The sequence below is a fragment of the Carcharodon carcharias genome, chromosome 19 (assembly GCF_017639515.1).
Source record: "Carcharodon carcharias isolate sCarCar2 chromosome 19, sCarCar2.pri, whole genome shotgun sequence".
Taxonomy (NCBI): domain Eukaryota; kingdom Metazoa; phylum Chordata; class Chondrichthyes; order Lamniformes; family Lamnidae; genus Carcharodon; species Carcharodon carcharias.
Window position 1 is genome coordinate 48,584,122 of NC_054485.1, and position 144,179 is coordinate 48,728,300.

At 43.0% G+C, this 144,179-nt stretch overlaps 2 protein-coding genes across 4 annotated transcripts; one reads left to right on the forward strand and one right to left on the reverse strand.

Annotated features, from left to right (window-relative positions):
- Nucleotides 1–27,336: 27,336 nt before the first annotated feature.
- c19h1orf109 (c19h1orf109 homolog (H. sapiens)) lies at nt 27,337–48,857 on the reverse strand. Of its 2 annotated transcripts, none has more exons than XM_041212175.1 (5): nt 48,806–48,857; nt 43,908–44,196; nt 40,965–41,144; nt 31,495–31,613; nt 27,337–29,611 (listed from the first exon to the last, which is right to left on the reverse strand). In XM_041212175.1, the coding sequence occupies exons 2-5, from the start codon at nt 44,177–44,179 to the stop codon at nt 29,562–29,564; spliced, it is 621 nt and encodes a 206-aa protein (XP_041068109.1). In that variant the 5' UTR covers nt 44,180–44,196; nt 48,806–48,857; the 3' UTR covers nt 27,337–29,561. The 2 variants fall into 2 exon arrangements, with proteins under 2 accessions (XP_041068109.1, XP_041068108.1); XM_041212174.1 differs by lacking the exon at nt 48,806–48,857 and adding an exon at nt 47,277–48,779.
- Nucleotides 48,858–55,941: 7,084 nt separating this feature from the next.
- Nucleotides 55,942–88,506, forward strand: cdca8 (cell division cycle associated 8). Of its 2 annotated transcripts, XM_041213377.1 has the most exons (11): nt 55,942–56,025; nt 61,006–61,111; nt 64,593–64,721; nt 69,984–70,024; nt 75,489–75,576; nt 79,884–79,966; nt 81,355–81,428; nt 86,983–87,069; nt 87,408–87,525; nt 87,697–87,783; nt 88,371–88,506. In XM_041213377.1, exons 2-11 carry the CDS (start codon nt 61,012–61,014, stop codon nt 88,404–88,406), a joined length of 843 nt encoding a protein of 280 aa, XP_041069311.1. In that variant the 5' UTR covers nt 55,942–56,025; nt 61,006–61,011; the 3' UTR covers nt 88,407–88,506. The 2 variants fall into 2 exon arrangements, with proteins under 2 accessions (XP_041069311.1, XP_041069312.1); XM_041213378.1 differs by lacking the exon at nt 86,983–87,069.
- The last annotated feature ends 55,673 nt before the right edge of the window (nt 88,507–144,179 follow it).

Consider the following 144,179-nt stretch of genomic DNA (forward strand, 5'->3'; position numbering starts at 1 on the left):
CAGCTCCACAGTCACGAATCGGCTGAGCCCTGCAAGGTGTTCCTCAGGCAGGGTTGGCCAGGCTGCAATGGCAATGCAGGAATAGGGTGAACTAATCAATGCTCCTCTCTCCTTTCAGGAAAAGACATCCCTTAACAATGCCGAGGGGTTGCAGACTGGCAGAGGACCGCACCACTACTAATCCTAAGTCGAAATGAACAGGAAGCTCTGAAGCTGGAGAGGCACCATTCCCTAGATCAACCGGATGTGGTGAGGTTGGGGTGCCACAGGGAGGTAAGGGTGTAGTGCACTGAGGTCAGAATGTCTGAAATAGCAACCGTTTCATTGTAGTCTCTTTATTGATGTGAGCCTCAAACATGGAATCCCCATTGATAATGGAAAGACGAGGGCACCCTGATCCGGGTGCCAGGCATGCACAGTAACAGGGTAATGACTTCAACTAATGACATGTCCTTGTTCTTCCTTTCAGGCTCACCAGCAGCCCATCGGGGCGAGGAGCCTTACAGCCCACCACTGACCCCAGAGGACAGCAACCATCCAAATGCACCTGCGTCACACCCTCTCAGCCAAGCAGGCACCAACGCAGATACCAGCACCTCAGTGGGCATTACATCAGCGGCTAGTATCTCGGTGCACAGCAGTGAGGGCACTTCACACTTGCAAGAGGTGCAGGCGGAGGCAGAGAGTGCCCTGGGCGCCGGCAGTTGGAGGACTACTGGGGACCAGGAACATGCTTAGTCTGTAGCTGGCGATATGTCACTGGAGTTGTCCCTTTGGCATGGGTATGTCCAGCAGGGTATGCGGGAGGATCTGGCAGAGATACATGAGGGAATGCATGCCATGGTCTCCATTGTGGAGGAGTCCTTGCGGAGCATGAGCAATGCAATGACCCTGATGGCCGAGCGCACTGCCTCCTCCATGGAGAGAGTGGTGGCTCTCATGGAGAAGCTGCTCCAGAATCTCAATCAGGGCTTCCTGGTGATGCGCTCGGACCTGCAAGCCCTCACACTGGCAATGGTCTCAGGTGGTCAATGTCAGTATGGGAGATGGATTGGGCACCCAGTATCCCAGCTAGGTGCCCATCCATCAATGGTGAGCAGGGAGGTCCAAAGCAACCTCACGTTGGCACACGAGCTGCTTGTCGTCTCTGTGGGCTCCTCTCAAGGTGCTCCAGCAACTCCTCCCCACCCCCTGCCAGGGACTGCGGCATCCAGTGAGGCTGCAGCAACTGGGGAGGTGCCAGCCGTGGCTCTGGTCGCTCCCTCCCAGTCGGGGCCAGCACAAGCTCCATGGGCCAGAGGACACCCACCAAGGTCATCAAGGCCAACAGAGTGAGCAGGCTGTTTCCAATGCCAATGCCAATGAGGGAGGAGTGCCTAGATGTAGCAGCCGCAAGCGAAAGCTTAAAGCACCTTAAGCACAACAGGGCTTATCACTGGTGATATTATTTTTCCCCCACTTTTGCATTAAATGTTGTTTGGTGTGATGGATAATACCTATCAATTTAATTTGTATTATGTATGCCAGGCACCACAACATTAAATGTGTTTGTGTTCAACAAGCCTCTGGGTACTTCATTAGTTCTGCAGGTGTAGGGCCATGATATTATGAGTGACTTGTTTGTCATTGAACTTTATTGAAATGGCACATAGTGCATGTTGTTCACCAAGCAAATGTTCCTGTCAGGGATCGAGGACAGAGCCGGCAGCCCTGGCATGTGTTAGAGGTTCACATGTGGTGTACTAGCTGAAGGAGCAATGGATCAAAGCCTTCCGGGTGTCCTTGCCTCCCTGGAGTTTGTCCAGGTCAGTGTCAATCCCCTCCGTGTTCTCCTGACCATGCTTGTCCTCGGACTCACTACTGGAGTCATCATCTGTTGCCAGAGCAGCTGAGTCAACAACTTCTTCCTCCACTTCATCCCCCCCTTCCAGCACCAATTTGTGGAGAGCGCAGCATGCAACCATTATCAGTGACTCATGATCTGGGGGATACTGGAGTGCGCCCCCTGAACAGTCCAGGCATTGGAAGCACATCTTGAGAAGACTGATGGCCCTCTCCATCACCGCCCTTTTGGTGCCCTGGCTCCTATTGTACCGCTGCTTGGCCTCTGTTCTTAGATAGTGGAGAAGCGTCATGAGCTACCTTCTGAGGGAATAACCCTTGTCACCCAGCAGCCATTCATCCAGCCGGGCTGGAGCACTGAAGAGCCCTGGCACCTGGGAGTGTCTGAGGATGTAGGCGTCATAGAAGCTGCCTGGGTACCTTGCACAGACTTGCAGGATCTGCACCCTGTGATCACACACTATCTGCAGGTTCGTGGGGTGGAATCCCTTCCCATTGACGAAGGCACCGGGCTCACCCGCTGGCACTTTGATGGCCACATGTGTGCAGTTGATGGCACCCTGGATGCGGGGGAACGCAGCAATGGCCACAAAGCCTCTGGTTCATTCTGCCTGGCTGGCCTCATTCATGAGGTAGTGAATGAAAGTCAATACCCACCTGAACAGAGCTTCTGTCACCAGCTTGACACAACTGTGGACAGCTGATTGGGAGACTCCACACAGATCTCCCAATGAGCCCTGGAAAAAGCTGGAAGCATAGAAGTTGAGGGCCACTGTCACCTTCAGCGCCTCTGGCATGGGGTGTCCATCCACAGAGTCGGAGCTGATCTCAGGGCCGATCATCTGGCAGGTGGAGATCACGCTCTCCCTTGAGAGACAGAGCCTCCCTCGGCATTGAACCTCAGACATATTAAGGTAGCTACATCGCCGCCTGTAAACCCTGGCAGTAGGATAGTGGCATCTTCTGTGGCCCCTTCCACCTTGGACTGCCTATTGGCCCTGTGTCTCTTGTGCCTGCACCTGTGCTCCCACAGGTAGCTCCTCTGGAAGCTGAATAGGGATACCTGGCCTCCTCCCCCTTCTGGCCCTCTCTTCCTCCCCAGAGGACGTGCCTCCAGCAGAGATCACAATCCCCATCCCTAGGGTAAGGGAAGACTGTCTGATACCTGAAAGGCCCCAGTGGTATGACTCCTCCAGAGTCCTGAACTGAAGCCTGTTATTTCTGTCAAAGCAGCTCTGAAGTAAAATGAAGTTGTCCTGTTCACACAAGCAAGCAGCAGTAAGTTATAAACTAAAGTACAAACAACTTGCATTAGTGAGCCCACTCACCCCTCTTATCCCGTCCGTGGATGAGGTTATTAAAAATGTGGCCTACCCGCCTGCCCATTGCGCCCGTGCAATGCACTGAAAATCACACAGGCTACTTAAACTCCCAGACAATTGGTGCCTCAAGGGCTTTAACTGGCACGTTATTTACTGGCAGGTGCACCTCCGTCCTCATAGTGCACCCACCTACCGAAATATCATGATGGTGCGCGGTGATGTCAGGACACACGCCCAATGTCATCGCGCATCATATTACGCTCGGGCATGTTGGCTGCATGCCCGCCGCCCAACATAAAATTCTGCCCCCAAAAGTATTTTGTAAAATACTTTGGAATGTCTTGATGTTATGATAGGAGTTATAAAAAAAATAAGTTTTTAACTTTTCTATCAATCGGTAGATATTATATACATAATGTACATATGCACCACATATTTCTGAGTTTTGTCAGAATTGATGTTAAGAAATTGACTGCTGTAATTGCACAGGGGTTTTTAATTCATGGTTACCATTGCCTTATTTGGTAGTGTAGGAAAGCAAATATCAGCAGTACATCAAGTTACAAAGAGCAACATCTCAGAAGATCCAGCGATATTACATTAATGAAGATACTCCTGACATTTCATGAGCTAAAGTTTGCTTCAGCATCGTGCGAGTGGGGCTGAAAACATGTCTTGAGAGCTTTGCAGTTCTCAGGATCTGCTGACAGCTAACAGCAATTGATGCAATGTTAACGTCTTCAGATCAAAATGGAACTTCACTGTTGTCTGAATCAAGCAGTTTGTACATTTATTAGCCAATGTTTAACTGAAGTTGTATCAAATAGAACTAAAAGGCATGAGGCCAATTTATCCCTGAGTCTTCAGGTTTTGACCTCCAGGAGAACTTTGTGTTGATGTCTAGGGAGAGATCAAATGGACACTGCAGGATAAAGCAACATTCAATTCTATTTACCTGTATTCAGCTGGCAAAGAAGCTGCATTTCTGGAATACATAATATTAAATTTATCGGTCAGATTCCTGCCGCTCACTGCATCAGTTAGTTCTGGGAAGTTTCAATTATTCATTAAGCAGGCTTTCTCCTTTCCTAAATTCTGCAAGGAGTTAATGAGGGCTCAGGCTGGCAGCTTGATTACTATCTGATGGAGACGCACACAAGCCAGCTGGAATTCCATCCTGATGCTAACATCGCAATCTACAATGTGGGTTTGCATTGAGTAGAAAATGGTGCATTTGAAAACTACGCAGCCCCGATTTTCCAAACAATTTATTTTATATAGGTTAATGCAGACATTAAAGCAACATCAATCATATAAACCTGATTTATATGTCATGGTGAATTATGTTACACCTGGTACTGTTAGCAATAATCAATTACATTAAACCTATGCACTGTACATAATCAGGCACAATTGAAATGATACTTTTCTGGTTCAATTGAGTATTCAACTGAAGACTGCAATCAAAGTGTGTTTGTGTGAAAGTGCATTATGCAGGTCCTTCAATGCTGAAGTCCACCTGAATCAGGTATGTTTATCACATGATTGGGTAGACATGGTATTAAAACTGGGTGTCAGCCCCAGGCCCAGTGGTGCCATTCTCACCTTTGAGGCAGTCGGTTATGAGCTCAAGCCCCACTCCAGACAGCTGAGCATAAAATTTAGGCTGACATTGCAATGCAGCATGGATCAGGGGTTCTACACTTAGGTACTGTCTGCCAGATGAGGTGTTAAACGGAGGTCCTGTCTGCTTTCATAGCTGATCATAAAAGACCCCATGGCACTATTACAAAGATGAACAGGGGACTTATTGCCAATGATTTCTGTTTCTATCATTTGAAGTTACAGGATCAGGGCCTGTGAATTCGTGGTTGAGGGTCCCACATACTGCTTAGCTCCAATTTCAATATTTCAGAAAAGGTCTCACAGCACAGAACTCCTAGGGCTGAATTGTTGTATTAGAGTCAAGAATCATGAGTCGGCCATTTACCAATGTCATGTTCCCGCCTCCTGTACAAGCCAAGCGCACACAGGTTATTTTCCCCGGGAGACCGAGTCATGCTGGAGTCAGGGCAGCAGTCTTGTACAGCTGGTGGGAACTGAGGCAGGTATAAGTTGAGACCTCCAGGTTAGAAGGGCCGCCTCCGTTCACTGGGACATCGGCCAAGTTCTACTTATGACTGTTAGGCCCCTTAGCCCTCACTTCTCATCCCCCTCACCCACACTCCCGTACATACCATGCCTCCTCCATGGCCCATGTCTCCTCCATGCCCCCTTCCATGCCCCCTCCATACCCCCATGTTCCCTTCATGCCCTCATGTACCCTCATATCTTCCTGCCCCCTCCATACCCACCGTGCATCCTCCATAACATTCATCCACTATCTGCTATGGACAGAACTCATGATCCCTATAATAACACTGGGAAGTCTTTTAAATGATCTTGTCACCATCAGAATGAACAATTATCAAGTCAAACTCCACTTTTAAAAAATTCTCCCTTAGAAGCTCATAAAATAGTCAGTCAAACACTCAGCCATTCAAAAACAACTTCAAAGAAACAGAATCTATTAAATGGTCATAAAACAGTCTATCAAACAAAGATCCCAGTCCATTTGTAGGGCTTGGAGCTCAGCCAGATGTCAGGGGCTAAGACGTCATTCTGTATTTTTATAAGGACTGAAGCCATGAGGGTCTATGACTCACACAAAAGGAAATTCTGGCCTTCTGAACAGTAGCAACCTCATTATCTCTAAAGGTGTACTAAATGCCTCTGTGACTGCAGAGATCAAATCCCAAAGAATTGTAAAGGCCCTTTACATTTCTAAGGCCCAGCCCTGGTCAATGGAGGTGACCAGTCTGCAAGGACAAAAGGACACTAAGCCCTCTTTTGAACTTATTAATAGTTGAAACATCAACCATCTCAAAAATCTAGACAAGGGTTATGCATCATTTGAACTGGTAGAACAAGCCTTGTGGAGCTGCAAAATGAAGACTGCCATTTTAACATCGAACAGGCAGCAGCAGAACCAGATCTCTGTTCCAGGTTTGAATGCCTGGCCCCCATCTATGCTGTTTCTACTGGAACCTCTGAACTTCTGTACCAGCGCCTATAAAACTAATTCATCTCTATGTGCCTATCTATAGGAAGTCATCTCAACTGGAAAGGTGGATTATCTAGCATCTGTCTTCAGCCTGCCAACTCTGTGAAAGAATACGTCATGAGGCATTGATTCTGGACTCTGGACTCCCATAAAACAATAATGCTTATTTTGTCTGTTGCTTTTGCCTTGTACCTCTTTCTGTTCTCTATCCCACCTTTACTGTATGAATGAAAACGAGGCCATGTTGTGACCCTCCTCTTGTGTTTGCGTGTGTACAACTAAATTAACCCTTTCAGTTCATCTTATGTCGAGTTTGCTGTGCAGTTATGAATAGAGAATCAGATCACACTAAAACTGAACGGTTTGGAAAATATGTCACCACATATAAAGGGGGAAATCAAAAATCAAAGACACCTTTCTATTTATGGACAGGTAGTGAGAGGAGTAATCTGGGCTATTTAAATTAAACCCCCTCCTGTCCGTAACACAAGCATTCATATTGAGATTCCAATGCATAGCTGTACAAACAAACCCTCCAGAGCCAAATATACTAGAGCTTTTGAAGTTGACCAAACAGATGGTTAGCCATCTGGTTAGGTTTTCCAAAGGTTTAACGGATGTCTGGGCTTTAAATAAATGTAAAAACAAAAGCACAGGCTTCAGGAACTTACCCGCCTCACTAAAGATATACAATTCAGGGAAATGCAAAATTGAAGCAATCATTTAAAAGGCTAAACCTGACATCACTTTTACTGCATGTCAGGTCATGTTTTCCATGTTAATCTAAATGGTGGCCAGTGAGAATCGGCTGAAAATTTTAAATTTACGGTTCCCCCCCCATCCCACCTCTATTTTCAGCTGCCTGATGCGGGTTTGCTCAGCATTGGGATGGCAAAATCAGGATCCAGGAGTTGGTTGCTGTTGCACATCTCTTAGCACTTTCACTTCTGAGCCAGAAACATGTGGGTTTGAACACGCAATCCATGTTGATACTTCAGTGCAGGCCCAAGGGAGTGCTGCATTGTTAGAGGATGAAATGTCAAATCAAGGCTTACTTTGCCTTCAGAGGTAAAAGATCAGGCCAAGGGTGCTCAGTGATGCCCTACACTACACATGCAGTGTCCCACAGTTCTTTTGGTCAAGGAACAAAAAGGCAAATCTCTAATTCCAGCATGTGCTTTGTTTCTGAAGACTATGCCCTTCTGGCCCTTCTAAGGCTTGGGATGGCTAATGCTGATTGTGTGTAATCCTGGATGTTTCATCCTATTACCCCCTGACTCCCAACAGCCTTGCCCACATGCTTCTGGTGTTGGTCACCTGACAGATCCATCTTTGTGGCACACTACCCTCCCATGCCAAGGAGAAAATTAATAGACTGTTCCTTACATAACTGGATGGTTCTTGGGAGTCTATCAGCCTTTTTTCTGATGTAATTAATAAATGAAAGTTTTCAAAGAAGATTTTTTAATTTTGCTTTTGGTTTTCCTATGATTTTTCTCATGGTTTACTCATCTCATTGTCCAGAAAATTAGACTCCAGGGTGATCCTCGAGGGTTGGTACCCATACACTGGCTGTCTGCCCGTATGAGTTCGACTGAGGCTTGCTGATGGCTGAGGATCCCAGCAGCTCCCTGAGACCCAGAGCCTGGATATTGGGCGAAGGAAGATCTGTCGATAGTCTTTGGTCACTGGAATGTAAAGGAAGGCTGTAAGTGCAGCAGTATCTCAGTCCACCCAAATTCTCCCCACAGACCAGCACTTAGAATAAGTTATCCATGCATGATCAAAGTCCATTATATGTGATGTATCTCACACAAAAGGATAGAATTACAGCATTCCCCTTGTTTGGATTTGTTGCCTATTTCTCCTCAGCTTCACATGATCTCTTACGATTGGGCCAGAAATGAAACTGAGCATGATTTCATTGGTACAAGATTAATGCAGCATTTTACCTGCATTATGTGTTTATTTGGGATACGTACAGATCTGTGATTTAAGTTTCAATCTTATCCTTGTTCAATGCAGTTTAAACATACACAGTGACAACAGTACCCTCGGCTGTCATTTGTCTGGACATTTTCTACACACAGCCGGGAGACATCACTGCACAGTAGGTAACTGTCAATGTCTCTGTCATTGCTTAACATGAGCAGCATGACTTTGCTCACCTATCAGCAGAGTGCTCTCTTCCCACTCTAGGATGTGTCTTGTGAGTATTTCTGTGGTTGGTGAAAAGTGCCAACATTCTGGGTGCATCACTTCAAAGACACAAGATTTTAACTGTGCATAGCCCAGAGGCATTCATTTAGATCTAATTAATGTCAGAAGGCATTACTGAGACAGGATCACAGTACTCATGAAATAAGCACACATAGATATTTTATAGGAACAGAACTATTAGCTCTAGTAGATGTGTGAGCTGCCACATCTGTGCTGTTTAAATTTTTACTGGCTTATGTGTACATTTGATGCTTTTCAAGTTGAGAAATATTAGAGTTAGAGACCTGAAGGATGTTTATGCACATGTTTTATAGCCAGCGTCTAAACCAAAAAGAGACCCAATCTATGCTTTTTTACTAAGATGGACAACTCTAGTCGGATATGTTTCTATGGTTTTCATCACTTGATCTGTCACCTCCCACCACTCCTCCCCCACACTCCTGCCATTGGTTGCTGACATGTCCACCCGCATGGCACTCCACCTGCTCCAACCAATTGGAAAGCCTGGTACCCTGCAGTACCTTGAGTTGATGATTCTCAACTGTCAGTTAATCCACCTTTCCTTTTTGCATCTCAGGTATTTTTATTGCTAATAATTTTAAGTGTTCAAGTAAAATTAAGAAAAAAAAAAACAATTTTATTTAATAGTCCTGTTGATTTTTCTGCTGGGTGAATGGGTGCGGATTGGGGGTGGGGGGGTGGTGGAGGGAGTTGCTTGCACCAATGTCCAGGAGATTAATCCCCCTCCCCTATGAATGTATAATATTTCAATGGGCATTCGAATTTCCATGCAGCCTTTAAATACAGTTAAGGATCCTGAATGCTGCTGCTGGTCTGTAAATCACGTTTGAATAATTATACTTTTAATAACTAATGTACAAAATGATTCTCCTTAACTGAAAAACACACCATTGTGTTTTTGCTTCAATCTATAATCATTTTCTTATAATTTTGCAACTCCGAAAGCACAAATATGCTCCTTTTTGTCACCACATCAGTCTGACTGTCACCCTGATGTGATAGCATATTATTTTGTTTAATAAAAGACCATCAAATTACTAACAATTAAGCTCTCTCGAAGCGTTTACAAATCAATACAGATTCTACATAGTGGTGGGGAGACATTAATGTCTTAAATCCCACCCTGCTTTGACTGTTGATTCATTAACATGCCACGAGCTCTCCATGCACTAGCTGATGACTTGAAAGGTTTCTGGAGAACTGACCAGCCAGTCAGGTCTTTTGGAACATAGGTACTTGCAGAAAACTTCCAAGTTTTTACTCATCATGAAGCCCCAATGCACAAGGTTCATTGCCGTTGCCTGGAGCAGTAAATACACTGGCATCAATTTGAGGGGTTTCTTAAGAGCTTTAGGTTTGCACACTCACAGGTACAATTTTTATTCATGCAGTGTCCCCAGTTTGACTCAGAATCTCACACAAGGAACAGAGTTTGCAGGAAACCCCTGCCGTAAGGGGGTTGCTTCTGATGGTGGGTGCTGCTGAATCCTTGAAAGTGGGCCTGGGGGTGCAGGTGAGTCCATGAGAATCGGTGGGGGGGTGGGAAGGTCCTGCTGAGTCTTTGCGAAGAGGGTGGGGTGGGGGTGCTGCTGGATCCTTGAGAGTGAGCCAGCAGAGGTGGGGTGGGGGCGCACCCTGCAGCCATGCGTCCCACTCTGATTCCGATGTTGCTGGCTCAGACACCATCATTCAACAATCGCAAGATAGGCCTGAACAGACAGCCTCAGCCTTGCCATGCCTGGCACATGCGCAGGAATAACACCTGCAATTGATGTTCGTGATGGAAAAATCAGGGGAAAATGCATCCTGGGAAGGCCTGACCCGGGATGCGGAACAAGAGGCCAAATTGCCGGACGGTTCTGGAAAATCCTGGGGTGTTAGTTACCCTGCAATTAATGGGCTTGCCATCCAATTAAGGACAGTGGGTAGGCTCTCGAAGTTGGAGGCTGCAATGGAAGGTAATTGAGGGAGAGGACACTTCACATGGAAGCACAGTCTCTCCAACATTTCAGACTTATAACTTAAAAATGGGTTTTGCAGCTAGGCCACCACTGAGGTGGGGTGGGGAGACTGAGATGGGAAGTGGCGTGCAGACAGGCAGGGAGGGTCTCTAGGCTTGGCTGGAGTTCTGTCCCTGATCTACCACTGGGAGGCCGCCTCCAGGCAGCTGAACTACCCCCTGCTATCTGTGGGAAGCTGAAGACTGACTGGAAAATCCCAGTCCACCTCCTCCAACTGACTATAAGTGGCCGTTAACAAGTCCAATCAAGTACCCGCATCCCACCTCTGCAAAAACGGCCCAGGGCAAGACGGAGCCAGGGAATCGGCACACATGCCGGCAGCATGTGTTTAGTGCATGTCCGTCTCTGATCAATATCAAGCCCAATGTAAAAGCTGCTCCAGCCATTCCACCCCAGCTATCTGTTACCCGTTTTCACTATGTGAATTTTCACAAAGGCAACAATAAAATTCACTTCAGTAGTCAATCCCTATGCAGCTTAAATGTGCAGCTTTCTGAAAGATTAATGCCTCATTAGTTTCCATGCCATCTTCTCCTTGGAGCTTAAATTTGTGAGTACCTGTGAAACTCAACTGAAAATCTCAAATGATGCATTTCCATTTATTTCTACAACGCGCTCCATATTGCTTCTTTTTAAAAAAGAAATGGCAGCATATCTATGCCACAGGAGAAAAGTCTCAACCTAATCCCATGTGGACTTGCACCCACAACCACAGAACTGTTGATAATTAATTTCCAGGCAAGGCTATAAGCACTATTGTAAGAAATGATAAAGTGGAGGTGCTTCTCCAAGAATTAATATTGAGGAATATGATTGGGGCAGAACAGGAGGTTTAATCTCAATCTAATCAGAGCCATGTTTTATTTTGGAATGCTTGTAGTACTTTCCTCACCATAAACATTCATACGATTCTTTGATTTTATTAACCACACTTTATTTTAGGGATAAGAGCAAAATACTGTGGATGCTGGAAATCTGAAATAAATTTATTTCAGGAATGTTTCTTTCACTTCCCTCTACATTAGAATTGTTATTAAAGAACTCAATTTGGTGTCAGCTCACACTTTGTGGATAGCACTTCCAGCTTTGAGTCACAGATTTTAGGTGCAAATCTTACTCCAGAGAATTGAGATCATAATGTAGGCTGACACTTCGGTGTCATACTGAAAGAATTCTGAATTTGTTAGCTATCTTTCAGATGATGTTGAACTCCCTCCACCTGCCCTCTCAGGACGCACTGATCCCATGACATTATTTTAAAGACAAGCATAGGACTTCTCTCCAATGCCCTCGCCAACATTTACCCTTCAGCCAGCATCACTGAGAAACAATTATCTGGTCATTATCTCTAGGCTGTCTGTGGGACCTTCTAAAGCATAAATTGGCTACAATACGGTGTTTCCTACATTATAACAGTGACTACACTTCAAAAAAGCTTCGTTGGTTACAAAATGTTTTGGGATGTCCTGAAGCTCTGAAAAGTGCTACAGCAATGGTTCTCAAAGTGCAGTCAGGAGGGGCCTCCAGGTGGCCCACAGGCTGACCTGAAAGGGAAGTCACCGACACACAACACCACAGCTGACGCAATATCAGAAAACAGGCCAGAATTGTCATCCTCACCACTCATGCCACGTTACACAACCAGACTGGCTCCGATGTGCATGGCCTGAGTCATCATAAGTGCAAGCAACAACAATGTATTTTTGTAAGCAAGGTTTATGGTACTGTTGAATTTGTTTGATTCATATAGATGTGAGATAAGCATTAGTTTCTCAGAAGAAAATTATTTTGATGCTGTTATAACATATTAGAATGTTTGAAATAAATGTGTTGTTGAGTTGTGTAAATGTTTATAATATGAAAATGTCCATACTTTCGTTTCTGGTATGAATTAATAATTTATTTATGATATTTAATATAAAAATAATGCATATAAATCAATTACATTTAATAGCAAAAAATCTTTGGTTTATATAAGGTGTTAATTCGGATGAGCATTTTTTGCGGTGGCAAGCAAAAGTGGGTGGGATACAGCAAGTAGGTGGTCCACAGGGTCTTTTTCCCAACCGAAAAGGTCCACAGGTGAAAAAGTCTGAGAGCCACCGAGCTATATAAATGAGTTTTCTTTGTTGTGATCTAGCAGGCTTGTTATTGATAGTCTGTTGTATTGCCAACATAGTGCAATAGCACCATCTGCTGCTTATCCATGCCAGAGCATAGAGGTGAGCAAATCTTCATTGATCAAAAACTTCCCAAAAAACCCACTTGATTCAGGAAAGGTATGAATATAAACTACTTTTTCTGCTAAAGGCATAACAGATAAATTCTGTACTCAAATCTGAGGATGAACTACAGGAAGTGTTTTCTGTATTAAGTATTCCATATGGCATATTTAATAAGATGCATGCATACTACCTACTTGATATCCTTGTATATCTAGATTATTTTCCTTGCACATTTTCTATTTCTGGGTTCCACTGTGCTGGATGAAGCAATTCATTCCAAAAGTGTTGATTGATAGGTTTTTGTTTAGTTAGACTATTGTTACGGCTGGGTGGGAGAAGGAAACTGGCTTCCCTTTACTCAGCTCCCTTGGTTGGTGGCAAGGTTGTTCAAAATTTATTTTCTCCGTAAATGCCTTTTCCAATCCAAGCGTACTTGCTTTTTAATAAGGAGCTAATCAAACCAGATTTTCTGGAGCCAAAGAAAGAGTAAGTTTATTACTTGATAAAGATGAGAGAAATAATGAAAAATACGATGACACACACACACACAAACACACACACAGACACAAACACACACAGACACAAACACACAGACACACAAACGCACACACACACACAAATCTCAGAAGTAAGAAAAGTTAGTGTCCAAATTAAAGTTAAAAAAATAAACGGTTAAATCCTTTGCTTGTCAGTAAAGTATAGTCGGTTGCACGCTGTGGTCATTTGAAGTTAACAGGTTTCTTTTAAAATCTTGGAGTTGAATTGAAGTTCAGGTAACTGCACCTTGCTGGAGTCAATTTTAGCTTTAGAGAGAGAGATTCCTTACTGATCCCTTCAGCAGTGTTTCCAGATGACTTTGATTTGCTCTCTATTTCTGGCTGAGCAAAATCAATTCTTAAGCCTCCTGTCTGTATATTCCAAGAACAAATTTGATTAACAGGTCTTGCAGTCATTGTTGTAGAAAAAGTAATCGCATTTTTGATCTTTCACCTCAGGAACTTTTGACACATTTCAAGATAGCAGAACTACAAGCAAGGATTTTCCAGCCCAGTCATGGCGGACCTGCCACAGGAGATTTGGCAGTCATTGACTTTTGGTGGGACTGGACAATCGCGCCCATAGAAAAGTTGCAGCACAGAAAGAGGCCATTCAGCCCATCATGTCTGCGCCAGCCAAAAAAGAAGAAAAAAACTATAGCTGTCCATTCTAATCCCACCTTCCTGCACCCAGTCTGTAGCCTTGTAGGTTACAGCACTTTAGGTGCAGATCCAGGTGCCTTTTAAAGGAGTTGAGGGTTTCTACCTCCACCAACCAAACTAGGCAGCAAATTCCAAACACCAACCACCATCTGGCTGAAGAGGTTTTTCCTCATGCCCCCTCTAATCCTTCTACCAATCACCTTAAATCTGTGCTCCCTGGTAATTGACCTGTCCCCTAGGGGAAATGGAGCATCCCTGTCTATTCTATCTAGGCTCCTCATAATCTTGTATACCTCAATCAGGTCACCCTCAGCCTCTTCAGTTGCATATAGGAACTTTCCAGAAAAGTGGTCAACTTACAACCAGGCATCAGATGGTGATGGCCATCTTTGGTCAGTGTCTTTTCTTATATTTTTAAAAAGAAGGTCCTCTTTAAACAGTTAAATAGGTTTTTGGTTGACTGGTGAAGTTATAGGTAGATCTCACTCAGTCACAATTTCCATCATTATGACACTATTAAGGGATACAAATGAGTGAATGGAGTTAAGAGATATATCAGTCCTGAGTTAATTGATAGCAGAGCAAGCTCAAGGGCCTAAATGGCCCTCCTGTGTTTCTATGTTCCTAACTCTAGTGTCTCAGATTTGAAGAGCATAGAATCTGTGTAGCCTACAATGACTATATGCTACTTCATTGGCTCTGCGTCAGGACACGTGCCAATGTGGACAGCACGCTTGCTTTAAGATCAATTGATCAACACTGGGAAGTATGCAAGTTTCCTTTATGGTATGAGACAGAAAGTTCAACAAGCCAAAAATACTCTGGAGAAGTATGGATATCTCTGAAAAGGTAGCATTTTATATCTTCCAGATGCGGGGTCTCGGGAGCACTTTGCATAGAAAAAACATCCAATCTTTTCTCTCTCTTTTGTAGCAAGAGCTGAATTGGATTATAACACCTGGAGGTTCATATACACAAGTGTTTTGAAGTTGAGTGGACAAGTCGACAAGGTTATTAAAAAAGCATACGACATCCTTGGTTTTGTAACTAGAGGCTACATATATATCCATCTACATATATCTATATGTAAGTTTTTGTGCCAAGCAGAACTTTTGTCTGTCAGAATTCATCATATTGTGTAGCTCCTGCAAATGTGTCAGACATGCACCCGATTTGCTGAAATTTTGTATTCATATAATCATGAATCACAATTGAAAAGATATGGAAAGTACCATTCAACACACAGCAAATGTGAATGAAAACTAGCGATCAGCAATTTTGCTGACTTTCAGTGGGGGAGACTGTGGATGGCCTTGTAGGATGACCTTGAGCAGCTCTGGCCCTTGTGGGCCCAGCTTCACACTGCGTCACCTCAGGATGGGTAGCAGTAGTCTGAGCTGGCTTTTGAAAGATAACAGCAGGGGGACTGGCATGCTGGCAGCACTGGGAGCATGAATACTGTCATCCTGAGATACAACAATGGGGTTGTGCTCCATGGAGTCACTGCTGCTGAGTACTGATACGCGTAAACATGGTGGCAGCAATCTGGCCTTCAATGGCACCAAGCTGGTCTTGCATAGCACCAAGCAGAAATCTCAGTCTGAGCTTTCACTACAGCACTCAGACATTGGGTGTCTTCTTCTTGTGTTATAATGGAAGCTGAGGCATCAGCCACCAAGCATTGCTTTATGGTTGGGTCTGCAAATGCTATCATAGAATTGGCCACCACTTCCATGCTGGAAAGGATGGGCACCATGTTTTGCACAAAACCCTGTGACAAGATGGAGCTGGACTCCTCCATACTCCATAACAGTGACAGCAGCCTGTCTGGCAGGCCTGCCAATGCACCACGATCTCTGTGTGCAGGCCCATCAGCAAATTCCTGTACATCACCTCATCAAAGTATTCATCAGCGGCCTCTGCAAGAGAACTAATCTGGGACCTTGCCCTTCAGCGGGCTGGTACACAAACTATCCTTTCCCTCTGGCCAAGCTGAAGCCCACTCATGTCCTGTGACTCACAATGTATCAATCCCCATGCTGTACTATCCTTTTAAGTTCACACAGTGCTAGTGTCTGAACTGGAATTGTCAGATCAACACAGTACTTCTACTTATGAGGTCAGGTGTAGCTCTTGGCATTCATAATAAGGCTGCACTGACTGGCTAGGTGGCAGTTCTTAGGTAGCTGAAAGCAGAAATACAGAACAGGGAGGCTTGGGATGAGGGTAGGGTAGCAGGATAAGGGGTTGGCAAATCTAAAAAGTTAACTTTGTTTCTCTCTCCACAGATGCTGCTTGACTTGCTGAGTATTTACAGTATTTTCTGTTTTTATTTCAGGTTTCTAGCATCTGCAGTATTTTGCTTTTGCTTGAGCACAGGCTAACACTCCAGTGCGGTACAGAAGGAATGTGGGGCATTGTTGGAGGTTCTGTATTTTGTTAGGGGGTTAAACTGAAAAGATCCTACAGCATTATTCATAGAACAGGGGCAGCTGCCAGTGTCCTGGCTTAAATTTGTCCCATAACAAATGCCTAAACCAGATCACCTGTTCATTTATCTTGTTGCTTTTTGTAGACCTTACTGTGTCCAAATTAGCTGCTGTGTTTCCCTGCCTTACAATAGTGACTACATTTCAAAAAGAAAACTTCCCTGGTTATAATATTAAATATTTACAGCACAGAAGCAGGCCATTCAGCTGAACAGATCTATGCTAATGATCATGCTCCCTCGCACCTCCTCCTACCCTTCTTCATCAACCCCCATCAATATATCCTTTTTTTGCCCTCACATGCTTGTCTAGTGTCACCATAAATGCTATTTGTCTTGACTTCTCCTTGTTGTAGCGGGTTGCACATTTTTGTAAAGCCATTGGGAGGTTCATAGATTGTGAAAGGCACTATGTAAATGCAAGTTCTTTTTCTTACCCACCCAAGTCAATTCCCACTGAGATCTTGTTTGTTTCTCTTGCTGCAACACAAAAGCTGGATTCTATTTTCCCAACAGTGACCAGAGCTCTGTATGATAAATGTATAAACTCAACTTCTTGGAAGACAGTTTCCACAAGCCTTCAAAAATAAATAATAACACAAGCGGTAACTATTCATTTCCTGTCAGAACACTGCAAGGAGTGTTTCAAAAAGGAAATCAAATGAAAAGCTAATGACAATGTAATGATATGAATACAAATAGCCTACTGTGGCTGCAGTTGAATTTGACTTGGCATCAATCAAGTGGGGCGTTAATGATAGCTAAACTGCTGAATAGATATTGTTACTATTTTATAACACCCTGCACTCAGAATTTACCACACACAAATATATCCAAAATGAGCAGTTGCAATTCCTCCCGGGCATTGTAATTCAAATGACAAGACATTCAAGTGCAAAGTCGTTGTGGTGACTGATGGGGCAGTTTGCCAAGAGAGCGGGAAATCTGATTTGAAAGCATGCTGACTGTTCCGAGCACTGAGCAAGCATTCCTTACCACTTGGATGTAAGGATCTACCCGGACAAAATTTCTGAGGAGAATTAGATGACGAGGATTCCATCACTGTACTGAAGGCTGCCCGCCCTTGTATCTGTTAGATTAATGGGCAGGAAGTGTGTTGGGCTCCATGTTGGTGTGTGACCCAAAACCTCCTCATCCAGCCCCACCCCCCAATTGCCCTTCAAGTGTTGTGTTCAAGGGAACTTTTGTGCCCAAGTGCAATTAGAGGAAAATCTCTCCTGACATGTCCAACCACCGTGCAGTCAGCAAATTAAATTATTTAAATCAATTGTTGCAGGGGAACTTCCCTTTATTTTCCAAGTGACTTAAGTATAGTGATTCAAAATTGGATGGTATTCAAAAATACACTCATAGATTGGGGAGAGGGGAGTAGAAGACCAGGAATTTGACTGCCCGCACCGCACCCCACCCCCCCCCCCACCCCCCAACCCCCACAGGCGGGATCTTCAGTCCACGCTGAAGTTAATGGAGTTTTGAACGGCTCACCACATTTTACAGTGCTGCCCCCGCCATGACAGGGCCATAAAATTCTGCCCGTGAGAGAGCATTGTGGAACTATTGTGTTCAGGAGAGCAGACTAAGAGCAGCCCTCCAGAGTGATCTATATTTAATGATTTATCTCAAGATAAATATGGATTAGGAAGGAAGGATGGTTGACCCATCTTGGCTTAGCCATCCACCAAGAACCTTCAGTTCCACGCAATTGTTTTTTAAATGAGTCCACTACTCAGAAGTTGTTCCATATGTTAACCACCTTTCTTTGTGTAGAGCATACTGGCATTAGCTCTAAATTTGCCTTTGTTGTTAATATAGTTTGCCCTTCATAACCTTGGGACTTCAGCTTTACAGCCAGTGAAGTACTTTTGAAGTGCAGTCACTGTTGTACTGAAGGAAAATGGCTGCCAATTTGCACAGCAAGGTCCCACAAATAGCAGTGTGATAATGACCAGATATTCCATTTTAATGATGCTGGTTAAATATTGGCCAGAAAATGAGGGAGAAGTCCCCTGATCATCTTCCAGTGCCATGGAATCTTTTACATCCACCCGAGTGGACAGATAGTTTAATATTTCATTCAAAAAATGGGACTTTCAGCTGTGCATCACTCCCTCAGTATTGCAACAGAGTGTCATCCTAGATTTTGTATTCAAGTCTTCAGGTTTACACCCAAATGTGGTAAAGAATGTTTGCTCAGTGCTTGGAACAGTCAGCGTTACTTTGAATCACACTTGCTGCTCTCTTGGCAAACTGCCCCATCAGTCACCACAACAACTTTGCACTTGAATGTCTGTCATTTGAATTACAATGCCCGGGAGGAATTGTGGCTGTTCATTTTGGATATATTTGTGTGAGACAAATTCTGAGTGCAGGGTGTTATTAAATAGTAACAATATCTATTCAGCAGTTTAGCTATCCTTAGACAAGTTGACATCCCACTCGAAAGATAAGAGTGCTGCCCCCGAGCCCATTTTTGCAGTGCATTGGGTCTGACCAGAGCACTCTACAGTTTGAGCATTGTTTCCTCAGCAGTTACATGCCTTGCTGTTTGTTGCTGTACATTATTGGCTATGTTGAGTGTTCGCCTTCAAGATTAGCTTCTCCCTAGCCTCTGAACCATTACCTTTGGCTCATGTTCTGTTCACCTGCATGCTGCCCCCTTGGTGATATCCAAATACACAAAGTTGGCTTCCACCCATATCCACTCTACCATCTCTCTCCACTCATCCACTGCTTCTGTATTGTGAGACTGCTTGCCCAACAGTCTTCTCATGCTGAATGGTACAAACTCTTCCTTACTTGATTAGATGGTTCTTGAATGTCAGCAGCCTCCTCTGCCCCTAATTCTCGACATTCAGTAGTTTTATAACTCAGTACAGGAAGCAGTCAAAGAAAATGAAGAAACAATTTTTTTAATAACCTTTGAATTTTCTCCTGAGTTGCTTGCAGCAGTCCCCAGATTAAACTTAAATTCCAAGACCCTTGGACAATTCTGACTGGTTTGCATTTGTAAAAGCACTGCTTAAACAGACAGGAAGTCCTGCAATTTTTAATAGCATTTTTACAGCAATTTATGTAGCATTGTTTGTAACCTCAGGCTGTCCCAAAGCACTTTACAGCGAGTTATATATTTTTAAAGGGAACCAGTGTGGTGTGGGAGCAATGTCACATGAACAGCTATTTGTGCAGGGCAATGTCACATGAACAGCAATACAATAATGACTAGATAATCTGCATTCCAACATGGTGGAAGGATCAGCATTGACTAGGACACTATGAAGAACCCCCCCTGCTCTTACTCTCAAGGTATCTCTGACAGGTCACCAGAACAGAGGGGGTCTTAGTTTAACATCTCATCCAAAAGAAGGCACCTCTGCCAAAACTCCCTCAGAACCACACTGAAGTGTCAACACTGCTTTTATGCTCAAATCTCTGGAAGAGGACTTGAATCCCCAGCCATCTTATTAGAGGCAAGAGTCCTGCCAGTGAGATACAGTTGACATTTAGATGCAAGTTTTGTTCTAGTACAGAGTATGAACAATGTCACTACTCGCCAAGGCTCCTTCGACAGCATCTTCCAAACTCGCAACCTATTCCACCTAGGACAAGGGCAAACCTCCAATGGCCAATTTCCCTGCACTGCAAAACATCCAATCATGCGATTTAAATCGCAAACATCAGATGATTCTGACTGGGTTACAGTAATAGTTACCCAGAATAAGTTAGAAGAATTAAAACCACTACTAGCTTGTGGATAACTATAGCTCTAACCCATACTGACCCTACCTCAGGACCACCGCACCGCCACACCCCCACCCCCCACAACTGCAATCCTCTTACAAGCTACAGGACTCCACCCATTAGCCCTTGACACCCACCAACACCCATCCCCTACAGAACCCCCTGACTACCCCCTCCTCCCTGAGCACAGCCCAAAACACCGAACACTCATGGGACCCCCTCCCCCAACTATACACCCAGCCCCATCTGCCTTCCCCACAACCCGACTGCGTTCCATACCTCCTGACTACACCTCCACCACCCCCAGACTACATCCCAACTACACCCTCATCCCCCAACTGCTCTCCCCATACCTCAACTACACCCCCACCCTTGACTAGCCTCCTCACCACCACCACCCCCCCACCCCCGGCTATGCTCCCGACCCCGACTATACCCCCCCAAAAACATCCTCACCCACTGACTGCCCTCCTCACCTGACTAAAACTCCGGCAACCCTCCCAACCCTCCGACTGCCCTCCAATGCCCTGACTACACCCCCACTCCCCAACAGCCCTCCCCAGCCCAACTACACCCCCACCCCCAGATGGCCCTCCTCACGTCCCAAGTAAACCCCCACCTGGACTGCCCTCCCAACCCCCTCACTGCTCTCTCCAGTACCCCAACTTCACCCTCACCCCCAGACTGCCTTCCCCAGCCCAACCACACCCCTATCCCAACTGCTTTCCCTCGTCCCCCGACTACAGCCCTAGCTCCCTACTGCTCCCACCACCCGACTACACACCATTCCCACCCCCCCACTGCCCTCCCCAATGCTCCCGACTGCCCTCACCACCATCCAGACTACAACCCCATTTCACCAACTGCCTTCCCCATCCCCTCAACTACAAATCCACTCCCCCGAATGTCCTCCCTAAAACACCCTCGACAGAGTATAAGGCCATAAGACATAGTAGAAGTACGCCATTCGGCCTATCAAGCCTGCTCCGCCATTCAATGAGATCATGACTGACCTGATAATCCTCAACTCCACTTTCCTGCCTTTTCCCCATAGCCCTTAATTCCCTTACTGATTAAAATACTCAGCTTGAATATACTTAATGACCCAGTCTCTCCAGTCCTCTGCAATAAAGAATTCCCCAGATTCACCACCCTCAGAGATGAAATTCCTCGTCATCTCTGTCTTAAATGGGTGACCCCTTACTCTGAGATTATGCCCTCTGATCCTAGACTCTCCCAGAAGGGGAAACAATCTCTCAGCATCTACTCTGTCGAGCCCCCTAAGAATCTTATATGTTTCATTAAGTTTGCCTCTCATTCTTCTAAACTTCAATGAATACAGGTCCAACCAACCCACCCTCTCCTCATAAGAAAATCCCTCCATACCCAAGATCAACCTACTGAACCTTTTCTGGGCCTCCAATGCCAGTATATCTTTCCTTAGATAAGGGGACCAAAGCTGTTCACAGTATTCTAGGTGTGGTCTAACTAGTGTCTTGTATAGTTTTAGCAACACTTCCCTATTTTTATACTCCATTCCCTTTGAAATAATGGCCAATGTTCCATTTTCCTTCCCTATTACCTGCTGAACTTGTATGCTAGCTTTTTTGGATTCATACATGAGGACCCCCAAATTCCTCTGTTCCACAGCTTTCTGCAGTCTTTCTCCAATTAAAAAATATTCAGCTCCTCTATTCTTCCTGCCAAAGTGCATAACCTCACATTTCCTCGCTTTATGGCCTGAATTTTTCCCACGTCAGGCGGGCTCAGCGGGAGCGGAGCCAACTGCTGCCCGCGATTGGCTCCACGCTGCTATTTCATGTGGGCAGGCCAATTAAGGCCTGCCCAGTGTAATACCTGAGTGGTAGCGCTACCTGTGCAGGCGGGGGAAGGAGGAAGAGCCAGAGCCAGTGCTCTTCCGCACACGGAGCTGCCTCAGGGAGATTGAGGCGCTTTTGAAATTAATAAATGAAATTAGAAAATTAATGAAACATGTCCCATCATGTGACTGTGTCACATGAGATGGACATATTTTTATATTTCAGAAAATGTTTTAACTCAATTTGTTAAAGCTTTAGGAAGCCTCAGCCCACTCGTGGATGAGGTTTCCTAAAAACGTAAAGGCCACTTGTCCTTTTTGCCTGCCCGCCAACCATTAGGTTGGAAGGACAGTGTTAACTTGAAATGAATTAGTTCCTCAAAGGCCTTAACAGGCCTTGTAATTATTGGCTGGCGCGTGCCCACCGAAAGAAAAATTTTCTCAGCAAATGCCTTGTGTGTTTTAAATCAACCTTGTATACAATGGATTCTCTGTGCCTTTATTGAATCTCTTGGCTTCCGCATTGTTAAAGCTATTGTTGTTTCCTGGTGTAAGTGTTCACTGGTTACGTGTTCAGCAATAGCTCACTTTTCAGTCATTTTCTGAACTTAATCAACATGTTTGGAGGTGGGATAGGGAAGGCAGTAAGCTGCTGAGGATAGGCATGGGACATACAAAAACTTACAGAATGAAGAAACCCAGCCTACGTTTGTCCATCTACAACAAATTACAATTTCATAGCGCCTTTAATGTCATAAAACTTCCCATGGCACTTCACAGGAGCATGACTAGACAAAAATTGATATCGATCTAAAGAAGGAGATATCAGGTCAGGTGGTCAAAAACTCCATAAGGGAGGTGAGAAGGAGGAGTTTAGAATAGAAAAGGGCTTCCAGAGGCCTCGTGCCTAGATGGTTGCAGTCACAGATGCCAGTTGTGAGAAGAGGGAGCAGCGGTAGGAGGGAGATTGGAGGAGAGGTCAGAGTTAGAGGAGTGCAGAGTTTTGAGGGTTGTAGAGCTAGAGCAGATTATAGAAATAGGATGGGGCCCAGCCAGCAGCTTGTTACTTGACTGGCCATCTAATAGAAACATTACCTGGCTGCCCTCTTGTTTAGAAGGGCAGGTGGGGACCAATTAAAAACCTTTCAAGATTGAGATAGAAACATTTTTGTCAGGTAAAAGTGTTGAGGGATATGGGAAAAAGGTGAATAAAGGGAGCTGAGGTAGAGAACAACTCTGATTTAATTGAAGGGTGGAGTGGGCCTGAATAGCCTCCTCTTGTTCTTAATCTGGTATGCTAACATCTAGGGACAACCATGGGCTGCATTTTACACTCCCCTGCTGGCGTGATTGAAGGTGAATGAGCTCATAAAATTCAGCTCATGGCCTTACCACCTCTTTCTTACTCATCCCTCAACTGTCTCCCATTTTATTTCCTTTCCATTAATGGCCACTTAAGGGCCTCATCCTGCCCCTGCTGCTATTTTGCCCACATCATGGGGAGGCTCACACCAAGCAGGCAGCCTGACTGCTTTTACTGTGAAGGCTGGTGTCGGGCAAGAAGTGCGGGATCTCCTTTAGGGGTCTGATGTAACCATCTGAGGCACCTCACCCCCACCCCCACCAAGATCACGCTTCTCCCATTACCTTTCTCCCTGGCCACTCAAACCAAGCCTCCACACCCTTTATTCCCTTCACTGGGGTGTGCCAGATAGGCCCTGCTGATACCTCAAACTTATCTTCAGTCCAGCTTCCATAGCCTCTCCTTCAGAAACTAGCTGTAATCCCAGCAGTGGCCGCTCGAAGTGCACAATGTTCAGCACAATTCATGACTCCTCAGATGCTGAAGCACTGTCCACATGCAGCAAGACCTGAACAACTTGTAGGCTTGGGCTGATAAGTGGCACTCCATCTACCACCTTAAACATTCACTCCCTCCCCCACCAATGCACAGTGGCAAAAGTGTGCACAATCTACAAGGTGCACTGCAGCAGCTCACCAAGGCTCCTTCGATAGCAACTTCCAAACCCGTGACCTCTACCATCTAAGGCCAGTGCAGCAGATGCATGGGGACACCATGAACTGCAAGTTCCCCTCCAAGCCACACGCCATCTTGACTTGGAAATATATCACCGTCGTTCCTTCACTGTCACTGGGTAAAAATCCTGGAACTCCCTCCCTAGCAGCAGTGTGTGTGCACCTACACAGATGGACTGCTCGGTTCAAGAAGGCAGCTCACACCACCTTCTCAAGGGCAATAAATGGCCGCCTAACCAATAACGCCCACACCCTGTGAAAGAGTTAAAAATAGCTGGTGATGTTGGGACTACAGAGCTACTGGCCAATCTGATTGGCCAGCAGCTACGGCAGGACTTCCTTCCTAAATGGGGGAAAGAAATCTCACCCTGAACGATCTAGCGCTCCACCAAGCGTAAAATGGCTGCAGGGCAGCTGGCTTTTTGTGGGCGGGCTCCCGACCAGCTTTTCAGTCAGGATAGTGGGTGGGAAACAGCGCCCCATGAAATCCAGCCCCATGAGTCATCAGAGTTGGAGAGATGGTGTGCAGGGAGAGGTGGGGAAAAGCATTCAATCTAACAGATTGGGAAGGATATTATGGAATGATATTCCTTCACACAATCCAAATGAATCTCTTGGAGACAGGTACACTTGTTAACTAGTCAGTGCATTTTCTTTATTATGGGGCAATTGGTTCATCTTGGTAGCTACACTTGTAACACTTTGCCCATGGTTGACGGTTCCCCCAGATGCAGCTATTACTTCTGCTGGAAAAGCAAATCAACAGTGATAGTTGGTTTTATCCAATGTTATTGGCGTTCCTCAGAAAGCACAGCAAAACAGAAACCAGTGGATAGAATGTGATGCTCTTGACACATTTCTGTAAAAGGATGGTTTGCAGCTGGAGGTCACATTTTCCCAAAATTCTCACATGCCAGGTATGATCCCAATATTGTGATATCTAGAGTGTCACTAGATTTCAGATGGTGTGCCTTGTAGCAGGGATCATTTCTGACAGCTTGCAATGCCCCAACTGGCAGAGCCCTCTACTAGCCTTCAAGAAACAGGAGAATAAATACCAGGCAATGTGAATCAGGCTGTAAACTAGATTCAGGTTTATTAAAAGGCAAAAATTAAATTGGTAGAAAATCAGTGTCACAGATTTCATTTGAACACAGCATTTTTTAATTAAATTTCCTTCTTGGATTAAAAATAATGGATGAGACTTCTAATAACTCTGGTCTAAACCTACAATACACACATACAAGCTTTGGCTTATTGTCAGGAGTCTCCAGTTGCTGATCTCTATCTCAATGGACCCAGAAGAACTAGAGAGGTGTACCAGCTAAATTACAAATATATCCCCTCTCCTTTCCATTTAACCTGTGATGCAGTGAATACTGATTTATTATACATCTTGCTTCAGCAGACAGCTGGCTCCATTTCTGGCTGGGACTGAGATTACATTGTACAAGAACAAGGTATCTTGCAATATAAATCAAGGTCAAGGTGATTCTCCTGGGCTGGTTTTAAATCGCCTAAAAGGGGCAGAGAGAAATTTAACAAATTCTCCACCCACCTCTAACCACCCCCTACCCCAATCCTCCCTGCCAACTCCCTCCACTCTAATTGGCCTGGATTTTTAACTGGTTTTTCACCTCTCCCAGGAGATTACCTGGCTCCAGGTGGGGTAAGGACCATCTGTCTCATGGCCAGCTGGTCTTTTTCCAGTCCAGCATTTACGTCAGTCAACAAAGCATCCTTCAAAATGCTGTCAAATCAAAGAACTGACTTCCCAAGACTCACCTAGGCACACATCCAGTTACAGTAAATTGATTATTTTAAAAACATAAATGCCAGCAGCCTCTTTTAAGTGGTTTCTACTTGGTTTGCAATCAAAACAAATTCACTGAAGAATGGTTGCCGCCTTGACCTAATGTCCCCACAATTTGCTAGTGATGATTGTGTATTCTAACCAGATTAATTGCTGCAATAAATAAAAGTGATTACCATAATCCTATACCTATGTAGTAAAAAGCATACAGAATTATCATTTAAAATAATTTATTTATAAACCTATTTCACTAAATATATTAAACCTTTTTATGATACATAATTTGATTTTATTGCAGACTAACTTGCTTTGTTACCCTTCTTCCTTGTGATATATATATATATACACTGCACCATGCAACAATTTTGTGCAATTCACTTGTATCTCCTGTTTTCTCCACTACACCAGGGACAGTGCCTCCAATATTCCTAAGGTCAGAGGTTTGGTTTTCCAAATTGCAATGGCAGAGAGAGGGGGTGTTTGGGACAGAGCCTGAAGCCACAAAAGGATTCTCTCCCTTTACACGACCCCACACCTAATCCCTCACCCCCCATCCCCCTGTCCAAGAAATCTTGCCACTTTGATGGGTCTGTATATAAAGTGTCCAGCCACAATGGACAGGTGTATCACAATGTAATGTGAATGAGCAGTTTACCATTTTCCTCATTAAGGCCCTGAGCAATGTTGTGGCGCAGGGATGCTTGTGCATCCTTGATGTTGGGTATTCCTTGAGCTTTGGGAGCAGGGGGTTGAAGAATTTAAAATTTCAAATGCTGCTTTTAACTAGAGTAATCTGTTGGTGGCATAAAGAAACTGAACTTAAGATTGCCAGGGTCCTTTTATGTTGTGGCCACATGCCATATTGAATCCACTTACCCGACTCAGACGGGTGCCCTAGTTGCACCATCAACAGTATCGACACCCATCACATGGTTTTGGATGGATTAGGGTCACAGGCAATGGGGCAGGTGTGAGTTCCCCTCCAATTTGCTTTGTAACCCCCAACCCCCTCCCTCCCCCAAGCCCCCACTCCCACTGCCAGGCTCCGTCAGTATTTTCAGGACCTTTGCTTCCACATCTTTCTATGACACTTTAATCTCTCAGGGGCACTGTGTGAGGCAACTTTCCACTCCATTGTCCCCTCACATTCTGCTGGACACAGCCTTACCAGAGCAATACAGTTGAGATACCAAGTTTAATATACTTATTCTGGTTTATAAATAAATCTATTTCAAATCACATTTTAAATGATAATTCTGTATGCTTTTAACTACATATATATAGGATTATGGTAATCACTGTTTTATTTATTGCAGCAATTAATCTGGCTAGAATACGCAATCATCACTAGCAAATTGTGGGGATATTAGATCAAGGAGGCAACAATTCTTCAGTGAATTTGTTCTGATTGCAAACCAAGTAGAAACCACTTAAAAGAGGCTGCTAGCATTTATGTTTTGAAAATAATCAATTTACTGTAAATGACTGGGCAGACCACTGCTGCACTGGGCTGGGGCTCCAATATGTTAGAACATGATGTCACCCATAATTTAATTGAAAAGGGATATTGTAAGTTCCAGGTGCCATTTGAATTTAAATTCCAATTTTGTTCATTTGAAACTTTAACCATACAGGCAACAGGTACTGGTCCATGCTGAAAAGAGAGAAGGCGAGCACCCCTTTCAGTGAGATGACACAGCAGCTGCTTGTGTGTCTGACCATAAAGTAAATCTATCTGTTTCCCTAAATCCCACCAAGTCACAAGTAAAGTTAGTGTCAGACTGAAAGGAGCATAAATCTAAGCTGATATTATTTAGTTACAGTGGAAAATGAATTCTAACACAAGTTATGGGAACAGGAAACTGAAATCTTACAAAAATAAAATTTGATTTTTTTTTGTGCAGATCACCCCACTCAAGGGCTAGAGAAAAGCAAGAGTGATCAAGAACAATAATGGGACAAGGAGTGAAGGAGTAAGGAATTGTCCTGTGGAAATTGGGATTTTTTTTCAATGACTCACTCAAGTTTGAAATGACATTTGATCCTCATAAGAATTAATGAATGAACTTAATATCGTGGAAAATGGTCTAATACAATCTTTTATAAATGGTAGCAGGATTAGTAAATGGTTCATGGGTTACGGTGACATTAAGAGAGCTTGACAAGTAGGCTTTCGTAGTTAGTAAAGGGAAGTCAGGCACACTGGGGCTTGGTACCTGTGGCCCTGTGGTTACCATGCCCACATGAGGAAACCTGATGGGAGACATTCAGAATAGAATCTATAGGAATTCTGAAGCAGCACATTCATGTCTCTTATGCATCCCACCCAGCTATATTAATACAATGCAACGACACTTGAGATAGTCCAATCTTGAGTGTTGCTCAGAAGACAAGACATTTACATCTGCCAGTGTGATGTTAGGGACTCTGGGAAATCAGCTCGTGGGTTTACCTTAGGTCAAGTTTCACCAAATTGTGAGATGAACATTCAACGGTGGGAAGAGGAACATGCTAACTATTTATATTTACAAATGTGAATTTACTGTGTCACAACTAACACCCTGCACATGAAGCATGGAGCAAAATGGTGTCCTATTTTGAAACCCACATTCTGTTTTAAACCTACATAGATCAGACGTATTGGGGATAGTATTCTGTTTCCAGTACCTGTACATAACATCACCAAACTCTGAGTTAATTTTGGGACGCAAGAGGAAGCACTAAAAGTTCAGTTAGGACACCTTATACGCCCTCTATCTTTAAATTTGAGGTCCATAGTAGAAAGAACTACTACATCTCAGAATCACTTGATAAAGATGCAACAAAACAATGAGGAAAAAAAATGAGGAATTAAGAGAATTAGGAGCCTGACACTGGTGGGAAATTATTTTAAATGTAGGCCAACACCCATGGTTAAGAACTCTGTCCACAATATTTGTCCTAGTACAAATAGTGACAATTACCAGGATAATACTGATACTCTGCTACCTGAGACACCTCAGCCAGAGGTTTCGGAGGCACACCATTGATTTGAGCTGAGCTGCTCTGAAAAAACAATGATAGAATTGTTATGTGAGGCATCAAATACCTAAGCATTTTAGCCTCAAGATGGGGAATGTGTAAGGAAATTTATATTTAAGTATTAGTTTAAACTTAGTTTACACACAATCAAACTATAATAATCGATTAACCTCATGGTATGTTATCCTTTTAAACTGTAACCAATAGAGGACTTCAGCATCTATCATGTGACTGCTTAGCCTCATTTTACAGACGAAGGCACCACGGGATTTTAGACACAATGAGGTAACATACTAGTGAGTTACTTACAGAACAACTGCTGAAGAGGCCCCTTTTGTACTTATCTCCATATCTCAGAGCCACATTGACTTGCCGCCTTCAAGGTTGAATGGGCAAGCTTACATCCCCCCACATCCTAAAACCTTATCAAAGCTTAGTGTTATCAGCAAAGGAATGGGCTTTCCTTTCTAGAGGCTGAAAATGAGGTAAAAATACCAATTAAGCCCGTTCTTGAGGATTAGTTTCGGCCACATTCACAGTGTGCACAGGGTAGGGGAAACCACCCCTGAACAACATTCCACATTGGGATGTGGTGAATTGTCCCTTTTCAGAACATATGGCTTCAAATAGAAATCGAAATCCTGGCAGTTCCAGCAAAATGTGCAGCCATGCTAGGAGCCTTGGCGAGCTTCCACGAAGTATGTCACTTTTAGTAGAGTATCTGCACCATTAAAACAAAGATGCAACATCAGTGATCCTTCGAGTACCACAGACAAGTAAAACTTTCATGCTTACAAGTATAAAAGCAAGTTCTAGCAATTCAAATTTAATAATATGGTTTGTGCTACTGATTTTGTTTTCATTTTCAGGATGTGGGCATCATTGGCAAGGGTGTCATTTATTGCCAATCTCTACTGTTTTAACTGAGTGGCTTGCTGGACCACTTCAGAAGACAGTTAAGAGTTAATCATTAATCACACTGTTGTGGAAGTGGAGTCACATATGGGCCAGTCCTGAATAAGGATGACATGTTTCCTTCTTAAAGCATATTAGTCGGATTGTTTTTTACAATGACCTAACAACTTCATGGTCTATTTTACTGATACCAGCTTTGGGTAGAGTCAGAGAGTCATTATGGCACAGAAGGAGGTCATTAGGCCCATGCTAGTCCCTGTAGCCCTGCCAATTTATTTCCTTCAACTACCTATCCAATTTCCTTTTAAAATCATTGATTATTTCCATTTTCATCACCTATAGAGGCAGCAAGTTAACAATCTCAGTGTAAAAAAGCTCTTCCTCACATTCCCCCTGCATCTCTTGCCCAAGAGATCTTGCCCTTAAATCTGTGTCCCCTGGTCCTTGTATTGTGAGCTTTTGGGAACAGCTTTTCTTGGTCTTCCATTCTGGTTAATCTGCTCTGCGCCCTCTCAAGTGCCCTCACATCCTTCCTTAAGTGTGGTGACCAGAACTGGATGCAATACTCTAGTTGTGTCTTAACTAGAGCTTTATGCAGGTCCAACATAACTTCCCTTTTTAACTTTTTATTTCCAATATCTCTATTTATGAAGCCCAAGGTCTCATATGCTTTGCTAACAACCTCTCAATATGTTCTCACATCAAAGATCTATGCACATTAACCCCAGTTCCTTCTGACCCTGCACACTCTTTAGAATTATGCCATTAAGTCTATATTGCCTCTCCCTATTCCATCTGCCAAAATGTATCACCTCACATTCCTCTGCATTAAATTCCATCCGCCACTTGTCTACCCATTCTGCTAGCCTACGTCCTTTTGCAGATGATTGATATCATCGCCACTGTATTCCACACCTTTAAGTTTGGTATCTTCAGAAGCTTTAAATTTTACCCTATATTCTAATATCCAAGTCATTCAGATATATCAACAAAAGTAGTGGTCCTAACATTCACCCTGGGGAACACCACTGTCTACCACCCTCCAGTTAAAAGACAACCATTTACCATGATTTACTGTTATATGTCCTTCTGCCAATTTTTTATCCAAGCTGACAATAACCCTCCTTTTCCATGAACCTCAATTTTGTTAACAAGCCTTTTATGTGGTACTTTATCAAACATTTTTCAAAATCCACACAGATAACATCCATTCCATTCCCTTCATTGATCTTCTCTGCTACCTCATCAAAAAATACAATTAGATTATTCCAGCATAATTGCCTTTTAAAAGTCTGTGCTGGCTCTGCTTAATTAATTCAAACTTCTCCAAGTGTCTATTGATTTTTTTTTGTCTGTTTACTAATTCTAAACCCTTACCCATCACTGGCTGGCCTGCAGTTATTTGATTTCCAGATTTTTTTCAATGACATCCTTCTTCAAATGACTCAAATAAAAGCATTACTCTGTGGTACTGACTCAAGGTTTCAAATTTAAACTTTTTTCCCCCTCCTGTCCCTTCTCCCAACTTTGCTTCTTGTCTTCCTTTGCCTCTCAAAAGGTGCTAACTGGTTTATAGTTCCACAGCTTCCAGAAGCAGTAACCTGCCCAAATTGCCATTCTTTTAATCTGCCGGAGGAAATGGTCCAGGCAAGGTGTGAACAGGAGAATGAAAAAGTGACTACAAATTACCTCGAACCAAGTCCTGATCCATCTGTTCCAACACACTGCTCCAGGATTGGGGGAGAGCCCGAAGATTTGGCAGATTATCAGGATTGATACTCTGAAGTAAGAGTTTCCTCGATAGATATCTTGCATGGTTGTTAATCAATGCACAGTGATAAAGTGACAAGCATTTCAAGGGTCAGATGGATCTTTCACTGTCAGTGCCCTTAATCTTCTACAACCAAGAACTTACAATTATATAGCACCTTTACTCTATTAACACATACCAACAACTGGAGGTCCGGTATGGATATTATGGAAAATCAAGGGAGACGGCTGAAAGCGTGGCAATAAGGTGATTGGAGGTGGGGAGAGACATGGCAAGGGAAGGAATTTCAGAAAAGATGGGTTCATTTTCAGGCCTACCTCCTGGCAAAAACAGGGCAATGCCTTGAAAATGTGGGCGGAAGGGCAGTAATCCAGAGCCCTGTTACCATAGTCACTGTGGCTGCAGCACGTTCATTCAGCCCTACTGCTGCAAGGCCAGAGGGCCCTGATTCTGATGTGAGCCCCTTTAAACTACTAATCGGGAATCCTCTGACAAACATAGAACTCCAGTTGTCGTCCTGGAGTGTTCACACTTCCATCCCAAAGTTTAAATGTGGATGCAAGACAGCTGAATGTTCTGCCACCAATAGTACAGCAGAGAAGGGGATTCCACAGAAAGGAGTTGAAAGGGCAGACAATGTGAGCAAGGCCCAATACAGGCTAGACAACCCTCTTGGATTATCTAGAAGTCTCCCAGAATGGAAGACCTGATTCTCATTTACTGCAATTCGCAAACTAGTAGGAAAGTACTTTGTATCGATGACTCACGTCTGCCCGCCCACCTCCATCTCACACAGGGAGCTGCTGGCTCACAAGCATTCCAATGAGAAAGAAAAATCCCAAGGGGAAGACCCACCATCTGTGGCTAAGTAAAAAAAGTTAAAAGATAGCATCAAACTTAAAGAAAAAGCATATAATTACAGAAAGATGTGTAACAGGTCAGAAGATTGGACAGAATATAAAGAACAGCAAAGAATGACAAAAAGATGAATAAGGAGGGAAAAATTAGAGTACGAGAGAAGGCTAGGTTGAAATATAAAGATGGATAGTAAGTTTCTATAGATATTTAAATAAGAAGGGTTAACAAAGTGAGCACTGGTCCTATAGAATGTAAATCTGGGGGATTAATAATGCAAATTAAGGAGATGGTAGATGAATTGAACAGGTATTTTGCATCAGTCTTCACTATAGGGGATACAAGTAACATCCCAGAAATAGCTGTAAATCAGGAAATGGAAGGGAGGGAGAAGCTCAGGAAAATTACAATCACCATGGAAGTGGGATTGAGCAAATTGTTGGGGCTGCAGGTTGACAAATCCCCGGGTCCTGATGGACTTTATCCTAGGGTCTTAAAAGAAGTGAGATAGTTGATGCACTACTTTTAATTTTCCAAAATTCCCTAGATTCAGGGAAGGCTCCATTAGATTGGAAAATAGCAAATGTAACTCCTTAATTCACAGGGAGACAGAAAGCAGGAAACTACAGGCCAGTTAGCCTAACATCTGTCATAGGGAAAATATTAGAAGCTATTATTAAATATATCATAGCAGGGCAATTAGAACAATCAGACAGAGTCAACATGGTTTTGTGAAAGGGAAATCAAGTTTAACCAATTTATTTGAGTTCTTTGGAGTGCTGTGGAAGAAGTGGAATTGAGGTATGGCACTTAGATTTCCAGAGGCATTTGATAAGGTGCCACATCAAAGGTTATTGCAGAAAATAAAAGCTCATTGTATAGGGGGTAACATATTGGCATGGATAGAAGATTGGCTAGCTAACAGGAAACAGAGTAGGCATAAATGGGTTTTTTTCTAGCTGGCAAGATGTAACGAGTGGTGTGCCACAGGAATCAGTGCTGGGGCCTCAACTTTTTACAATTCATATAAATGACTTGGATGAAGGAACCGAAGGTACATTTGCTAAATTTGCTGACGACACAAAGATAGCTAGGCGTCAGGGAGATATAATAATTTTCATGTTTTTTTTTCTATTCATTCACAGGATGTGGGCTTCACTGGCTGGGTTAGCATTTATTGCCCATCCCTAATTGCCCTTGAGAAGGTGATGGTGAGCTGCCTTCTTGAACTGCTGCAGTCCATGTGGTGTAGGTATTCTCACAGTGCTGTTAGGAAGGGAGTTCTAGGATTTTGACCCAGCGATAGTGAAGGAACAGCAATATATTTCCAAGTCAGAATGGTGACTTGGAGGGGAACTTCCAGGTGATGGCGTTCCCATCTATCTGCTGCCCTTGTCCTTCTAGATGGTAGTGGTCATGGGTTTGGAAGCTGCTGTCTAAGGAGTCTTAGTGAATTCCTGCAGTGCATCTTGTAGATGGTACACATGCTGCTACTGTGAGTTGGTGGTGGAGGGAGTGAATGTTTATGCATGTGGCGCCAATCAAGTGGGCTGCTTAGTCCTGGATGGTGTCAAGCTTCCTGAATGTTGTGGGAGCTGCACTCATCCAGACAAGAGGGGAGTATTCCACCACGCTCCTGACTTGTGCCTTGTAGATGATGGACAGGCTTAGAGAGGCAGGAGGCGAGTTACTTTTCGGAGGATTCCTGGCCTCTGACCTGCTCTTGTAGCCATAGTATGCATATAGCTAGTACACTTCAGTTTCTGGGCAATGGTAACCACCAGGATGTTGATAGTGGGGGTTTAATGATTGCAATGCCATTGAGTGTCAAGGGGCGGTGGTTAGATTCTCTCTTGTTGGAGATGGTCATTGCCTGACACTTGTGTGGTGCGAATGTTATTTGCCACTTTTCAACCCAAGCCTGGATATTGGAATTTATTGTAGAGTAATAGTAGGGTCCGTGTCTATGGGTCTATGTCCGTGTGTGATTAATTGAATTAAAGGTAGCTGGTCTGAAGGCTTCGCTGTAACAGAAGATGAGCTAGGTTTGAAATGTTAAGTAGGTAAACATAGGTGTAAAGGGAACATTTGCATTTTAAATAAACTAGACTAGCCTGAATTCAAAGGTGGGGTGAAATGTTTCACCTAACCAGAATTTAAGAAACAGTGGGCTGCATTTTGCTGTCGGCGAGCAGGGGGCGGGGCCCACTCGTCGACGCGTAAAATGATGTGGCATGACATTGGGCAGAACCCCCGATGTCACCCCGCTCCATTTAAACTTTCAGGAAGGCGGAGGCACAGCAAAATCAGCTGTGGGCCCGCCGACCTGTCAATGGCCAATTGGGGCCATTGACAGGATCATTAAAACAATTAAAGGATCTGCCTGTCCAACCTTAAGGTTGACGAGCAGGCCAGGAGCCTCGGCGGAGAATAGAAAAATCATTAAACCTCATTCAGCGGCAGGATGAGGTTTCATGTAGGGATTTAAAAAGTTTAATAAAGTTTTAGTGTAAATTATGAACATGTCCCATCTCATGTGAGGGGGACATGTTAAGGATTTTTTTTTCTATTTTTAATGTTTTTAGAACTGTCAGTGATCTCCCTGAGACAGCGCTTAGCCTTAGGGATAAAAACAAAAAAACTGTGGATGCTGGAAATCCAAAACAAAAACAGAATTACCTGGAGAAACTCAGCAGGTCTGGCAGCATCGGCGGAGAAGAAAAGAGTTGACGTTTCGAGTCCTCATGAACCTTCGACAGAACTTGAGTTCGAGTCCAAGAAAGAGTTGAAATATAAGCTGGTTTAAGGTGTGTGTGTGGGGGGCGGAGAGATAGAGAGAGAGAGAGGTGGAGGGGGGTGGTGTGGTTGTAGGGACAAACAAGCAGTGATAGAAGCAGATCATCAAAAGATGTCAACAACAATAGAACAAAAGAACACATAGGTGTTAAAGTTGGTGATATTATCTAAACGAATGTGCTAATTAAGAATGGATGGTAGGGCACTCAAGGTATAGCTCTAGTGGGGGTGGGGAGAGCATAAAAGATTTTAAAATATTTAAAAATAATGGAAATAGGTGGGAAAAGAAAAAACTATATAATTTATTGGAAAAAAAAGGAAGGGGGAAACAGAAAGGGGGTGGGGATGGGGGAGGGAGCTCACGAGCTAAAGTTGTTGAATTCAATATTCAGTCCGGAAGGCTGTAAAGTGTCTAGTCGGAAGATGAGGTGTTGTTCCTCCAGTTTGTGTTGGGCTTCACTGGAACAATGCAGCAAGCCAAGGACAGACATGTGGGCAAGACAGCAGGGTGGACTGTTAAAATGGCAAGCGACAGGGAGGTTTGGATCATTCTTGCGGACAGACCGCAGGTGTTCTGCAAAGCGGTCACCCAGTTTACGTTTGGTCTCTCCAATGTAGAGGAGACCACATTGGGAGCAACGAATGCAGTAGACTAAGTTGGGGAAATGCAAGTGAAATGCTGCTTCACTTGAAAGGAGTGTTTGGGCCCTTGGACGGTGAGGAGAGAGGAAGTGAAGGGGCAGGTGTTGAATCTTTTGCGTGGGCATGGGGTGGTGCCATAGGAGGGGGTTGAGGAGTAGGGGGTGATGGAGGAGTGGACCAGGGTGTCCCGGAGGGAGCGATCCCTACGGAATGCCGGTGGGGGGGTGAAGGGAAAATATGTTTAGTGGTGGCATCATGCTGGAGTTGGCGGAAATGGCGGAGGATGATCCTTTGAATGCGGAGGCTGGTGGGGTGATAAGTGAGGACAAGGGGGACCCTATCATGTTTATGAGAGGGAGGAGAAGGCGTGAGGGCGGATGCGCGGGAGATGGGCCGGACACGGTCGAGGGCCCTGTCAACGACTGTGGGTGGAAAACCTCGGTTAAGGAAGAAGGAGGACATGTCAGAGGAATTGTTTTTGAAGGTAGCATCATCGGAACAGATGCGACGGAGGCGAAGGAACTGAGAGAATGGGATGGAGTCCTTACAGGAAGCAGGGTGTGAGGAGCTGTAGTCGAGGTAGCTGTGGGAGTCGGTGGGTTTGTAATGGATATTGGTGGACAGTCTATCACCAGAGATTGAGACAGAGAGGTCAAGGAAGGGAAGGGAAGTGTCAGAGATGGACCACGTGAAAATGATGGAGGGGTGGAGATTGGAAGCAAAATTAATAAATTTTTCCAAGTCCCGACGAGAGCATGAAGCAGCACCGAAGTAATCATCGATGTACCGGAGACAGAGTTGTGGAAGGGGGCCGGAGTAGGACTGCAACAAGGAATGTTCCACATACCCCATAAAGAGACAGGCATAGCTGGGGCCCATGCGGGTACCCATAGCCACACCTTTTATTTCGAGGAAGTGAGAGGAGTTGAAGGAGAAATTGTTCAGCGTGAGAACAAGTTCAGCCAGACGGAGGAGAGTAGTGGTGGATGGGGATTGTTCGGGCCTCTGTTCGAGGAAGAAGCTAAGGGCCCTCACACCATCCTGGTGGGGGATGGAGGTGTAGAGGGATTGGACATCCATGGTGAAGAGGAAGCGGTTGGGGCCAGGGAACTGGAAATTGTTGATGTGACGTAAGGTGTCAGAGGAATCACGGATGTAGGTGGGAAGGGACTGGACAAGGGGAGAGAGAAGGGAGCCAAGATAACGAGAAATGAGTTCTGTGGGGCAGGAGCAAGCTGAGACGATCGGTCTACCGGGGCAGTTCTGTTTGTGGATTTTGGGTAGGAGATAGAAGCGGGCCGTCCAAGGTTGGGCGACTATCAGGTTGGAAGCTGTGGGAGGGACATCCCCAGAGGAGATGAGGTCAGTGACAGTCCTGGAAACAATGGCTTGATGTTCAGTGGTGGGGTCATGGTCCAGGGAGAGGTAGGAGGAAGTGTCTGCGAGTTGACGCTCAGCCTCCGCGAGGTAGAGGTCAGTGCGCCAGACAACAACAGCACCGTTGTCAGCGGGTTTGATGACAATTTCAGGGTTGCACCTGAGAGAATGGAGTGCAGTAAGTTCAGAGAGAGACAGGTTAGAATGGGTGAGAGGAGCAGAGAAATTGAGGCGACTAATGTCGCTCCGACAGTTCTCAGTGAAAAGATCAAGAGAAGGTAAGAATCCAGAGGGAGGGGTCCAGGTGGAGGGAGAATATTGGAGATGGGTAAAAGGATCCGTTGAACTGGGAGAGGACTCCTGCCCAAAGAAGTGAGCTCGGAGACGAAGACGGTGGAAGAAGAGTTCAGCATCATGCCGAGCCCGAAATTCATTGAGGTGAGGGCGTAAGGGTATGAAACTAAGTCCTTTGCTGAGCACTGAACATTCAGCATTGGAGAGGGGAAGGTCAGGGGGTATAGTGAATACACGGCTGGGGCTGGGATTGGAAGATGGGGTGGGGACGGAGGGACGGGCAGGGGTGGAGGGTCCTAGATGGGTGTTGGTGTCGATGAGTTGTTGGAGCTTGCGTTCCTTAGCACTTGAGAGAAAGAGAAAAAGTTTCTTGTTGAAGCGTCGGATGAGCCAAAGAATAAAATGAAACTGGGGGCACGCGCAGCTTTGAAAAGGGGTACGGCGGTGCTGCTGGAGGGAGAGGTCGAGTGTGTTCATATGGCGGCGCATGGCACTGAGTGTGGATTTCAGAATGTGACAGGAACAGCAGTCCAAGAGACGTTTTATGTCCCGGAGATACCTGTAATCCTGGGTGGGTTCGAAACATGAGGGGTGGAATTTCAGTTGAAATCCACATGGGGTAAGTCGGAGACGGAGACAGTCACTGAGAAAGGAGATATGGCTGTGAAAGCGGGTTTTAGTAAACACCTTGTCAAACACCAGGAGGGAAATGGAAAGCAATGAAGGTGAGCAAGGCAAAAGAGAGGAACGGAAATCTTGTCGCACAAAAGAACAGAACTTCTTCAAGGAGGTGGGCATTTCTTGAAGAGCAGTGGCAGTCAATTAAACACAGAGATAAAAACAAAAAAACTGCGGATGCTGGAAATCCAAAACAAAAACAGAATTAGCTGGAAAAACCCGCCTTAGGGAGATGTGCTCATGCGCGAAAGAGCGCACTCTCACATTTGGGGAATCCCCCCACCCCCCCGCACACAGGGGACACATAGCGCTTCCCGTTGGATGGCACGCTGGGCAGGCCTTAATTGGCCCACCCACGTAAAATGGCGGTGGGGCCCGCTTCTCCGGCAGGGATCGGCTCCCCGCCCACCAGAGATTGGGTCGGGCCCACCCGCCCGACAGGCAAAAAATTCTGCCCAGTATGTTTATTTTTCCCAAAGATTACTGGTAAAATTGGTACTATGATAGATTTTTTTAGTGTTAGAAAGGTAAGGTCCAAAGACATAGGGCAGCATTTTTCTATCGGCGGGTGGAGGGCGGGGCCTGCTCACCGATGGGTAAAATGACACGCAGTGATGTTGGGTGTGTGTCTTGACGTCACTGCACATCATATAGAGTTTCAGCTCAGTGGGCGAGCAGCCGACTGTCAATGGCCACTTAAGGCCTTTAAAAAGTAATTAACCCAGTTAATGGACCTGCCCGTTCACTCTTAAAGTTAGCGGGCAGGCAAACAGCCCAGGCAGCCTTCAGAAAAAACATTAAACCTCATCCACAGGCGGGATGAGGTTTCATGAGGGATTTAAAAAGTATATAAAATTTTTAAGTATTTGACACATCCCTGCTCATGTGACAGTGTCACATGAGGGGACAAGTCAGGAATATTTTTTCCCCCTTTAATAAAATTTTCAAACTTGAGCCAAGCTCCCTGAGGCAGCACTTTGCCTCAGGGAGATCTGTGCGCTCTTTCGTGCACATGCACGAAATAGTGCGCTCCCAACTCAAGGAATTCCCCTCCACCCCCGCCCGGACAGGGAGCGCACAGCGCTTCCGGACAGATGTCACGCTGGGCGGGCTTTAATTGGCCCGCTTACATAAAATGGCAGCACGCCCCTGACTGGGGCTGCCGATCAGAAATCCGCCCACCCGCACCTGCACAACCCACCCCCCCCCCTCTCCCCGACAAAGGGGAAGGGGAGGGGGGGGGGGGGGGAGGCGAATGATGCCCATAGTGAAAAAATGGGAATTTGCATTCAAAGGAGAAAATATGTATAAAGGAGAGAAGGCGGTGTGTAAGAATAGGCATTTTAAGATCTAACAAGTGTGAAAACCTCCAGCATCTAAGCCTCAAGCTGCTGCCTACAAAGAACTGAAGTTAAGAAAACTCACTTTGAATTGGATTGTTCAGGGTATCGTGTTTCTTTGCCTGGGTCTTTTAAAATCTGTGCGTCTTACTGTTGCCTTAATAAAAGTGTAACTAAGAGTTAGATTAATTAGGAGATTTAGAAGTTATCATAGCAGTAATTTGTAGATATTTGTAGATTTATGTATTTACTTATAATCATTTCTTCTATTAATAAAGATTTAATTTATTTTCGTAAGAAACCTGTAAGACTTGGTGGTCTTACTATTACTGAATTCAAGGCGCACATTTTGTCCGGAAGAACAAAAAAGAAGCATATTATCTAAATGGTGATAGACTGCAGAGCTCTGAGATGCAGAGGGATCTGGGTGTCCTGGTGGATGAATCGCAAAAGATTAGTATGCAGGTACAGCAAATTATTAGGAAAGCTAATAGAATGTTATCATTCATTCGGAGGGGAATTGATGACAAAAATGGGGAGGTTATACCTCACTTGCACAGGGCATTTGTGGGACCACATCTGGAGTACAGTGTACACTATTGGTCTCCTTATTTAAGGAAAGATGTAAATGGATTAGAAGCATGTTCAGAGAAGGGCGGGTTGTCTTATGAGGAAAGGTTGGGCATGTTAGGTTTGTATCCACTGGAGTTTAGAAGAGTAAGAGGTGACTTGATTGAAACCTTTAAGATCCAGAGGGGTCTTGACAGGGTAGATGTGGAGGGGACGTTTCCTCTTGTGGGAGAATCTAAAACTAGGGGTCGCTGTTCAAAAACAAGGGGTCGCTCATTTAAGACAGAGATGAGGAGACTTGTTTTCTGTGAGGGTCGTGAGTTTTTGGAACTCTCTTCCGCAAAAGGCAATGGAAGCAGAATCTTTGAATATTTTTAAGGCAGGACTAGATAGGTTCTTGATTAACAAGGGGGTGAAAGGTTATCAGGAGTAGGCGGGAATGTGGGGTTGAGATTATAATCAGATCAGCCATGATCTTATTGAATGGCAGAGCAGGCTCAAAGGGTCAAGTGGTCTACTCCTGCTCCTAAGTCATATGTTCATTCCCTCTGCTCCCACCATCATCCCACTTGCCTGCACTTCCTACAACCCCTAACTCCACACCACCCACCAACCCCCACCACTCCCCCACCACTGCCCACCCCCACAGCACCCTTTCCCCTCGCAACACGCATTCAATCCTCTGCAATTACACTTGTTAGGATGCCAACCCTTCTATCTTAAGGAACAGTATAGAATTGCCACATCACTGATCCTACATTTCCTGTGAATTTACCGCAGAGTGACACCAGCCAGGAGGGATGCCCTGTAGGCACAAGGGCCAACGTTAAGGATACTGGCATCTGTAAAACCGCTGGATATTTTGAAGCCATTCCAACATGTCTGCCACAGAAGGACAGAGACATGAGCGCTCAAGGACTGCAGTCAAACCAATGGCATCAGCATGTTGTTCATACATTTGGAAGCACACTGTCACTTGGTTATTCGTTGTGTCCCGTACCTTTTGCAAAGCACTCCTTGACAGATGTTGGAAAAGAACAGCATTAGTTCAATCAAGATTAATTACCAAACAAATTCAAATTACAGCCACATGGGATATTACTCCCTGGCTCTCTGTGAAATCTCAATTAGAAATGTAACAACTACCACAGCTTAAGCCTGATTCCACGGCACTGCAAGTTCATTTTAGTCTTCTGGAGTCACTCATAAAAATTATGAATTTCCAATTCAGCTTCAACATTGTTTTTGTGCACAGTGAATTTACATAGTTAAATAATTTATCCTAGTAGTTCTGACAGGCAAATCAGCTTGGTTCAGTTGTTGGCACTTTTACCTCAAAGTCAGAAGGTTGTGGGTTCAAGGCCCACTTCAGTATTTGAACACCGTCTAGGCTGAAACTAAGGGAATGCTGCACTTTCACAGGGTGCTGTCTTTTAGATTGGATGTTCAACTGAGTTTGATTTAATAGCCTACAGACAATTTGAACAGTGAGTCTTACCAGTTCCCAAGCCAACCACCAAAAACAGACTGCTTGTCATATAATTTGGTATTTGTGAAGCCTAGCGCACCCATTTGGTTGACCACCACTGCACTTCAAATGTAACTTATTTGATATGGATGTCCCAGAGATATGATAAGGTACCAGGTAAATGGAGGTTACTTCTCAACAAGATGTCTTAATATTAGAAGATGTTTTATTTTCTTCGCTTTTACCTTCCATTCCTCTTCTGAACCTTTGAATTGTATGGATGCTCTTTCAGAGATTAAACAACAAGAGAATTAACAAGAAGGCAACAGTTAATCCAAACCAAACCAAAGTTAATAACACCACATTATTTGGAGTGGAGATAGTTCGACAAGCCAGGTGAAATTTACAATAACTATGAATTTGTAACTAAAGTGCATAAGGTTTCAAGATGAAGTTTCACCAATATGATCTGGGACAGCACTCCCATACAAACCAAAAGACACATTCCCATTCAAATTCTCAAACTGTATGGAGCTAGCTGACCTCTCTGTCATGTCAGTGGGCCCCCTGTAACTGGCCTCAGCATCACATTGCTGGAGAGGGAAGAAAGTAAACAAGGCTCCCATTCCTTAAGTGAATCTTAATCAGTGTACATTGAAGACAAGTTGAAAAACACACGAAAACCGATTGTTTAACCTCACTTGGGCCAAATATTGAAGAGTGCCCAGTTCCTGTGGAAGTAAAACCTGGCATGAGGCAGTGCCCTATAAAACATGAAGGGGGAGTTGGGAGGGGTAAAATGGGAGGTAGTATTAGATCAGATACCCATCTTACATCTCCCTTGATTTTCAGAAATTACACTATCAGCGAAAGTCGTAATTATCCTCAAGGGGACAAAAATGTAAATAAAATAAATGAATCAAATTTGGGAACATAATAAATGTATGTTTTTTTATTAATTTACAGGATGTGGACATTGTTGGTTAGGCCAACATTTATTGCCCATCCCTAATTGTCTTTGAGATGGTGGTGGTAAGCTGCCTTCTTGAACTGCTGCTGTCATGTGGTGTAGGTACACCCACAGTGCCACTGGGGAGGGAGTTCCAGGATTTAGACTCAGTGACAGTGAAGTAACAGCGATATATTTCCAAGTCAGGATGGTGAGTGGCTGGGAGGGGAACTTCCAGGTGGTGGCAGTCCCATGAGTCTGCTACCCTTGTCCTTCTAGATGGTAGGGGTCGTGGGTTTGGAAGGTGCTAAGGAGCCTTGGTGAGTTTCTGCAGTGCATCATGTAGCTGGTACACACTGCTACCACTGTTCATTGTTGGAGGTGGAGGGAGTGAATGTTTGTGGAAGGGGTGCCTATCAAGCAGGCTGCTTTGTCTTGGATGGTGTAGTATCTCAAGTGTTGTTGGAGCTGCCTGAGGGAAATTTCAGCTTTTCAGTGGGTTTTTTTTTTTAGCTTTTCTATGTGTTTTTTTTAAGGCAGTAGAACTACATTGAAATTGTGGCTCACTATCAAAACTCTCTTTATATTGTGGTCACCTGGAGATCTTTTTGTTCTTGTTTACTTTAAAACAAAATTGCGAATTACATCATTCTTGCTTGGAGACATTAGAAGGAATGGTTTAATGACATCGGACTATTAGTGCAGAGCCTCCTTAGTGGGGAATGCTGAGCCCCATTTCTGACCTGAGGCCATATCCAGTGACCTTTCTCTCTGTGCTATCACAAGCCATTTCTTAAACAGTATTGGGGGGAGGGAGTTGTCACCTCACAAAATCGCCCAAACTGGATATTAATACGCATCAAATTGACAAGATATTGGGGGGGTTTGGGGGTGGGGAGGGGCGGTGGTGGTGGTGCAGGGGTGCAGTAAGCAGATGGCAAGTAGGAAATGCACTCTTCTGAAGTTGGGAAATAGGCACATCACTGCCACAAAGTAGGGGCGGCTTTACATGTGCAATACATGACCTGGGATTATTCAACTCAGAGAATGCCTGAGCTAGCAAGTCTTCTATTCTCCAAAGCCAACATGTCAATTTGACGAACGCAAGATTCAACAACTGAGAACCCAGGAAAACAGCAGTAATTTTGTTCTTGTTCTGGAGAATTTTGGGCCCACTAACCCCCTTTTAGGCCAGCTTTCCTGCAGATGCCATCAGCTTTCCCACAAAAATGAAATGCCCATAAATTTATCTAACATTAGATCTAGCCTGATTTCAGCAATAAGTCAATGCTTGTACAAATAAATCTCCCAAGATGGCACTTCAGGCTTAATTATCAATAGGTGAATGATGTCGGAGCCTACATTTTTTCACCGAGCTTTTCCAAACTGATTTCAATAGCCTGGGTGAGTTTGTACTTCAGACGGAGTTGCAGATCAGGGAATTCTTGAAAGGGAGTATTCTTAAGCACCACGTTGTTGCATGCCTGGAGTTGCTCCGCCAGGTTACTCAGTGAGCTCAGGAGGGGAAGGCATTCTGTCAGTGTACTTTCCCATGAATTTTGTTGCTGCTCAATGACCTGGAAACACTTCTTGAGGGCTTGATGAACAGCCAGCACCGCTTGTCTCTGAGCCATTAGTTTGTTATAGAAACCTACAGTAATCGAGAATCACAAGATAATAAATCCAAACAATAAAATAAAAAATCCTGTGAAATAAAACAGATAAAGGGCATGCTTCATTTGTACGTGATCAACTTATTAAAATTTATTTTTAAAAATATGTTAATAAGAACATAAGAAATAGGAGCAGGAGTAGGCCATTCAGCCTTCATGCCTGCTCAGCCATCCAATGATGTCTGATCTACTTCAAAACCATTTTCCTGCATTATCCCTGTATCTCTTGATGTTCTTAATATGTAGAACTCCACCGATCTCAGTCTTGAACATACTCAATGACTAGGTTTCCCCAGCCCTCTGGGAAGAGAATTCCAAAGATTCACTGCCCTCTGAGTGAAGAAATTCCTCATCATCTCAACCCTAAATGGTCTGCCCTTCTTCTGAGACTGTGTTCCATATCCTAGCGCTCCCCCAACTCCCCCCCCAGCCAGGGGAAACATCCTTCCTGCATCTACCCTGTCGAGCCCTGTAGGAATTTTGCATGTTTGAATGAGATCACTTCTCATTCTTCTAAATTCCAGAGAATAAAGGCACAATCTATTTAATCTTTCCACATAGGACAATGCGTCCATCCCAGGTATTAGTTTGATGATTCTTAATTGCGCTCCCTATATTGCAAGTATATATTTTCTTAGGTATGGAGACCAAAACTGCACACAATACTCCAGGTGTGTCTCATCAAGGCTCTATATAATTGCAGTAAGACATCTTTGTTCCTATACTCAAATCCTTTTGTAATAAAGGCCAATATACCTTTTGCCTTTTTAATTGCTTGCCTGCATGTTAGCTTTCATTTATTTGGCAAACTATGTATTTTAAAAATATAGATGCTAAAATACAAACAGAAGATACTGCAAATGTCTGGTCATTCAGCATCAGTGGATGAAACAGTTAACTTAAAAGGACCAAAATTTAAAACTTAATTCCTCTGTTCTCTCCACAGGCACTGACTGAGCTGCTGTTCTGTTCTTTTGTTCGTCTTAGCTGTCACCAGTCATTAAAACATTGAATTAATTGGATTATAGGATCCGTGCAAATATTGCACAAATTTGACACAAAAATGCTGTGTACAAACTACACCAGAATAGCGGCTACATCCATAAACACTTCAAAGAATGTTAAGCACTTTGAAACAACCTGATACTCAAAAGCAAGCTCGCGCCAACTAGAAAACATCTTTCTAACTCAGCCACACCAGATTATATTCTACAGAAACATTATGATTTAGTGACTAGATGTCAGCCATGCTTCACCTGAGTCAGAAGATTGCGGATTCAAGTCCCACTTCAGGACTTGAACACAAAAACCAAGGCTGACACTCCAGTGCAGTATTGAGGGAGTGCTGCACTTTGGGATGCTATCTTTTAGATGAAATGTTAAACAGAAGTCCTGTCTGCCTGCTCAGATGGATGCAAAAGATCCCCAATGGCGCTATTTCGAAGAGAAGCAGGTTTAAGCTGGTGTCCTGGTCAATATTTATCTCTCCATCGACATCACAAAAACAGATTATCTGCTCATTATCACAAAGCTGTTTGTAGGAGATTGCAATGTAGACAGAGACTGACGCATTTCCTACATTACAACAGTGATTACACTTCAAAAGTACTTAATTGTCTGTATAGCACTTCAAAACTTCAAATGCTGTTTTTTTTCAGAAAAGAACAATCAGGATAGGGATAAGGGATGCACAAGATAAATTTGCAGGTAAGTGCATCTAATTGGCAGAAGTATTGAATAGCTATTTTGCTCAATATTTACCAGATATACTAACAAGGCAGGCATGGCATTAGAAGATGGCAATAAATTTAATAAGTCACTCATGACAGAAAGCAAGGAAACAATTGACAACTTAATCAAAATAAAATTCTTGCTCCAAAAGAATTGCTTCTGTGCATATTACAGGAAGTCGGGGAAGAGACAGCAGGGGCACTATTATAGATATATAAAAAATCATTAGAAAAGATAATAATACCAGAGGACTAGCAGATAGCTAATGTTATTCCTATATTTAAAGAGAAAGAAGTCCAGGGAACTGTAGACCAGTTAGCTTAATGGCAGTGGTAGGAAATTTAATGGAATCATTACTCAAAGATGTAATAGAAACATATCTAGTAAATTAAACTAGAATAAAAGATAGTTAGCATAGATTTCAAAAGGGAAGTCATGTTTGACTGCACTTACTGAATTATTTGATGAAGTAACAGAAAGAGTGTACAAGGGTAAAACAGTAGATGTGATATACTTAAAATTTCAAAAGGCATTTAAAATGAGGTACTGCATAGTAGACACATAGATTAAGGGCATGCCGGATTAGCCTGTTGAGTTGGGGACAACTATCAGAATAGATAACAAGTTGGCTACAAAATATAATACAGAGAATATGGATTAAGCGTAGATAATTGAACTGGCAAAAGATGGGAAGTGATGATTCATAAGGTTTGGTATTGGGATTACTGTTGTTCCCATTTGTGCATGGAAACAGGGTTCTAACTGCACTTCAGTGATGTGTTGGTGATGGAGTGGGCGCGACTCCAAAGATCTTTCCAGCTATAGTTAGGCCAAAGATAGCAGAGAGGCGGGGAAGTCAGGTGATGGCAGCTTAAAAAAATGTCCAGATTTTGGACATCAGTTTTTAGATATGAAAACTGTACCTCAATATCATATTAAAAAAACCGTCATGAAACCTCATCCCGCCGGTGGATGAGGTTTCATGTTTTTTCAGAAGCCTGCTGAGGTTCCTGGCCTGCCCACCAACCTTAAGGTTGGTTGGGCAAGGCCTTTAATTGATTTAACTACCCTGTCAATGGCCTCAATTGTCCATTGACAGGTCGGCGGGCAGACAGCTGGTTTCGTTGTCCCACCACCTTCCTGAATGTTTAAATCGGGCTCCTCCCGACATCATCCCGCGTTATTTTCGTGTTAGGGAATGGGCCCCGCCCCCAAATCGCCGACGGAAAAATTCTGCCCATAATCTTTATATTCAACTTAAACAAAATATTTTGTGTTAAGCAATAGAAGTGATTTGTGAAAATCTAAAGCTGCTGGACTCATGTACCTTGTACGCTCGCACTCCTGGCTTCACCCTCAAAGTTTTCTTTCTGTTAGGGTGGTCATCAGAACAGAACCAAAGCCACAGTGATCCTACCCTTGCTATTTGTTAGGCTCCACATCCAATTTTACAATCAGAGATAAACAATCACACCAAATCATTGCAGTCGAGGTTGCTGTTAGACTGTTTGCAAAACAAATTTTGATTGACAACGAATTTTGCAGTCTAGCTCTGGAGCATGTTCTGAATCTGCAGATAGGATGCGTGATGGGCTTAAATCTTTTTACCAGTTCACAGGCAGCAGTACGTTATATGATTACAACACAGACTATTTGGCTCACTATGCCAGCTCTATGAAAGAGCAATCCCAGCTTAGCACCACAGGTTCTACATGTATGTTGATGAAATCTAGCTCTACCTCACCACAGTCTCCCTCAACCTCCCACTGCCTTGGAGTTCTCAGTCTACTTGCCTGATATCCCATCTTGGATGAGTTGCAATTTGCTCCAATTAAACACTGGGAAGACCGCCACCACAAACTTCACTCACTCATTGACTTCTTCACCTTCCTTAGTCACTGTCTCAGACCAAACTGGACCGTTCACACCTCTGTGGCCTGATGCCAAACTAAGCTCCCTACCTCATAACTACTGCGTCGCCAAGGCCACCTACTTACAACTCTGTAATATCATCTGGCTCAGCCCCTGTCTGTTATTGAAACCCTCAAAGACATTTTGATTACCTCCAGACTGGACCATTTCAATGCTCTCCTGCCAGCCTCCCAAACTCCATAAACCCTGCTAACCATATCCTAATTTGCACTCACTGTGTTCAATGACCTACATCCAGTCCATCAACATATCAAACTTTAAATGCTGATCCTTATGTTCAAGTCCCTCCATTGCCTTAACCTCATTAACTCTGTAACCTTTTCTAGGGCTATAATCCTTCAAGAACTCAGCATACCTCCAAATTCAGCCTCCCCAAGCATCACTCTCTGCAACAGTTTTGGCCCCTAGATCTGGGACTCCTCCTTAAACCTCTCTGCCTCCCTCTCCTGCTTAAAGCCTATTTCTGAGTTTTAAGTCTTCTATGTAAAAATCTCGATCTGTGGCTCAGGATCAACCTCTGTCTGATGATGATCCTGTGAAGTGCCTTTGGCCGTTTTCCTGGAAGCTATATAAATGCAATTTGCTGTCAGCAACAAAGTGCACTGAGAATGCAATCACGATTTGGTCCTACAGAGCCCCATTCCCTTACTACTAACACTCTGAAAGACTTCCTCGAGTTTTTCGGTTATACTGTACTTGCACATTGACAGTCTGTAACGTGTCCTGCCTGGGGGGTGCTAAACGAGTTAAGATATCCCACTGCACTGAACCTGAGAAACCCACATGGGAGAAGGTCATTCAGGCTCCGTCCCTTTCTTACACAGGCTTAACCCTGGCCAGTTCCAACCGGCTCACGTGGCAACCACGGTGACTTTAACTCCAGTGATCGGCCTTCACCCCAAATGCCTGTCTGGAACACTGTACCTGCACCACAACACACTCAAACGCCCGAAATTGGATCCGATTCCGCAGAGCGTAGGACCCGCGCATGCGCGCCGCCGCCGAACGGCTTCAGGACTACAAGTCCCATAATGCATTGCCCATAGTAAAATTTCAATTTCTATCCCACCAATATCTAAATCGAAACTGAGAATAGAATGGTAGATTTGACTCTTCGGCTTTTTTTGTTCCTCTTAAATTCTCAAAAAATACTTCAGCTTTTCAATATTGAACCTTGATTGGGTGCTGTGGCCCTGCCCTGGGAAAAGCGCATGGTAAATGACCGTCCCCTCAGCAGGCTGCACTGTGATTGGCTGTGTCCTCATTTGGCCGCACTGTAATTGGCTGCCTTCTCAACCGCCTGCATTGTGACTAGCTGACTCCTCAGCCGGCCGCACTGTGATTGGCGGCTACATGAACCGGCTGTGCTGTGAATGGCTCGTTTGCTGTACTTGAATTTTAAACTGTAGTGGCGCGGGCCGGCGATTGTCAGTGAGAAGCTGAGCGGTCAGTAATGATCGTGAGTCTTTCCCCGGATCCACTCTTCCCACCATCCTCTCCCGGGGCATCTAGTCAGCGCCACCAACGCCGCGCAGAGGCCATTCGGCCCAGCGTGCCTGTGCTAGCTTTTTGGTGCAGTTTATTCATTTAGTCGCATTCCCCCGTAACCCTGCAAAATTTATCCAGTTCAAGTACTTATCCAATTCCCTCTTGAAAGTGATTGAATTTGTTTCCCCTGGTCTTTCAGGCACCGCGTTCCAGAACATAACCAGAGTAACCTGGGGGTGGAATTGAGAGACACTTCACCTAGAGAGTGGAAGGTGGAGGCTGGTGACAGACCAAAGGAGCCTGGGGCTGGGTGCTACCAGGGTCCAAAGGAACAGGAGGGGATGCTGGAACTACATACTGTAGAATTTTAGGGTCAGCGGGTGACCGGGGAACAGGCCGCTGACCGCAGATTCACACTGGATGGCCAATTAACGACCGCCCAGCCAGCGTGAAAGGCACGCTGAAAAGCTCAGCGCTGCCGGGGCAGAAGGAGGGCGAGCGCTGAAGTCAGCGTGGGAGCGCGGAAGGAAAGCTCCCTGAAGGCAGGGAGCTGACGAGTTTAAAATCGATAAAATCAGAATTTAAAATCCTCAAAAAATGTGCAGGTCTCAGAATGAGGCACCTCAACATGCAGACGCTGAACATTCTGTCCAAACACTTTAATCTTTTTTTGAATTAATCTCAGAAACCTCATCCCACCCTTGGGTGAGGTTTCTTCAAAAATGCAAAGGCTGCCTGGCTGATTCACCCGCCCGCCAACTGTAACTCTGGACAGGCAGCGAAAAATTGCTGTTAATTGCTCCTTTAACGGTCTTAACAAGCCCTTAATTGTCAGGCACGCTGCCGACTTTTGCGCACACGCACTGATCAAAATATCATGTGAGTGCGCAATGGCGTCAGGACGCTCATCTAACGTTATCGCACGCTATTTCACGTGTTTGGTGCGCGCCCACATGCCGAGCGGAAAATTCTACCCATAGTGTTGCTGTCCCTTCCGCTCAGGCAAGATGGAGCCTGCCGAACCCACCCTCCTACTCAAACTCACCCAACTGCAATGCCAATCTAAATAAAAACAAAAAAACTGCGGATGCTGGAAATCCAAAACAAAAACAGAATTACCTGGAAAAACTCAGCAGGTCTGGCAGCATCGGCGGAGAAGAAAAGAGTTGACGTTGTCGAAGGGTCATGAGGACTCGAAACGTCAACTCTTTTCTTCTCCGCCGATGCTGCCAGACCTGCTGAGTTTTTCCAGGTAATTCTGTTTTTGTTTTGCAATGCCAATCTGTTGAAGCTGGGAGGAGAGTGGTGCCAGCCACTAGTGCTGCTATGCTCTGTGTCTGCTCATGAGTCCTGTGCTAGCTCTGGTGGCAGCATAGTGCGCATACACCAACAATGATTGGCAGCGACAAGGGGAGGCCTTGAGCAGTTTGCTCCCTCACTGTCTGGAGAGATCCGGGACAAATGGAGTCTCGGGAAGTCCATGGGAGATCAAGCCAAATTCCGGGACAATTACGAACAGCAGTCAGTCTGCTGTTTACCATCCTACAAGCAGCCTCACAGAAAAGAAGCTCTGCCCAGCTTGAATACCTGGCCACATCTACACTGTTTCTGCTGGAACTTCTGTACCATCGCCTATAAGACTTATTCACCTCTGCATGCCTATCTCATCGTGTGAATTCACCAGAAAAGTGAATTATCCAGCATCTGTTTTCAGCTCACCGACCTCCATGAAGAAATACTTCTTTGGACTTGGATTCTGGACTCTGCACCCATCTGAAACAATAATTTGTTTCTCTGTGGTCTCTGCACTGTTAATATTTCTTTTCTCTATCCCTCCTTTACTGTACGAATGCAAAGGAGGCAATGCTGTGATCCTCCTACCACATTGAGTGTGTGCAAATAAACTAACCCTTTGAGTTCATCCTCTTTCAAGTTTGCTGTGGGGTTAATAATAAAAATTAGATCACACCAAAACCGAGGGGTTGGGAAAAGCCACTGCTTAAATTGGCGGGGGTGGGGGGAGGGAGCAAATCAAAACACTTTTCTGTTTATAGGCAAGTGGCTAGAAGAGGAATTTATGCAGTTTAAATTAATCCCACTCCTGTCCATACCATGAGACATTGCAAATGTCCTCACTATAATCTTCCAAAATTGTCTTGATGCTCAAATTCTTGCTTTAGATTGGAAAATTGCACACCACTGTGCTATTTAAGAAAGGTGAAAGCAGGAAACCAGGGAATTATAGAGCAGTTAGTCCAACATCTGTTGTCAGAAAATATCTACAGTCTATAGTTCAGGATAGGGTAACTGAATGCCTTGAAAATTCAGTTGACCAGAGACAACCAGCATAGATTTGTAAAGGATAGGTCACGCCTGACGAACCTGATTGAATTTCTTTGAAGAGGTGATTAAGATAGTGCATGGGGAATGCCAATGGATGTTATTTTGCTGGATTCCCAGAAGGCATTTGGTAAAATCCCTCATAAGAAACTTAACTAAATGTGATGCACATGGAATTGAGGCAAATTATTGACCAGATTAGAAAATTGACTGAGTGGCAAAAAACAGAGAGTAGGGATAATGGGCTGGTATTCTAACTGGTATGATATGACTAGTGGTATATATTAAGGATCTATGTTAAGGCCTCAACTATTTACCATATTAACGATTGAGAAGGTGGGACAGAAAGCCACATATCCAAGTTTGCTAATGACACTAAGATGGGTGGAATTATGTACCTTGTAGATTAAAACATAAAAGTCACAGCTATTAATAGATTAAATCAATTCAGTGTAAGCAGATGTGAGGTCATCTACTCTAGATCTAAAAAGGACAGAACAAAGTGCATTCTGCTAGAAACAGTGGAGGTCCAAGGTGACTTGGGAGCCCGTGTACAGAAATCATTCAAAAGGTATGAACAGCTACAGAAAATAATCAAAGGGTTAATGGCATTCTGGTCTTTATATCTAAGAGTACTAGAATATAAGGGGTTAGAAGGCTGCATCCTAATAAAAATCCTTGGCTAGACCATACCTGGAGTATTGTGAGCAGTTCTGAGCGCCACATCTTAGGAAGGATGTATTGCCTTGGAGGAGGTACTGCATAGATTTACCAGAATGATATCTGGACACCAAAGGTTAGATTACAATCAGAGATTACACAAATTATGTTTGTATTCCCTTGAATTTTGAAAATTAAAGGGTGATTTGATTAACGTTTTCAAGATATTAAGGGGAACAGATAAAATAGTTACAAAATATTGGAGAGTCCAGAACAACAATTGGCAACCTTCATAACAATTACCCTTTTCAAAATTTAGGGGTTAAAAATACAATATCTTAAAAGCCACAATGCTGTCACTCAAATGCTAATAATAATGAAAAACAAGGCAGAAATATTTCATTAACATTTTAAAGGTGTTCACAAAAAGTTGGTAATTGAATTATACTTCTCACAAGTATGTTAATAAAAGTTTAATAAAAAAAACAAGTGTCATTTAATTATCATCAAAATGGGTTTGATTGATGAATACCGGGGACTAGACATGAGTCCTTAATGAGCTGTATGCACCCGCGAAGCCACAGTTCGCAAACCTCTAGTCTAAGACGAGGAGGCATAGTCTAAAAATTAGAGCTTTCAGGAGTGAGATTGGGAAACACTTCCATATGCAAAGGGTGATAAAAATTTGGAACTTCCTTTCGCAAATGGCAATTGTTAATTATTAATCTGTTAATCAAAAGCATTAAGGATAAGTAGATTTGGAATCCTGTCGCAGATCAGTTATGATCTCATTGAATGGCTTGAGGTGCTAAAGTCCCTGATGCCATGTTCCCACAGCAAAGAAGTTTAAGGAGAGACCTAATAGAGGTATTCAAAATTATGAAGAGGTTTGATGGAACAAGCAGACAGAAACTGGTAGATGGGTTGGTAATCAGAGGTCACTTTAAGATTTGCTAAAGAACAAGAGGATTTTTTCACATTGAGGATGATTTAGAGCACCCTGGGGGGGAGGGTGAACAGCCAGCAGTCAGGGTTCACATCGGTACCAATGACATAGGTAGAAAGAGGGATGTGGTCCTGCAGTCTGAATTTAGGGAGCTAGATAGAAAATTAGCAAGCAGGGCCTAGCAAGTAACATTCGCACTACACAAATGCCAGGCAACGACCATCTCCAACAAGAGAGAATCTAACCATCGCCCCTTGACATTCAATGGCATTATCATTGCTGAAGCCCACATTATTAACATCTAGGGGTTACCAGAAACTGAACTGGACTAGCCATATAAATACTGTGCCTACAAAGGCAAGAGGTTAGGAATCTTGCAGCGAGTAACTCACCTCCTGACTCCCCAAAGCCTGTCCACCATCTACAAGGCACAAGTCAGGAATGTGATGGAATACTCTCCACTTGCCTGGATGAAGGCAGCTCCAACAACACTCAAGAAGCCTGACACCAACCAGGACAAAGCAGCCCGCCTGATTGGCACCCCTTCCACAAACATTTACTCCCTTCACCACTGACGAACAGTGGCAGCAGTGTGTACCATCTACAAGATGCACTGCAGAAACTCATCAACACTCCTTAGATAGCACCTTCCAAACCCATGACCACTACCATCTAGAAGGACAAGGGCAACAGACACATGGGAACACCACCACCTGGAAGATCCCCTCCAAGTCACTCACGAACCTGACTTGGAAATATATCGCGGTTCCTTCACTGCCGCTGGGTCAAAATCCTGGAACTCCCTTCCTAACAGTACTGTGAGTGTACCTACACTACAGGGACTGCAGAGGTTCAAGAAGGCAGCTCACTGCCACTTTCTCAAAGGTAATTAGGGATGTACAATAAATGCTGGCCTAGCCAGCAATGCCCACATCCCAAAAATGAATTAGAAAAAAAGCTAGAGAGTCGTTGATGAAGCATGACATCCCAGACAGACCATGGATGAAGTTGGGAGTAGACCTGTTTACTCTACCAGGAACTGATTATCTTATCACCATAGAGTACTATTCTAACTACTGGGAGTTAGATTAGCTGGCTTCAATGTCTCCTGGTGAGATTGTATAATGCGTGAAAACACACTTCAATTGTTATGGCATTCCAGATATTCTGATGAGTGACAATGGCCCTCAGCTCATGAGTGAAGAATTCAACTGCTTCACAAATGATTGGGAAATTCAATACTATACATCATCTTCACGCTATCCCCAGTCAAATGGAAAGTTTGAGGCGGCAGTGAAGATCACCAAAGGAATCATGAAGAAATCAAGCAAATCTAGCACAGCTGTATACAGGGCAATCCTCGAGTGGAAAAACACACCGATTGAAGGCATGGAAAGTAGTCCAGTCCAAAGGCTAATGTCACACCACACCCAAACTATTCTTCCAACAACAAAACAGCTTCTGAAGTCAGAAGAGTGAATGAAATACTCAAGGTGAAAAGCAGAAATCCAAATTACATTTTGACAAAACTGCCAAATAATTTCCAGAGTTGAGCATTGGAGAGCCATTCAGGATACAAACTTTCAATATTCTCAACAGGAATGAGCCCACATGGAAACTTGGGACACGTGTATAGCAGTTGTCACATTGATCATACACGGTGGATGTGAACGACCAAATATACTGACACAACTGCAGGCATATGAAAACAATTAGAGAAGCTAGTTGAAGGCGGCCAATCAAGAAGTATTTTGCTTTTATCTTTTTGTTCACACAGTGAGTGGTTATAAGGTCTGGAACGCACTGCCTGAGAGCGCGGTGGAGGCAGATTCTATTGAAGCATTCAAAAGGAAAGTAAACTGTTATCTGAAAAGGAAGAATGTGCAGGGTTATGGGGAGAAAGCAGGTGAATTACACTAAGGGAATTGCTCATTCGGAGGGCCAGTACAGACACGATGGACCAAATGGCCTCCATCTGTGCCAAAGCAATTATATGATTATTAAGGTCTGGAACACACTCACATGAGAGGGCAGTGAGCCAGATTCCATAGGAACATATTGGACATTTGTAGGAGTAGGAGGATGAAGCTGGGAAGCAGGACTAAATTCTGATGATAACTGAATGGCACCTTCTGTGAAAAAATGACACTGAAAGAGGCACAAAGGGCAGATAAAAACTTGGTCAAAAACAATAAGTTTTAAGAGGCGCCTCAAAGGAAGTTCAGGTTTAAGAATTTCTGTATTTTGGACTTAGGTATTCAATCGAGCTGTGATTGGCCGTCTACTGAGGCAACCGGGCCGTGATTGGCCTTGAACCTGGCAGCCGGACGCCGATTGGCCGCCCACTAAGACGGCCTATTCTTGATTAGTCGTCCACTGAGGCAGCCTGTCTGTTCCTGATTAACCGGTGAAGTAGCCGGGTCGTGGTTGGCCGGTCACTGAGAGAGCCGATCCGTGATTGGCCGTCCTTTGAGGCCGCCGAATCGGGATTGGCCGTCCAGTGAGCCAGAAGGGTTGTGATTGACTGGCCACTGAGGAAGCCGGGGCCTGATTGGCCGTCCGCTACATAAACTGGGGCGTAATTGGCTGTCACTGCGGTCGCCACTTTTGTGATTGGCTGCGGATTGGTAGTGTTTCTGATTGGTTGAGCTGGTGGATTTGAAAATTGAACAGTTGTGGTGCGGAGTTATTGGAAAGAGAAGCGGAGCTGGTGAGTTAAGGCGGGGGGCGGAGGGTCTCTTTGTGTTTTAATGTTCACAATCTGGTGCATGGTGTTTGCCGGGCTGAGTTATACGTTTTCCGTCGCATTGAAGGAACTTGTTGAATCCTGGGAGTTGGTCGGAGCGTGTGGATCTTTTCCTTTATGCTTTGGCTGTGTCGCTATCACGGGCTAACATCCTTTAATCTGCTGAACTATCATGACCTACTAAAATAGAATAGAAAACTGCAGCACAGCAGGAGGACAGTCATCCTACAACCCTTCAAAGAGCAATGTCGTGACTCCTAACTTCAACCCACCCCCGCATCCCTGAACTTTTTGTTTCTGCACCAAATACTTATCCAACACTCGTTTTAAGGCTATAACTGAATCCACCAATATGGTAGCCACGGACATGGAAAACGTATCAATGAAAATGATCTAAAAATGTGTCTTGAAGGTTTCAAGTGATGAGGCTCTGTTTTCCTTTGGTAGCTTGTTCCACTATGTGATTGTCCCTGGGAAGAAAGGTTGTTGATACTCTTTCTTGGAAATGTGTCCTTTGTAGCTTGTGTGAATGGCCACCCCATGCTCTGCCGTTGCCAGAGGGCACCCGGTACTTGGTTTCTGTCAGTTCCCACCAGTGTGATTGTAGCCTGGAGTTTGTTATAGTAATTTGGATCTCTTGAGGTGGGCAGAGTGGTGGAATGATGTTTGGTGGTGGGTTCCTTGCAGGTGGAGTGAGGCAGAAATGCTTGTTTGTTTGGAAGGTCAAGTGGTGAGGGAAATGGGTGTAGGAATTGCTCACGATGGATAGAGAAGCAATGCTCATTGCAGATTATCCTGCACTGCAAAGATTACTTATGGCTTTTCCCTGCTAACAATCTCCTTAAACTCCCAGACCTCCAGCCTCCCACCAGCAACATGCAAGGAGCTTGTGGACTTGTTTATATCAGATTGAAGCCATCTGTTCAACTGTCCTCTTTCTCTTGCCCACCAAGTCCAAGTTTCCCCAAGCCCCTCCCTGTGTTTTCAACACTCTCCTCTCTACAACTCTCCTTAAAACTTAATTCATTGACCAAGCTTTTAGTGACTTGTATTGCTGTTTCCATTGACATTGCTGGCCAATTATTATTATCGCTGATAAATAAAGGGAGAGCCTCTAAAGGAGGTGCAGGAACAGAGGGACCTCAGTGCATACATAAATAGATAATTGAAGATAGCAGGGCTTGATGAGAGACCAGTTAGTAAAGCAAATGGTACCTTAGGCTTTATTAATAGGGACATTGAGTACAAGAGTAAGGAGTTCATATTGAACTTGTACAAGACAGTAGATAGGCCTCATCTGGAGTACTGTGTCCAGTTCTGGGTGCCATACTTGAAGGATATGAAGGCATTGAAGAGAGAGTGAAGAGGAGATTCTCAAGAATGATCCCTGGGATGAAGAATTGTAGCTATGTTTTAAATTGGAGAGGTTGGAACTGTTTTCCTTAGAGAAAAGAAGGCTGATAGGAGACTTGATAGAGGTACTCAAGGTCCTGAAGGGTATGGACAGGGTAAATAATGAGAAACTGTCCCACTCAAGAGAACATCAAGAACTAGAGGGCACAGATTCAAAATAATTAGCAAAAGGAAGAAATGTGATGCGAGGAAACAATTTTTCACCCAGAGGGTGGCTGGAGTCTGGAACAAACTTCCTGAAGGGTGGTAGAAGCACATTTGATCAAGGAATTCAAAATGGAATTGGATTGCTACCTGAAAGAGACTCTGCAATGTTATGGGGGTAAGGCAGGGAGGTGGGATGCTCTTTCAAAGAGCCAGTGCAAACTCGATGGGCCAAATGGCCTCCTGCACTGTAAAGATACTGTGTTTACATTCGTGTAAAGTGCTCTGGGAGGTTTTCCTTTGTTGAAGGTACTATATAAATGTATTTGTAGTGTAAATCTTGATTGGGTGGAAAAGAGCTCTTTCAGTGGAGACTCTTAAGCAAAACTGATTGGCAGTTATCTCCTGATGACTGGCAATGTGACCTATGAGTGGCAGTGTGCTGGGGCTCCTCTTTGCTCTTGAGGTGGTTAATCTCAATTCAGACAATCCTTTTCTTTTACCTGAAGCTATGCTAACGTCAGTTTGCCTGTCTGTCCCCTGGATTCCAATTTAATCCCTCTATCCCACTGGTAACTTCAGGTGTTGGCCTTCTATTTTCCTACCTAAATGCTCTTTGTGGTCTGGCTTCAGTCATTCTCTCCTTTGTCCTCTACTTTTATCTGCTTTTATCTTTTTCCCCCTCTGCATGATCCCTACCCATACTGAGCATGGGGAAGAATACTAATTATACTCTGCGGTTACATGAACCTGTATAACAGAGTCTTCAATTTAGGATGAAAGTGTCCCATGTTTTATCATAAAGGCTTAATCTGGGAGGGGGGGAAGAATGCTAAGCCAAAGGATATCTTGGAAGGGGTGTTGAAAAGCTTAATCTCCTGGCCCCCGTTCTAATCACTTCAACACCCTGAAACGTTTCAAACTCCACCACTTGCCGCCTCACCTCAGACCATCTTGTAACGTTTATTCAATTGTTATCCAGAAAATTGTGTAGTTAGCTAGGTCAAAAGCCATGTGATTAAAATTAATCATGAAAGCTTGAAGGTCACAATCAATAATGTTATTTCAATATGCTTTCAGCTCTGTAGTATTATATAGCACTTGGGCTTCTTGAATAAATAGGATCTGTATACCTGAGAAAAGACAAACAAGCTGTTCTTTTTTCACCCAAGAACAGATGAGCATGGCCTTGATGTAGACAATGCTGCACAGAGACTCCTGTCTGGGGCTAGACATGGCTAGGGTACTAACAGTTTGTCAAATGGCAGGGGTTTGGCAATGGAGTGTAACAAAGAAATAACCTGAACTATAATCACCTCTGGGCGTATGAATGTCACTTACTCCATGTCCCAATGATGGTAGCTTTTCATTGGCCCTGTTCCTTAAGCAATGGGGAAGCAACCTGAGTGGATCAATGCTTGTCAATCGTTACGCATCATTTTTTATTTCTAAAAATGAGCCTAAAACCCACACTGGGTGATAGAGAGACAGTAACATCAAGCCACAACTGCATAGAACAACCGCACTGATACCAGGTTGCACATTGGCCCCAGATACCACCTGGGTATCCCTTGCTTGGTGTTAAATTGCTGCTTGGCGCAACTGTAGCGGACTACCCTAGTTCCAAATAGAGTACTCAACTGTTAGCAATTAGTTTGACTTTGTGCAGTGACGCAAAAGCGTCCTGAGGTTATTTAAATACAATAACTGGTGAGTACCGATCCCAAGCACCCTTTGTTGAACTCTAGGTTATGCTGTTTTTATGGCATTTATAAGGGAACATATGTAAAGGATGTTATACTACAGAGCTGAAAGCATAATCAAACTATCTGTTGATTATCTGCTTCAAACTATCATGACTAAGTTTGTTCACATTTCTTTTGACCAAGCTAAGTACATAATTGTCTGGGTACTGTATTGAATGAATGTTTTAACCATATAAAGAAGGCATTTTGAGATGGTCTTTCAAAGGTGGATAGATTAGTTTGAAATGACTGCCAGGAGCTCAGATCCTTTCCCTCCATTCTTTTGCAGCACTAAACCTCTAGTTTAGATTGTCACATGTTGGATAGGCCTGGGCTGCAGAGCACCCTGGCCTCTTGCAAAGCTTGAGTACAAACATACAATGTGAGCTAAAGTCTTTGGTACAAGCAGTGGGCTCAGAAAGAGCAATGATGACTGAAGTTCAGAACCCCCAATCACCAAAACGTAGGGCACTAGTTTGACCTGTATTGTAAACCACGTCCCACCCTTTATGGTCAAGGATGGCAATGTCCTTATCAATGTCTTCTTTGGTCTAAAACATCTGGACAGGATGGACTTGGTAAGTGCCTGCCCTATTCAGAATGGATTGTAGACTAAGTGAAAGTGGTGGAATAGAATGACCAAATGGGAGAATGGACTGTAAGGCCTCGACCTGTTAAGGCCAGTTCCCTATTTGAGTAGGTGGATAAGCAAGAAGGTGACACTCCCAATCTACACTAGGGGAAGTTAAAGCAAGGAGGATAATTGGAACCGGAGAGCTCGCCAGGAGCTGTCTGTTTGACAGTGATCATATTGCAGTTGTGCCTCCCTCCCAGGTAGACCGACTTGATCTTCCTCCACCCCAGGTACAGCAGGAAGAGACTATGTCCAGGGTAAGCCTGCATGCTGAGACAGAGTGCTGACTAATGTCACAGCAGCAATCCATTCTGCCTGGTGCTGCGTGCAGCATTCAAGGTCTGGGTTCAACTAAATGGCTCCACAGTCAGATCAGTCATGGAGCTCTTGGAAGGTATCTCTCTCTCTTCTGACTCAACCTGATGCAGGTGATCAGGATCCCCTCCCCCAAATTTCTGGAGACTGGAAGGAGTAACGCAACAAGAAGTTGGCTGTTTTGCAGTTGAAAGAAACTTTTGGAGTTGGGAAGACCAAGCTATGCTTGCAGATACGCTGAAGACTAGCAATAATTGAAGTGTCCTCCTGCCATTTCTGGTGATGCTGATTTTTCAAAGGCATGAATTTGGATGGTGCCTATATCAGTGATGCCTTTTTGTATTATGATTGTATGGGTGCTTCAATCAGGTTTATTGTCCCAGCAAGCCTCAAGCTGAACTTATTTTAGTATTCCAGAAAGAAAGAAACTAAATAAACCACCTGATGGAATGAAACTTGGTCATATAAAGTTAGTGAACTGTAGTAACTGTTAAAGCATAATGTTGCTAATCTTTCAAAATACTGGATTAAAACAGATGACACACTCCGGTATCTGAAACTTAAAAGGAGGGAAAGGTAAATCTAAGCACTTGTAACCCACACACAAATTTTATTTGGCAATAATCATTTCCACTGTGAGACCAATCATCAATTATCTTGTACCACATAATGTCCAATTCCTCTCTCTTTCAGGGAACAATGCCTGCAAGGCGGAAAGCAACTGGTCGCAAAAAGAATGCACTGGAATTAAAGAAGTATGAAAAGCTCCAGGCTTTCCTGAAGGATTTTGACATTGAAGGTCGTGAGCTTAATTAACTTTATGACTATATTTCTCAAAGAAGTCTGTGCAGACAGTATTTTTTAGTTCTCCCTGATTCTGTTTGTTTAAACTGGTTAATCCTGTGTCCTCTGTTGTGAAGCTATCTTTTCTTGTCTGCCAGCCCTAGTCATTGTATCCATGTTTAACTTTACCCTACCTCCCTGTTTCTCCTTTGATAAGCAGTGTGAATTTGACTTTAAGTACTCTGCCCCCATACTATTTACTGACTGGCTATTAACCTCATTGAAGATCTGGAGTGTGAAATACTGCCTAAATGGAAAACGCTAACCTCATTTGCCTCCATGCCAAAACTAAACTGACCACTTTGATGTACATGATCCGCAGTTTGTGGATGACAGCAGTGTCGTCACCCACTCTTCAGTAGATTTGCAAGCCAGTCCCAGTTTCTTAAATTTTGCAGACATGAAGCTTTTGCCTGCCCATGAATGTTGGCAAATCAAAACTCATATATAACCCCATAAGTGGTGAGCCAAATATTCCACTTCCCATATAAGTTGAAGGAGAGACTCTAGAATATGTTGAGTGCTTCGCATCCTTGGTGGCCACCCCTCCAAAAAAGCCATCATTAACTAGGAGATCCAACAGCAGGAGATCCAGCTCAGCCTTCTAAAAGCTACACCAAGTAAAGACGTCAACAAAAGTCCTAGTATACAGTCCTAGTTGTCACCCAACAGTGAGACCTGGACTGTGTGTCAGCGACACTTAAGACACTTTAGACAAATGCCATCGGCAATGCCTTCACTGCATCCTCAGGATTCAGTTGGAGGGCAGTTGAATAAATGTTAATGTCCTTCAAGAAGCCAGCTCCACAAACATTCAGGCAAGACTCCTGCAAAATCAACTTCGATGGACACTATGTCCTTATGGCCAAAAGGCATCTCCCCTGCCAGGCCCTGTTTTCTCAACCCTCAAATGGCCAGCATTCCAGGGGAGGACAAAGAAAATGCTTCAAAGACGATCTGAAGCTACCCTTGAATTGTGGCAGCATTGACATTAATGACTGGTTGCAAACTCCCCTCCCCGCCAAATGGTTCAAAATGGCAACAGTTTGTCCATCAACTTTAAGTCCAAACGCCTCAATAATGAGCAGAGTGGTGACTGAGAAGGAAAGAAAAGGAAACTAATCCTTTACCCTGGGTCCCACTACCTCAGGATGCCTGGTCCCATATGCGCAAAGGTATGCGTGTTGAGAATTGGGGTTGTTCACTCACATGAAGACCCACAACAGGAACCCGTGATCCTGAATAGACTTTATCCTTGAATTGATGGACAGATGACGACAAGTTTGATTTTCAGCCTTCTGGTGGAAGATCAACGATCTGAAATATTAATGTTGTTTCTCTTTCCACAGATGCTGCCAGACATGTTGAGTGTTTCTTTCATTTTCTATTTTTATTTCTGATTTGTGAGTTTAATTTTTTTCATCCGTTTCTGGTCAGGCAGTTTTTTTCTCTCCATTTATCTACACGTCCCATCCCCATCTCCCTGGCAAAGTTATCTTTGGTATAATTAGGTTTATTTCCATAAGACATAGGAGCAGAAATTAGGCCATTCAGTCCATTGAGTCTGCTCCGCCATTCAATCATGGCTGATAAGTTTTTCAATCCCATTCTCCCGCCTTCTCCCCGTAACCTTTGATCCCCTTACCAATCAAGAACCTATCTATCTCGCTCTTAAATACACTCGATGACCTAGCCTCCACAGCCTTCTGTGGCATTGAATTCCATAGATTCACTGCTGTCTGGCTAAAGAAGTTTTTCCTCATCTCTGTTCTAAAAGGTCTTCCCTTTACTCTGAGACTGTGCCCTCGGGTCCTAGTCTCTCCTACTAATGGAAACATCTTCCCCATGTCCACTTTATCCAGGCCTTTCAGTATTCTGTAAGTTTCAATCAGATCCCCCCGCCATATCCTTCTGAGCTCTATCGAGTATAGACCCAGAGTCCTCAAACGTTCCTCGTATGTTAAGCCTTTCATTCCTGGGATCGTTCTCGTGAACCTCCTCTGGACCCTCTCCAGGGCCAGAACATCCTTCCTGAAGTACGGGGCCCAAAATTGCTCACAATATTCTAAATGTGGTCTGACCAGAGCCTTATAAAGCCTCAGCAGCACATCCCTGCTTTTATATTCTAGTTCTCTTGAAATAAATGCCAACGTTGCATTTGCCTTCCTAACTACCAACTCAACCTGCAAGTTAACCTTAAGAGAATCCTGGACTAGGACTCCCAAGTCCCTTTGCACTCCAGATTTCTGAATTCTCTCCCCATTTAGAAAATAGTCTATGCCTCTATTCTTCCTACCAAAGTGCACGACCTCACACTTCCCCACGTTATGTTCCATCTACCACTTCTTTGCTCATTCTCCTAACCTGTCCAAATCCTTCTGCAGCATCCCCGCCTCCTCAATACTACCTGTCCCTCCACCTATCTTTGTATCATCTGCAAACTTAGCCAGGATGCCCTCAGTTCCTTCATCTAGATCATTAATGTATAAAGTGAAAAGTTGTGGTCCCAACACTGACCCCTGCGGAACACCGGCTACCATCCTGAGAAGGACCCCCTTATCCCCACTCTCTGCCTCCTGCCAGACAGCCAATTTTCTATTCATGCTAGTACCTTGCCTCTAACACCATGGGCTCTTATCTTACTGAGCAGCCTCCTGTGTGGCACCTTGTCAAAGGCCTTCTAGAACTCTAAGTAGATAACATCCATTGGCTTTCCTTTGTCTAACCTACTCGTTACCTCCTCAAAGAATTCTAACAGATTTGTCAGGCATGACCTCCCCTTGATGAAACCATGCTGACTTTGCCCTATTTTATCAAGCACTTCCAAGTATTTTGAAATCTCATCCTTAATAATGGACTCTAAAATCTTACCAACAACCGACATCAGGCTTATCGGCCTGTAATTTCCTTTTGCTTCTTAAACAGGGAGGTTACATTAGCGATTTTCCAGTCCTCTGGGACCCTCTCTGACTCCAGTGATTCCTGAAAGATAACCACTAACGCCTCCACTATCTCTTCAGCTATCTCCTTCAGAACTCTGGGGTGTAATCCATCTGGCCCAGGTGATTTATCCACCTTCAGACCTTTCAGTTTTCCTAGCACCTTTTCCTTGGTAATGGCCACCATACTCACCTCTGCCCCCCGACTCTCTTAAACTTTGGGGATGTTACTCGGGTCTTCCACCGTGAAAACTGACGCAAAGTACTTATTCAGTTTTGAATTTGGGCAATGACATTTTGCTGAGGTGCTTTGTACTTATCAGCGTTTCAATGGTTGCAGTGAACTGGAAAAAAGGCTGCTGCTTTTTTTTCTCCAGTAATATTGCCCCACGCCTTGAACACTAAATTCTGAAAGAAGGTGAACAATGGTTAATTTTTCAGTCAGTAATTGCACTTAAATGTTTTCTGGTCTGAATTGTGACTTTTCTTCTTGTGTAGTTGATCGGCGGAAGAGAGAGATGGAAAAAGCAATGAACAATCTTCTCATCACAGTAGATGCTTACTACAGCCGTGCAATTATGAAACTTCCATTGGCTGTTAGACAGATGGATTTCCAGGATTACCTTGGTAAGGCATTGCTCCCCCTGTATCTGCTGTATACTGTTACAGGGTTGAGACTGAATGGGGACCTTGCACACAAATTGCTGCCATATTTTTCTAATTTATCTTGCTGAGGGCCTGAATCGATAGCACATTAAGCCTGAGGGACTTGCATTGGGTATTGTTATTTCAAAATGTACATTGTTTGTACAGTAAACTGTATAAGCCTATTATTCCAAAATTAGGTTTGCCCCCTGCAGTTTCCTTTTTTTCACACTCTATGCCAGCAAGGTGTGACTTCAGGTCATTTTCTTTTCATTAGATTTCCTGGTTCATTATCTGTTTCTATTGAGGAAGGGAGTGACCCGATCTTGAGAATTGCTATGTTGACAGTGTTAGCTGCTGTACAACCAGCCAGATCCCAGCAAAATTGGAGGAAGGTTAATGTCTTGTGGACCCCTGTCCAAGACCATCCTCCTTCTGGATGCTGCAGCTGCCAATATTTGTGCTGCTGGGAAGGAGGCTGTTAGCAGTCAATATGCTGGTCAAGTAGAGTTGCCAACTTTGGCTGGAAGTTAAAGCATTAGAAATATGTCACAGAAACCAAGCAATCCAGCCAATATCAAGAAATTGTGGGGATGCATTGAAACACCAAACAGTACAGACATATGAAAGATATAAGTGAGACACAAATAAAATCCACGCTGGATGAAATGGAAAAAGGCTGTGTCCGAGACTGATGGTACTTCCTTAGAAAATCTGAAGGACTTTGAGGGAACCTAATTCACTCTACCACCTAGACTATCGCCCTTATTTAAAACGCAAACACTTTCAGATAATTTGAAAAACAGCCAGGCAGGCTTACCCCTAAATCGGGGGTCCCAGAGCTCCTCAAAAATACCATTAATTGGAGACCAAATAATTACACTCAATGTGATCTGTTTAAGTCCACGTCAGAAGGGTTTCATGGTAGTGTCACCAAATTGTGACAAGAATGTAACCATACTCTAAAACATTATGAAAGAAACAAATCAATTGTCGTTAACCTGACCAATAAAATGTTCCAATGTCAACTATTATTGAGAGAGGAAAAAGGAAGTGGTCAAAAAAGCCACCTACTTTCCCCTTATGTTTTTACATAAAAGACTGCCGGGGTCCATAAGTCAACCAAGAACAAGTCTTTTCCTATACAATCATGGGGAAAAAATGGACCTCTGACAACAAATATATGAAATACATAACCCTGGAAGAATAATCTCTCAGGAAAAACTTTTGAATTAAGTACACAATCTTGAAGAAGTTGACCTCAAAACCCACACAATACTAAAAATTGTTCTTTGTTTGGTTGTGTGTCTGTTGACAGCTATGCTCATGTTGTTGATTGATTCGATCTGGGTGTGGACTCAAAAAAAAGTAAACAAAGCTGTAGAAAGAGCTGGAAACTGGAGCTGACTGAGTAGATGTTTTAAAGCATTATGAATGAAACCTGTTACACATAGAAACTAGTGACATCTCTTACATAGCTCTCAGATATAAAATATACAACAGACATATGAAAGAAATGTGAGACAGAAATAAAATCCACCCAACAGGTATCACAACAGCTATCATCAGTTAGCTTGATGTCTGTCGTGGGGAAGTTATTAGAATCGATCATTAAGGAGGTTATAGCTGGGCACTTAGAAGAGCTCCAGGCAATTGGGAAGAGTCGGCATGGTTTTGTGAAAGGAAAGTCACGTATAGCCAATTTATTGGAGATTTTTGAAGGAGTAACATGCGCAGTGAATAAAGTAGAGTCTGTAGACGTACTGTACTTGGATTTCCAGAAGGCATTTGATTAAATGCCACATCAAAGATTATTACGGAAAATAAAAGCACATGGTATAGGAGGTAACATATTAGCATGGATAGAAGATTAACTGACTGGCAGAAAGCAGAGAGTATGCATAAATGGGTCTTTTTCTGATTGGCGGGATGTGACGAGTGGAGTCCCGCAGGGGTCTGGTGGGGCCTCAACTTTTTATGATTTACACCAATGACTTAGATGAGGCGAGTGAAGACATGGTAGCTAAATCTGCAGATGATACAAAGATAGGTAAGAAAGTATGTTGTGAAGAGGACATGAGGTTGCAGGTGGAAATAGATAGGTTGAGTGAGTGGGCAAAGATCTGCAAATGGAGTTTTAATGTGGGAAAATGTGAAGGTGTTGAGTTTGGCAGGAAGAACAAAAAAAGCAGAGTATTAAATGAAGAACGGCTGCATAATTCTGAGGCGTGGAGGGATCTAGGTGTTCTAGTATATGAGTTACAAAAAGTTAGCATGCAGCTGCAGCAGGTGATTAAGAAAGCTAATGAAATGCTATCCTTTTATTATGAGAGGTAGTGAATAAATGATCAAAAACAAAATGTTGGAAAACTCAGCAGGTCTGACAGCATCTGTGGAGAGAAAGACGAGTTAACGTTTCGAGTCCACTTGACTCTTCAGACTCGACGTTAACTCTGTCTTTCTCTCCACAGATGCTGTCAGACCTGCTGAGTTTTTCCAGCATTTTTTTTGTTTCAAATTTCCAGCTTCCACAGTATTTTACCTTTTTTATAAAATATATTCAGAATTGAAAATAAGCAAAACTCCAATAGCAAGGACTGCCCTACTATCAGAAGAACAAAACTGCAAACGATTGGGTTAACTTAACCGGCAATATGAAACAACTAAACTTTGTAGATGCTGTAACATTTAAGATCAAATGTATACTCCTCCTCCTCCTCCTCCTCCTCCTCCTCCTCCTCCTCCCCCCCCGCCAAATACACTATCATTTGGAGTGTGTGGACTAATGAAACTTTGGCAAGACCACAATTTTGGCAATGAAACCCTGGCTCATATATCAGCAATATATGGCTGGGCAACTTTCATTAAGCTGAAACTCATGCCCATACAACAAAGTATGAAAGCCCTATATCATCACCCAAAAAGAAAACATGTTTCCGTAGCCAATGTAACAATACTTTAAGATAATAACTACAAATCATGAAAAAATGTGTATGGAGAAGCAAAAACAAAATAAACCTCATGAACGGTAGTTGGAGTGATTAAAGGGTCCAACATAAAATTCTTTGAAATGTAATAAGAACCAGAGGCAATTGGATTAAACTTAACACCCTTTTTAAGTTCCTCAAAATTAAGATACATAGCTTTCATTATGGAGGCCTTGTGGTGCAGTGGGTGGTGTCCTTGCCTCTGAGCCTGAAGCTCTGGGTTCAAGTCCCACTCCAGGACTTAGGCAAGGAAGATGCATAACATGGCCAAACAGATTGAGTATCAACTTGTAAATCTTTCCAACATATGCCAACTTCAGGCAGCAAGAATGGGAGAGATTCTTGGTCAGCCACGTGTTGGAAATAAATTGAGATACCATCACTATCCATAGCTCTATGCTATAACATGCATGTAAAATGTTTATATTGCTATGGCAACTCATACCCCCTGGGTGAGGGGGTAGTTGGCTCACTGGCTGGATGGCCGATGTGGATCAGATTGGTGCTGGCAGCACAGGATGCAATCCCCATCCTGGCTTGGGTGCAATCAGACCTGCCTCCTGGTTGAAGTTGTGGTGCTGCGGGTCAGCCCCGCCTTCGGGCAGAAAACTCAAATTGAAGATAGCTTTCACTAATCAAACTGCCAGGTTAAATTTACAAGCCCAAATTTTCCAGTCTCCACATTGAACACAATGGGATGTGAGTTGGGAGATATGCTGAAGGCCTGACACACGGACACACACTGAAAGTACCTTGGAAATTTAAACTTTCAATGGGCTTATTTCCACTACACCTTGGAAATATTAGGCACTTTAATACCTGGTGCAACTCAACTGAGCGCGCACATGACCTGACCAACCCATCACCCTTCCTAGCCAACCCAGCTTACCCACCAACCCATTCACGAACTTGTCCATTCACTATCTCACTCATTTGCTGAAAGACTTAGACCTTTAATAACTGCCTTATTCGGGTAAGTTTTTAATGTGCAAAGGGGGCATGTCCTTCATTCTTCCATCTCTTGTGCCCAATGAATCTCCCTATGGATGGCTGCACTGATCCTTCGATACTTCAGCAGGGATCGGAAGCTATGGCTGAAAAGTCGTAAAAGGATTGGGTCATAGCAATCTTCACTCGCAGTGTCAATATGCTCAGCATCGACCCCCTACCAGAAGAGCTGAGCCACTGTTGTCATTGGAAATTCTTCAAATTTTCACGCTCTTCTTGAACTACTTCAACTCAATTAACATTTTAAGTAAAGTTGTAATATTGAGATAAGATGTATATATATTTGTAATCATTACTATATTGTAAGTTAGCATTATTAGACTCTTTATGTATATTAAGTTAGAATAGGCTCCATAATTATTAAACATTCAATGGTGCCAAGGGTACAGGGCAAACTTTGTCAAATAATCAAACAACCAATAGCTCTGGCTCTATCTTTGTATATGGGTGAATTCTATCATTTAATAAAATTATTATGCCCCACGACATTAGGAGTACCAAAGTTTTTTTTTGTAGCCCTACCCCACCCCACATTATCCTAGAGCCCAATCAACACCCACTTTTTCTGTTCCCCTCTGCTGGCGCAACTGTGGTGTTTCATCAGATTTGACCTAGTAAAGAGCCATGTAAATTCTGGGAAAGGGCATTAAATTTAGCGTGTAATATTAATAGCCAAGTATCTCCACTAAATAGTGGCACATATGACTTGATGAATGAGGTTCCCAATGTTCCTACTCACTACCTAGCAAATCACAGCTAAGGAAACTGGCTTGGCAGAATCAAGAGTATGGAAGCATGAGAGGTGTTGAATGCCACCAGTGAAATACAACTATGATAATTTTTCTTCCCTGCCACCAACCTCCTGTGATTCCAATGGCAGTCCCTGACTTGTATGCTCTGGAGATTTGTTTTATCCAGTTGCCACAATGGCTGAGAAACCGCATTATCACTATGATAAAGCCATGTAAGCATGCAATCTCAGAGTAGGAGCAGTTTTTTTTTTTGACTGTTATGCATATTGAAAAGAAACCTCTGATCCAAAGCCTTTTTTTCACCTGCTGCCACCTCATACTTGCCTGTGTGTCCCATACTTTATGTTGTGGATGGACTTGCTGTATTTCATTCTGCCGTTGATAATTTGCGAGAATCTGGTATCAAGGGGCAGTTTGTATCTGTTATTTGGGACTATGGTAAGTACCTGTTTGTACAGTTTCACTGTATCATAAAGAATTTTTCCTTTTCTTTAAAGCTATGGGTGGAAGCGCAAAGGCAGTAGCTGAAGTTGAACAAGTAAGTTTTTTTTTCCTCCTTTTATTTTAAGAGATGTGGGTGTTGCTGGCAAGGCCAGCACTTATTTCATATTCATAAATACCAAGAGACATTGCCCTTGCCATAAACCTTTGGGATGTGGATGTTGCAGGAAAGGCCAACATTTGTTGCCCTTCTGGTGCAGGTACACCTACAGAGCTGTTAGAAGTTTAATCCAGCAACAGTGAAGGAGCAGCAATTATAGTTCCAAATCAGGATGATCTGTGACATGGACGGGGCCCTGGTAATGGTGTTCCCATGCTCCTGCTACCCTTGTTCATTGTGCTGGTAGAGGTCGCAGATTTGGAAGGTGTTGAAGGAGCATTGGTGAGTCTCTGCAGTGCATCTTGTATATACTACACACTGCTGTCACTGCATCGGTGGTGAAGGGAGCAAATGTTTAAGTCAGTGGAAGGGATGCCAATCAAGGTGACTGCTTTGTCCTGGATGGTGCTGAGCTTCTTGAGCGCTATTTGGAGTTGCACTCATCCAGGCAAGTGGAGAGAATTCATCACACTCCTGACTTGTGCCTTGTAGATGGTGGACAGGATTTGGGGAGCCAGGAAGTGAGTTACTTGCCTCAGAATTCCTTGTTTCTGACCTAGTGTATCCACGGTATTTATATGGCTGTTCTGGCTGGCCTAGTTCAGTTTCAGGTGAATGGTAAGCCCCCAAAATGTTGATAATGGGGGAATTCAGCGATAGTAATGCTACTGTATGTCAAGGAATAATGGTTAGGTTCTCTTTTTGGAGATGGTGCTTACTTGACATTTGTGCGGTGCGAATGTTACTTACGACTTACTAACATACAAATTAGTAGCAGGAGTGGACCATTGGCCCCTAGGGCCTGTTCTGCCATTTGATAAGAGCATGGCTGATCTGATTATGGTCTCAGCTCTACTTTTCTGTCTACCCACAATAACTTTTGACTCCCTTGTCAGTCAAAGCATCTATCAAATTCAGCTTTAAAAATATTAAATGCTCTCTAGGAAAGAGAATTCCATAAACCAAAGCCCCTCTAAGAGAAAAAGTTTCTCCTCATCTCTCTTAAAGGGGAGACCCTTCTATTTTTAAACTTTGTCCCCTAGTTCTAGTCCCTCCCATAAGGGGAAACATTTCCTCAGCATCCACCCTGTCAAGTTCCCTCAGGATCTTGTTTCAATAAGATCACCACTCATTCTTCTCAACTACAATGGGTTAAGGCCCAATCTGTTCAATCTTTCTCTGAAGGTAATCTCTCCGTCCCAGGAATCAGTTGAGTGAACTTTCTCTGAACTGCTAATACAAGTATATCCTTTCTTAATTAAGGAGACCACAACTGCACTGAGTACTCTAAATGTGGTCTCACCAATACATTGTATATCTGTGGTAAAACTTGCCAATGTTTATATTCCATTCCCCTTGCAATAAACATCAATATTACATTTTCCTAATCACTTGCTGTACCCACATACTAACTTCTTGTAATTAATTTACCAAGACACTCAGATCCCTCTGTACTACAAGAGTTCTCTCCATTTAAAAAAAAACATACTGCTTTTCTATATTTCCTGCCAAAGTGGACAAGTTCACATTTTCCCACATTATGTTCCATCTACCAATTTTTCCTCACTCACTTAACCTATCTATGTCCCTTTGCAGACTACTTATATTCTCATCGTAGCCTATGCTCCTACCAACCTTTGTGTCATCAACAAATTTAGCAACCATACATTTGGTCCCTTCATACAAATAGATTGTGAATAGTTGAGGCCCCAGCACTGGAGTGCCACAGGGTTCGCTTGTCACATCTTGCCAACCTGCAAAATGACCCATTTATGCATACTCTCTGCTTCATGTTAGATAACCAATCCTCTATCCATGCTAATATGTTACCCCCTACAACATGAGCTCTTATTTTGTGTATTAACTTTTGATGTGGCACCTTGTCAAATGTCTTTTGGAAATCCAAGTACACCACATCTTCCCCTTTTATCCATGTTGCTTGTTACTTCCTCGAAGAGTTCCAATAAATTGGTCAAACACAGTTTCCCTTAGGCAGAGTCAAGATGGTTTTGTCAGATTGTATTAAGATTTTGAGCACTCCGCTATGACTGTCTTAATAATTTTTTCTAGTATTTTTCCTATGACAGATGTTAAGCTAACTGGCCTGTAGTTTCCTGCTTTGTCTCCCTCCCTCCTTTCTTGAAGAGAGGAGTTGCATTTGCTATTTTCCAAGCTGATGGAATCTTTCCAGAATCTAGGGAATTTTGGAAAATTACAACCAATGCATCTACTATCTCAGCAACCAGTTCTTTTAAGATCCTAGGATCCAGGCCATCAGGTCTTGGGACAGGTCAGCCTTCTGTTCTAATACTTTCCTCAGTACCACTTTTCTGGTGATTGTAATTGTAGTTCCTTCCTCCCTTTTGCCTCTTGATTTACAAGTATTTTTGGGACAAAAACAAAAATGGCTGGAAAAACTCAGCAGGTCTGACAGCATCTGCGGAGTGGAATACAGTTAACATTTCGAGTTTGTATGACTATTCATCAGATTTCCAGCATCCATGGTATTTTGCTTTTATCTAAGTATTTTTGGGATGTAATTTGTGTCTTCTGCAGTGAAGAAAGGCACACAACTGTTGAACACTTATGGCATTTCCTTATTTCCCATTATTAATTCCCCATATCCTCTCTCTGGAGGACGATCACTCTAGTTGCTGTTTTCCTGTTTAAATACTTGTAGAAACTCTTACTATCTCTTTATATTTCTAATTAACTTTGAGTCTAATTTCTTTTTATTGGTCAGTCTTTGCTGGTTTTTAAATTCTGACCAGTCTTCTGACCTGCCACTAATCTTTGCTGAATTGTACACTTTTTTCAATTTGATACTGTCCTTAACTTCCTTAGTTAGCCACGAATGGTGTGTCTGTCTCATAAGAGTCTTTCTTCCTCACTGGAATATATTTTTGCTGAGAATTATAAAATATCTCCTTAAATGTTTGTTGCTGCCTCACCCTTTAACTGAATTTTCCAGTTCACTTTAGCCAGCTGCCCCTTTGTTCTCTTGTAATTGCCTTTTATTTAAATTTAAAACCTTAACCTTAGCCCCACACTTCTCACCCTCAAAGTAGGTGCAAAATTCAATCATCTTATGATGACTAATTAGAGGCTCCTTTACTGTGTAGCTATTAATTAAATCTGTCTCATTGAACATTACCAGGTCTGGAATAGCCTGCTCTCTGGTTGGCTCAAGAGATGTGCTACTCTGAGAAATTGTCCTGAATATTCTATGGATTAATCTTCCAAGCTACCTTTGCCAAACTGATTAATCCAATCTATATGTAGGTTAAAATCACCCATGATTATTGCTGAACCTTTCTTACAAGCCTCCATTGTTTTTTCTGTATACTTCGTCCTACAATATAGCAACTTTTATGGGACCTATAAGCTACTCCTAAGTTGACTTTTCTCCTTTCTTATTACTTATCTCTACCAAACCGATTCTGCATATGGATCTTTAGAACAAAGTTCATCTCACTATTGTACTAATGTCATTCTTCATCCAGACTTGGACTAAGTTGTTAATTTTGTCCAGATCTTGCTGTAAATGGATATGGACTGCTTCAGTATCTGAGGACTTGCAAACAGTGCTGGACATTGTCCAGTCATCACTGAACATCCCCGCTTCTGATCTGATGATGGAGGGTCGATAATGAAGCAGCTGGAGATGGTTTGGCCTAGGACACTACCTTGCATTTATGTCCTGGAACTGAGACGATTGACTTCCAACAATCATAACCATCTTCCTTTGTGCTAGTTGTGACTCCAAAGAGTAGAGCGTGCCCCCCACACCCCACAATTTCCACTGACTTCTGTTTTGCCAGGGCTCCTTGATTCCAGTTGGTGAAATGCTTCCTTGATGTCAAGAGCAGTCACTCTCGCCTCCCTTCTTGAGTTTGGCTCTTTTGTCCATGCTTGGATCAAGGCTGTAATGAGGTCAGGATCGGAGTGGCCTGGCGGAATCCACACTGAGCATCGTGATCAGGTAACTTGTCTAAATGCAGCTTAATAGCACTGTGGAGGCCATCTTCTGTCACTTTACTGATGATCGAGATTAGGCTGAAGGAGTGATAATTGGCTGGATTGGATTTGTCTAGCTTTTTTGGACAGGAGACACCTGAGCAATTTTCCACATTGTCGAGTAGATGCCAGTGTTGTAGTTGTACTCTACAGCTTGTCTAGGGACATGGCTAGTTCTGGAGCACAAGTCTTCAGTACTACTGCCAGGATGTTGTCAAAGCCCCTAAACTTTGCAGTATCCAGTGCCTTCAGCCATTTCTTGATATCACGTGGAATGAATCTAATTGACTGAAGACTCGCATTTGTGATGGTGGAGACCTCAGGAGGAGGCCAAGATGGATCATTCACTTGGCACATCTGGCTGAATGTAAATGCTTCAGCCTTGTCTTTCACACTGACATGCTATGTTCCCCCATCATTGAGGATGGGGCTATTTGTGGAGCCTCCTCCTCCTGCTTTTAGTTGTTTAATTGTCCACTACCATTCATAACTGAATGTGGTAGGGCTTGCAGAGCTTTGATCTGATCCATTGGTTGTGGGATTGCTTAGCTCTGTCTTTTGTATATGCTTCTGCTATTTGGCATGTAAGTAGTCCTGTGTTGTAGTTTCATGTTTACACCTCACTTATAGGTATGCTTGGTGCTGCTCCTGGCAAATCATTAAAATAATTTAATGGAGTAGATGGTAGATATCAAGAATGTAATCAGGGAATCCAGAAAAAGGGACACAGTCTTAAAAGTAGACAGACAATTTGGGAATTAGGAAGCACTTTCACACTTGGGGTAGTGGAAATGTGGAATTCTCTTCCCCATTTGGTGGGATGCTGGGACAATTGAAAATTTCAAGATTGGGAGAGACCAATTTGTATTAGGTAAAGAAATTAATCAAAGTTGGATGAGTGGGGTTGAGATTCAGAGCAGCAATGATTGAAGTGAATGGGAGAACAGACTCAAGGGGCTGATTGGTTGCTCCTATTTTTGTATCACGTATTGAAGAAGAAATGAAAGATGGATACCCTAGTCAAAGTGCATGTATCTCGGCTGACTGCAATATTTAACCTTGTTCTTATAGACAATTGGGAAGTATTAGTGTGTTTTTGTTAAATCCCACAATACCAAGAAGACCATAGTGCTCCTAAATCTATACAAGGAAACAAATACAAATCAACGTATTTAAAACCAAATGTATTCTAATTCTACTCTTAGAAATAAAAATGCCCAGTGATCTATTTAAAAATAGCAAACATTTTATTTTTAATCTTTTTAAGAATTGTATCTGCACGGGAGTAATTTTTATGTAGGGTCCAATCCTTTTCTGACTTGGTGAGGACTATTGAAATTGGAAAATGTTCCACTCCTGTATCTGATAAGTTTCTTTACTACAGAAACGTATTGATGCTGCCTGTTTGGAAATTGAAGCAATAGAATCTGAAATCTTGAAAGATGCTGCATCACTGAGGATAACCAAAAAACGTAAGCTTGGTACAAACATTACTATGGTATGAACTTGTGGGCACAAATAATTTAACTGCCTACTGTAAAATGCATACATTTTGAAAATGCTCAACCTACAAGTATGTGAACTGTCTTCTACATGTACAGATTTTATGAATGAAAACGTATACTATCAGTGACGGTGTGATGTACCCAGGAGGGTAGGAGATCTGGTGCCAAATATCAAGTTGCATCTTGCCTTGAAAATTTGCCATTTCGGACTGTTGATTTCAAGAATGTGCCATGGTAGTGTGGCTGAGCAGTATCCTGCATCAACATTTTCTTGAAGTAAAGCAAGAAAATGAATTGAAAATGCCGAACTAACCTATAGTGAAAATATGTTAATTTTCTTTTCGCTCTTGCTGGAAAGTTTTTGGGTTTTTGCTTTAAGTGAAAAGCTGACTACTTGCAAGTTACCCCCATAATCAAAATTAGGAACCTGATTTCCTTTGGCAGTGCCTGGTTATTTGTGTAAGCCCTTCGTGTAATTCTTGTACTTGTAATGCATAAGATCATGAGAAATAGAAGGCCCCTCACGCCTGCTCTGCCATTCAATACGATCGTGGCTGACCTAATTGTGGCCTCAACCCCACTTTCCTGCCTGTCCCCATAACTCTTGATTCCCTTGTCAATCAAAATCTGTCTATTTACCTTTTGATTAGCTCAGGATGATAGAAGAATAGTAGTGGACTGGTAGAGACCCAGGGTAATGCTCTGGGGACCTGGGTTCCGATCCCACCAATGGAGATGATAGAATTTGAATTCAATAAAAATCTGGAATGAAAAGTCTAATGACCATAAACCATTGTCAACTGTTGTAAAAATCCATCTGGTTCACTAATGCCCTTTTGGGAAGGAAACCTGCCATCCTCACCTGGTTTGGCCGACATGTGACCCCAGATCTGCAGTAAAATGGTTGACTCTTGAATGTATTCTGAAATTGTCTGGCAAGCCACTTTGTTGTATCAGACTACTGAAAAGATAATAAAAAGGAATGCAACCAAACAAAAATGAAATCGACCTAGGCACCAAAAACGACAACAGCAAACCCAGCCCTGTCGACCCTTCAAGTCCTCCTTGCATGTGCCAAAATTGGGAGACCTGTCTCAGACTAGACAAGCAACGTAGTCATAATCATAGATCATGTCCCAGACACCACTATCACCACCTCTGGGTATGTCCTGTCCCACTGACAGAACATATGTGGCAGCACAGTGGCATACAGTCCGGAGGAGTTGCCTTGGGAGTCTTCAACATTGACTCAGGACCCCATGACGTCTCATGGCCTCAGGTCAAATATGGGCGAGGAAACCTCCTGCTGATTACCATGTACTGTGCCCCTTCAGCTGATGAATCAGTGCTCCTCCATGTTGAATACCACTTGAAGGAAGCATTGAGGGTGGCAAGGGCACAGAATGTACTGTGTGAGGGACTTCAATGTCCATCACCAAGAGTGGCTTGATAGCACCACCACAGACTGAGCTGGCTGAGTCCTAAAGGGTATAGCTGTTAGACTGGGTCTGCGGCAGGTGGTGAGGGAACCAACAAAAAGGGAAAAACATACTTGACCTCATCCTCACCAACCTGCCTGCCCATGATACTATCGGTAGGAGTAACCACTGCACAGTGCTTGTGGAGACAAGGCACTACCTCTGCTAAATGGGATAGATTTCGAACAGATCTAGCAATTCGAGACTGAGCATCCATGAGGAGCTGTCAGCAGCAGCAGAATTCTACTCTATCATAATTTGTAACCTCATGGCCCGGCATATCCCCCCCCTCTACCGTTACAACCAAGCCAGGGGATCAACCTTGGTCCAATGAAGAATGCAGGAGGGCATGCCAGGAGCAGCATCAGGCACATCTAAAAATGGGGTGTCAACCTGGTGAAGCTATAACACAGGACCTCTTGTGTGCCAAACAGCATAAGCAGCAAGTGATAGACAGAGCTAAGTAATTCCACAACTAGCAGATCAGATCTAAGCTCTGCAGTTGTGAATGGTAGTGGACAATTAACTCGCTGGAGGAGGAGGCGCTACAAGTTTCCCCATACTCAATGATGAAGAAGCCCAACACATCAGTGCAAAAGATAAGGCTGAAGCATTTGCAGCAATCTTCAGCCAGAAGTGCTGAGTGGATGATCCATGTCTGTCTCCTTTCGAGGTCCCAGAATCACAGATGCCAGTCTTCAGCCAATTTGATTCACGCTGCGTGATATTAAGAAACGGCCGAAGGCACTGGATACTGCAAAGGCTATGGGTCCTGGCGATATTCTGGCAATAGTACTTGTGCTCCACAATTTGTCGCACCCTTCGTCAAGTGTTCCAGTACAGTTACAACACCGGCATCTACCCGGCCATGTGGAAAATTTGCAGGACAAATCCAACCTGGCCAATTATCACCCTATCAGTCTACTCTCGATCATCAGTAAAATGATGGAAGGGGTCATCAACAGTGCTATCAAGCGGCACTTGGTTAGCAATAACCAGCTCACTGCTCAGTTTGGGTTTTGCCAGTGTCACTCAGCTTCTGACCTCATAACAGCTTTGGGTCAAACATGGACAAAAGAGCTAAACTCCAAAGGTGAGGGTGCCTGCCTTTGACATCAAGGCAGCATTTGACTGAGTATGGCATCAAGGAGCCCGAGCAAAACTGGAGACATTGGGAATTGGAGAACTCTCTGCTGGTTGGATTCGTATGTAGCACAAAGGAAGATGGTTGTGATTATTGGAGGTCAATTATCCCAGTTCCAGGACGTCATTGCCGGAGTTCCTCAGGATAGTGTCCTCGGCCTAGCCATCTTCAGCTGATTCACCAATGACCTTCCATCATAAGGTCAAAAGTGGGGATGTTCACTGATGGTTGCACAATTTCAGTAACATTCACAACTCCTCAGATACTGAAGCTGTCCATGTCTAAATTCAGCAAGACTGGGACAATATCCAGGCTTGGGCTGACAAGTGGCAAGTAACATTCGTGCCACACAAGTGCCAAGCAATTACCGTCTCCAAAATTGAAAATCTAACCATCGTCCTTGACATTCAATGGCATTACCATTGCTGAATCCCCCACTATCAACATCCTTGAGAATTACCATTGACCAGAAACTGAACTAGACTAACCACTTAGTTATTGTGGCTACAAGAGCAGGTCAGGTGCTAGGAATCCTGCGATGAGTAACTTGGCCTCCTCACTCCCCAAAGTCTGTCCATCCTCTACAAGGCACAAGTCAGGAGCGTGATGGAATACTCACTCTCTCCACTGGCTGGATGAGTGTAGCTCCAATGACACACACTCAAGGAGCTTGACACCATCCAGAACAAAGCAGCCCGCTTGAGTGGCATCCCTTCCACAAACATTCACTCCCTCCACCAACAACGAACAGTGGCAGCAGTATGTGCCATCTACAAGAAGCACTGCAGAAATTCAGCAAGGATTCTTAGACAACAGCTTCCAAGCCCACAACTCCTACCATCTAGCATGACAAGAGCAGCAGCTACATGAGAGCACTACCACCTGGAAGTTCACCTCCAAGCCACACGCTATCCTGTCTTGGAATATATCACCTTTCCTCCACTGTCGCTGAGTCAAAATTCTGGAACTCCCTCCCTAATAGCACTCTGGGTGTACCAACACCGTTGAGATCTCCAGCAGTTCAGGAAGGCAGCTCACCACCACCTTCTCGAGGGCAGTTCCCTAATTGCCCTCGAGAAGGGCAATAAACGCTGGTCTAGCCAGCGACGCACTCACCCTGTAAATAAAAAGTTAATCACACTGCCGAAGGAAATGAAAAATCACCCCTTTCAAACTCGAGGGTGAATGTGTAACCTGCTATATCGCTGAATAAAAGGTGTCCAAAATTTATATTTTTTTAGTTCACCAAGTAGATATATACTGTCAAATCTTGGCCCACATGTTGCTATTCACTCATGTACAGTATCAAGTTGCTGATCTTTGATGGATAGATGCTAGATCACAGCACAATGTGGCAAACTGCCCTTTCCACAGCTCCAGGTCCACAGCATCATAAACAGGGCGAACCAGAAAAACAACCAAAATGCAAATTGGTTCAATTTGCCTGGGCTTTCAGGCTAGTTTGGAGTTTTTTTCTCTTCTCTCCACCAAGATCTGCCATTACTAGGCTTAGAAGAAGTGATGCCCAACAATGCAATGCCTAATTAATAGAGTGAGCAATGATTAGGCATAGCTATCTTTCCCTCTTCTCTCTATGTTTATGAGTAAATACTTGTAAATGTTTCAGTTAATTTGAAAAATATTCTCTGCAGGTAAAAACAAAGCAAAGAATGACACTGATGGAGTTGTAAGTGAAGATGAAAATGTTCCCCCTTCGACCAAAATCTTTCGAAAGGTTAGTGTGTTTATAAAAAATCTTGTGACAAGCCATTGTTTAATGAATGAATTGTAGCCAGCAAATGAGTGAAAATCTGCACAATGCGAGTGAGCCATTGACTAGCAGAACTACAACTGCAGATTTCATGTACATATTGTTGCTTACTTAACACAAAACTGAAGAGTAAGGTGTGGAAGGAGATTGGGTTTCCCTTGTATTCAATACTCGAGCTCTGTTAGTGTTAGTTAATGGTCAGTTGAAACTTAAAGTCAAGCAAATTGCAAGCTGCCCTCGGGCAATAATCACCTTCAGTCTGGTTCAAATAAACCTGTTTCTGGATTTGATCTGTTTTTAAGTCTTGTTTTTCTTTCCTTTGGATTGGGGGCTGGCATGCAGCCTTCTATTGCATGTATTTACTTGAGATCTTTTCTAACATGTACTTGTGTTTGCACATGAGGGGTTTGTTTGATCTAATACTGAAAAGGAATTATTTCAGGGTGCTCCTGTCATTTATTTGAGAGCAGCCTATTCAGTGCTTAACTGATTCCTCTCAATCACCTTTTTAAATTCCACTTACAATTTAGAGTAACCTACAAGTATAATTCTAAAGTAAGTAGGATCTATAATGACAAACTTTTAAAAGTTGTTGTCAGTCCTAAGAAGGATGCATTCATTCATTGTCAAACTCATTGTCCTCAGAAGCTGGGCTACCTTGAACCTCTGCAGTCCTTGTACTACAGGTACTTCCAGCATAGCATTAGATATGGAATTCCAGGATGTTGACCCAGAAACGGTGACTTGTGTCCAAATAAGTTGATTTGTGACTTGCATGTGGTGACTTTTCCTGGAGGTTGCTGATCTTATTCTTCTTGGTGACAGAGCCCATGAGCTTGGAGGTGCTGTAACCTTGGTGAGTTGCTAAGTGCATTCTGTAAATAATGCTGCAACTGTGGCACCAGTGATGGATGGATATTGCATTCAATTGGGTATCGAGTCAAACTGAGTGATTTGTTGAAAATAGTTTCTTGAACATTTTGAGACTGCAGTCACCCTAGTGAGTATTCAATCAGACTCTTGACTTGAACCTTTATAAATGGTTGTGTTTGCCTTTGAAGGATTAAGAGCTGGGCCACTAGCCTCAAAGTACCCTGCCGCTGCTGTGCTTTTGTAGCCAGTGGCATTAATATGGTACTGCAGTTAAACTTTTAAGTTGGTGGAGATCCCCTTCATAGTGGTGGAGTTGAAGGTTAGAGAGGTAGTTGGGTTGTATTCGAGATGATCATTGCCTGTGACTTGTCTGGTGAAAATGTTTTCTGTTACCTGTTATCCCTAGTCTGGATGATTACCATGTCCTATTGGAATATTGATCTGAACTAACATTTTCTTTTAAACTATTCTCCTAACAGGGTAAAAATGGTGTAACCCTCTCCGTTAAAAGTAGACCTCCATCAGCATGTGCCACAGGCACTCGGACTAGAAGGTAATTGCTCACCTCCAAGAACGTTTATTCCTGTTACAGAAGATAAATCTGATATTTAATGTCCCGATCACTACAGTTGATAGGTCCATCAGTTCACAAGTACGTCTTGGTAATTTTTCACATTTATGTCCTGGTTGTGGCTTTACTATGGGAATACTGATCATAGAATGATTACAGTGCAGAAGGAGGCCAGTTGGCCCATTTGAGCCTGCCAGCTCACTGAAAGAGCAGTTCACCAGGTGCCACTCTCCCACCTTTTCCCCATTTCCTGGAATGTTTTCCTCTTCAGATAATGATCCAGTTCTCTTGCTGAAAGCCACAATTGAATCTGCCTCCACCACATTCTTAGGAAGTACATTTCAGATCCTAACCACTTGCTGCATGAAATAAATTTTTCCCTCCTTGCCAGTGCATCTTTTGCCTATTGCCTTAAATCTTTGCCCTCTGGCTCAATCCTTCCGCAACTAAGATTAATTTCTCCCTATCTACTCTGTCGAGGCCCTTCATGACTGAGTATCTCCTTACCACCTTCCCTTCTCCAAGGAGAACAGCTCCAATTTCTACAATCTCTCTATGCAACTGAAGTTCCTCATGAATCTTTTCTGCACCCTCTCTGCCTTTACATCCTTCCTAAGTGTGGTGTCCAAAACTGGATGCGATACTGCAGTTGAGGCCGACCCAGTGTTTTATGCTGGTTTATCATAACTTTTTTTGGGCTCTGTCTTTACTTATAAAGCTCAAGATCCTGTGTGCTTTATTTTAACCATGCTCTTAACCTGCCCTGGCACCATCAATAATTTGGGCATATATTGAACACCACCTGGAAGTTCCCCTCCAAATCTCTCACCATCCTGACTTGGAACTATATTGCCATTCCTTCACTGTTGCTGGGTCAAAATCTTGGAACTCCCTTCCTAACAGCACTGTGGGTGTACCTACACCACATGGACTGTAGTGGTTCAAGACGGCAGCTCACCACCACCTTCTCAAGGGGAACTAGGGATGGGCAATAAAAATGCTGGCCCAGCCAGTGAAGGCCACATTCAATGAATGAATTAATTAAAAAAAAATGCCCCCAAGTTCTTCTACCACTGCACTCCCTTTAGAATTGTACCCTTTGTTTTACTGCCTCTTGCCTACTTTCCTACCAAAATGAATCTCTTCACACCTCTAAAGATTAAGGAAGAAAGACTTGCATTTATACAGCACTTTTTTCCTGACCACCAAACATCTCAAAGTGCTTTACAGCCAATGAAGTACTCATTTGAATGTAGACATTGTTGTAATGTAGGAAATGCAGCAGCCCATTGCACACAGCAAGCTCTCTCAAATAAATCACATAATCTGTTTTTTTTTGTGTGATGTTTGAGAGATAAGTATTGGCCAAGACACCAGGGATAACTCCCCTGCTTTACTTCAAAATAGTGCCATGGGATCTTTTTATTTTTACCTGAGAGGGGAGACTGTTTAATGTCTCACCTGAAAGACTGCACCCCTGACAGTGCAGCACCCCTTCAGTACTGCACTGAATATCAAACTTGATTTTTGTTCTCCAGCCCTCGAGTGGGACTTGAACCCTGAATCTTGCGATTCAGAGGCACAAGTGCTACCAACTGAGCCACAGCTGACTACTTACACTAAATTTCATCTGCCACTTGTCTGGCTATTCCACCAACCTGTCTATGCTTTTTTGAAGTTTAATCTTATCCTCATCGCAGTCCACAATACTTTCTAAGCTTCATGCCACCTGCAAATTTTTTAATTGTGTTCTGTGCACCAAAATTTAGGTCATTAATATATATCAAGAAAAGCAGGGGTCATATCACTGGGGAACCGAACTATAAACCTTCCTCCTGCCTGGGAAATAACCATCACCAATACTCTGTTTCCTGTCACTCAGCCAATTTTGTATCCATGTTGCTACTGTCCCTTTTATTCCATGAGCTCTAGCTTTGCTCACAAGTCTGTTGTAGAGCACTTTGTCAATTCCTTTTTGTAAGTCCATATGCACCATATCAATTGCACTACCCTCATCTGTTACCTCATCAGAATACTCAAGCAAGTTGGTAAAACACAATTTGCCTTAACAAATTCATGCTGGCTTTCTTTAATTAACCCATGCTTGTCCAAAGTTATTGGTTCAAAAGCTTCTCCACTACTGAGGTTAAACTGAATGGCTTGTGGTTGCTGGGCTTACCCTTTCACCCCTTTTTGAACAAGGATATAACATTTGCAATTTGATCTTCATAATCAAAGCTTTTGTTGCCAACCTCTAAGCTGGGTTCAAAGCAGTTTTTAGCCATGGCTTTGGCCTCTAGGATTGTTACCCAAGTTGTCACTTGAAACAACTTTTTAAAACAATTCCTTGGACCTGGTTTCTCAGGCATCTAAACACATTAACAAGTCACTATATGTATCCCAAGGCTCCTAAAGGCAGGTTCTGCAGATAGCAGGTAGAGTGTCTTTCTCCCCCTTAAGCCCAAATTGTCATCCTTGAAGGTTATCAGGCCTTTCAAAACGCATAATTATGGAGCCCCTCAAAGCATTTTTATAGATGTCTTATATTTCAGGCTCTTTCATATTCAATTTCCAACTTCCTGCTAAGTATGTGACCTCTACCAGACAGTTTGAATACTCCAAGTTAACTATTTGATTTGGTGGGGTTTGCTATACTCCCACTGGCTATAGGCTATTTCACTTCTGGAATCTCTTCAATAATGTAATAGTGAAAGTCTCCCAAGGACATGTCAATGTGCCTCTTGCAAAAAATCTTCTGACGATTTGGGGTGATTATCTGATCAAGTTAATAAATTTCAGCAGCAGCATCCAACAGGTTTGAATTATGCATGTTGTGATTACATACTCAGAATATCTTCGTAAATCCAAAGTTCTGTCATGATCTGCAAGCAATAACTTGCTGGAGAAAATCAACTTGTATTTATGTTGTGCCTTTAACCTAGTAAAGCATGGGCGTTATAAAGCAAAGTTTGATACTAAGCCACAAAAGATGGTATTAGGGCAGATGACCAAAAGCTTGATTGAAGAGGAATGTTTAAGGGATGTCTTAAAGAAAGAAAGGCATGCATTTATATAGTGCTTTTCACCACCACTGGACTTCTTAAAACAATTTATAGCCAATGAATAGTCAGTGATGTGGAAAACATTAATGAAGGAAAGAGGTATAGGGAGGGAATTTCACATCATAGGACCTTGACAGCAGAAGGCATGGCAAACAATGGTGGAACAATTAAAATCCGGGTGCTTGAGGCCAGAATTAAGAGTGCAGGTATCTGAGGGTTGTAGGCCTGGAGGAGATTAGAGATAGTGAGGAACGAGGCCATGGAGGGATTTGAAAGCGTGGATGAAATTTTTAAAACTGAGGCATTGCTTAACTGGGAGCCGATGTACGTCAGTTAGCATAGGTGATGGACGTCATGACATGAGGGGACAGCAAAGCTTTGGATGATCTTGAGTGTACAGCGGGTAGAATATGGAAGGCCAACCAGAAGTGCACTGGAATAATCAATTCTAGAGGTAATAAAGGCATGGATGAGGGCTGCTACTATGCAGTGGCAAGACGAGTGGTATTTGCCACTAACAGGATGCTGCCATCAAGCCAATAAGACGTTTGGCCTATCGCACAAATGAGTAATGTGATATATGAATTTCAGTGCCTGTGTGATGCTAGTTATGTAGGCCATTCAGCCAAAAGACTGGTGGATCATATCAAACAGCATATCCCTTCCGCTGTTGGCAATGGGCAAAGTACAGACCATACCTAGCCAGCCCATGGTTGCAAAACTCAAAACACTGTGTCCAACATGAGATGTGATTCCACAATTGGACAACATTTGCTAAATAATTCCCATGTGCTAAGTATTACACTGACAACCAATTTAAAATTCAGTTGGGCTCGCAGTGTGGCGCATTTGCATGTACTGGAAGCTACAGACATTAATACATGGGGCCCTGTTCTTTTGAAGACAAAACATGTATACAGACGCTGGGCCAGTTTCAGCTGAAAAAAGTAAGTGACAGCCATTCACTGGTTCATTCCCCAGGGCAATTTCTTGACCAATCAGTCAAAGCTACCTGGTTTAAATTTCAAACAATGCTTGACAGCTAACTGTCAGTCACCATAAATTGGTGCATTTTCCATTGCAACATCTCTACCAATCAGAGTCCACTTGCCAACCAATCAGCACACACTTCTCATACAGTAAATTTTCTTGTTTCCCCTGACATTGGCATTTCTTGCGAATTGTCCTGACGAGTGTAAGATGAAAAACTTCAACAAAAAATGTGTCTCTGTTCAGCTATGTGATTAGTACTAAAATTTCTGTGTTGTGTATAGGTCCTGGAAGCACTAGATTTGGCTTAGTATCCTGAGATGGGTAAACAGCAGCAGAATGCTTTTTCTCCCTGTATTGTAACTTTTGACAAGACTATTTAATTACCTCAACTACAGCTCCACTCACCCTGCCTCCTGTAAGGACTCCATCTCATTCTATCAGTTCTTTTGCTTCTGTCGCATCTGTTCTGATGATGCTGCTTTCCTCAAGGACCGTTCCTTCTGGGATATCGTGGTCCACTCCTCCGTTACCCCCAACACCTCACCCACGCAATCATAGAAGGTGCAACACCTGCCCCTTTACCTCCTCACCATCCAAGGGCCCAAACACTCCTTTCAGGTGAAGCATCCTTCAATTTGGTGTACTGCATTCACTGCTCCCAATGCATTCTCTACATAGGGGAGACCAAACATAGACTGGGTGACCGCTTTAGGGAACACCTTCAGTCTGTCAGCAAGCATGACCCGAACATTTCTGTTGCTTGCTATTTCAACATACCATCCTCCTCTCATGCCCACATGTCCGCTCTTTGCCTTCTGCAATTTTCCAGTGAAGCCCATTGCAAACTGGAGGAACAGTACCTCATCTTCCGATTAGGCACTTTATAGCCTCTTGGACATAACACCTGAGTTCAACAACTTCAGATCATGAACACTCTATCTTCACCCCTTTTTTAATCCCTTTTTTAAAATTTATTTTTATTTTTATTGTTTTATCCCCCCCTTTTTCTATCCTTTTTTTTCCCCAAACACTGCTCCCTCCCCCACCCCAACCCCTAAAGGGCCATCTGTTACTTGATCCATGTTGTTCTTTCACAGAGTACTAACCCTTGTTCTGCTATTCACACGTTTTACTTTCTTACTTTATGCCATTATCAGCACCTTAACTCTACCATTAACACTCCCTTTGTCTTTTGGGCCCTGACATCTTTGTCAATCTCCTTAGCCCCCACCTATTGCTGGCCTTCTGTCTAACTTCACCTGCTCCACCCCACCTAAACAGTACAAGTTTAATCAGATTCCTACTTCTCTTTAGCTCTGGAGAATGGTCATACGGACTCGCAACATTAACACTGTTCCTCTCCACAGATGCTGTCAGACCTGCTGAGTTTTTGCAGCATTTTCTGTTTTTATTTCAGATTTCCAGCATCTGCAGTATTTTGCTTTTGTTTAATTGCTAATTGTGTACTTTCAATTATACAGAACCAGCCGAACCAAGGTCCTCCATTCTTCAAGTAATAGTGATATATGGGGACCCACACCATTGATAACGCCTAAATTTGATTCACGGTCAGTTTACTAAGAGTTCATTATATCTAACTATCAAATTGAAATTTTACTTTATGCAGTTGAAGTATTTCCTATATACATTAGATTTTTTTCTCCTCTGGTATCCAAACTGAAACAGTTGCTTTAAAAAAAAATGGACTTTTTGAGACATTGCTTTAATTGTACGATGCACAGTTTCCCTCCATTCTCCCTATCCCTGCCTCCGCTAAAATTAACCTTGAATTTTCAATTTTATCTCCGATCACAAAGGCTTTGAAACTTGGCTCGAGTAGCTGCAAGAATTTGTTTTATGTTCTTCAATGATTTTGTGACCATCTGTTTTGTAAAATGGTTCACAGGTTGCCGAAAACGACAACTCGCTTACGAAAAATGGGGGAGCGTGTATTTAGCTTTTCGGGAAGCCCGCTCGCCGAACCCAGAGAAATGACCATCAATATCCCAACTGAGGATGGACAGGTGAGCTGATCTGGCTGAGGACTTTGGCATCATTTCTGCAGCAAGTGCCCATTGTTTAAGGATCTACCTTGTAAATGAGAGTTTCTAGGTTCTGTTTGTTCCACAACCTGAGGAGGAATTCATCTTAAATGGGTTGCTGTGAAGACTAAATCAACTTTTCCTATGTTTTAGAATATCCAATTTCTGGCCAGCAAAATAAACAATACAGATTTAACTCAACTGGATGACAAGACATTTAAAAGTTTTGAGCAACTATCTGTGAGTATTTTATTATGCTAAGTATTCTGTACTTCCAAGCAACTAGTTCTATTTTAATGTTAATTTAATGTATGTTGAAAGTAAAGTACTTGGAAAAATTTATTATTGAATTGGGTTTCTTTTTGGGAAATGTTGGGATTAAATAGGTTGACCCACTAGCAGCCTTTTTTTTTTGTTATATAAAGAAATGTTTCTGTGTTTGGAAGGGCCTTCCATAAATTTAGGAATTTCCATTGTTGGGCCCTGCTTTTAAAACATCACAAACAGTTTATCAGTGTGTAAAATGGACCATCTTTAAAGGATGAAAGCTTTAGATGGCCAGGAACAGAAGCCATGAACACTTTCCCTTTATTTTCCTTCTAGCCATCCCCAGGAGATCTGCTAACCTAGGGTGCTGAGGTATATAGTAACATCTAAATAGATGTCAAAAATGCATAACTTGGGCTGCTGTTTCTATAGTCAAAAGATTAAATTGAGAGAAGTTCTCATTGTAATTTTGTTGGGTGGGCAAAGGAGAGTTTGGAGAAGTGTGAAATAAATGCCACTTAAGTGCAGCATTATAATTTGCATTTGCTTTTACCTTGCAGCGTCAGCTCAATGAAATCTTGAAGACAAGAAAATGAAACACTGGAGATGCCAGCATTCTATTTGTGTGAATGCTTGTTTAAAGTATGACATGATTATAATATGGTTTGATGGTGATTAAAACTGTTTTTGTTAAAACTGTGTTTTGTTAATAAATACTCATTTTTATAATCAGAAACAATCCACTGTTGGTTCAAGTCAACCACTGTGCACAAAGAAGCTGTTATTGCATCTGAATTTCATGCAGCATCTATATTCTCACAGGTTCATGTGCCTACATTCCTTATGATATGAATCTTTTTCTACTTTCAGAGCAATTAAGGGCCAGCATTTATTGCCATGCCTTATTTAGGAAGGTAGTTGCAGGCCACTTTCTTGAACTGCTGCAGTCCATGTGGTGAAGACACTCAGCGGTTTGATATAACTGGCTTGCTTTCTAGGCCACTTCTGTGAGCAGTTGGAATCTTCACACTTTTTTTTCCTGGGACTGTAACTGTATGTAAACCTGGCCAGGCAATGGTGGCAGGTTTCCTTCACTAGTGAAGCAGATGGGTTTTTGTGATGACAGGTTCATGGTCACTTACTGATACCAGCTTTTTAAAATTTATTTATGTATTTATTTTTACTGCGTTCAAATTACAAAATTATCATTATGGGATTTGAACTCACATTCTCTAAATTATTACACCAGTGACATTTTTGTTCCTTGGAAAGCTCTGCCACAGTTCTCCCTGTATGAAAAGTATTCAAATTGCATTCTTCAAATTTGTAACAGTTGTACTTGCTGAAGCAACTTGCATTTCTGTGCTGCTTAAAACCTCCTCACCTCCCTGCCTTTAAAAATTCTTCGCAACCCATGCATCGAGGCAGAGGACATTGGCTAAGGTACTGAATGAATTGCATGCCTTTGCCCAGGAAGAAGATGCTGCTAAAATGATAATGAAAGAGGAGGTAGTGGAGACTCTGAAAGAGCTAAAAATTGATAGAGGGAGGTATTAGAAAGGCTGGTTATACTTAAAAGTCAGTTAATTCACCAGCACCAGTGGAATACATCCAAGGATACTGAAGGAAGTATGGGTGGAAATTGTGGAGGCACTGGCCATAAGAGTGAAGAATTGCAGATGTTGTACACTTGTTCATAAGGGTGTAAGGATAAACTCAGCAACTAAAGACCTGTCAGTTTAACCTTGGTAGTGGGAAAGCTTTTTGAAATGATGCTCCTGTGCACAAAATTAAGTCACTTGAACAAGTGGGGATTTATTAAAGAAAGTCACCACAATTTGTTCAAGGCCAATCATGTTTAATTAGTTTGATTTGAGTTTTTGAGGTAACGGAAGGTTGTTGACTAATATGGTAGATGTGGTGGTTATGGACTTCCAAAAGTTGTTTGATAAAGTGCCAAATAATAGACTTGCCAGCAAAATTGAAGCTTGTGGAAGAAAAGGGACAATGACAGCATAGATAAGAATTTGGATGAGTAATGGGAAACAGTGTAGTGGCAAAGGATTGATCTTCCGCCTGTATGAAGGTATACAGGCATCGGTACTAGGATCACTTTTTCTTGATGATTCATTAATAACCTAGACTTGAGTGTGTTGGGCACAATTTCAAAATTTGCAGATGACAGAAAATTCAGAAGTATAGTGAACTTCAAAGATGGTGATAAACTTGGAGGGCATTGATGAGATGGAGATGGTGGCTACGGCGCAGAGAGAATTTAATGCCAGAAGTGTGAAGTGATACATTTTGGTAGCAAGAATGAGGAGAGGCAATATAAAATAAAAGGGACAATTCTGAAATGTGTGCTGGAACAGAGACTAGGAGTATATGTACACAAATCGTTGAAGCAGGTTGAGAAAGTAGTTAAAAGGGCATATGGGATTCTGGGATTTATAAATATAGACGCATAAACCACAAAGGCAAGGAAGTTGTGATGAACCTTTTATAAAACATTGGTCCAGCCTCATTTGGAGTATTTTGTATAATTCTGGCCACTGCACTTTAGGAAGGATGTGAAGGCTTTAGAGGGTGAAGTAAAGATTTTTGAGAATGGTTCCAGGGATGAGAGGCTTTAGTTGGGTGGATTGATTGGAGAAGTTGGGATTGTTCTCTGTAGAGAAGGTTGAGAAGAGATTTGTTAAAATCGTTAGGGAGTTTATATAGAAACTGTTCCCATTGGCCTAAGGGTTGAAAACCAGAGATTGCAGATTTAAGATTAATGACAAAAGAACCAGTGGTGAGATGAGGAAAAACCTATGCAGTGAATGGTTAAGATCTGGAATGCACAGCCTGAGTGTGGTGGAGATGGATTCGATTGTGGCTTTCAAATGGAAATTGTATAAGCACCTGAAGAGAAACAGTTTGCAGGGTTGCGGAGAAAAGCATAGAGGATTGGGTCTAGCTATGTTGCTCTTGTAGAGAACCTTTAAGGGCAGGGTGGACTGAATAGGCTTCTGTGCTGTAACTATCCCCTGACAAAGAAGAAATTGTTTGCAGAAATTGCTTAAAATATACCAGGAACTTCACCATACTTGTTTTTCAATGTCCAGGGCTAAAACTGGAAATGTGATATGTTTTATGTAGTTGGTAAACCCAGGCCACACACTGATTCTGAAGTAAGCCCAGGACTGAAGTGGAGTACCACTTTTTTTTTAAACCTTGTTCTTTTAGAGCTTGGGTATTCATGGAGCATCCCACACCTTATGTTGCACAAGTGATCATCTCTGGTGTGCATCCAACTTATGAAATTGATCAGTTTGGGACAGCACCAGAAGCCCCAGATTTAATAGATCTCAGCTGAAATGAATGGAGCTGAAGGAGCCATGTTTGCTAACATGTTGCACTGATTCACTTGTAGGTGGCAGTATAGTACTTTTGCACTGACAGTTCTACTGTATTAACACATTGAAAGGAACTCTGAATGAAAAATAAAACCAGAAAAAAGTAGGCAGGTCAGTTATTTGCAGAGATGTTTATGTTCCAACAGATGACATCTGACTTTAGCTTTGGACTCTCTTATTCTTTACTCTCTCTTCCTGATCTGTGTCACCCTAGGTAACCTGAAATTTCCTGTATCCCTTTAATAGTGCAGTTTATCTGCTGTGCCAGGCCCAGACCCGCTCTTTCCTGGACTCGAACTCAAGTTCTGTCGAAGGGTCATGAGGACTCGAAACGTCAACTCTTTTCTTCTCCGCCGATGCTGCCAGACCTGCTGAGTTTTTCCAGGTAATTCTGTTTTTGTTTTGGATTTCCAGCATCCGCAGTTTTTTTGTTTTTTTCTTATTTTAACTTGCTTTTTTTCTATCTTGGGCCCTTCCCTTATGTCTCACCTTCATGTTGCACTGAAATGCCTCATTTAAGTAAGTAGCACAAAGGTGCAGCTTTGTCCGAGTGCAGCAAGGTGAGGGCTTAAATCTGGAAATTTGGTAAGTGAGGGAATATTAAGGGTTGATCTCTTTCTAGAATCTAGCCAAGTTTGCTTTTGGCATTTAATTTAACAGTAACTTGTTTCTTTCAGGCTTAGTGAAAAACAAGCTCCCCTGCTGAGAGGCAGCTACAGGGTTAGTGATAAAAGCAAAATGCTTTTTTGTGAAAAGGTAGTGAATTAGGTAGCTAGTTTAGAACTTGTTCCCTAGCCGGCAGTGGCTGACTCAGGTCACTGGAATGTCAGCTAGTACAAATACAGGAGTTTTAGCAGCCGCACATTCAGTGGCACAAAAGGCTTGACTGAATGCAATGACGCTGAGTGCTTTACTCTGGGAATTTGGTACAGTGAAGGAGGATCTTTTTATCCTAAAGTGGTCTGTGAGAAGGAGCCAAAGACAGCAAGACCTGAGAGCTGAAGCCCAGCGACATTAATTTGATGAGTAGGTAAGTGATTGTTTAGTTTTTTTTCCCTCCCTTTCCAAACTGGGAAATGCAGTAATTTAAGTTGTTGCCAGCTAATTTCCATAATGTCAAAATAATGGTTTTATGGAGCACTTTAAAAGATGGAAAGGTTTAGAGAAGGAATTAAAGCTTAGAAAGCTGAAGACATGACCGCCAGCGAAGGACTGAAAAAAAAAGTGAACACGGGGCCACAGTTTGAGGACCACAGTTCTTGAAGCCTGTTTCCATATTATCAGGCTGAATGACTTATCAGGAGAGCCTAGGAGGACACAACATACACTAAGGCAAATGCCCATCCCTGAGGTGACTTTGTGGGTTGAGAGTGGGGACCCTGACTGTGCCCTGATTAAGTCTGGGGTGGGAAATCACACGGATGGCTGCCTTGCCCTGCTGCCAATTGAGGCCCTTAAGTGAGCAATTTATTTATTTATCCATTCTCGGAATGTGGGCTTCGCTGGCTGGGCCAATATTTATTGCCCATCCCTAGTTGCCCTTGAGAAGGTGGTGGTGAGCTGCCACCTTGAATTGCTGCAGTCCATATGGTGTAGGTACACCCCCAGTGCTGATAGGAAGGGGGTTCCAGGATTTTGACCCAGCAACAGTGAAGGAACTGATATACTTCCAAGTCAGGATGGTGAGTGACCTGCAGAGGAGCTTCCAGGTGGTGGTGTTCCCATCTATCTGCTGCCCTTGTCCTAAATGGTAGCAGTCATGGATTTAGAAGGTGCCGTTGCAGGAACCTTGGTGAATTACTGCAGTGCATCTTGTAGCTGGTACACACTGTTGCCACTCTGTCGGTGGTGGAAGGAGTGAATGTTTGTGGATGTGGTGTCAAACAAGCGGGCTGCTTTGTCTGAACAGTGTCAAGCTTCTTGAGTGTTTTTGGAGCTGCACACATCCAGGCAAGTGGGGAGTATTCCATCACACTCCTGACTTGTGCCTTGTAGATGGTGGGCAGGCTTTGAAGAGTCAGGAGGTGAGTTACTCGTAGCAGGATTCCTAGCCTCTGACCTGTTCTTGTAGCCACAGTATTTATATGGCTGGTCCAGTTCAGTTTCTCGTCAATGGTTGCCCCCAGGATGTTAGTGGGGATTTCAGTGATTGTAATGCCATTGAACATCAAGGGGGGATGGTTAGATTCTCTCTTGTTGGAGATGGTCATTGCTTGATACTTATGTGGCGTGAATGTTTCTTGTCACTTGTCAGCCCAAGCCTGGATATTGTTGCATTTGGACATGGTCTGCTTCAGTATCTGAGGAGTTGCGAATGGTGCTGAATATTGTGCAATCATCAGCAAACATCTCCATTTCTGGCTTTTATGATGGAAGGAAGGTCATTGATAAGCAGCTGAAGATGGTTGGGCTGAGGACACTACCCTGAGGAATTCCTGCAGTGATGTCCTGGAGCTGAGATGACTGACCTCAACAACCACAACCATCTTCCTTTGTGCTAGGTATGACTCCAACCAGCAGAGAGTTTTCCACCTCCACCGATTCCCATTAACTCCAGTTTTGCTAGGGCTCCTTGATGTCAAGGGCAGTCACTCTCACCTCACCTTTGCCCACTTAAGGAGCTCACCCTGCTGCCACTGGTATTCATCCAGTGGCATATGGGGGATCCAATATCCAGGAAGCCCTAAAAGCAAACCCTATTGGAGTTGTTTGCAGATTTACGTGGGGCTGGTGGGTCTTTCATTCAAAGGTTCAAAGGACCTGGTATTGGAAAGGGGAGATCACTGAGAGCCATCCCCTTGCCCTTGCTGCTAATCCCTTTCCTCGTCAATCCACACCCTGTGACACCCCCTCCCACCATCCATCATCTGTGACCTGGGTCCCTTGGTGATCCTGGGCCTCTGGTGAACGCACTGATAGCAACTACTATCTCACTGGTTTTACTGCTGAGCAACGCACAGTTCCCATTCTCAGTTTGGCTGGCAGCTCTCAGGCATGGTTTCCGGGGTCCTTGATCCCGGGGAAGGCCTGCTGCTATCCAATTAAGTGCTTGAATGGCATTTATTTGGTGGGGCTCTTACCAGTCCCTCAGCTGGCAAGCAAGGCCCTGCCTCCACTGTGCCAAGGAGGAATATTCACACCAGCATATAGACTCAGGCTGCAAGAGATAAAAACCAGAGAAGATCTTCAGATTCTTTGAAATAAATCCTCTAGCCAGTCGGAGATGAAAAATGGCCAGATGTTAATCTTGAAAACCAACCACCTAAAAGGCATGACCTGAGCACAAGGACCTAATAGATATAAAGAGGATTCACCCTTCATAATCTGTGACCATTACAAGATATATGTATAACAATTTGCTTTTATGTTGGGCCTTTAGCACAGAAATTTGTCCCAAGAACAAAATAAGTACGTAGACAAAGATACTAAATGGTCAAAAAAATGAATTTTTGAAGAGGGTCTAGTGCATTAACAGGTTTTTCACTTCATTCGCTATTTGTGAGACCATGCTATGCTCATGTTGACTAAATTTATTTGCCTACACCTCCAAAGTACCTCATTGACTATGTAGTGTTTTGAAAGGGATAAACGTTTTCCTTTTCCTGAAATTGTTTTGCTGAAAGGTATATTTGCTCTCTACAAAGTTTCTTCACTCATTAAACCCAAGTCTTTCCATTCTGAGCATTTTATTTTATTTTCATCTAGGTGAAATATGGATCTGATTAGAGACGATTGAGTATGAATCCATTTAAAAATCAAATAACAACAGTATTTTGTACAATATATCCAACCAGTTTCTAGACAGCCAGTAGATGGTGCCAAATGCTAACTTTTTAACCGTCCGCTAAACAGGCAAAACAAACATCAATGAACTTGCCGAACTGGATTAGTAATAAAATAATCACTAGGAACTTGAGGAAAAAAATATGAAACTAACTGTCAATTAAGGTCTGTTGACCATATTTTGCATGCTTTAAGTCAAATTTATAACGAAACAACTGAACTATTTGCATTTAAATAGCTTAATTCTTAGTTGTTTTGTATGTTTTATTTTGAAATAAATCCAAGTGATATTTGTGGATTGGGAGGAATTCACTGTTACAAAATGTCTTATTTATTTACACCTGTGTCAACTGAGAGAAACCAGCAAAAACTGACTCAGCCCTAAAAAAAAATACAGCCCTGTGAGATAACTGCAGGTCACAATGTAAGATGCCAGTTTGCTCGAGATTTGATCACTTTTCGGATCAGACATTTAGTTTGAGATTCAAGTCTTCCCTCTTGGGTGTAAAAAAATTTTGAGGCACTACTTGAAGAAGATCAGAGGAGTTCTCCTTGCTCCCTGGCCAAGATTTATCTGACAACCTACATCACTAAAACAGATCTGGTTGTTAATTTTATTGCTATTTGTGAGATCTGGGTGTGTGCAATTCGGCTGTGTTTCCAATATTACAACATGCCTAACTCTACTTGGGACTGAAATCTGATCACAAAAATTATTAAAATCTGAGAAACCTAATAGTGAAAATTGGTTTCAACACATACACAGAGCAACGTGGGCATTCATAAAAGGCCATGTAACTTGCAGGGTGGAAAATACCTTTGTGTGAAGTGTTACAGGAATTACTCTGCAAAATGCAGATTCATATGCAATAGAAGTAGGCCCGGTTCCAATTTCTCAGGGCAACTAGGGTTGGACGTTAACTGGTGAAGCTTTGTGAGTTTCTGTTTTTCAGACTTGGAGGCATTTCTAGGCAAGGCAGGCAAACACACGAGGGTAGGAATTCAGCTGCTTGCCCTGTGTAGTGACATTGCAAATACATTTGTATACAGTAAAATCATTTTAAAAGGGTGTGTTTATGATTATGCTGTCAATAACGGACAGATCAACTCATTTCAAATGTAAGTGTGATGTTATTCCACATACTCATCCTCAAGGCCAATAGAAAGTAGGTAGAGATGCCTTGATCAATAATCCAGAGGATGTGAGATCAGGTCCCACCAAGGCAGTTTGAGAATTTGAATTCAGTTTTTTAAAAATCTGGATAATAAAAATCTGATATCAGGAATAGCGGCCAAGATTCCTGTTGAACCTCAACTATTTCACTAATGTCCTATAGTGAAGGAGACCCGATGTCCTTGCCTGGCCTTATATGTGACTCTAGTCCCAGGCCAGCACGGTTGACTCTTAACTGCACGCTGAAATGGCCTATCAAGCCGCTTAGTTGTATCAATATTGATGCCAGCTGTTCAAAACGTAGGCCCAGTTCCAATTTCTCAGGGCAACTAGTGTTGGACATTAAATACCAGTCTTCCCTATGAAACCAACATTCTGCAGAATGAGTAAGAAATAACTGATCTATGAAATGCAGGCCTTGTTCCTGTTATACAGGAAAATGGACTTTTCTTGATTTTTAAAAAAAAATTTATTCACAGGATGTGGGCTTCGCTGGCTGGGCCAGCATTTATTGTCCATCCCTAGTTGCCCTTGAGAAGGTGGTGGTGATCTACCTTCATGAACTGCTGCAGTCCATGTAGTGTAGGTACACGCACAGTGCTGTTAGGAAGGGAGTTCCAGGATTTTGACCCAGTGACAGTGAAGGAACGGTGATATATTTCCAAGTCAGGATGGTGTGTGGAGGGGAACTTCCAGGTGGTGGTGTTCCCATTTATCTGCTCTCCATATCCTGCTAGGTGGTAGTGGTCATGGGTATGGAAGGTGCTGTCTAAGGAGCCTTGGTGAATTACTGCAGTGCATCTTGTAGATGGTACACACTGCTGCCTCTGTGTGTCAGTGGTGGAGGGAGTGAATGTTTATACATGTGGTGCCAATCAAGCAGACTGCTTTGTCCTGGACGGTGCCCAGCTGCTTCAGTGTTATAGGAGCTGCATTCATCCAGGTAAGTGGGGAGTATTCTATCACATTCCTGACTTGTGTCTTGTAGATGGTGGACAGACTTTGAGGAGTCAGGAGGTGAGTTACTCGTAGCAGGATTCCTAGCCTCTGACCTGCTCTTGTAGCCACAGTATTTATATGGCTAGTCCAGGTAAGGTTCTAGTCAATGATAACCCCCAGGATGTTGATAGTGGGGGATTCAGTGATGGTAATGCTATTGAACATCAAGGGGTGATGTTGGATTCTCTCTTGTTGGAGATGGTCATTGCCTGACAATTTTGTGTGCCGAGAATGTTGCTTGCCACTTGTCAGCCCAAGTCAGGATATTGTCCAGGTCTTGCTGCATTTGGACATGGACTCCTTTAGTATCTGAGGAGTCGCGAATGATGCTGAACATTGTGCAATCATCAGCGAATATCCTCACTTCTGAGCTTATGATGGAAGGAAGGTCATTGATAAGAAGCTGAAGATGGTTGGGCCTAGGACACTCCTGCAGCTGAGATGACTGACCTTCAACAACCACAACCATCTTCCTTTGTGCTGTGTATGACTTCAACCCGCAGAGAGTTTTCCCCCTGATTCCCATTGACTCCAGTTTTGCTAGGGGTTGCCTATCAGCCTCACACAAATTTCTACAATTCACTCGTTTAGGAATACCGGTTGTTCCAAAAACCCCTCACGTCAACAATAATCTTGATTCAAAATGTATGTTCCTCTCAATGTATTAGCATAGAAGAAAAACATCTGTAGAATACAATGCAGTGTAAGAAACTTATTTAAAGTCGAAGTACTGGAGCATCAACTTGCTGCACCTGCAGTAATGGCCAAGAAGGTTCACAGTAGCCAAGGGTTTTCTCCTACCCAGAGGGGTAAATAAGAGGGACAGCCACTTTGAAATAATCTCACACATTTAGAGGCCTCCTGAAGAACTGGCTACCAGCTACATAATGGTTTGCCTAAAAGGTGGGGGAAAAAAGCAATGGGTGAAGCCAGAACACAGGGATCTTGAGTGGGGAGGGGGATGGGAGCTGCTTGTCTTGGACTGACAATGCCATGCATGGATGGAAAGAAGTGGATTCAGTTAGCTCGATTCTCATTCTAAGCTTCATGTCCTAGTGATAAATAAAGTTCATGAAGTGTAGTCACTGTAAGAAATGCAGTAGCACAGATAGGTCTGGCCTAATGACTAGATAATCTTCTTTCTCTGATGATTGTGGGATAAACATTAGTCAGTTCATGGGGAAGAATGGAACTGCTTCGCTTTGAAAGAGTGTTCTGTGGATAATTTACGTCCACCTCAGAGGGCAGGCAGGGCCTCAGTTTAATTTTTTATCTGATAGACAGTGCCTCCAACAGTGCAGAATTCAGGTCTGTGCTAGAGTGCTAGCCTAGACCTTCTGCTCAAGTCTCTTGAGTGGGACATCCTTGAATTCACAACCCATCTGGCTCAGATTTAAGTTAACCCACAGGTAAGGCCTACATCAGCTGAAGCAAGAAACTGGAACAGCTTAGTCTTAACATTAAAATATAAAGCTAGTGGATGAATAAATCTACACTTGTTAAAGGGGCTGCATATTGATGCTGAACCTGTACACTGAGGCCTCTTTTTCTTAATTGTTTCCTACCGGTTGATGGCAGCCCAAGAGCAGGCACTTCCATCCCACGTATACATTTGAGATTCTGCAGCAATTGAATTAATCTATTTCACCTTTGTTGGAATTGAGGAGAATTACTGTTATAAGTAGTTGCCTGTATATTAATCACTCCATGAGACAATGTTAATTGGCATTTCTCATTAGAGAAAGAAAGGGCTGAGACATCTGCTGAATTTTGCTAGGCAAGGGTATTAAGGGTTACATAACCAAGGCATATAGGTGGAGTTAAGGTACAGATCAGCCCTGATCCAATTGAATAGTGGAACAGGCTCGAGAGACTGAATGGCCTATAACCGTTCTTATGGATGTAAAAATTCCTTGGGTTGACATATGTAGCAACATCATAAAAACACATGTAAATACATATAACTACATAGAAATTACAATAGGGAAATAGAAGGTTCAGTTCCAGCAGTCCAAATGCTATTTGCCACATAAGCAGTTGCGCTATCCCAGATTCATGTATCCCTTTATTTTCCTCTAACCGCCTATCCAACATATTGGCATGACCTCTGCTTCAACCACTAACTCCGGTAGCTCATTCCACGATGCTCTGAAAATAAAAAATCTCTTAATCTCTCTCCTAAATCTCTTGTCTTTTGTTTATGCCCTAATTCTAGATCTCTCAATCACTGGAAACCATCTGTTTCTATCTATGTTGTTTCATTCTTTTGTAATTTTAAACACCACTATCTCTGATCATTTCCTCTGCTCTAATAAAATCAGCCCAAATTTTTCCAAACCTTTCTTGGTATTTGTATTTCTTTATTTCAAGCAGCTTCCTAAAGAATCTATGCTGTATCCTTACTACTGACTCAACATCCTTCAATCAATGGAGCCCAAAACTGCACACAATGGTTAAACTGTGATCTTACTTAGTCTTTATATAGATTCATTAATAAATCTTGACTTTTATGTTCCATATCACTTGCTATAAAACCTGGCATTCTATTAGCTTTTTATGGCCTTAGCCGTTTGTGGAACTGCTTTTAATTTTTTTGGAATGTAAACTACAAAATCTCTGTTCTTCCACATCACCCAACTTTCCTCAAAATAGAATCATTGGCACTGAATTGCATATGTCATTTTTTCCCCCATTCCACCATCTTATCAACACTTGCAAGTTCCTTTCATCCTTAGAATTATTTAATAAACATCATATTTTAGTATTGTGTGCTATCCACAAACCTTATTGTCTATTCTCACAATTCTTTTTGGATCAAGGTTTGCTTTGTCACCAGCTCCAATTTGATTTTGATATGTCAACTATCACAGTGTAGTTACAGCCACAGACCACTACTTGGCTCCATGGAGTGAAGTCTTTAGCTAATTATTAATACTCTAGGAAAGTCTTGTGGTGCTGCTTTTAAGCCAGAAGCTCTGGGTCCAAGTTACAGTCCAGGACTTGATGGTCAAGGAAGGTTCCTAGTGCGGCCAAACAAGTTGAGTATCAATCTGTAAATCCTTCCAACTCATGCCAATGGCAGGTGATAAGAGCAGGACAGGAAAGAAAATTGGAGACTCTACCACCACTATTCATTGTCCTGGACTGCAACATATATGTTAAAGTGAATGATGCCACAGCAACTCACACTCCTTGGAGGCCAGTTGGCTGGATGGCCAGTGTAGATTTGATTGGTGCTAACCGCACGGGCTTCAATCTCTATCATGGCCGGAGTGGATTTGGGTCCTGCCTCCTCACTCTACCCATGATGGAGGTCATGGCACTGCGGGTCAGGGAGAACTGAAGAAGGTTACTATTCTGTATATTAGGTAGAAGCTTTTATTCACCAACTGCTTGTGGGCAATGGTAATTGATTAGTACTATTTAAGTCAGCAAATCCAGTGTGAGCATTCCACACAGTTGTTCTAAAACATGGCAGCTTTCAAAGAAGTAACCTTTCACATGTCTAACTGTTTGCTTTCAATTTTCCAGGTATAAAAAGAATTCTTGTAACGAGACCAGTTGCTGACGTATACAATTGGCAGTAAAGTCACTGTCAAATTCTGTGCATCGCCTTTTGTAGTGCCTGCTGCTGGATATTTGTATAGCTTAATAATTTGAGCTGCAAGTCAGGGAAACACAACAGATGTCAATGTTAATTCACTGCTGAAAAATCTGTTAACATACCGGTGTTGAAGATGCAGTGACGTTGAAAGAGAAGTAAGGGTATCAATAGACCTGGTGTTTAACTGCACATCACCAGTCAACAAAGTGAATAAAAAGCTTAGCTTCCTAGCCAACAGCTTTGGCTCATTTCTAAGTCAAAAGATTGTGGGTTCAAGTCCCACTCCAGAAACTTGTGCATAAATGTCTAGGCTGATTCTTCAGTGCAGTACCAATGGGGTGCTGAACTATTGAAGGTGATGCCTTTCAGGTGAGATGCTAAATTGTGGCTCTGCATTCCCTTTCAGGTGGACTTTATAACATGTTTGTGGGACTCTTGCTCTGTGTAAATTAGTTCCTGTGTTTTCTATATTACTACAGTGATTCCTCTTCAAAAATATAAAGTTCATAATTGGCTGTAAAATGAGATTGTGATAAGGGCTAGATAAATACATGTTCCTTAGCATCTCACTGGCCATCAGGACACAGGTTCAAGCTAGTAATTTAGAACTAATGTTGGGCAGTTGCTTTTCATGCCTACAGTGGGCATCACTTGGAATATGTTGGCCAAGTTATGTGGGAGAGGCAAGTACGCAGAAATCATTTAAGAACCAACTTGATAGTGAACTGATCTTTTTTGGTAGATGTACTACAACGGCCTCATTCATCCAGATCTATCTTGTTAACAGACATAAGGAATAATTTTTACTTTGTAAAACCATCTTTCATTCTGTGGTTTTATTTTGCTAGTCACTCCTGCGGATTTCAAAATTATCAACGTTTAATGATTACAGGGCTGGCTGAACTACACCTACAAACTTTAATCAGTCATATTTCTGCACCTCCTTGTTCCCCCTCACCAACCCAAAAAGGTGGCTTAAAACAGAAGTTACAAACATGGGCAATGACAAACTCTAACCTTCCACACACATGAAATTAAAGTTACAATATATTTACAACAATTAAGTATTTTTGAAGTGCTACCACTGTTGTAACAGAAAAAATACAGCAGTCAATTCATACACCAGGTCCCACATACAACGAGATAATCTAAGTGAATGTGGTTGGAGGATAAATTTTGACCAGGACACTAGGGAGAATTTCCCTGCTCTTCTTTAAACAGTGCCATGGGATCATTTATGTACACCCAAGAGGGCAGAAAGGGCCTTGATTTAACCTTTTATCTAAAAGACAGTGCAGCACTCTCTCAGCATTGCACTGAAGTAGAAGCCTGGATTATGTGCTGATGCCTCTTTAGTGCAGTTTGAACACAGGACCCTGTGATTCAGAGACAAGAGTGAGCCAAGGCTGACACCAAAAAGAGCTGATTGAAGATAGGTGATGGGGGTCACTTTTTATTTTTTGGGAAGTGGGGGCCTGGAGGGGTATTTCAACTTCAAGAAATTGTTGTGATAATGAAAGAAAAGCACTGAATTGTGCCCGAATATTGGACTTTAAAAATAAGACCTGAATTTTAAAAAATGCACACAAGCCACTCTCTGGAATGCTGCAGGGAGACTCCCTAAGCGGCAATGGAACCTCACCCTGTTGCCAGACATCCAGGAACTAACTGCTCCCTCCGGTAGAGACAATGGGACATAATGGGAGGCGAGTATCATCTCAACAAGAAATCCTGTGAGCAATGCCCAGACAGATTTGTGAATTCACTTCCCACTTACAATGTACAAAGAAGGGGTTAAAAATGAGCTGAAAAGCTGCACCAGTGTCTGTCTGTTGGTTGTGAGAGAGCAAGTGCTGGAAATTTGATTCAGAAGTTACAGCCACACACACAGTACCCTGCAAATTGCCATTTTGCAGGTATCCCAATCTCTCTCCCTCTGTACCGAATTCAACACTACTGGAACCTTGAATCCAACTATTCTTTTAGCTTGTATGTCCGTATATGCATGTGTTTTATCTTTCTTTGCCTTTAGTAGTTAATAAACTTACTCTTACTTTTAACCCAAGAAAGTCTGATAAAATTGGCTCCTTGAAAACCAGAACGATTGGGTCTGGAAAAAAAGTATCCATGAAAGGGATCCTTTTTGGAATAAATCTTGTTGTGACCAAGAGAGGGGATGGTGCTGAATGAAGACAGAGAACCAGTTCATCCCTCCTCACCTGGGGCATAACAATTTGGGGGTGTCCCAGCCAGATGGTGACAAATTGAGGGGTCTCGCCTGGATTGACAACTTTGGGGAACCTCATCTGGGGGTGGGTCATAACAAATTGGAGCGCTTGTCCGGGAATTGAACAAATTAGGGTCTTGGAGTCTGGAATATTTTTTCCGCCGATGAAACAAACAAATTAGAGTGGGGAAAGTAAATTGTCCTTTTGCAATCAAATTTTTAGAAACTGCAAAACAACTTTCTTGATATATACTACTGAAATGTTAAACTGTCCACTTCTAATGCCAGTACTTTTCTAGCGGAACCAGAAGCAGTTACTTTTGAGGTAGATGTACTACAACAGCCTCATTCATCCAGATCTACCTTGTGAACAGACACTTTGTACTTTGTAAGTACACTTTACTTTGTAAGAAGACCCTAAGGAGACGGTAAATAAATCTTCCTTGGTAGCGGCCCAGCAAGCTGACCCACAGTTAAGAACATTAACTCAGACTGCTCATGATGAGGCTGAGGCAGAAGCAGTCCCTGAATGCTACTACATTAAAAATTACGTGCTGGCGAGGAAATGGATACCCCCTCTCACAGACCTGCAAATGGGGAGTGGACAGTGGTCCACCGGGTAGTGCCACTGAGGTATCGTGGGGAAATCCTGTGGCTAGTTCACAAAATTCCAAAGGCTGGGCATGTCGGTATACGCAAAGCTCCCATGGAGGTTTTCATAAGTGGCTTCTGTTTTAAGTGCCCGCACCCACTGGTCAAATTAAGTTGCTTCAGCCTTTCAAATTCCAGGTACGTCTGATTAGGCCATTTCCTGAGGGTATGGAATTTCTGATGGTACACCTCTGGCATTAACTGGTACATACTTAAGATAGCTCCTGGTAGGTTCGTTTGATGGCCCATGCGAAATAAATCTCCACCTTCGTAACTCCAGATGGATTATACTAATGTCGGGTTATGCTCTTCAGACTGAAATGCCCCAGCTACCTTCCAAAGGTTGATAAAGCAGGTAGTGGTGGGCTTGTCCAATTGTGTCGTGTACCTGGATGACCTCCTACTGTACAACAACACCTGGGAAAACCATGTAGAGCAACTGGAAGCCCTCTTCCAGAGAGTACAGTCAGCTGACCTAGTGGTCAATCTCACAAACAGCAAGGTCGCTAAGGCTAAAGTGACCCATCTAGGACACGTAGTAGGTCAAAGACAGATACTGCCCAGGGCCACCAAGATACAAGCTGTAGCCCAGTTCCCCATTCCCACCACAAAATGGGAAATCATGAGGTTCGTGGGGATGTGTAGGTTCTATCACAAGTTTGTCCCAAACTTTAGCACAGTAGCTGCCCCGCTGACAGACCTACTATGGAAAAAAGCAAAGGCAGTATGGAACGAGAAATGCCAGACAGCTTTCGAAAAGCTGAAGGCCATTTTAATAAGTGAGCCCGTGCTTGCAGCCCCAGACTTTAATCAGGCACTTAAAGTAGCCAATGATGCGAGTGACATCGGGATAGGGTCTGTTCTCCTACAGAGGGGCAAATCCGAATAGAGAGATCAATCGGGTACTTCTCTAAAGCATCAGAAACGTTACTGCACAGTAGAAAAGGAGACACTCGGTTTATTACTGGCCCCCAGACAATTTGAGATATATGTCCAAAATGGGTACAGAGACCAGTCTAAACTGACCACAATCCATTAAATTTTGTGGAAAAGTTTAAGACCCAGAATGCCAGGTTATTCCAGCGGAGTTTGTTCTCCCAGCTGTACCACTTAAAAATCATCCACATTCCTGGGGAAATCAAATGTGATTGGGGATGCCCTGTCCAGAACTTAAAGGAGCCCAGTTAGAACTGAAAAAGATAACTTGACTATTACTAAAAGAATGAATGTGTGTATGAGAGTGTTTTGGTGTTTATAGGTTTTTCTCTTTTTTTGTGATGAAAAAAGAATAGATCTCATTCCATTCAGCGGCAGAGGGGAAGTGTGATGATAATGAAAGATAAACACTGAATTGTGCCGAATATTGGACTGCCAGAAACTAATTGCTCCCTCCGGTAGAGACAATGGGACATAATGGGCGATAAGTATCATCTAATCAAGACATCCTGTGAGCAATGCCCAGACAGATTTGTGAATTCGCTTCCCACTTGGAATATACAAAGAAGGGGTTAAAAGTGACCTGAAAAGCTGCCCCAGTGTCTGTCTATTGGTGGGTGTACGGAGAGAGCAAGTGCTGGAAGTTGGACTCAGAAGTAACACCACACACAGTACCCTGCAAATCGCCATTTTGCGGGTATCTTGACCTCTCTCCTTCCCTACTGAATTAAACGCTACTGGAATCTCGAGTCTGACTAGTCGTTTTCCGGAGTCAATTCTAATTGCAATGGCTGCAATGCTTAATCACCTACTCACTACGAGGCAAGGGCTGTTCTGTGTAACTTTTTTAAATATATATATATATATTCACTTATTTCAAGCTAAATTCTTATTTTTAACCCGTATGACCCTATGTGCATGTGTTTTATCCTTTCGTGTCTTTAGTAGTTAGCTTTAACTCAAGAAAGTCTGATCAAATTGGCTGCTTCAAACCCAGAATGATTGGGTCTGGGAAAAAGGTATCCGCGAAAGGGATCCTTTTTTGATTAAATCTTGTTGGAATCAAAAGAGGGGGTGGGGGGCTGAATAAAGACAGGGAACCAGTTCATCCCTCCTCACCCGGGGCAGAACAACTTGCGGGTATTCCAGCCAGACAGTAACAAATTGAGGGGTCTTGGCTGGATCAACAACTTTGCGAAACCTCACCTGGGGATTAGCCGTAACAAAATCCAAGTTGCCCTTTTAAGGGAATCCCATAGTGATGCTGCTGCATCACACAGGATCCAGGAAGTTCCCCTGTTTAATCCTTGTTTGGTGTTGAGTTAGCTGATCTAAATTGGGGTGTTACAATGAAGCTCAGTATCTCTGAGTTGGAATGTGGGTGGGGCAGGAGAAGAAAGTCAGCCAGGTTTTTCCATTTCTGATAATTATCCTGCTCCAAGGAGGAAGTTTGTGGACTTTGGGAGCCGTGGGTGGTGGAGGTGAAAACAGGGGGTTAAATAGATCAATGTCATTTACCATGCAGGCTTAGATATGCAAACGCCTCATTAATTCCCCCATAACTCATCAAAAAGTGAACAACTTCAAAGAAAGAGCAGGAGAAGGTGTAAAAAAGGCAGTCCGGGTTGCTTATTTAATGGGTACTGGCTTCTGCTTCATTTTGTTTCCCGAGTGAGTGCTCCTCTCTGCCACCAGATCCAATAAGAACTGAAAGCAGAAAGACAGCACAAAGTGTATTTTGATACCATTTCATCAATGTTTACATCTGTGGGCCGACAATGGTGTCACGGTTGATTGGAAAGCCACTCAGCCTGCTGATGTAGTGTGAAATGAAACCAATAGCTTTCTGGTTCTGTGGTTTTTTTTTATTGTGGAGAAACATCAGACTCGTACACAAGATAAAATAAAGAGTACGGTGAGCGGATTATTTGTGAAATCTTTTCTTTTTGCTTTCCCATGAAAAAAGATTTGACAAAATTAGGTTCACACTGCGGTGGTTTTCAAAGGCTGACTAAAGCACCTTGCCAGCATGGTGAATTCTATCTCTCAGTGTGACAGAGAGATGATTCTTTGATTATGAATTCTATTCAATGCCAGTGCTGAGTGGAAATGTGGAGATTTCAGCTTGGTGGCAACTGAGCCTTCAGATTAATTAGTTCTGTTCAGAGGAGACCCTATTGAGTAATAGATGATACTTTAAGCCTTAGAGACCTGAATTTCTCTTACAGCTTGTAATACAACATACTTCCCATTCCATAACACTAATGTGCTGACGGGGGGGATTTGTTTCGTTCAGAAGAAACAAACAAAAAAGAGTATTGAGAACGGGAAGAGGTTAGAAGCGAAATGTTATTAGCTGATCAGTTCAGAGCCTTTCTGGTTAACAGTGTCATTAGACTGGCTTTATCTTTTGATTCAAATCTTAGCACTGCGAGGCACAAAAAATTGATACAGTTAACAGTTGACAATCAAAGGTAGCTTTCCATTAACCTTAAGACCACAGCATCAGGACCTTCAAAAAGAAATACAAGTAATTCAACAGGGGTAGAGGCTCTAGCACTATCTCTGTTAAATTCAGCATCACTTAATTCAAATTACTTTATCATTTCTTTTTTCTGCACCATATTTGTCACTTTTCCATATTATTGATGTTTCTAAATTCAAATTAATATATTTCATAGTACAAAAAGTAGACCACACTTTAATATTTGTGCATTTCTGAGGCACTGCTCTGCCACATTGAACAGATTGATTTTTGTTGCTAACAAGGGCAGGTAAATGTAACTCACCTCCTGACTCCCCAAAGCCTGTTCACCATCCACAAGGCACAATTTAGGAGTGTGATGGATACTCTCCACTTGCCTGGATGAGTGCAACTCCAACAATACTCAAGAAACATAATACCATCCAGGACAAAGCAGCTCACTTGATTGGCACCCCATCCACAAACATTCACTCCCTCCACCAACAATGAACAGTGGCAGCAGTGTGTACCATCTACAAGATGCACTGCAAGAACTCACCAAGGCTCCTCAGGCAGCATCCTCCAAACCTACGACTGCTACCATGTAGAAGGACAAGGGCAGCAGCTACATGGCAACACAACCACTAGGAAGTTCCCCTCCAGGTCACTGACCATCCTGACCTGGAAATATATAGCCATTCCTTCACTGTTGCTGGGTTAAAATCCTGCAACTCCTTTCCTAACAGCACTGTGGGTGTACCTACTCCACATGGACTACAGCAGTTCAAGAAGGTAGCTCACCACCACCTTCTCAAGGGCAGTTAGGGATGGTCAATAAATGCTGGCCTAGCCAGCGAAGCCCAACTCCCATCAATGAATAATAAAAAAAATCATGCTTTAGAAATAGTACAGGCCAGGGTTTTCCAATCTAAGCCCATTCCCATGTAATTTCCAGGTTTGCATTTTCCCACAAAACCATGACAATAATACACAGCCAGTCCTACTATTTTCTAGTTTGTCTGTGGTCTAGAATGGAGAAGGCCCTCACCCATTTGTGAAAATAGCTTCTAGCATATTACAGCTGCATGTTACTCACTAGAGTAACATAATGCTACTCATTAGAGTTGCATAAGAGCTTTTTGAATATTATGGAAAGACTTAATCAGCAAAACTTTTGTGAAAAGGTACAGTAATTAAAATCAGTATTATCCAGCATCACTCACAAATTGTGATAGTGATCTGTTTCTTGCGATGTTTGGAGTTGAAAACCATCTAATATTAACAAACAGTTTTGGCATCTAAATATACATCAAAATTACAACTCTTCAGTCAACATTTTTTGCAGCTAAAATTCTGGCCAATTCTTCTTCTTTGAAACGTAAAGAAAATTATGTTCTCCTATTTATGTGATTCTTTTTTACAACAAACACCCTTTTCTTCTTCAATAATACCACCAAACTCTCTGTCATTTCAGCTACCTTTAGTCTGTTGCCACCACGAGACATATCTTTCCCTCCCCTCCCCTTTCCACTTTCTGAGGGGAATGCTCTCTTCATGCCACTCTGATCCATTCCTCTATCACCCCCAAGACCCCTCCCCTTCCCACTGCAATACTATTCCAGGTGAGGCAACACCTGCCCTTTTACCTTCTCTCTTCTCATTGTCCAAGGTCCCAAACACTCCTTCCTGTGAAACGGCGATTTATTTGCACTTCTTTATATTTAGTAAGCAGCATTGGTTGCTCAAAATGTGGTCTCCTCTAAATTGGGGAGATTAAACTCAGCTTTGGTGACTGCTCTGCGAAACATCTAATCTCAGTCTGCAAGCCTGACCCCAAGCTTCTGGTCACCCATCATCTAATTGTCTAATTCACCTCTATTTTGGCTTCCTTCTCCTCGGCTTCCTGCACTGTTCCAATGAAGCTCAACATTAGCTCAAGGAGATGTACCATATCTTCCAGTTAGACAATTCACAGCCATTTTTCTATTTGTTCATGGGAAATGGGCATCACTGGCTAGGTCAGCATTTGTTGCCCATCCCTAATTGCCCTTGAGAAGTTGGTGGTGAGCTGCCTTCTTGAACTGCTGCATGTGGTGTAGGTATACCCACAGCGCTGTTAGGGAGAGAGTTCCAAGATTTTCACTCAGCAACTGTGAAGGAAGGTGATATATTTCCAAGTCAGGATGGTGAGTGACTTGGGGGGAACTTGAAGGTAATGGTGTTCCTATGCATCTGCTGCCCTTGTCCTTCTGGATGGTAGAAGATGCTAGTTTGGAAGGTGTTTTTGAAAGAGACTCAACAATTTCAGATCATAACTTTTGCCTTCATTTTTTCACTTTCTGTTTTTTTTGTTTTTGGAGGGCAGCTGTTGGTTTTAATTCTGCTGTTCCTATTTACACCTCCTCTGGACCCATCCATTTTTTCATTGTGCATGATCATCTCCTTTTGCCTTGCACCATCATCCCTTTTGTTTCTTCTGCCATCTACCCTATACAGACCCTCCCTTTTGTTCTTCATCCTCCCTCCTGCCTCACCATTTTCCCTGCTACTGTACTTCCTTAAAACCAGGTATGTTGCTAACATTTTCCAGATCTGACAAAAAGTCATTGGCCTGAAACATGCTAAAATTCAGCCCTTATTTTCCAAGCATTGGTAGCCCCACCAAAATGCATTACCTCATCGGAATTCATTTGCCATTCAAATGTAAAGTCATGGTTCCTCAGAGATTTGGTATCTCATTGTCATAAACTCCAAGCATACCATGCCAGGTATGCCTCCTCCTCATCCCTGCACTAAGATAAAGATCTAGTGCCCCTCTTCCTCCTCTAACTCCCTTAGTATTCCACTGGACTATCAGCCAAGATTTTGAATTAGGCCTCTGAAGAGGGGCTTGTATCCAAAACCTTCAGACTTTGAGGGGAAAGTGATGCTACTGAATCATGGCTGACACATTCTACTTGGTAGCACTGGCATCTTGTGCCATGATGGACACAAATAAAATGCCAACAGGTGAAACAAAAGTGCAATTTTCAGTTAGAACCATAGAAAAGTTACAGTGCAGAAAGAGGCCATTCAGTCCATCGTATCTGTGCCGGACAAGAAGAGAAAAAAGAATCTAGCTGCTCATTTTAATCCCACTTTCCAGCACCTGCTCTGTAACCTTGTAGGTTACAGGACTTCAGATGCAGATCCAGGTACCTTTTAAATGAGTTGAGCATTTCAGCCTCAACCACCAACTTAGGCAGTGAATTCCAAATGCCCATCACCCTCTGGATGAAAAAGCTTTTCCTCATGACCCTCTAATCCTTCTACTGATCACCTTAAATCTATGCCCCCTGTAATTAACCCCTCAGCTAGGGGAAACAAGTCTATCCTGCCTACCCTATCTAGGCCCATCATAGTTTTGTATACCTCAATTAGGTCATCCCCTTAGCCTCCTCTGTTCTAAGGAAAACAACCCTAGCCTATCCAATCTCTCCTCATAGCTGCAATTTTCAAACCCTAGCAACATTCTTATAAATCTCCTCTGCTCTCTCTCCACAGCAATTATGTCCTTCCTGTAATGTGCTGACCAGAACTGTACACAAGATTCCAGCTGTGGCTTAACCAGCATTTTATACAGTTCCAGCATTACATCCCTGCTTTTGTATTCAATACTTCACCCAACAAAAGAAAGCATTCCATTTGCTTTCTTGACCACCTTGTCCACCTGTCCTGCCATCTTCAAAGACCTGTGGACACGCACTCCAAGGTCTCTCACTTCCTCAACCCCTGTCAATAATTTCCAATTTATTGAGTATTCCCTTGCTTTGTTTGTCCTCTCCAAATGCATTACTTAACACTTATCCATTTGTCACTTCTCCGCCCACTCGACCAAACCATTGATATCATTCTGGAGTCGACAGCTATCCTCTTCACTATCAACCATACAGCTAATTTTTGTGTCATCTGCAAATTTCCCCAACATGCCTCCCACATTTAAGTCTAAATCATTAATATATACAACAAACAGCAAAGGGCCCAACCTGAACTCTGTGGAACACCACTGGAAACCACTTTCCATTCACAAAAGCATCCATCAGCCATTATCTTTTGTTTCCTGTCACTGAGCCAATTTTGGATCCAACCTGCCACCTTCCTCTGTATGCCATGAGAACTCACTTTCCTAACCAGTCTGCCATGTGGGACCTTGTCAAATGTCTTACTGAAATCCATGTAGACAATATCCACTGCATTACCCTCATCAATCCTCTTTGTTACTACCTCAAAAAAATGTATTAAGTTAGTAAGACACCATCTTCCCCCAACAAATCCATGCTGACTATCCCTATCAACCCATGCCTTTCTAAGTGACAGTTTATCCTGTCTCTCAGAATTGATTCCAATAATTTGCCCACCACCGAAGTCAGACTGACTGGCCTATATTTTTCTGGCCTATCCCTCGCACCCTTTTTAAATAACGGTACAATGTTTGCAGACCTCCAATCTTCAGGGACCTCGTATGTACCTAGTAAGGTTTAGAAAATGATCCTCAGAGCATCCGCTATTTCTTCCCTAGCTTCTTTCAACACCCTGGGATACAATCCATCTAGCCCTACTGAGTTATCCACCTTCAAGGATGCCAGTCCATCCTGTACCTCCTCTCTCACTATGCTATTATATCGAATGTTTCACATTCCTCCTCTTTAACTAGAATGTTTGCATCATCCCTCTCCTTAGCCAGGACAGAGACAAAGTACTCATTGAGAACCCTGCCCTCATCTTCTACATCGACCCACAAGTTACCATGTACATCTTTGATAGGCCCTACCCTTTCCTTAGTTATTCTCTTGCTCTAAGCTTTAGACTGGGAAATCCTGTGGTCAGTATCTATTTGCATAAAAGCTCGAAGTTCATCACATCACTTAAATCATGATTTGAAGGGGCCAAAATGTATATCTTACAATGAATGTACCTCAGCTGGAATCTGGAATTTACAAGCACCTGCCAATCTGAAAATTTACCTCACCTACACCAATTAACCTCTAACTGACTCCATGATGTTATGTCTCAATTTTCACTTTGTACCTTAAAGAAGGGGTCATATTAGACACATCTGCACTTTAACATCGATGGGGTGCAAGGGGGTGAAAGGTTATTGGGGGTGGGTGGGAATGTGGAGTTGATGTTACAATCAGATCAGCCGTGATCTTATTGAATGGCGAAGTAGGTGCGAGGGCCCCAGTGGCTTCCTCCTGCTCCTGTTCATATGTTCGTATGTTTGAACATATGTATGTTCGTATTGGAATAGCATGTTGTGCATCACATGGGGCTGAATTTTATGACCCTACCCACCGGCAGGTTTTTCTTATCCTGCCAAAGTCAATGGAGTTTTGAGTGGCTTGCTGCATTTTACAGTCCCGGCTCTGTTGCATCAGGGCTATAAAATTCCGCCCATGGTGTTTCTTAAAGCAACACTTCCTCTGACTCACTGATGTGGATGATTCATTGTGTAAATTGCAGAGAGCAAGTTGAATAAAATGTCACTGAATCGTTCCTACGTCTGTGACATATAAATTTATCAATGAAATAATAGTAGCAAAGAGATCATAGCAACAAGAAAAAAGCTTAGGAAAAAAAGTGACAACACTTATAATCCATTAGTTGTGAGAGTAATAATTCCATTTTAGGCATGCATCACACAACATTATCAAAGCAGCGTGAACAGTGCGACAGTCAAAACATCGGGTATTTCAGAATGCCCACACAGCATGCAAAATGAAAGATATCACTGGTGTATGTATGACATGGAGCGTATGGACCATCTTGAGACACCACACAAAGAACTATTAGCTCCACCGGCATCAATGCAGTTAGTATCAGTTAGACTATCAGTTCCTCCATTGCTGTGGGGAAATAACTTATCCTGCTTACACTGTGCTTCCAGGAGCTGACACAAAAGTGCACATATAAAAAGAAAGAATGGCTTTTATTCAATGCCCATCATGACCTCAGGGTGCCCCAGCTTTCACCACAGCTAATCAAATCCTTTGGATATATAGTCACTTTTGTAATGTCGGGAAACAGAGTTTTACCGAGCTGCCACAATACTGGTGGGTTAACTAATCATTAGATATGAGTTAGTGATAGCACTTAGAGTGCTGGCAGTGTATACTCACAGTCACATGAGGCATGTTTTGAGTGGTCACTATTGTACGAGTTCTTCTGTCCACATGAAGCCTCCAGTTCACAGAAGAAACTGGGGCTCTTTTAGCTCAATGCCATCAGCTGAAAACATCAGGAACATCTAAGAATCCCAAGGGCTACTTTATACTGCATGAAACATCTTGTGTGCTTCACAAACCCTATGCCTGAAGTCCAGCTGAAGTAAATAATTTAGAACCTGCTTTGTTTCTGTTTTGTTGGTTTTCTATTTCCAATTTTCTGCCACCCCCCCCACCCCCCCCACCCAACCCACCACCCTACACCCCGATCTGAGATCAGAAGCAAGAATTCCCATTCAATTAATGCCTTTCAATACCTCAGGATGCCTGAACATGCTTTACAACCAATGAAGTACTTTTGAAGTGCAGTCAGTTTGTGTAATAGGAAATGCAGCAGCCAATTTACACACAGCAAGCTCCCAGAATACATCAGTGAGATAGTGACCAGATAATCTGATGTTGGTTGCGGCATGAACATTGACAAGGGCACCAGGGAGAACTCCGATGCTCTTCTTTGAATAGTGTCAAGGCATCTTTCATGTCCACCTTAGAGAACATCCAGGGCCTCAGTGTAATAGCTCATCCAACTGAGGGCACCTCGGACAGTGTGGCATTCACTCAGTATTGCATTTAAGTGTCAGCTCAGACTATGTGCTGAAGTGGGACTCAGATCCACAAGCTTTTGGCTGAGCCACAGCTGGCAATGATGCTATTCAACCTGGGCAGGCACCATAGCCACACTTGCTTAACAGCTACACACAAACATTTTTCAGCAAATTTCACCGGGCAACACTGGTTGGTGATCAGGAGCAGGAAACATAACTGACTTAATCCTCTCTCCAGCCCAAGGACAGTAAACTGCAGCCCGGTGAGATTGGTTCATTGGGACCTTCCTGATATATTTAACTCAGGGAACACACAGACACGCTGAGCCACTGGGGCTTATCTTGCATGTGAACTTTATCAGAAAGGGATGTGGAATTTTGACTCGAGCATCTATCTTGATTTGCTTGCAGCTCAATATGAAAAAAAATACACAATTATCACATCAATGAGGGTGTAAGATACAGAACAGAAATGCTTAACTGCATGAGTTAAGCCAGGATGAAGACAATTTCAGTGCATGAAATATGGAATTGCCCATATTCTGGTTGGAATTTCCAGTAGCTGATAAAAGGAGAAGATTCTTGTCAGCAAAGTGTGGGAAGCCGTGGTTGATTAATTGTCAGAGTATTTTTGCAATAAAAACAGCAGCCAGCCTGCTGCGTGACATCTGCAAATAATAGGAAAGCAGGAGCTGGATTTACACATGTAAAGCTTACTATAAATTGATCTACACGACTGACAACTTAAAATAACTTTTTTAATACTGTCTTGCTCCAGTATACTCTGAACTTTCAGACAATACTTTTAACATTTTAAGCACAAACAGTCTATTAGAATGGCCACTGAAAAATCATGCGATCTTTAGCATTCTGAGCCAGTCATCCCTGAGTCTCAAACCAATACTTAATTAAATTTGGACATGCACAGCCATCTGGGAAATTCACACATCCCTTTGTTTAAGGATGGATCGTTAACAAAAAAGAACTAGAGTATTCCAGCTGACTTGTCTTTCTGTTTCATCATGGACAAATAACACATCGAAATTCAATGCTTTTTAATATTCATTGGATGTGAGCATCACTGGCTAGGCCAGCATTTATTTCTCATCTCTAATTGTCCTTAGAGAGTCAATTACTTTGCTGTGGCTCTGGGGTCACAGGTAGGCTGGACCAGGTAAGGTCAGCATATTTCCTTCCCTAAAAGGGCATTAGTGAACCAGATGGGCTTTTGCAACAACCAACAATGGTTTCATGGTCATCATTAGGCTTTTCATTCCAGATTTTTTATTTAATTCAAATTCCACCATCTGTCATGGCAGGATTTCAACGCAGATTCCCAGAGCATTACTCTGGGATCTCTGGACTACTAGCCCAGGAACATTACCACTACACCATAATCTCTCCCAATGTGTGTGAAATGGATCTCATAGTCCTTTCATTGTATTAAGGTTGGCGGGCAGGCTGGGAGCCCTGGCGGGCTTCAGAAAAAGCATGAAACCTCATCCACGGGTGGGATGAGGTTTCATGAAGGTTTTTAAAAATTTAGTAAAAGTTTGATTAAAAGTGATGGACATGTCCCAACTCATGTTGCAGTGTCACATGAGGGGACATGTCAAGGAAATTCTTTTTCTGTACATTGACCATTTTTAAATTTGGCGCCGATCTCCCTGAGGCAGCACTTAGCCTCCAGGAGATGAGTGTGCTCTTTCACACACATGCGCGGAAGAGCACACTCTCAGCTGAGGGAATCTGCCCCCCCAACACCCGCACAATAAGTGCATAGCGCTTCCTGGCGGATGTCACGCTGGGTGGGCCTTAATTGGCCCACCCACGTAAGATGGCAGCACGCCTCCAATTGGGGGCGCTGATCGGAGGTGCGCTGGGGGAAAAATTCTTCCTTTTGTGACTACTTGGGAGGGTGAGGGTGTGGTGGGGGTGTCACAGTAAAGCCCAATCTGATCATCAGCCAGTGCCATAATTTTCCAGTGAGTGTTCCTAAACAATGATCAGGAGGAGAAGCCTCACTAGCCCTGGATCTCTGATAGCTCATTGTCTGGGCTGAGAACAGCTAACTTCAGCACCAAAACAAAACTGGAACCAGATACTTTTGGGCCTCAGCTCTTCAGTTCCACGCCGGGCAGGAAATCTACCAATTATATCATATTGAGAGCCGACTTTCCATTTAACGAGCGAGTGCCTACACCAAATTAATTGGAAATGTTAGTTGCCAACTTGTAAATAGCTTGTAGATCTTGGAGTGGCTGCGCTGGGCTTGACTGGGGGAGTGTGTCTTCACTGATGCTGGGAAGAGACGTGAAGAAAGGATCGGATGTCTCAGCTGGCTCATCAGGAGCTGAGGTTGTGCCAGTATCTGGAGCTGAAGATATGCCGTTATCTGGAGCTGAGGTTGTGCTGGTATCTGGAACTGAGGTTGTGCCGGTATCTGGAGCTGAGGTTGTGCTGGTATCTGGAGCTGAAGATGTTCCGGTATCTGGAGCTGAGGTTGTGCTGGTATCTGGAGCTGAAGATGTTCTGGTATCTGGAGCTGAGGTTGTGCTGGTATCTGGAGCTGAGGTTGTGCCGGTATCTGGAGTTGATGTTGTGCTGGTATCTGGAGCTGAGGTTGTGCTGGTATCTGGAGTTGAGGTTGTGCTGGTATCTGGAGCTGAGGTTATGCCAGTATCTGGAGTTGAGGTTGTGCTGGTATCTGGATTTGAGGTTGTGCTGGTATCTGGAGCTGAGGTTATGCCAGTATCTGGAGCTGAAGATATGCCGTTATCTGGAGCTGAAGATATGCCGTTATCTGGAGCTGAGGTTGTGCCGGTATCTGGAGCTGAGGTTGTGCCGGTATCTGGAACTGAGGTTGTGCCGGTATCTGGAGTTGAGGTTGTGCTGGTATCTGGAGCTGAGGTTGTGCCGGTATCTGGAGTTGAGGTTGTGCCAGTATCTGGAATTGAGGTTGTGCCGGCATCTGGAGCTGAGGTTGTGCCAGTATCTGGAGTTGAGGTTGTACTGGTATCTGGAACTGAGTTTGTACCGGTATCTGGAACTGAGGTTGTGATGGTATTAGGGGTTTTGGATTTTCTCATCTCTATCCTTTAGGACTGGGGATTGGTGAGGTCGGTGTTACTTCAATGCAGAACCACCGGAGTCTCCAATACCAAAGGACTGGGCATTTGCGGGGCTGAGCGTACATCAATTACTTTCTTGAATATTTTTGACCTATTATATTTTATGATGATAAGTGCATTATGAACTTAGTGACCTTGCATAAAGGACCATTAGACGCCTTTTAATTAATACATTTAAAACGACACTGTCTGTGTATTTTAAAAGCTGATGAAGTCCTTCAACACACGTTGGATTAAATATCGATTGCCTGATTGGTTACCTTACTGACTGGTTATTGCTCATGGCTTTTAAGAGAGAATTAGACTGTTATCTGAAAAGGAAGAATCTGCAGGGTTATGGGCAGAAGGTGGGAAATGGACTAAGTGAATTGCTCATTTGAAGAGCCGGTGCCGACACAATGGGCCAAATGGCCTCCTTCCGCCCTGTAACAGTTCTGTGATTCTGTGAATTGAACCAAAAACCTTTTTATATATAATCTCTAAATTAAAAAGTGCTTCTTTGATGACTCTTATAGTTTCTCAGTGCTTCTTAATAAGCGCATTGAATGTTATTATGAACAAATAGTGATAAGCACCAGTCATCTCAGCATAGTATTCAGTCAGCAGAAAACATTAAGGGTGATTTGACTTTAGGCGCTGGGAGAAAATTGGCGTTATTGATTCATTCATCCATTTTGCATCTCTGGAAGTGAAAATTGAGAGAGGTGAATAACTGGCAGGTGTACTGATGTTGCCTCGTTCAGACTAGCACGCAAAGAATTACCCCCAATCACTTTGACACTTGCTTAGCGTTGGGTGAAGCTAAATTGAATGATTGCTGGGAACCACACATTTAGGCACTGGCATTAACCAGCTAGCTGGTGTTTCATTTAGAGATTCACCTGGAATTTATATTGAGGGGTGAAGATCCTCTTTGTTGTAGAAAAACTATAAATACATTTAATAAAAATGCTTTTACACAAGTCATGAACAAGAATAGCTTGCTCCAAAGAGGCAGATCAGGTAGATGAGCGGATACAAAGATAAAAGCAAAATACTGGGGGCTGCTGGAAATCTGAAATATAAACAGAAAATGCTAAAAAACTGAGCAGGTCTGGCAGCATCTGTGGAGAGAGAAACAGGATTAATGTTTCGAGTCCTTATGAAGCTTATTCAGAGCTCATTGTTTTGCTACGATCATACACCTGGAATACTGTGCACAGTTTTGGGCCAGGATATTCTGGTGGTCGGGCAGGCTAGGCGGGCAGGCCTGGGAGCGGTCGGAAAGCTGACTGCCGCCCATGATCAGGCTCTGACCACGATTTCACGCTGGCTGGCCAATTAACAGCCAGCCAACATGAAACACATGCTATAGTGCTCAGCGCTGCCGGGGTGGGGGGTGGGGAGGAGTGCGAGCCCGGAAGTTCGTGCATATGCGCAAGCGCGTGCAATGAAAGATCCCTGAGGCACCGAGCTCCCTGAAGGCACAGAGCTGCCTCGGGGAGCCGAAGGTTTTTAAAATAAAGATATTAAAAATAATGAAAACATGTCCCCTCAAGTGACTCTGTTACGTGAGCAGGGGCATATTAAATATGAGTGTTAAAAGCTTTTATTATTTTTTAAAACACTGGTCAAAACCTCATCCCATCCATCAATGAGGTTTCGCCAAAAATGCAAAGGCCGCTTGGCCTTTTCGCCCACCTGCCAACTGAACGGTTGGATGGGCAGCAAAAAATTTGAGTCAATTACTTCATTAAAGACCTTAATAGGCCATTTAATTGTCGGCGGGCGGGTGCCTGCCGACTGAAATATCGCGCGAGTGCGTGATGACGTCGGGACACTCGCCCAATGTCATCGCGCGTCATTTTACGCTTGTTCAGGTTGGGCGCACTCCCACCCGACGAATGCAATATTCTGCCCTTGGTATCCATATTTAAGGAAGGAATATTTGCATTGGAGGCGGTACACAAAGGTTCATTCAGTTGGTCCATGGGATAAGAGAGTTGTCCTCTGATGAGAGGCTGAGTAAGTTGAATCTATATTCTCTGGAGTTTATTAAAATGAGTGGTGATCTCATTGAAAAGTATAGGATTCTGAAATCTTGACAGGACAGACACAGAGAGGTTGTTTCCCCTGGCTGGGGAATCTAGAACATGGGGACACAGTTTCAGGAAAAGAGGCCAATCATTTAGGACTGAGATGTATTACGATCCCCTTAGAGACCAATAATGTTGAAGAAGAGATATGAATTTGCTATTGACCAACAGAAAGCATCACGCAACAAGATTTTATGTTTTGAGACTTTTACTGTGATATTACTCAGTAGGCAACTAACATACTAAGCTACAGAAAATGTATTTTCCCCATTAATTAATTAACACAACCGAAAACCCCACACCACATTCATATGCGACTCTCTCAGCGGATAAGGAGCCTTGTAGATAAAGTTCCAAACTCCTACAGGCTAATGAACAGTTCTCTTCTCTCTGCCTCACCAGGACAAGTCTTCCAGTGTACTTTTAAAGTCTCTTCACTCAGTCTCCTGTGTGTCACTGTACTGGCAAGGCACTTTCTGACAACCACTTAGTCTTTAAATCTCTATAAGCCTTGTCTCTTCAAAGAGGGAATCCATTCTCACCAGCACCCTGCTTGGTGGTTAATGCAAAAACTGTTTTTTCCTCAGCCTAGCACAGCAGTTGCTTTTGGTCTTCCTTTCCAGGCCTCTCTGTCTGCCTGAGTCTGAAAGTCGATGTCCAGCGAGACCAGCTGTCACTCTTTTTTTGCCAAGGTGTGAAAATTACCACCTGAGTTTCTATGGGTTTTAACCTGGGTCTCTGTCTCCATGACAACTTAACCACATGGGCCTTTCTTAGGGCAGAGTTCAGCATAAATTCACCATCCCCTATTCCAGGACATTTTACTTTACCTTAAATTAAAAGAGAGAGTTTAAAACATAACTATGCTATGATCCTAGCTGAGACTACCCTTGGACAAGCCTGATCCCAGGGTGGATCCCAGTTTGATAGGTCCTAGTTTTTATTTTTGTTTGTTTAGATGCATGGAGAGTGGGTACTGAACAGAGTCACCAGAGTCAGCTAATGAGCTTTTAACAGAAGAATAAAACATTTATTTAACAAGAAAAGATGAACTATATTACAATACTCCCTCATCCATAACTATACCTTTAAGATATATACAGATTTGTAAGGATAATTCATGTTACAAAAGCTATCTCATACTCTAATGTCCACAGTAAATACAAAGTCCATGTAAACTAATGGTACCCTGTGGTCAGACACGCACCTCTCTGAAACCAAGCAACAGATGCCACCTGAATCAGATGCTATGGATCTCTCCTTAACTCCGCTCCCAGACGCTTGTCACACCATGAGCCAACTGGTCTCCTTCTTTCACATGAGGGTTTCCAATCTCCACTCTCCAAGAACTCGCTTTAGAATCTTCTCCCAAGCTGATGCTTTCTCTCAGACACCTTCCACAAGAGTTCACCTCCAGGGTTTCAAACTCTCCTTCCGATGTTCTTCTCCCTGAGTCATCACATGCATTCAAGCTGCCTCACCAACTCAGCTGTCAACAGTACCACTGCTTCAGGTGCCCATAGCAAAGCATTGCAGGCCTTCAGCCATCTCTTTGGACCTTCTGGCCTCTTGCAAGCTGTTCTCACATTAAATCTGCTTTCTGCAGCTTTAATCTGAAGCTCAGAGCCTCTCTCTGCCCCTCACTCTTAAATTCACCTAACAGGACCTTTTCCAGGTTCCTGTCCTTCCCTTTGACTATAAGGCCTTCTTGGGGCTTTCTCCTGTTCCACTCCTCTGGACTTTGGGGCCTTTTCTTTGGTTTGGGACTGACTATCTGTCTCCTTCACTCCAGTCTCTCCTGGCAGCTATTTTCAAAACCAACTGAACTCAAACAGCTTCCAAATCAAAACTGCTGTTTCTTGTTTTTTTTCTGTGTGTGTCTGTGGGAGGGAGCTGCCTCGCTGGACCTCTGTTGCTAGGCAACAGCCCAGTTTCTCCACTCCTGTTTGTTTAACTTAGCTGCTACAGTCATAAAACTCTCATTAGAAATGCAGGCACCATTTAAAGTGAAACTAATAGTCAATTTGACCTTTTCTTAACACTCAGATACAGAAATACAAATCAAACTTAAACATAAAGCTAAAACTCATTCCTAACACCCACAAATACCATTATAACTTACTGAAACCATCTCTAATTCCTAAGAACTGCTTTATAAAATCTAATCTCTGTAACAGATAAGGAGAAATTTCTTCACTCAGAGGGTTCTGAATCTTTGGAATTTTCTACCCAGAGGGCTGTGAATGCTCTATCTTTGAATATATTTAAAGCTGTGACAGACAGACTTTTGGTCTCTCAGGGAATCATGGGATATGGGTGACAGGTAGGAAATTGGAGTTGGAAACAAAGATAAGCCATGATTGTATTGATTGGCAGAGCAGGCTCAACAGGCTGTATGGTCTATTCCTGCTCTTAATACTTTTAAGATAAGTTCCAAATATTTGAACATTGATGAAAAAAGGGACACACTTTCGAAGGTTTTCATCTTGCACTCACCAGGACAGCTCACAAGGTAAACCATAAGCAAAGGGAACAACAATTTATACTGCATGAAAAGAGACTGCTTATTGATTTAGCAAGTGGGCTCTGATTGATAGAGATGTTGCCATGAAGAATGCAGCAGAGAAGAGTTAACTGCCAGACTTTTGTTCAAATTCAAACCAGGCAGGTCCTCTCTGATTGGTCAAGGCATTGCCATAGGGAATGAACCAGGGAATGGCTATCCCCAAAGCTTTTATTTAGTTGGAAAAGGCACAATGTGTGGACATGTTCCTTCTGTCTGCAAAGGACAGGGTCCTTGTATGGCTTTACGTGGCTTCTAGCATGCAAAGGTGAGTCACATTGCGAGCCCAACTGATAATCTTAAATTGGTAAACCTTAAATTCCAAATACTCTTTCGCTCCTGGCTGATTTTTTTACTTTATCAACCCAATACCAGCAAAAGCAGGTTTAATTTGTTTTCACTTCAGCATTATTTATGGGGTCTTGCTTTCTGAAAATCTATCTCTGCCTACATGTCAACCAGTCACTGAAATTAGAAGTCATTCACTGAGGGCAAACTATTTTGAGATGCTTCTGAGACATGACAAGGCACATATAGAAATAGATGTCTTTTTTTTTCAAATGACAATCATTTTGACATCCATGAAAGATCTGTCATAATACATCACTGGTAAGAAATATTCATAATATTCATGTGGGGCAATACCAGTGCAAACAAGAATGAACAAAGTCACTGTTCCACCAGTCTGACAACTTCATGATGTGACACATACTATACAAACTGAGCTCTTAATTCTCTTCTAATTCTAGGACTGCAGAACAATTCCCTTAATATACCCCTGTGTCAACCATTTAGCAATGTGACTTGGCAAAGAGGATTCACAGTCTTCAATCACTGTTATCCAGTTTTACCTTCAACTAGTATTGAGACTTTTAATTTTCTTGTGAAAGGAAGCAAGGACAAACAAAAATAAATGGATAAAGGTAAGGAAGGATAAGGAAAAGGAAGGGAAGAATGAAGAGAAACTGAAAGAACAAGCAAATAGAAAGAAAAATTAAAGAAAAGCGGGAGAGTGAAAAGAACAAAGGGAGAAGAAAATAAATAAAGAACAAGAGAATGAACAAAAGAAGGAAAGGAAGAATTAATGAATGGAAAGAATAAAGATTAATGACTGAAAGAAATAAATTAAAAATAATATAGAAGAGAAACAAAGGAAAGTACAGATCAAAGAAAGGTGACATTTTTACAGCTCCATATCCTGCTGAGACTTCCCAAAGCACTTTTCAGAAGTGCAGGCGAGTTGAAGAGCACAGCAACCATTTTGCACACAGCCAGGTGCTACATATAGCAGTGGGATGATTGGTTTGTTAATCTATTTTTAGTGCAGTTGGTTGAAGTTAGTGTTGTTTAATGCTTAGTCTTTTATTCTTCCTTTTGTTCATTTTCTTGACCTTTCCTTAAGCCTGTTAATTCTTCCATTTGCCCATTTGTTCCTTCCTACTTTTCTTTCAACCTGGGCCAGGTTCTCCCCACCCTCATCGCCCACAGCGTGACCAAATAGAATTCTTCAAACAGCACCCTGGGCAGCTCAGCACAGACCAGGCAAAGCTACGTGATTCCTTGTCTGTGATACAGTACCACAGTGGGCCAGATATTTACCAACATCTAAACTATCATAACACACCAAACTGTTATTAATAGGATGGGCTTGGTGTTAATATTCAATGATATCCACAGCCCGGATCTAATCTACACTGGATTTAAATATACCTTTGCAAATTGCTTAACCAATAGGAAAGAGAGAGCAACTTAACTGAAATCCAACAGAAGACCAAAGGGAGGAGGATGTGATGGGAATAAAGAAAAGGAGCTGTAGCAGGTATGAAGCAAGAATATTGTAACGGTGAAATTGAGAAATTAAAAGACAAGATGAAAGCATTCAAGCAACGGTTCAATCCTTTAAAGATATTACATTGTATGTGAAAAATTGAATATCTTTGTGATATAGTATGAATGAAGTCTTCCAGCGATGGACTGATTGACTGGAAATTAAATTTAGATCATCAACCCATAGGCTTGTATGATCACCTTAAAGTCATTAGCTGCTCCGTGTGAATCATGTTTCAATAGCAAGCCATCACTCACCAACACACCCACTACTAGCAGATAAAATAAAAGTTACTGTCTGAGTTGTGCCATAATCCATAAGTATTCTGCTGTTTGCCTCACCATAGACAAGCATTGAATGCCATAAAGTTGCTGCATTTACACAATAGTTACATACTTAACCTAACATAGATATTTAAGGCTAGGAATTACAAGCATAAGTACCCTTTTAACAATGTGGTATCAATTACTGCCAATCAGCCTCTCTGACACTGAAAATAAACTATTTTAAGTATGGAGTTTCATACCCTCCAGTTGTGAATCATTTTCAGTGAATTATAAAAAACATTATCAACAACGTTTGATGGGAAAAATCTGACAGGAAGTAATTTTGGCATTTACAGGAAGGTTTAAATAGAGGGATGGTGCTGTATTCTCCTGCCTCTCTCTCTTCAGGTACCATGCCCTAAGAGGGTGTTGACAACCATGGACCTCCATATTAATCTTGCTCCAGAGGCATGGATCATCTTCATTGGTGATACATTCATCCAGTTTGCGAGGCTCTTTAGAAAGATCATTCTCTGTCCACCTTGATCTCTTTTAACATCGATCTTTCCCAACAGCATCAGACTTTCTATATCATAAGAACACATGAAATTGGAACAAGAGTAGACCATTCAGCCCCTCACGTCTGCTCTGCCATTCAATAAATCATGGCTGATCTGCTTGTGTTTCGAATTCCACATTCCCATATTCCCCTGAAAACCTTTGATTCCTTTGCCTAACAAGAATCTATCTACCTCCGCCTTACAAATATTCAATGACTCTGCCTCCACCGCTTTTTGAGGCAGAAAGTATCAAAGTTGCACAATCCTCTGAGAGGAAAAAATTCTCCTCATCACTGTCTTAAAAGGCGACCCCTAATTTTAAAACAGTGCCCCTAGTTCTGGACTCACCCACAAGAGGAAATATCCTTTCCATGTCCACCTTGTCAAGGCCGTTCAAGATCTTGCACACTTCAATTAAATCACCCCTCACTCTTCTTTAGTCCAGTGGAAACAAGCCCAGTCTGTCCAATCTTTCCTCATAAGACAACACATACATTCCAGGAATCAATATAGTAAACCTCCTTTGAACGTTCTCCACCACATTTACACCCTACCTCAAATAAGGAGACCAAAACTTCACATAGTATTTGAGGTGCGATCTCACCAATGCCCTGCATAACTGAAGCATGACATCCTTACTTTTATTTTCAATTCCTCTCGTAACAAAGTTGGCATTCCATTAGCATTCTCAATTAATTATTGCATCTGCATACTAACTTTTTGTGACTCATGTACCAGAACACCTAGATCCCTCTGCAGCTCAGAATTATGCAGCTGTTCTCCATTTAAGGAATACTCTGCTTTTTTGTTCTTTCTGTCAAAGTGAACAACTTCACATTTTCCCACATTGAACTCCATTTGCCAGATCTTTTCCCACTCACTCAACCTATCTATATCCGTCTGCAGCCTCTTCATTCCCTCTTCACAACATACCTCCCTGCCTATCTTTGTGTCATCTGCAAATTTAGCTACCATGCCTTCACTCTCCTCATCTAAGTCATTGATGTAAGTCATAAAAAAAATTGAAGTTCCAGCACAGACCCCTGTGGGACTCCACTTGTCACATCCTGCCAATCTGAAAAAGACCCATTTATGCATATTCTCAGCTTTCTACCAGCCAGCAAGAGTTCTATCCATGTAAATATGTTACCCCCTACACCATGCGCTTTTATTTTCCATAATACCCCTTGATGTAGCACCTTATCAAATGTGCCCAGGAAATTCCAACTGTCTCTTCCTGATCTTGGTCAGCAGAGTTCTTTTGGTCTCACATTGGAATGTGACATGTCCACAATATCTTCATTATTTGCCTCAAAAACCACAAACCTGCAGCCTCAATTCTTCTCTATATCGCTTCACTGATGCCCACTACTCACTACCATATGTCAGATTTGTTATGATATAGCATTCCAGGATTCTCAGCTTTGTTTTCATGGCTACTTTTGTATTGATTATAATATTTTTCATTTTTTGAAAAGCATCTTTGGCCATTCCAATCCTCCAGTTTATGTCTTGGTCGCACTTTCTGTCCGATGTGAACATACTTCCTAGGTAACAAAATTTGTCTACATTCTTCAATGTGATCTTACATTCTGATATGATTCTCTTTTTGGACACTACAAGACATTTTGTTTTTTTACAACTTATGCTCAGCCCTTTCTTCTCACTTTCACTCACTACTCTATCCAAAATTATCTGCGGTTTTCCTTTAGAGCCAGCAGAAATATAGGTGTCGTTGGCATACCTTTTTTATTAAAATTGTAATCTCCAACTAATAATCCAGGAAGCTCTTCAATCTCTAAGAATATTTTCATTATATAAACTGAATAAATTTCCTGTAACAGTCAGTAAAATAGATCCCCATATCATCACTGGCCAAACACAATAGCCAGAATCTTCGGGTCAATGAGCGGGGGAGGTGCCGCTCACCAACGTGTAAAATGATGCGCAGTGACATTGGGCGTGCGTTCCGACTTCACGGCACGTCACTCAGATCTTCAGTTCAGCGGGTGCACACCGGAGTCGGCTGCATGCCTGCTGAACTGTCAAAGGCCTATTAAGGCCATTTAAAAACTAATTAAAACACTTAGTGAAGCTGCCCATCCAACCTTAAGGTCCCACGGGCGGGAAGATGTTTCATGAAGGTTTTAAAACATTAATAAAATTTTTTAATAAAGTTCATGGACGTATCCTAGCTCATGTGACACTGTCACACGAGGGGACATGGCTTTAATTTTTTTTCCTTTATTAAAACTTTTAAAAATTAAAGTAATCACCCCGAGGCAGCTCTGTGCCTCAGGAGATTTCTGCACCCTTTCGCGTGCATGCATGAAAGGATGCAGGCCCCACCTCAGCCTCCAACCGCACAGGGAGCGCTCAGTGCTTCTGGGTGCGCGTAACACTGGGTGGGCCTTAATTGGCCTGCCCACGTAAAATGGCAGCACGCAGCCGATCACAGTCAGCAATTGGCTGCACGCTCACCCGCGCTCGCTCCCACCCAACCCCCTCCCGAAAATTCTCCCCAGTGAAAATACCTGCAAGGAAATGAGAGAAAAAGATTATGCACCGCTAATTTCTATCATGTTAAATTACATTCTTGTAAATTTTAGTATACAAACCTCTTAACACTTAAATGAACTCAAAATAAACAGCTTAGCAAACGAATTGAAGCGGCGGACAAAGACACTGAATACAAATGCATTAGGAATTTGTACTTTAACACATGCAGACATTGTACTTTGCAGGTTGGTAGATAATGGAGTAATACTTCATAACATCAAGATGATATTAATAAATGGGGTTCCACACTCCCAGTTTAAGAGGTCACCTCAACTCCATAACAGATCCACACTCTGGGTGGATGCTGTTTCTATAATAATGGCCATTTTCTGGGTTGTTGTCTCGATAAGTTGGATGACCCATTGTTTTATAAGGGCTGAAAGTTCTGCAGTGCAGAATGCATTACTCTACTTTAAGATTGGAATATGTAATCGATGAGAAACCTGGCTTTGTTTGATTGTCAGCTCAGTTAAGAACTTGTGGATAATGTGGAACTGATGTGTTGGTAGAGAAACACATTGAGGTTAATTTGAACACAAAATGAAAATACGGCAGATGTTGGAAACTTGAAATAAAAACAAATAATGCTGGAAATATTCAGCAACCCCGGCAGCACCGGTAGAGAGTGAAATAGAGTTAATGTTTCATGTCTGTGACATCGAAACTGGGATTCGTTGGAGGTGTAATAGGTTTTGAGCAAGTGAGAAGGTGGAAAAAATATCAAAAGTAAAGATTTGTCATAGGATGGAGCGTAGGAGGATTGCAAAAGGTATCATTGTGCAAGGTCAAAGGGAGTGGTAATGGGATCGGTTAAGAAGATAATAAAAAAATGTCTAGACGAGATCTGAATGGCAGGAATCTAAATGGCTGCTGTCTGAAAGCAAATAAAAGGAAATTAGTGAGGAATAAGAGAGGTTAATTTTAATTATTGATGATAATGTAAAATGGACAATATTAACAATTAACTGTGATAATCCACAACCAGCTGAGGTACTCTATAATCACCATGATACCCCATGATCTGGAGTAGTCCTAGAGTGACATTCATATTCCATGACTGACACAGGTAGTCCATTACTATAGGAGTCACATGAGTTGGTTTGTCGGAGGTTGAGCTGACCATGCCCTGCACTATGATTTTTATTTTGAATTTGTATAATTTCGGCTTAAATGCAACACAGAAGTTAAAGCACAAGGCCAGCAGAGTTACTCTGTAGTTTCTTAAGATTTCAGTCTTTCTGTTCTTAGCACAGAAGAGTGATCACTCATGTTAATGTCCTAAATTTCAAATCCCACATAGGATGAATATTTCCTCTTTGTGCTACCTGTATCAAAGTCATATGCAGGTTTTTTTGAACATAAAAAGCAGAGAGGAAATGCCTTCCCCATTTCTCTTGGCTTCTAAAGGGTTAGCTTCACTTACCAGGTAACTGGTGTTTTTGCAAGATTATTCTAGTCAGTTTCTAGTGAAAAGGAGCCGATGGAACACAGCATTTGCTGTCAAAAAATGTTCAGTTCACACTCCTCTGAGGTATCATTATTCAAATCTATAAATCCATTTATACCGTGTGCACAGGAACAAGATCCATACAATATGCTCCAGGCATGTCCTCAAATTAAGATAGCAAAGAAAGTCCAAGCAGCTCATCTTGTGCATTGTGTTGATTTCCTTGAGTTCATATAATTATTCAAATATCTGCATCATGAAATGCAGAATCCAGGACTAACAGCAAATCATTTTGCATTCAAGGCCATGTACAACCACCTGCAGTTGAAGGGGTTTGTTTGGCTCTGGTAATTGCAGCTGCTTTGAGTACAGTGTTTGGAGAATATCAATACTTCCAGTAGAGTGTAGACAATTTAGAACCTTGACAGTGTGCACTAAGCATTAGTACTCTCATATGGTTGCCCAGCAGAAAGTGAGAGACCCATTAGATTCAAACATGGGCACACAATATACTGGCAGGAAATCACATAGAGCAATCATAAAGAAAGAAAAAACTTGTATTCACATAGTACGTTTCATGAGATCCCAAAGTGTTTTACAGCCAATGAAATATTTTTTGACCTACAGAACCTGTTCTATTGTAGGAAACACAGCAACAAACTTAGGCACAGCAGGTCCTACAAACTGCAGTGAGCTAATGGCCAAATGAAATGCATTTTCCCAGAGCTCAATCAACTATTTATTGTATTTACATGTGGAATTGGGGAAGAAGCTGGGCGTTGATTATTTGATAGTTCCATTTGAAACATCAATTTAAAGATGGATATAGTAGCAGGGAATTGATTTTTTGACTGAGTAAATAATGGGCTAGCAACACTTTGGGAAGAATCTTCCCAGTCTGGTGGAGGTGGTATCTGGTGCGTGTGGGGTGGGAAAGTCCTGAAAATTGGTGTCAGGTCGAGATCCCGACATCATTCAGCCCTTTTCTAGGGAATCCCCTGGGTCATGTGAGAAAGCAATTGAGGTGATTAAAATGACAATTTTTTAAACATGAATCCCTTCTTCCCCAATAATGCACGGGTCCTACACTATATCTACACCTTGCCATGGTCACTGAGATGCATGCACAGCAGGCAGAGTGAAAATGACAAGCTGGGAAGGTTGTAATCATTAACACTGAAGAGCTTCAGTTATGGCCATTGCAAGACAGCTGCTCTTCTCTCAGAGGGTGCTTTCACTACTTGACTGATGATTGTCAACTTCTTGGAAGCCTGTATAACAAATCATTCACTTTCAACTGCACTTCCCTGCTGCCAACCTTTAGAGCAACATGGGAGCAACTAATGAAGCTTTTTCGTCCACTTCTGATGAGGAACAAGAGCATAAGCCACACCATTGACAGCTGCTCCAGCAGCAGTAGGAGCAACACAGCAGCAGCACCAGCTACCTTCTCCTCAATTGCATTCCCCTCCGCAGGTCAAATGGGATGGGCACCAAGACCCAGCTGGAAAGAAGCTAGACCCCCCAACTACAGACAGAAGATCAGCTCTCTCGATATGTGTGAGCACCAGTAGCTCAGGAGTTTCTGGGTCTCATGGCAGTCTGCTACTGATAGCCTCAGCCTCCTGGAACAATATATCCTTGCCAGTAGAGCAGGTGGGTGTGCATTGCCAATGGTCGACAGGGTGCCTGACACTAGACGGCCAACACCCCCAATCCCGCCAACCGCCACTCCCTCTGACTTGCACCAAGTCATGTGCTCTCTTCCTCCGCAAGCAGAGAAAGCAAAGAGGAATGAGTGTTTGTAATGGCTTACGTGGAGGGGAGGGAAGTACATAACTTGTGGAGGGTGACTGTGAGGCATGGCTGCAAGGGGGCAATAAGAAGAGGTTGAGTGTGAGTGTTGGCTGCATATAGAACAAAAACCAAAGAAAAGTACAGCACAGGAACAGGCCCTTTGGCCCTCCAAGCCTGCATTGATCATATTGCCCGTCAACTAAAACATTTTGCACTTCCGGGGTCCGTATCCCTCTATTCCCATCCTATTCATGTATTTGTCAAGCTGCCTCTTAAACACCACTATCGAACCTGCTTCCACCACCTCCTCTGGCAGCGAATTCCAGACACTCACTACCCTCTGCGTAAAAAACTTGCCCCGTACATCTCCTCTAAAGTTTTCTCCTCTCACCTTAAATCCATGTCCCCTAGTAATTGACTCTTCCACCCTGGGAAGAAGCTTCTGACTATCTACTCTGTCCATGCCACTCAGAATTTTGTAAACTTCTATCAAGTCACCCCTCAATCTCCGTCGCTCTAGTGAGAACAATCCGAGTTTCTCCAACCTCTCCTAATAGCTAATAACCTCCAGACCAGGCAGCATCCTGGTAAACCTCCTCTGCACCCTCTCCAATGCCTCCATGCCCTTCTGGTAATGTGGTGACCAGAATTGCACGCAATATTCCAAGTGTGGCCTAACCAAGGTTCTATACAGCTGCAGCATGACTTCCCAGCTTTTATACTCAATACCCCTACCAATGTAGGCAAGCATGCCATATGCCTTCCTGACTACCTTATCCAACTGCGTTGCCACTTTCAGTGATCTGTGGACCTGTACACCCAGATCCCTCTGCCCGTCAATGCACTTAAGGGTTCTGCCATTTACTGTATAATTCCTGCCTGAATTACACCTTCCAAAATGCATTACCTCACATTTGTCCGGATTAAACTCCATCTGCCATTTCTCTGCCCAAGTCCCCAACCGATCTATATCCTGTTGTACCCTTTGACAATCCTCTTCACGATCTGCAACTCCTCCAACCATAGTGTCATCTGCAAACTTACTAATTAGCCCAGTTACATTTTCCTCCAAATCATTTATGTATACTACAAACAGCAAAGGTCCCAGCACTGATCCCTGCGGAACTCCACTAGTCACAGCTCGCCATTCAGAAAAGCACCTTCCAACTGCTACCCTCTGTCTTCTATGACCAAGCCAATTCTGTATCCATCTTGCCAGCTTACCTCTGATCCCGTGCGACTTTACCTTCTGTACCAGTCTGCCATGAGGGACCTTGTCAAAGGCCTTATTGAAATCCATGTATATAACATCTACTGCCCTTCCATCATCGACCATCTTTGTTACTTCCTCGAAAAACTCGATCAAGTTAATGAGACACAACCTCCCCTTCGCAAAACCATGCTGCCTTTCACTAATATGCCCATTTGCTTCCAAATGGTAGTAAATCCTGTCATGAATAATCTTCTCCAATAATTTCCCAACCACTGACATAAGGCTCACTGGCCTGTAATTTCCTGGATTATCCCTGCTACCCTTCTTAAACAATGGAACAACATTGGCCATTCTCCAGTCCTCTGGGACCTCACCCATAGCCAGTGAGGATACAAAGATTTCTGTCAAGGCCCCAGCAATCTCCTCCCTTGCCTCCCTCAGTACTCTGGGGTAGATCCCTTCTGGCCCTGGGGACTTATCCACCTTAATATTCTTCAAGACGCCTAACACCTCTTTTTTGATCTCAACATGATCCAGGCTATCTACACACTCTTCCCTGGACAAATCGACAACTAAGTCCTTCACTTTGGTGAATACTGATGAGAAGTATTCATTCAGTATCTCTCCCATTTCTTCTGGCTCCACACACAGATTCCCACCTCTGTCCCTGACTGGGCCTACCCTTTCCCTGGCTACCCTCTTGCTTTTTACATATATATAAAAGGCCTTGGAATTTTCCTTAATCTTGATTGCCAGTGACTTTTCATGACCCCTTTTAGCCCTCCTGACTCCTTGCTTAAGTTTCTTCCTACTTTCTTTATATTCTCCACGGGCTTCATTTGTTTCCCGCCTTCTAGCCCTTACGAATGCTTCCCTTTTCTTTTTGACTAATCTCACAATATCCTTCATTATCCAAGGTTCCTGAAACTTGCCATGCTTATCCTCCATCCTAGCAGGAACATGCTGGTCCTGAATTCTTATCAACTGCTGTTTGAAAGCCTCCTACATGCCAGTTGTTGATTTGTCCTCAAACATCCGCCTCCAGTCTAGATTCCTCAGATTCCTCAGTTCCTGCCTAATATTGTTATGATTAGCCATCCCTCAATTAAGCACCTTAACCCGAGGACTCTTGTTATCCTTATCCACCAGTACCTTGAAACTTACTGAATTATGGTCGCTTTTCCCGAAATGCTCCCCTAATGAAACTTCGACCACCTGGCCAGGTTAATTCCCTAATACCAGGTCCAGTATTGCCCCTTCCCTAGTTGTACTATCTACATATTGTCTCAGGAAGCCCTCCTGGATGCACCTTACAAATTCTGCACCATCCAAATCCCTAGCACTAAGTGATTCCCAGTCAATATGGGGAAAGTTAAAGTCACCCACCACAACAACCCTATTGCTTTTACATCTTTCCAAAATCTGCCTACATAACTGTTCCTTAATCTCACACTGGCAATTGGGAGGCCTATAGTAAACCGCCAACATTGTGGCTGCACCCTTCCTATTCCAGAGCTCTACCCATATTGCCTCGCTGCATGAGCCCACCGAGGTGTCCTCCTGTCGTACAGCTGTGATATTCCCCTTAACCAGCTGTGCAACTTTCCCCACCTGTTCTACATCCCTTTCTATCCTGCCTGAAACATCTAAATCCTGGAACATTAATCTGCCAATCCTGTCCCTCCTTCAACTAAGTCTCTGTAATAGCAATAACATCATAGTCCCAAGTACTAATTTAAGCTCTAAGCTCATCTGCCTTGCCTGTTATACTTCTTGCATTGAAACAAATGCATTTCAGACCCCCAGTCCCACTGTGTTCAGTATTTTCTCCCTGCCTGTCCTTCCTCTTAGTCCTACTGGCTATATTCACTGGTTCCCAGTCATTTATTTCATCTGCTGACCTGCTCTGGTTCCCACCGCCCTGCCATACTAGTTTAAACCCTCCCGAGTGACACTAGCAAACCTCATAGCCAGGATATTGGTGCCCCTCCAGTTTAGATGCAACCTGTCCTTCTTGTACAGGTCCCACCTGCCCCAGAAGAGATCCCATTGATCCAGATATCGGAAACCCTCCCTCCTACACCATCTGTTCAGCCACGTGTTCAGCTGCACTATCTTCCTATTTCTATCCTCATTGGCACGTGGCACAGGGAGTAATCCTGAGATTACAACCCTAGAGGTCCTGTTTTTTAACTTTCTGCCTAACTCCCTGAACTCCTGCTGCAGGACCTCGTCACTTTTCCTGCCTACGTCGTGAGTACCAATGTGTACCATGACCTCTGGTTGTTCTTCCTCCCCCTCCCCCGTAGCCGATCAGAGACACCTGTGAGGTACTTACAGGGAGGGGAGCTGTAAGGTGTGTTGTTCTGAGGAATGCTGTGCAGGAGAATGGTGGGTAAGTCAGAGTGTGGGATTTGGTCCTGAATGTATTACTCCACTCATCTTCCACCCTCCTGAGGTCCCAGATCCTCTTCATGCACTATCTCTAGGTTGTCGGGAGCACACTCCTGCTTCCTCAGCACTTCCATTGACAGCCTGGTTGGCAAGGTTGTTCTCATCCTCCTGTCCTTGTGAGAACTCACCTCACTGAAGCCCATCAAACCCCACAGCAGGATCTCCAGGTAAGATTGAGAGAGACTTGAGGGAGCAGCCTTCTGAGGTCTCTTTTTCCATTCCCGTGGATGCTGCAGCCTCAAAAATCCAAGTGCTGGCAAACTTTTCTAACCCATGCCATGATCCCTTAAATTAGAAATCCTTCCTTTGACAAAATGGGTGTGTCATCCTGCCAGACCTCCCTAATTGAGGGGAGAGCTCAGAGACAGGGTAATAATTAGTTTGTTCTGGGAAAGGGCAACAGCAGAGCGCCCAAATCAGTGAGTTGGTTTCTGGACATGAGAATGGTCCTGCCATTCCAGCGGAAAAGATTCCATCTTTTCTTTTGTCCACACATCAAATATAGAGAGGACTGGGATAAAGTATTGTGTTTGCTTTGTGATGTGGCAGGATTATGGACAAATATGGTGTGTTTCAGGACATTTACATCAACTCTGCCAGAACGGCCCAGGGATTCAACAGAGTCTAGTTTGGCAGTGCACTGAAATCCTCCCTAAGTGGTGTCAAACCAAAACAGGGACAGAATGGCTCCTTTAGGGAGTCTTACACTGCACCCCTCCAGAGGGAGGTTCAGGCCGGATGTCTACACCATGACATTAGTGTTACTGTGATTTGGAAACTGCAGTAATGCACAGGTTGTGGATTAATCACACCCCAAAGCAAAATCTGTGTAGAAATAGAAGCTAAAAGTATTTTTTTTCTACATCCGATGAATTACTTTTAAAATGTAGTCATTATTGTAGGAAATTACTGCAAAGCAACCAATTTTTGCATAGCAAGGCCCCACAAACACTAATGAGACAACGATCAGAGAATCTGTTTTTATTGATGGCGGTTGTGGGATAAGCATTGGCCAAGACATTGGGGAGAAGCTCAATGGTCTTTTACAAAAAAGTGCCATGGTATCTCTGCCATGGGAGGCAGGCAGAGTCTTGCATTAAGACAGCACATCTGACAACGCAGCACTCTCTCAGCACCACATAGCTTAGATTTGATGCTCAGGTTTCTGAATGGGACTTGAACCCATGATCTTCTGATTCAGAATGCTAAGAAATGCATAACAAAATCTATGTGTTCTTTCTTCTCCAACTTTTCCTGAAGCAACGAAATTGGATCTAAGCAGTGTATAGGAATGAGACCATGAATTCACAGCTAGCATTCCAATAACACTGAATATCCTGAGGAGAAGGCATTTTAAAATAGGTGAACATAAATGAGGAATAAACAAGTGCAGAGATGGTGTTATTTTTAGCAGCTTCAAATTCTCTTCTCAAAAAATTTGAACAAGTTCTTTCATAGATTTTTCTAGATTCTATTTGCCAGTATGGATTTGAGAAACAAAAAATCCAATTAAAGAGGATTTATACTTATTGTAGTGAAGTCATGTATAGAAAACAATTACTGAGATCCAATGTTTTCAATTCACAGCATGAAACACATTGTATAGTAATTCATTAGATTCATTCAGGGAGGCCACAAGCTGGCTGGTGAGAGGCATGTCACATTTCTGCCGTGGAGAGTTTTCTTCTGAGATCAAAAATTAAGGCATACTTGTGAACGGTGGGGGTTGGGGTATGGTGAGGGTGGGGGAAAAATTAAAGCAGCTTGGCTCTGCATCAGGCCCATGCAATGCCTGACCTGGAAGTACTTGCTATCGACATGGAGTGACAAAAGCAGAATAACGTTCTATATTCTCAAGGACTGATTTCACCTCACATCCCTCTCAACTCATGTTGAGAATTGAATTGATTTGAAAAGGAGATTCCAAATCAAGGATTCTGTCGGAAGGTGTTGGGTGTGGTTTAGTAAGTCTTACTAAGGTGTTCATAGTCATAGATAGTCTGTCCACCATCTACAAGGTACAAATCAGGAGTGTGATGGAATACTCCCCACTTGCCTGGATGAGTGCAGTTCCAACAGCACTCAGGAAGCTTGACACCATCCAGGACAAAGCAGCCCGCTTGATTGGTACCTCATCCACAAAATTTTACTCCCTCTACCACCGACACACAGTGGCAGCAGTATGTACCATCTACAAGATGCACAGCAGGAACTCATCAAGGATCCTTAGGCAGCACCTTCCAAACACACAACCACTACCATCTGGAAGAACAAGGGCAGCAGATACATGGAAACACTACCACCTGGAAGTTCCCCTCCAAGCCACTCACCTTGACTTGGAAATATATTATTGTTCCTTCACTGTCGCTGGTCAAAACCCTGGAACTCCCTTCCCAACAATGCTGTGGATATACCTATACCACATGGACAGCAGCAGTTCAAGAAGGTAGCTTACCACCACATTCTCAAGGGAAATTGGGGATGGGCAATAAATGCTGGCCTAGCCAGCGATGCCCACAGCCTGTGAATGAATAAAAAAAATCACTTTGTATCAGGTGGACTTGAAGGTTAACAATGCTGTTTGGAAGTCTTTATTCTTCTTTAGGTGGACTTTTATAGTGCTGACCCCTCTTTCAGCCTCTACATTTGACTGTGGGCATCTTGGGGAGTTGGTAATGTGGTCGAAGCTGAATGCAATGGCAAATTGGGCAAAGTACTCACTTGATAATTGTGGACCATTATCAGACACAACCTTGTCTGGGATGCCATGGTTTGTGAACATCTCTTTCAATGCTCTAACTACTGCATCTGTGGTTGTCGTGTAGTGTTGCTTCACCTCAATCCATCTGGAAAATTAATCCACCACCACAAGGAAGGCTTTGCTGTTGAAGAGAAATAAATCAATGCCCAGCCTCTCCCATGGCCTGGTAGGAAACTGTGTGGGGATAAGTGGCTCTCTTTTGTTCTACTTCTGCAGAGCACACGCCCAACAGTTTATTATCATGTCCTCAATTGCCCTGGAAATGCCTGGCCACCAGATGGCAGATTGGGCCTATGACCTGCACTTGGTGATGCCCAGGTGGCCTTGGTGTATTATTTGAAGAATCTTTGGCCAAAACGAAATTGGGATATCCAGCTGCTCATTGTGGACCAGGAGATCGTCAATGACAATAAAGTGCTTTTGTTGTTTGAACCAAGCTTTCACGGTATCACTGCTTGATCTCAGTTGTGGCCATCCCTGTTGGCAGTATTTGCGAATGCGGGCACACTCCTCATTTTGCATTTGTTTCTGGCAAATCTGTTGGAGTTTACTTGCGGTCACTAGCAGGTGTCTACTTGTCAATTGGGAGTATGCTTCAAGCTCCTTGATCCTATTGACATCCTGTTTTGTCTAAAGATCCACTGAGGCCCTGGAAAGTGTGTCTGCCATGTTTGGTTTTTGCCCTGGACGTATACCGTCTCATAAGCGAACCTCATGAGGAGGAGGTGGGATCTCTGGATCCTGGGAGGCATCTTTGCTAGCTCCTTCTCATCTAGCAATGAGACCAGTGATGAATGGTCTGTTTCAATTGTGGCTTTTAGGCCAATGATGTAGCCTAAAAATTTCTTGCATGCCCACGTTACTATGAGACTTTCCTTTTCAGTCTCTGTGTCCGACAGCCCTCTGGAAGCATGGTACATCGATTGGCGACTTTCATTCAGATGCTCTTGAAATAGGACCACTGTGGATGAAGCATCCATTGCAAAGGTAGCGAGCAGGGATGGGTCGTAGCAGGCCAGAATGTCAGTTGAGAGCAGCATTGCTTTGAGGCAAGTGAATGGTAGGCTTGGGTATAGGCCTAGAGCATCCCTGTTTCTGTGCTGTTTCACTAGCTGGACAGTGAGGTTTACTTTGTACCATGGTTTGCTTTCTCCCTTTCATTTGGATCTGTGCTGCAAACGGATTTCAGATTGCCTGACAATCTGGATGGCTTTCTCAAGATCTTCCTTCACCCTTTCAAGGATTTATTACTTTTGAGGTTAAAATAAGCGTCAATGATTTTAATACTTCATCAAATTTTGTGGATGATTTGTTGATTCCTTGTCTAGATATTACATTGTCGGCTCTCGGACCTATCGAATAAAGCAGTGTGTTAACAGGGAAACTTAGAAACTAGGAGCAGGAGTAGGGCATTCGGCCCTTCGAGCCTGCTCCACCATTCAATATGATCATGGCTGATCCTCTATCTCAATGCCACATTCACACTTCCTCTCCATACCCCTTGATGCCTCTAATATCCAAAAATGTATCAATTTCTTTCTTGAATATACTCAGTGACCCGACCTCCAAAGCCTTCTGTGCCAGAAAATTCCACAGGTTTATCACCCTCTGAGTGAAGACAGTCCTAAATAGCCTGCCCCGTATCCTGAGATTGGGGCCCCTGGTTCTAGATTCCCCAACCAGGGGAAACGTCCTCCCTGCACCCAGTCTGTCTAGACCTTTCAGAACTTTATATGTTTCTAGGGCCACTTCCTTTGGTACTCTGGGGTGTGGATTATCAGGCCCTGGGAATTTTTCAGCTTTTAACCCCATTAATTTCTCTAGCACCATTTTTTTTACTAATACTGATTTTCTTCAATTCCTCCATCTCACTAGACATTTCTAACATTTCTGGCAAATTATTTGTGTCCTTTTTTGTGAAAACAGAACCAAAATATGTGTTCATTTCTTCTGCCATCTCTTTGTTCCCCATTATAATTTCCCCTGTTTCTGAATATAAAGGACCTACACTTGTCTTTGCTAATCTATTTCTCTTCACATATTTATAGAAGCTTTTACAGTCAGTTTTTATGTTCCTTACAAATTTACTTTCATTCTCCATTTTCCCCTTCTTGATCAATCTTTTTGTCCACTTTTGCTGAATTCTAAACTGCTCCTAATCCTCAGGCTTGCTGCTTTTTCTGGCAATTTTATATGTCTCCTCTTTGGATCTAATATTATCCCTAATTTCTTTTGTAAGCCATAGTTGAGCCACCTTTCCTGTTTTATGTTTGCGCCAGACAGGAATGCTTGATTGTTGTAATTCATGCATACGTTCCTTAAATATTAGCCATTGCCTATCCATTGTCAACCCTTTTAGTCGGGTGCCCCAGTGCATCATTGTCAACCCCCACTTCATACCCTCGCAGTTCCCTTTATTTAGATTCAGGACTCTAGTTTCGGATTCAACTTCTTCATCCTATTGAATAATTCCAACATTTTATTGTCGCTCTTCCCCAAGGGACCCTGCACAACAAGATTGTTAATTAATCCTTTCTCATTGCATAATGCCCAGTCTATGATAGCCTGCTCTCTAGTTGGCTCCTCAATGTATTGGTCTAAAAAACCATCATGTACATACTCCAGGAAATCCTCCTCCACAGTATTATTGTTAGTTTGGTTTGTCCAATCTATATGTAGATTAAAGTCACCTATGATTACAGTTGTACCTTTATTGCATGCGTCTCTAATTTCCTGCTTAATGCCTTCCCTTACATCTCCATTACTGTTTTGGAGCCTTTAGGCAACTCCCATCAACATTTTCTTCCCCTTGATGTTTCTTATCCCCACCCAAACAGATTCCACACCTTGATTTTCCGAGCCAATATCCTTCCTCACTATTGCATTGATTTCCTCCTTTACTAACAATGCTACTCCAACTCCTTTCCCTATTTGTCTGTGCTTCCTAAATAGTGAATATCCCTGGATGTTCAGTTCCATCTTTGGTCACCCTGCAGCCATGTCTCCAAAATTGCAACTAGATCATAACCGCTTATATCTACTTGCACTGTTAATTCATCTACCTTATTGCGAATGCTCTGCGCATTAAGATACAATGCCTTTAGACTTCTGATGAAGAGTCATATGGACTTGAAACATTAACTCTATTCCTCTCTGCAGGTGTTGTCAGACTTGCTGAGTTTTCCAGCTATTTTTGTTGTATGCCTTTAGACTTGTCTTTTTAACCTTGTTAGTCATCTTAGCTTTATTTTGCACTGTGACTCCATTTGTTTTTTGACCTTGTTTTTTCTGCCTTTCACGTTTGCTTCTTACTTTTCTGTCTTTTGTTTCTATCCTTGTTTCCCCCTCCTCTGTCCCCCTGCTCAGGTTCTTATCCCCCTGCCATTCTATCTTAAACCCTCCCTGACCGCACTGGCAAGTACTTGTTCAGCTTTTGCCTTTTTATCCAGACCTGAAGGAGTCATGTATCTGAGGAATTTCTTTTTCCAGGGTTCTCAATTTGGTGACTGATCTGGGCCTTGGATAAGTCCAAATTGTTCTGGAAGAGTGGATTTCTGATCCACGGTTCAAATTTTTCAATTGCAGGTTTAGCTTTAAGAGATTTCTGAAAAGCCAAGATGGCGCTGCTGTATGCTACTGCACAAAGTGTTTTTCTGTGCTTGCCAGTATTGGCAGGCTCTTGTAGTAATGGCATTTGAGATCTCAATGTTTACATTTTTTCAACAATGTCTGCCTGGGTTGACTGCCTGGGTTAGAGTCTTCCCCACTTTAGTACAATATTCTCAGGTCTTGGAAGTGTCAAATCCCAGCTTTTTCTGAGTTTTTAAAGCTGCCTATACAGTTGCGGTGAATTTTTAATTAATTTTTATCTTTGTTTGGACGTGTTCAGGTGCTGACTCGGGAATTGGTTTTCTTGGACTGCAATTTAAACGTTGATTTCTGACTGCTCCAGTATTTAACTTTTTTTTCAGGACTTGTGTTGTCCAGGAATTTTAAGTCCTTAGTTTAGCCCTGCTAGGTCTGCTGACTGTGCACCCCCTGGGTATTGAAGCTGGACTTCCACTGGGTTAAATTAAGGCTTCTGCTGCAGTAAGAAATTTAATTCTTGCCTTCAGCTTCCAAGTCTTTCTTTGGAGTTTTTCTTTGGTGATTTCCTTCTGTGCCTTCGCTTCATGAGATGTTCTTCAGGTCAGAATGGTTCTTTAATTTTTCCTTTAGTTTTCCAGGATTTTAATTTTCTTCTGAAGCATCCCTGAGGTTTTGAGTTGTTCCATTCGCTGCCACCATGTTGTAAGGTGTTGGATGCAGTTTAGTAAGTCTTATTAAGATATTCATAGTCTTAGTTAGTAAGTATTTATTGGCTACTAGAAACTATATACAGGGGTATAGTAAAGGTCCAAGCTAGGAGCTATCTCCATGCTTGCATCTACACATGGCTCTGTCCAGCACTACAAGTGATCCCTAAGTGGGGTCATGTGTCCTCTTACATCACAGTGTGGGCGGTACTGTATGCAATCCCAGGTGAACCCTTTATGTGCCAGATCCTTATACTACAGATTCCATCTATCTCATAAAATTCAAGATGATTTATTGTCCTACTTGAGCTCCCTGATTCTTTAAGTCAAGGAGCAGCAACCAAGCTGTGTTTCAAACAAGAACGCATCATTTACAACACCATTGCTTGGCGACTCTTTGAACTCCCCTGCTCCACATTGTGCACATTGATCTTAATATCTTCAATTACAGCACTTCACTTCGTGGGTAACTTCAAACAGTTAATATCCTTCAGCTAAAGAATTGTTTCCAATATCCCTTTGGAATTTGATTTTCACTAATTTAAATTGATGGTCCCTGGCCCTATTGTTTTCAAATTAGCATTTTGGGTCCACATTAATTAATAGCAATTGTTCAGTCTGTGCTCTGGGTGGCTCTGTACTTAGAGTCTAGGATGTAAGTACAGGCAGAGTGGGAGGCCAATTGTTAGGTGTAATTCCAGTGCAGCCACGCTCCCCTTTCTCACCATGAACTGAAGACAACCCCTGAAGGTCTTTAGTTCATTGATTTACATTGTCTTAAATGAAGCTGTTATGCCCAACACTGTTTAACCTCCCCTCACTGACAGTGCTCACCCCCTCATCCCCCTACAATGCTCAAACCCCCCACCCCTCAACCCCCTTCCCTCCCCTGTTGACTGTTCATGCCCCCTCATGCCCCTGGGAATGTTCACCCTCTCTCTCTCACCCCTCTCGACAGTGTTCACCCACTCTCTCTCACCCCACGACAGTGTTCATCCTCTTCCCGACCCATTGACAGTGTTCACCCCCTCACTATCTGAGAACGTTCACCCTCCCCTTCCCCATCCATTCACAGTGTTCTCCACCCCCTCACCCCTTGACGATGTTCACCCCCCACCCCCCCAAGTAGTTCACCCACGCCTCATCCCTTGACAATGCTGACTCTTCTGAGATCAGCCGGACAAGAGCCAGGGATTCTGGAAGGTGAATTGGGAGAGGGGGTGCAGGAGCGGGTGAGTAATGTCTGGGAGTTGGGGGGGGGGTGGCGGGGTGGGGGAGGAGTAAGTGGACATTGCTGAGAGGTGGGGTGGGGTGGGGTGGTGAACATTTTCGGTGGAGCTGAACATTGCTGGGACAGGGGGTTAAACATTGCTGGGGGCAGTGGGATGGGGTGGGGGGGTGGAATGAAAATTGCTACGATTGCCATTGTGCTTTGACATGCCAGCAGATTGGTCGCTCTCCAAATTTTTCCATCCCACCCCCAACGATGTCCCATTGGCCTGACCTTCGAGTTCCATTGGCTTTATACCTGTTATAAAAAGCTCTATCCAAATCCGTGGAATCACAGAGCAATTTGGGCAGGGCAAAGCCGACAATCAGAAGTTTAAACTTCCCGCAGATGTCCAGACGTTGGAACTTCCTCAGGGTCCAGATGCACATCAGCAACGCAAATTGAGTCGAGGCCTTTCCCTATATCGAAAGATTTAGTCAGTATTTAGTAAAGAAGCATCGCGCTATAGAAAGTGTGAGCTTATACAGAGGTTAACAAAACTGACGGTCAGCCGACAGGGTAAGAATATTTCACTGGAAACAAGAGCACACTCTATTTAATATTACCCCAATGTTTACCAGCAGAGCAGACCTCAGCTGTAAAAATTAAGACTAGATCATACAGAGATATCAGCTCTAAAATTTCTGAGGCTAAATAGGGTGCAAATCCAATTTGCATGTGGGGAGACGGAAGCAAGGGCTTGGATGATGGCCCTGAACCCAGCTTCAGTAGGATTCCATTCCATTTGGACTAGACCTTTAAATTCTAGTCATAGGGTCGGGTCAGTGGACCAACCTTCCACTGTGTGGTGTAGGACAGAAATGCAACTGTCGAGTTAGCTGTCACTCTAAGGCTGAATTCCCAGAACGAACAAACTGGGAATTAGGAATACTGGTCCGAACTGGTCTTGTATATCTTAAAATGGAACACCAGTAAAAACTGGGAAATAAGAGTACTGGTCCGAACTGTTTTGTCCTTCTGGGTTAGACCTTGCTATGGACTCAAGAAATAGAAGCGTGTATCTGATGGTGACTGGAGACATGATATGTGCTGTCTGCATGGACTGTTAGTAATACTTTTCCAGGTAGATCTTAATACATAATAAAGGCAGACCTTTGGTTAAAGATCTTTGAATGATAAGCGACAGATGGACAGAAGGTCCCAGCATCTGCTGAGTTAGCGGAACTCCCCACCCTGATTGATGTCTTCATCACCTTGGTCATAGGCGTGAAAACTGTCAGATTGGCTTCTCACCTGCTGGACAGTGCATGTTCGTGAATGTTATGAGGCTCCCCTTAGTTGATAAGTCTGCAGATGTGCACTGCCTGACCCATATTTGAAGAATGCTAACTTAGACTCCAGCTGTTGGCAGCTGTGGAAGGTCAGCCTCTTCAGGAGGGGTGAGGAGAAAACTGAAAGGACAGAAAATATAAATGTTGACAAAAAAATTCTACACACTGATAGGAATTAAATGGTGAAATAAATAAAATGGACTTGATTCCTCTATGCATGTATTACTCAAGGTAATGCTTCGGGCACTGACAAATTCTGTTCACCTTTGAAAGCTTACAAGTAATCAATTCCTAAGCCCTGTGGTTCGTACTAATTCATTGTTCTGCTCAGTATCATTACTGTTTATGCACTCACTCCTGTCACACTCTGTCTGCAGCTTTGGTCTCTCAATTGCAAAGCCTTTTGCTTCATTGAGTTTTGGCATTTCTTCATTTCTGAGGGTCCCTGGGTTGACTATTATCTGCTCAAAATGGAGAGAGCACACCCACACCCAACGTGTTCACAATTCCAGTTGTTGGAGAAAATGATAAGTTGGTTTTAATGTTGTCTAAACATGGAGTCTGTGGTATTTTGACACATTCTACAAGAGTGTACAAAAATGTCAAGTCACGTCTCACCAAGACAGCTGTCAAGAGGTGATATTAAATCCCAATGTTTCATCATCAAACATCAAACCAGAGCTCAGAAGGGCAATGTACAGGTTTCAGTGTCTGCTGGATGGTTTAATGCAGACTTACCTTTGGAAGAATGCTAGCAAATGATATTAACCCATTAAAGTATTTAATGAGGGAAGAAAATCAAGGGCAGATATTT

What these genes read in the sequence shown, in the direction of transcription:
- c19h1orf109 (XM_041212175.1), bottom strand. Translation starts at nt 44,179, where the DNA reads ATGGCTCAGAGACAAGCGGTGCTGGCTGTTCATCAAGCCCTCAAGAAG. An exon ending in GAAAAGCTCGGTGAAAAAAT is followed by an intron (nt 41,145 to 43,907) that starts GTAGGCTCCGAC and finishes ACATCTGTCAAG; the next exon opens with GAGTGCTTTGCAAAAGGTAC. An exon ending in GGATCAGGACTTGGTTCGAG is followed by an intron (nt 29,612 to 31,494) that starts GTAATTTGTAGT and finishes TTAATGGTGCAG; the next exon opens with ATACTCTACTAAAAGTGACA.
- cdca8 (XM_041213377.1), top strand. Translation starts at nt 61,012, where the DNA reads ATGCCTGCAAGGCGGAAAGCAACTGGTCGCAAAAAGAATGCACTGGAA. An exon ending in GAAGGATTTTGACATTGAAG is followed by an intron (nt 61,112 to 64,592) that starts GTCGTGAGCTTA and finishes CTTCTTGTGTAG; the next exon opens with TTGATCGGCGGAAGAGAGAG. An exon ending in CGACCAAAATCTTTCGAAAG is followed by an intron (nt 79,967 to 81,354) that starts GTTAGTGTGTTT and finishes TTCTCCTAACAG; the next exon opens with GGTAAAAATGGTGTAACCCT.